The following is a 129,209-nucleotide window of genomic DNA, read 5'->3' on the forward strand; positions in this document are numbered from 1 at the left end:
GTCTCATAGAAAGAATTGGGAAGTATTTCTTCCCTCTATAATGTGGAACAATTTGTGTGGATCATTGTTCTTTATTTCTAGTGTTCTTGGTGGAATTTACCAGAGAGCCCTTTTGGATCTAGCATTTTCTTTATACAAGTTGTTTTTTTTTTTTCCATTAGGAACTCAATTTCTTCAGTGGATATATGAGGATATTTGATTCCTAATTTTTTTTTATCAATTTTAGTATACTGTATATTTCAATAAGTCTATCTACTTCACTGAAAATGTCAAAGTTTTTGGTTTTATATTATATTGATTTTATATTATTTACAACATTCCCTTAGTATACTTTTAACATCTTACAGGATCTTTTTCATAATCTATCCTTCCTTGCTAATATTAGCAATTTATCCTTCCTTCCTTCCTTCCTTCCTTCCTTCCTTCCTTCCTTCCTTCCTTCCTTTCTTTCGTTTGTTTTTTCTTTGCAATACAGGAATTAAACTCAGGACCTTGCTCATGTTAGGCAAGTGCTTTACCACTGAGCTACATCCTTCGCCATTTTTTATCTTTTGAGACAGGGTCTCATTAAATTGCCTAGGCTGGCCTCAAACTCCTGCCTCAGCCTCCCAAGTAGCTGGGATTACAAGAGTGTGCCACTGCACCCAGCTACAATCCCCTGTTGATAACATTCACTATTGAAAATGACAGACCAGCTTTTTATCGGCTTCCTCACGTAGACACTTTCTGTGTTGTTGCCATTAACTGTAATTTAAAGTTGAATCAGATGAACCATTTTTTGCTATAATATGTCTTTGCATAGACTGTGTGATATTTTTAATATATTTTAAAACAGATCATGACAAAAAAATACAAATAGCATGAAAAATCCCATTTCCAGATAACTCAAATCTCTCATTGAATTATCAGACTCAACTTGATCTTGAATTTTTTTTTTTTTTTTTTTTTTTTACCACAGCAACTCAGGAAGAGTAAATGGCCAATTCTAATTTTATATCCTTTGCTTCCCTCCACTATCTAGTGGAGGTACACATGAGAAATGACATGGTAAAATTGAAGGGTACTTGAAGAGGAAGGAGAAAAGCAAGTATAACCCTAAGTAATATACACTATTTAAGTAATAAGTACAGATACATTTCTTTCATTATTTAACATTTCAAAATATGTGTGAGACTTTATTGAGAGTGGCAGAATAAAAACTTAGAATAACTTATCCTCCATAAAAGCAAGGATAACACTGGCAAAAACAGTCAATTTCTTTAGAATTCAGGAGATTAATGAGAGGAAGGGTTAATCAATAAATACTGACTTATAAATATATGGGAGAAATAAGTTTTGGGATGCTGTCACAGAGTAGGGAAACTATACATAATGATAATGTACTCTATATTTCAAAAAAGCTTGAAGAAAGGATTTTGTATATTTTCACTACAAAGAAATGATAAACAATTGAGAGTATAGATAGGGTTAATCCCATCTCAATGGTAGGCAATGTATACCTGTTTCAAAACATTACATGGTATCCCAGAAATGTATGATTTTAAGAGTCATTTAAAATAAACAAAATGTTTAATTTAATAACTCAAAATTTGCAGCTTATTTTATAACATTTTTTAATACTTTCCCCTCCTCCACAGGTCCCTTTATATTTGAATATTTATCAGCTTGTGTAATGGCATTAATTTTATACTTAAAATGAATGGAAAGAAAAGTACTGGAATTATATGGGTCAGATATTTTATTGCAAAATATATGCTATGGCTCTACCAAGTGCATAAATAAAAATATTATAAACTAAAAAAAGAATTCTACATTTAGTAAAATTATCCACTAAAAATAAGGCAGAAATTAAGACTTCCACATAAAAAATTAAAGTAATGTATTATTAGCAGAACTGCCCTATATGAAATTCCAAAGGGAGTCTTCCAAACTGAACTGAAAGAACCTATGTAGAAATCACATCCACATAAGGAAATGAAGAGCACTAGTAAAGGTAACTACTTAGATAAATATAAGATATTTATAAATGTAACTAATGTTTGTAACTTGTTTTTTCCCATATAAAATACAAAGTAATAATTATAAACATGTATTGATAGGCTACAATGTATAACGATGTCACTTGTATGACAATAACAGCACCTTGAAAGGAGAGAAAACAGAGTCACATAGGAGCACAGTTTCTGTATTTTTTTTTTTGAATTTTTAATATTTATTTTTTAGTTTTTGGTGGACACAACATCTTTGTTTGTATGTGGTGCTGAGGATCAAACCCGGGCCGCACGCATGTCAGTCGAGCACACTACCGCGTGAGCCACATCCCCAGCCCTCTGTATTTTCTTAATAAATTGGTGTTAACCTGAGCTGTGTCCTTATAAAGTAAAATGTGTTAGTTTCTAGGTCTGTCATAACGAGTTAATACAAATTGGATGGCTTAAAATAGCGGAAATTTTCTTTCATGTGGTTCTAGAGGCTAGAAGGCTGAAATGAAGGTTTCAGTAGAGCAGTTCTCTCTCTGAAGATTCTAGGGGAAATCTTTTCTTGTTCCTTCCCAGCATCTGGTAACTTCTGACAGTTCCAGATGTTCCTTAGCTTGAATCTGCATCCCTTCAATCTCTGCCTGTCATCACAGAGCCTTCTTCCCCTGGTTATTTCTTGTGTGCTCTCCTCTTCCTATTGAGACAGCAACCACTGAGTTCAGGATCATTTCTAATCCACACAAAACTCATTTTAACTTGATTATATCTGTAAAGACTCTATTTCCAGCCAGGCACAGTGGCACATGCCTGTCATCCCAGCAACTAGGGAGGCTTAGGCAAGAGGATTGCAAGTTCAAAGCCAACTTAAGCAATTTAGCAGGGCTCTGAGCAACTTAGTGAGACCCTGTATCAAAAATAAAAAATAAAAAGGACTGAGGATGTGACTCAGTGGAGAAGTGCCCCTGGGTTCAATCCCCAGTACAAAAAAAATTGATAATAATAAAATAAAATAAAGAAGACTCTATTTCCAAATAGACCATACTCTGAAGTTTTGTGTAGATGTAAATTTGGGGGGAATTCTACTTAACTCAACATTGATATTAATTGCAACCCCCAGAGGGACCACTGAAGAAATCACTCAAAGTAATAAAGAGAAAAATGATACAGTGGAAAATATTTAATAGAAGCAAATATAGAAATGAGGGAATTAGAGGAACATAACAGACATAATATTTTTAGAAAATGAATACCCAAATGGCAGGCATAAAAGAATTAACCATTTTAATTAAAAGGGCAAAATTGATAAAAAAGTAGCATGCTCTAATGATGTGTAAACCAGAAGAGACATCTTTGGATTGAAAGACACATCTAGATTAAAATTAAAAGAATGCAAAAGATATTCCATGCACATAGGAATCAAAAGAGAGAGAGCTGAGTAGCTCTACTAATACCAGACAAAATTGACATTAGTAAAAAAAAGTTACAACATACAAATAAGCATATTTCTTAATAATAAAAAGTTCTATTTATCAAGCCGATCCAACAATTATAAACATATATGTGTCTAACAAGAGAAATCCAAATAAACATAATAAAATAAGTTTCATAAGCAAAAACCAGTTAAAATTAAATAAAGAAATAGCCAATGCAACAATAATAATTAAAAACCTATGCATTTTAAGTAATAGGTAGAACATGTATCCACAAAATTGTCAAATATATAGAATACTCTACAGATCAATACTATTCATCAATTAGATATGAGATATCTTAGACCCTTCCCTCTCACAATAGAATACTATTCTCAAGCTCACATTGAGTGTTTGCCAGTAGAGACCATACATTTTAGGCCTAAAATAATGTATTTTTAAAGACTGAAATTACATAGTATATTCTCTGACCAAAATGAAATGAAAGTAGAAATCAATAACAGAAGGAAATTTGAAAGATTCACAAATATCTTGAAATTAAGCATCACACTCCCAAATAACCAGTAACAGGAAAAATATCACAAGGAAAAATATTTTGAGATGAATGAAAATGAAAGCACAGAATACCCAAACGACATGCAGTTGAAGCAGTGCCAGAAAGAAATGTGTTGCTGTAAATGCCAAAACATAAAAGAAGACGCCTATCAAATGAATAACTTTCCACCTTAAGAAACTTGGAGGGGAAGGAAGGGAACTAAACTGAAAGCAAGCAGAAAAAAGGAAATAATAGACTATAAGGGAAATAATGAAATGGAGAACAGAAAAAGAAATAATAGAAAACATCAGTCAAAACAAAAGTTTGTTCTTTGAAAAGACCAATAAAATTGATAAATTCTTAGCTAAGTCTGACCAAGCAACAGAGAAATCTTAAATTATAAAAGCAAATGATTAGAAAGGAGACACTACTACCTATTTTACAGAAATAAAAACAATTGTATGGGGAATACTATGAACAATGTTATGTCAATAAATTAGGTTAGGTTACTTAATTTATTGACCTAAAATCAACTTCATTACTGGAAGATAGGCAGCAAGAGTCAATAGAAGCCTAATGGTTAGCTGACCCCCAATGGTTCAGGAGGGTTAGCCAGTCAGTGTGCCCCTCATTGTACTATAGTGGAGTATACTCTGAAGTACACATTGCCCTGGGGGTACCTGGAATCGCTGAGCCACAGCATAGTAGGACACGCTCTTCTAAGAGGGACTTCTATAAAGCCTGAGCTATTCCAGCCAGTTACCCCTTGTGGAGGGCATTGTATTGCAAGCATATTCTATATTTTGTGAATTACAAGTGAGAAAAAGGAGGAGGAGCTGAGTCACCATGGCTACCTGGGGACTTATCTTGCAGAAGTATAACAAAAGATTGAATTTGTTGTTTAAAAACTTCCCACTAAAACAACCCCAGTCCCAGATGACCTTTACTGGTGAATTCTACCTAGTGCATAGAGAAGAATTGACACAGATAATTCACAATCTTTTCAAAAATAGAAAGGAGAAAACACTCGGAGGCCAAAATTACCCTTCATCTTCAACCAGATGAAGACATCATGAGAAAACAAACTACAGACTAAGTTCCTTATGAGCATAAATCCAAAAATCCTCATTTAAGTACTAGAAACTGACTCCAGCAACATATAAGATGGCTATAAAACATAACCAAGTGGGACTTACCCTGGGAATGTAAGGTTTTTCAACATAAGAAAATCAATCTGTGTAATATGCCATATTAATAGAATAAAGGACAAAACCCACACAATTAATGGGCATAGAAATGGCATTTGACAAAATCCAACATGATTTCATGATTAAAAACACTCATCAAACTCAATAGAGGAGAATTTCCTCAAACTGATGATGGGAACCCATGAAAAATCTTCATCAACCATCATACTTAACTGTAAAGACTAAACCTCGCCTTAAAGTTCAGAAACAAGACAAAGATGTCTCTGCTTGCCATTTCTTTCTAATGTAAAAAAGATATGAAAACATTCTAATTTGGAAGGAAGAAGTAAAAATAATTCTATTTGCGAATGTCATGATTTTGTATATAGCAAATTATAAGGTATACATTAAAAACTGCTAAAAGCAATGGATGAATTCATTAAGTTTGCATGATATATGAATAAAGTTATTAAACAAAATCAATTTTATTTTGGTACACTAACAATGAACAATCTGAAAATGAAGTTAAAAAGATCAATAACATTTATAGCAGCACCAAAATAATAAGATACTTTGAAATAAATTCAAAGATGTTCAAGACTTTATGTTGAAAGAAGTTGAAGACCTAAGTAAATGTAAAGATTCCTCTTAAGGCTTAATATTGTTAAAATGGCAACACTCTTCAATTTCATTTAGAGATTTGTTACAATCTCTATCAATTCTCCAATTCTCCAAACTGACTTGTTGCAGAAATGGACAAGCTGATCATAAAATTAATATGGAAGTGCAAAAGGTCTGGAGTTGCCAAAATGATCTTGGAAAAGACCAAAGTCGGAGTATTCTTTACAGTTTTAAAACTTACTATAAAACTGCAGTAATGAAGACAGTATGGTAGTGGCTTATAGGTCAGTAAAACATTCTAATACAATTGAGAGTCTAGAAATTAACTCTTACACTTATGAATTTTTAATAAAGGAGCCAAGACAATTCAGTAGGATAAAAAATAAACTTTTCAACAAATTGTGCTGGGGCAATTAGATATTCACATAGTAAAGAGGGAAGTTAGGTTTCTTTGCTCACAGCACAAACAAAAATGGTCAAAAGACCCAAATGAAAGAGCTAAACTATAAACTCTTAGAAGAAAACATACGTCTAAATCCTTATGATCTTGGATTAGGCAATAAAAAGGCAAATAACCCAATTAAAAATGGGCAAAGGATTTGAATAGATATTTCTAGAAATATGCCCAATTAGCATAAGAAAAATAGTCAACATCCATAATCATGGAGAAAGGCAAGTCAAAGCCACATGAGAGATGGCTATGATTGAGAAGTGCAGTCATGACAAGTGCGGGGAAGCATGTAGAGAAAAGGACACCCTCAGACATGGCTGGCAAGAGTAAAAAACAGTGACAGAGTCCCAAAGGGGACTGCATATGACCCAGCAGTTCCACTCTTAAGTCGTACCTGAAAGAACTATAAAAATATGGCTCCACAAAAACTTGTACACAAATGTTCACCAGAGCCTTATTCATATTTGCCTCCTAATGAAAACACCAAAGTCCACCAGCGGTGAGTGGATAGACAAAATGTTCTGTAATCACACAATGGAATGTTATTTGTCAATAAAAAGGAATACAATACCTGACACACGCCTCAACTTGGAGGAACCTGGCACACATCGGGCTCCAGGAAAGAAACCGGACACCAAAGACTTTGTATTATGTAATTTCATTTATATGAAATGTCCAGAGTAGACAAAATCATAAATAAATAAAGTTGACTAGTGGTTTAAAACTGCTGAGACAAAAGAGGGTGGGGACTGATTGCTATGGTATGAGATTTCTTTTTGGAGTGGTAAAAATATCAGGTGAGTATACAAAACACTAGTGAATTGTGTACTTTAAAAGGGTACGTGTGGGCTGGGGTTGTGGCTCAGTGGTGGAGCACTTGCCTAGCATGTGTGAGGCACTGGGTTCGATTTTCAGCACTGCATATCAATAAATGAATAAAATAAAGGCCCATCAACATCATATATATGTATGTGTATGTATATATATATACATGTATGTGTATATATATATATATATATATATATATATATATATTTGAAAATGGTAAATGTTACAATGCAAATTATATCTCAACTTAAAAAATTCAGTATGTAAAGTTCATAGATTTCAAAATCATTATCCTAAACAAGGCTTTGACAATTGTTTTGCTTGCTCTTAATGTGATATTCAACATCATGTATTATTATCAACCAAAATGTTTGGAAGATTAATCTCCTTTGTATATTGCAGAGAAGATCCACCACTTCTTGCAAAAGATGAATTCCTTCATTCATCTTTGCTTTTTATGCATTATAAATGTATCCCTGTATAAAATTAAAAATAAAATTTTGACATCACAACTGATAGGCACTTTCAATAATTCATAATTCTGCCATGGTAAATGGCTCATTAGTGATAGTCAATCATTAATGAGTTTGACACAGGGAATAGACTTTCACATCCCCTCTGTTCTTTCGAATTCCACAAAACATTTCTGGAAAGACGTTTCTGGAGATGATGTTTGTGTAGGGGTGAACTTGAAATGGTGTTTTGTCGTCAAACTTTGGACCTTTGTTTCTAAAAGCAAATTGATAAGAAGACACCAGGGCTGAGAACTTGAGGGCAGTGCAGTTTTAGATTATCAAAATATCTGCATCCTAGGAATAAGAACTCCTTGTTGTATTATCATGTTCTCATTGTTGCTCTGTACCATTATTCAGTCTGCTTTTTCCTTCAATCAGGGCTGTCTTGGAGGTACAGGGGCTCCCTTAGGGAGGTATACTGAGCACCTGAGGCATTCCTGATATCAAAGAGTATGCAAGGACTTTAAACTCATTGTTTTCATTGCTAGACTAGTTGTCAAACAAGTGTTTTCTAGACAAAGCATCAAAGAGGATGCAGAGCCCCTGAGCCACTCTATTCTCTCACTGAAGCATATCTGCCTCTTCATTCCCAGCAGGGAAACTTACTTCTATCACAGCTCTGGCTTCCATCTTTCTCTTCCCTGCCTAGGAGAAGTTTGCTGCACCAGTTGGCATTTCTTGGTCTGTAACATAAAATTCCATCTCCACACTAACTTTCTCCCAGCATGTAAATATGACTGTCGTTCTCCGTCTTAATGTCGACAGAAGCCTCACTTCCCTCCATCGCATCATACCTCTTGGCTCTTGAAGTCAAGCTCTTTGACAGAGTGATTTACTCTCACTCTTTCTCAGTGCATGTCTAATTCACCAGCCACTTTGAGCAATTTTAGTTCCCCTACAAAACAACAAAGAAAGCATCTTAGCAAAGTGATCTTTTGATTTGCCAATTCTTTTGGGATACTTTTCTGTCCCTATCTAACTCAATCAAATTCCCTGTGACTCTCAAAACTCTTGATTTCTGTATCTCCCATTATATTCTCTCCTCTCTTAATTTCCCTTTTATTTTGGGGGCTGCTTTCCTACTGAACTTCTCAAGGGCATGGACCACACTTTTTCTTACCCAGGTTCATCTCTCACTCCCATTACCAAGTTCAGTGCGTCACAGAGAACAGACGTCTGCACAAATGTTTGTTGAATAAATGTCCTCTCTCAGCCTCAGGACTCTTCAATGCTATAGCTCACCAGGGCTTTCTCCCTGGCCCTTTCATCTACCCATTCTGACAATTTAACTGTACAATTGCATTACTTTTTGTCATCAGGTAAACCAGATTTGATGACTTTCAAGTCTAAACCTCTACTAAATTCTACATTGATCAACCCCATTGCCTTCTGGTTAAGATCTTCCTTATTTCAACATGGACAAGGGTTTCTCCAATTTCCCTTTGAAAGCACTCCTTTGTATCTATGAGAAGTCAGTTATTTGCATCATAGATGTTGAAATTATACCACCCCTGTTCCCATTTAGATTCCTTGAAGAAATTTAGGTCAGGGTGCTTTACTTCCTGTGGTTCCCAAAAAGAAACATAGAGAGATGGCAAACCTTTGTCTTAGTAATAAACTGTTCTTTAGAGCATAAACCTGGGAAAGTCTCTGAACTCTCTCTCTGCTTTGCCAAAGCCTAAGGTTTCCTCTTGGTTTATTTTAGTTTGGGAAGGATCTGAGCCAAAAGGGATCAGTAGAAAAGGGGTGTGTGTGTGTGTGTGTGTGTGTGTGTGTGTGTGAGAGAGAGAGAGAGAGAGAGAGAGAGAGAGAGAGAGAGTTTGTGAAAAAATTTAAGGAGACAGGAGAAGAGAGAACATTTCATTTTGCCACAAACAGAATGTAACAAAAAGTATGTGCCTTTAACATGCCTTTTTGCTTATCTAGAAATATCAATATCTAGGTATTGAGCATCAAAATTATGATATTTATGAAACACAAATGTAATACGTTTATGTTACAATTGCATTGCTAGCTTCTAACAACTGACAGTTGCTAAGTGATTTCATTTTCTAAGACTTAAGTGGCTGCATGTCATAAGCTGGTCTAGAATTAAAAATAATCTCTTTTTTTTGCTATTGATAAATTCAAGGCTTTACCCTACAAAGTTAATTTGTTCTCAGTTCACATATTTGTACAATTAGCAGTTCAAATGAACTTGGGTCAGCCATTTCAAAACAAATTGCTGGGAATTAAAAACTAAGACAAATAAAAGAAGGGAGGCCAGAGGGTGAGAAGATTAGAGAAGAGTGGAGATTAACGTGGGAAAGCTGGCGTGAAAAGACAAAGGGAAGGCAGAAAGCAAACCTTAATGCATAATGAGCAATGAGAGGAGGAACAACAAAAAGAATAAGTTAAAAATCTTCTTCCAACGCATCTTGAAACAGGTGACAAAGGGACAATTTCCCAACGATTTCAAATTTTCTACTTCAGAAGAATGTCACATTCAAAAGATGAGCTAAAATTTCATCCACCAAAATGAACTTTGTCATAGCAAAAATTGTACAGATTTAAGGGGCCACCAGAAAATAAAACAAAGCAACTCACCTGTGAGAATTTGGGGTTCAAGTTATGCTATTTGATAATGTGATTATATTAATTGAAACATATTTTGTCCTAAATCAGCATTGTTTAATTTGACTTTTCAAGAACCTGAAATTCAATATTTACTTTAAAATAGTATTTTTTAAAATAGTATTTTTTCTATTTCTTACATTAAGTCAGACTTGAGTTTTTAAAGAATTTAAAATTATGATCATATTTAGTTTAGTAATAAATTTTCAATGAAAGGATGCCTTCTGTTTCTTAAGAGGACCCCGAAATCTCCATTTAACTCACTTTGAATTATTATTTTTGTAATCTGACATCTTTGTTGTCTAGATTAATGTCATTTGAACTATAGCATTTTTTTTTTTTGTTACAAGGTAGTAAATAAAATTGAAGTCTCACACTATTTCATGAAAACGCTAACGTTTGGAGAGTCCAGTCATCCTGAGTTCAAACATTGGCTCTAACTGACTCGGAAAGAGGAAGAATTTATGTACTCACTTGAGCTTCGTTATCTTAACTGGAAAAATAGGATCATGATTTTCTAGTTCAAAAAATTGTTAAGGAGATTTTATTAGATAACATAACCAAAGTAGGAAGCCCAGTGACTGTCACGAGATAGCTTTCATTAAATAACCAATTCTATTATTATGACCAAGCTACTTACTTGAGAAAATTCAAGTATCTTTGAGGCAATTAGAGTTTTTTCTCCCATTTCTCTTTTTTCTTCAGATGTTTCACTTATCTAAACAATGAGATGTATGATAAACTGGTCTACAAAAACAAACACTAACCCTGTGAAATTTCTTTTTGCCTAAAATAGTTTTGTTTTTGCATATTTTCACTTGTAGAAAAATGTCACACTTCTAACTTTCCAAGTACAAATTGTTGAACAAGTCCTATGTCAAAGAGAATTGTTTTCTGGAGTTACTAAATTCAAAGGAGGTTAGTAATGTTTTCCTTATTTTACCTTCTTTCCCATAGTTACTTAGCAACCAGCTAATACTTTTGAAAAATCTCCTTTAAATGCTAAATTATCCTGGAGACTTGTGCCTCTTGCTAAATTGAGGAGCAAATAGGCAGTCATCATTTCCCTAAAGGACACAAGTGAAACCTAGCTAATGTTACCTATTGTCACTAAGAGACTTATTTGCCCTTCCTGTTTAGTAACGTCATTACCTGCTGTTACTTATGGATAACAAATTCCTAATGAAGTCTCCAAATAGGAGTGTGTTTTGTGGCCAACCACTTCCTTTAATCTTTAACATTGAGCCAGTCTTATATAAGCATTCTTTATTGACGTTGAGAATACACATATAAAGTGTGATATGAATAAGAAGACAGTCCATTCTGGTTTGCCTGGGGTGGATCCACCATAATCAATTAACACTAAATTAACTCTCTTAGCACTTCTTTTCATTCCTCAATCTGGCCTGGTTTGGACAATGAATTCCGTGGTGACTATGGTGTGAAAAATTTAGAAGTACTTCAAAAAAGATCAGTGGAAATAATTAGAGACATTGGAGAAATTCCTAGGAAGAAATAAATAAAGGAATTGGATTTATTTGTTGAAGAAAAGAGAAAACAGAAGACTATACTCTTCTGTTTAGTAAGGTACAAATACAGAAGAAGGTGTTCCAAGAGGAATCAAAAGCCCCTGCCATCTTTCTTACCCAGGGCTGCTTAGTGTCAGAATTCACACACAACAGTGGGCATGCCCCAAAGCACGCCTAGTAGAGGTTATTGTTTCTTGTTTTGAATATTCTTTTTTGAGAGGGTTGGTGGGTACTGGGGATTGAACTCAGGGGCATTTAACCACTGAGCCACATCCCCAGCCTTATTTTGTAGTTTAAAGACAGGGTTTCACTGAGTTGCTTAGCCCCTCACTTTTGTTGAGGCTAGCTTTGGACTTGGGATCCTCCTGCCTCAGTCTGCAAAGCAGCTGGGATTACAGGCATGTGTCACCACGCCTGGCAACTTTTCACTTTCTTGGTAGTGTCCTTTTTTCATGAAGTCTAATTTAACTATTGGTATGGTCTAGATATGAGGTGTTCCCCAAAAGTCCCTGTGTTAATGCAGGAATATTTAGACCTGCAATGATTAGATTATGAGAGGTGTAAACTGATCAGTTCATCCTAGTTTGAATGGACTATCTGGTGGTAATTGTAGGCAGATAGTGGTAACTGTAGGCAGATGATTTGGGATCCTCTGTTCTACACTATTGGTCCAAATATCTATCTTTTTTCCCATTCCCATGCTGTCTCCATCACTGTAACTTTATATTGCTTTTAAATTATGCCATGCATATCCTACAACTTTGTTCTTTTTCAAGATTGTATTGGCTATTTTGAGATCACCTAATTTCCATAAGAATTTTCAGATCAGTTTGTTCATTTTTGAAAAATAGGTAGTTGGAGATTTGATAAGAATTGTTATATCGAGCGCCTGCAAGGTAGGCAGACCTGCGACCGACTGGGAGAACAGGCCCAGCGGCCTGCCAGTGTGGTAGACAGATCACCCCAATTGGAGTAAGGGTCCAGCCACCGCCCTCAAGGTAGGCAGACCACGTGTCCCGGAGAAGGGGCCCAGCGGCCCGCCGGCCTAGTTGAAAGATCACCCCCAACTGAGGGAGGGGCACAGCTGTCGCCTGTGCCTGCAAGGTAGACAGAACTGCAACCTGGAGAACAGGCCCAGCGGCCCACCAGCATGGTAGACAGATCACCCCTATTGGAGGAGGGGCCCAAACGCCACCCGCAAGGTAGGCAGACTGCGCTTCCCGGAGAAGGGGCCCAGCGGCCCTCCGGTGTGATAGACAGATCACCCCAATTGGAGGAGGAACACAGCCGCCACCCACGCCTGCAAGGTAGGCAGACCTGTGACCTGGAGAACAGGCCCAGCGATCCCCCCCCTCCCCCCCGCCACCCCGCGCAGTAGACAGATCACCCCTATTGGACGAGGGGCCTAGCCACCGCCTGCAAGGTAGGCAGACTGCGCTTCCTGGAGAAGGGGCCCAGTGAATCGCCTGAGCAGTAGACAGACCTCCCCCGTTGGAGGAGCCCAGTCTCCAGCCGATGAGGTAGACAGACCACTCCAACTGGAGGAGGGGCCCTGCCTCCGCCTGTGCGGTCACCTGACCGAGCTCTTGACAAACATAAGGTTTCCCCAACACCCCCACCTCATCAAACACCTTATGAGAAAAACTGATGGAACCCATCTTGGAAAATCCTACCAACCTTTAAAACCCACCAACCGGTTGACTGGCGTGGCTACCAGTGCGGTTCTGCAGCGGATCAGGCGCCTGGTTTACATCTCAGAGAATAAGAGTAGAGAGGCCACAGGTGGAAGCTCAAGTCCTCTCACACTGACTACCACCACCATCCTGAACCCAGAGACTCAAGCTAGGAATAGACAATGCCACCAACTGGAAGAAATGAAAACAGAGTTCTGAGAGACATTTTTTTTTTCTTTTTCTCTCTTCTATCTCTCTTTTCAGCCATTCACCCCAGTCTCCTCTATCCTTCCCCCTTGGGTCTTCGAAACCTCAACATATGTGAAACCAAAAATTGTACACGAAAAAGGTCTTTAACAACTGAATCACCAGAATAATATAGTATAGAGGAATTGCATATGCCCCACCTCACTTCCCCCTTTTTATTCCTTTTCTTTTTTCTCGTATTTTCTTTTTCCCGCTCTCTTTTTTCTCTCCCTTTCCTTGTTATCTGTTTTCCTCCTTCTATCTCCCTCTATCCCACCCACTTGCAACCCCCTAAATTTTACTATTCATAAGTAGGGTAATCTTATAAATACAGATAGGAATTTGAATCTATACATTCTTCCATAAATTACCCATCTATTGGTTAGAGCTCTCCAAAGTTACTAAGTTAGATTAACCCCATACCCTCACTCCTTTCCCCATAAACATAGCATCCTACACCTGAAATCCAGTTTTCTTCAAGCTACCAGAAATGGTATGTGTTTCATGAAACTAATGACTGTATTTGTAAATGATAATCGAAACCAACATTTGTAGACATAGAGTCTAGCTATAAATGTAGTAATAAGGGAAACGTGTGCTTAGATGATGTACTATTGATATTGAGAACTGTTAACATTGTCTTTATCCACAAAAGGGAGACTTTGCAACTCTACAAGAGAAATATAAATATATAGGGGGAAATCAATAACACAACAGTTTCACAAAGTAGAAAGAAATGTGAGCAGTATGAAAAGACAAGGAAAGAAAGGACCACAAGCAATGCAGCTCAACTCAACATTAGAAGAAGTAATATCTGCAGCAGATGGAATGTCAGATAAAGAATTCAGGATATACGTGCTTCAGATGATCTGGAGTCTCAAGGAAGACATTAGACAGCAAAATCAGACAATGAAAGATCACTTCGACAATGAATTACATAAACAAATCCAAGAAGCAAAAGATCAACTATACAGGGAGATAGAGGTTATAAAAACAAACAAACAGAAATCCTAGAAATGCAAGAAGCAATAAACCAAATTAAAAACTCAAATGAGAATACTACCAGCAGAGTAGAACACTTAGAAGATAGAACATCAGACAATGAAGACAAAATGTTTCAACTTGAAAAGAACATAGACACCTCAGTGAGACTGTTAAGAAACCATGAGCAGAAGATCCAAGAAATATGGGATACCATAAAGAGACCAAACTTAAGAGTCATTGGGATACAGGAAGGTATAGAGGTCCAAACCAAAGGAATGAGCAATCTGTTCAATGAAATAATATGAGAAAACTTCCCAGACTTGAAGAATGAGACAGAATCCCAAATCCTAGAAGACTACAGGATGCCGAATGTGCAAAATCATAAGAGATCCACACCTAGACACATTATAATGAAGATGCCCAACATACAGAATAAGGAGAGAATTTTAAAAGCTACAAGAGAAAGGAAGCAGATTACATTTAGGGGTAAACCAATCAGGATAACAGCTGATCTTTCAACACAGACTCTGAAAGCTAGAAGATGCTGGAACAATATATTTCAAATGCTGAAAGAAAATGGGTTCCAACCAAGAATTGTGTATCCAGCAAAATTAAGCTTCAGGATGGAAGATGAAATTAAAACCTTCCACGATAAACAAAAGTTAAAAGAATTTGCAGCTAGAAAACCATCTCTTCAAAACATCCTTGGCAAAACATTATAGGAAGAGGAAATGGAAAATAACAATGAAAACCAACAGTGGGTGGTAGTACAGTAAAAGGAAAAAATAATCAAAGAGGAAAAACAAACCATGTTAAGTAACATAAATAAACAAATATGGCTGGAAGAACAACCCATATCTCAATAATAACCCTAAATGTTAATGGCTTAAACTCACCAATTAAGAGACACAGGCTAGTAGAATGGATCAAAAAAAAAAAAAAGATCCAATAATATGCTGCCTACAGGAGACGCATTTGATAGGAAAAGACATACATAGACTGAAGGTGAAAGGTTGGGAAAAATCATATCACTCATATGGACTTCGGAAACAAGCAGGAGTGTCCATATTCATATCAAATAAAATAGATTTCAAGCCAAAGTTAATCAAAAGGGATAAAGAGGGACAGTACATACTGCTCAAGAAAACCATACACCAACAAGACATAACAATCGTAAATATATATGCCCCAAACAATGGTGCAGCTATGTTCATCAAACAAACTCTTCTCAAGTTCAAGAGTCTAATAGACCACCATACAATAATTATGGGAGACTTCAACACACCTCTCTCACCACTGGACAGATCTTCCAAACAAAAGTTGAATAAAGAAACTATAGAACTCAATAATACAATTAATAACCTAGACTTAATTGACATATATAGAATATACCATGCAACATCAAGCAGTTACAATTTTTTTCTCAGCAGCACATGGATCCTTCTCAAAAATAGATCATATATTATGTCACAGGGCAACTCTTAGACATTATAAAGGAGTAGAGATAATATCATGCATCTTATCTGATCATAATGGAATGAAACTGGAAATCAATGATAAAAGAAGGAAGGAAAAATCATGCATCACTTGGAGAATGAACAATAGGTTACTGAATGATCAATGGGTTATAGAAAACATCAAGGAGGAAATTAAAAAATTCTTAGAGATAAATGAAAACACAGACACAACATATCGGAATCTATGGGACACAATGAAAGCAGTTCTAAGAGGAAAATTCATTGCTTGGAGTTCATTCCTTAAAAAAAGAAAAAACCAACAAATAAATGATCTCACACTTCATCTCAAAATCCTAGAAAAAGAAGAGCAAAACAACAGCAAAAGAAGTAGAAGGCAAGAAATAATTAAAATCAGAGCTGAAATCAATAAAATTGAAACAAAAGAAAAAATTGACAAAACTAAAAGTTGGTTCTTTGAAAAAATAAATAAGATTGACAGACCCTTAGCCATGCTAAGGAAGAGAAGAAGAGAGAGAACTCAAATTACTAGCATATGGGATAATAAAATAATAAAATAAAATAATAAATAATAATAAATAAAATAATAAATAATAATAAATTTAACAAAAAAATAAAGTAATAAAAAGGCAATATCACAACAGACACTACAGAAATACAGAAGATAATTAGAAATTATTTTGAAACCCTATATTCCAATAAAATAGTAGATAGCGAAGATATCGATAAATTTCTTAAGTCATATGATCTTCCCAGATTGAGTCAGGAGGATATAGACAACCTAAACAGACCAATATCAATTGACAAAATAGAAGAAGCCATCAAAAGACTACCAACTAAGAAAAGCCCAGGACCGGATGGGTATATAGCAGAGTTTTACAAAACCTTTAAAGAAGAAGTAATACCAATACTTTTCAAGCTATTTCAGGAAATAGAAAAAGAGGGAGAACTTCCAAATTCAATCTACGAGGCCAACATCACCCTGATTCCTAAACCAGACAAAGACACTTCAAAGAAAGAAAACTACAGACCAATATCTCTAATGAACCTAGATGCAAAAATTCTCAATAAAATTCTGGCGAACCGGATACAAAAACATATCAAAAAAATTGTGCACCATGATCAAGTAGGATTCATCCCTGGGATGCAAGGCTGGTTCAATATATGGAAATCAATAAATGTTATTCACCACATCAATAGACTTAAAGATAAGAACCATATGATCATCTCGATAGATGCAGAAAAAGCATTCAACAAAGTACAGCATCCCTTCATGTTCAAAACTCTAGAAAAACTAGGGATAACAGGAACTTACCTCAATATTGTAAAAGCTATCTATGCTAAGCCTCAGGTTAGCATCATTCTGAATGGAGAAAAATTGAAGGCATTCCCTCTAAAATCTGGAACAAGACAGGGAAGCCCTCTCTCACCCCTTCTGTTCAACATAGTTCCCGAAACACTGGCCACAGCAATTAGACAGATGAAAGAAATTAAAGGCATAAAAATAGGAAAAGAAGAAATTAAATTATCACTATTTGCAGATGACATGATTCTATAACTAGCAGACCCAAAAGGGTCTACAAAGAAATTATTAGAGCTAATAAATGAATTCAGCAAAGTGGTAGGATATAAAATCAACACACATAAATCAAAGACATTCCTGTATATCAGCGACAAATCTTCTGAAATGGAAATGAGGAAAAACACTCCATTCACAATATCCTCAAAAAAAATAAAATACTTGGGAATCAACCTAACAAAACAGGTGAAAGACTTATACAATGAAAACTACAGAACCCTAAAGAGAGAAATACAAGAAGATCTTAGAAGATGGAAAAATATACTCTGTTCATGGATAGGCAGAACTAACATCATCAAAATGGCGATATTACCAAAAGTTCTCTATAGGTTTAATGCAATGCCAATCAAAATCCCAACAGCATTTCTTGTAGAAATAGATAAAGCAATCATGAAATTCATATGGAAAAATAAAAGACCCAGAATAGCAAAAACAACTCTAAGCAGGAAGTGTGAATCAGGCAGTATAGCGATACCAGACTTCAAACTATATTACAGAGCAATAGCAACAAAAACAGCATGGTACTGGTACCAAAACAGGCGGGTGGACTAATGGTAAAGAATAGAGGACACAGAAACCAATCCACAAAACTACAACTATCTTATATTTGATAAAGGGGCTAAAAGCATGCAATGGAGGAAGGATAACATCTTCAACAAATGGTGCTGGAAAAACTGGAAATCCATATGCAACAAAATGAAGCTGAACCCTTTTCTCTCGCCATGCACAAAAGTTAACTCAAAATGGATCAAGGAGCTTGATATCAAATCAGAGACTCTGCATCTGATAGAAGAAAAAGTTGGCTCCGATCTACATATTGTGGGGTCTGGCTCCAAATTCCTTAATAGGACACCCATAGCACAAGAGTTAAAAACAAGAATCAACAAATGGGACTTACTCAAACTAAAAAGTTTTTTCTCAGCAAGAGAAACAATAAGAGAGGTAAATAGGGAACCTACATCCTGGGAACAAATCATTACTCCTCACACTTCAGATAGAGCCCTAATATTCAGAGTATACAAAGAACTCAAAAAATTAAACAATAAGAAAACAAATAACCCAATCAACAAATGGGCCACGGACCTGAACAGACACTTCTCAGAGGAGGACATACAATCAATCAACAAGTACATGAAAAAATGCTCATCATCTCTAGCAGTCAGAGAAATGCAAATCAAAACCACCCTAAGATACCATCTCACTCCAGTAAGATTGGCAGCCATTATGAAGTCAAACAACAACAAGTGCTGGCGAGGATGGGGGTGGAAAGGGTACACTTGTACATTGCTGGTGGGACTGCAAATTGGTGCGGCCAATCTGGAAAGCAGTATGGAGATTTCTTGGAAAGCTGGGAATAGAACCACCATTTGACCCAGCTATTCCCCTTCTCGGTCTATTCCCTAAAGACCTAAAAAGAGCATACTAGAGGGACACTGCTACATCGATGTTCATAGCAGCACAATTCACAATAGCTAGACTGTGGAACCAACCTAGATGCTCTTCAATAGATGAATGGATAAAAAAATGTGGCATTTATACACAATGGAGTATTACTCTGCATTAACATATGACAAAATCATGGAATTTGCAGGGAAATGGATGGCATTAGAGCAGATTATACTAAGTGAAGCTAACCAATCCCTAAAAAACAAACGCCAAATGTCTTCTCTGATATAAGGAGAGCAACTAAGAACAGAGTACTGAGGAAGAGCATGAGAAGAAGATTAACATTAAACAGGGATGAGAGGTGGGAGGGAAAGGGAGAGAGAAGGGAAATTGCATGGAAATGGAAGGAGATCTTCATGGTTATACAAAACTACATATAAGAGGAAGTGAGGGGAAAGGGAAAAAACAAGGGGGAGAAATGAATTACAGTAGATGTGGTAGAGAGAGAAGATGGGAGGGGAGGGAGGGAGGGGGGATAGTAGAGGATAGGAAAGGCAGCAGAATACAACAGACACTAGTATGGCAATATGTAAAACAGTGGATGTGTAACGGTTGTGATTCTGCAATCTGTATACGGGGTAAAAATGGGAGTTCATAACCCACTTGAATCAAAGTGTGAAATATGATATGTCAAGAACTATGTAATGTTTTGAACAACCAACAATAAAAATTAAAAAAAAAAAGAATTATTATATCTGTTAAGCAATGTGGGGAGGGTTGCCATCTTGACAATATCAAATCTTGCAGTCATTGAACATGGGATGTCTTGTCATTTATTTAGACCTTCTTCAATTTCTTTTAATAGTTTTTAAGTAATATTTTGTGCCATTATTTGGTTACATATTGTTAATGTATATAAATGCAATCTATTTCCTGAATTCATTTTCTGGATCTATTTTTGTGCCTGTGGGCGGGGGGGGGGGGCGCACACACATGCATACACACAAGCATGTGTATAAAGACGTATTACTTTATAGAAAAATTAGGACCACATTGTCTGGTTTCCACATTTTACCTCATCCCAGTTAAACAAAGAGGACTGTGGTTTGCTCTAAGGAATAGAAGAATGAAATCCTTTCTTTCTATCTCTTTGGCCAAGACCTAGATAGCTTCTTACCACTTCACTTTCCATTCTCTCTGGTGGCTCATGAGGCACTCAGAGGCAAAGAAACTCAAGTAAATTTCCTATCTGTATTATTGAGCATATTTTATAAACAGACCCCCCCCCAAAAAAAAAAAAATTCTATGTTCCCTTGAAGGTGAAAAGTTAGTCGTAGTTTTCAGAGGATTAAATTGTGATAAGATCATATAAATCAAATCTCTGAAGTTCAATAGAGCCTGCATCTATATTAATTAAATAACTAAATGAAATCACTCAAGATAAAGGAAAAATAAGGTAGAAATATGAACACTGTAGAAGAAACAGCATTATAAAAACTTTATTGTGAACTTGCAGCTAAGTCGAGTCTAAAGAAACGCAGGAACAAGATTTATCTTTTAAATTCAAGAGGATAATAAAAATGTAACTTTTATACCAAACGTCTCATTTCAAATACCAATTTAAGAGCTCAATGTCTGTGAATTTCTGGTTCAAAAATGAAATAAAAACTTGAATCTAAAATAACATGTAGAGTGAGTTTTTGAATTAGTAGGTATGTTCTTTCTACCCACCTCTCCATCATTCTAGCCATCAACCTACCTATTTACTTACCTAAAGTCAATCTCAGGGTGATTAGTAGATGTTATGCTTAGAAAAAGCCACCTCTTGCACTCTGCATTTAGCTTTCTCTGGCCACCTAGGGTTAGATTCAAGCCCTTCCCCACTCCCTCCTTCAGAAAGGTAAATAAATGCTTTTTATCATGGTTCTTAGTGCATCTGAAGCCAACTCCCATTGTTTTGGGTTCCCTGGTGTGAACGATTATTATGACTGGCAAACATTTGCTGCTCCTCTCTGAAAGAGCTCTGTTGTTCCTTGACCATTGAATGACAATTGGCTGTGTGAGTTACTCTGGCCAATGAAATATGAGTGAAATTGCCTTGTATCACTTCAAGGCAAAATCTTTAAAAACCATTTTTTCTCTCCTCTTCTGTCAGGAAGACCCACAGAATTCCAGATAGAAGTTTCTACCCACGTGGATCCTTCTGCAAACGTGGTAGAGAATATGGAAGGCAGAGACACAGTCCATCTGAGATGAACATGTGGTTTGACTGAGACTTAAAACACTTGCGGTAGTAAGTCACAGGTATTTTGGAGACATCTGTTAGCAAAGCATACGCCATATCCTACTGACCTAGCTAGCATTTCAGCTTTTTCCAGAAAGCTACTGGGGAGAAAGAGAACAGAGTACAGAGAACACAGTGAAGAGTGTTCAGCTGTTTGGAAGGTGGGTGGAGATTCACCTCTCTAGTGAAGAGGTACATGATGTACTGGCTGACCTGAGGGGGAAGGTGAGACAACTTGAAGGTCAATCTCCACCTACTAGTAGGTGTTAGGAGGGGCTGTCCTCCTAAAAGATAAACGTGTAACGAGGAAAGTCCATTACTGAACACGTGAAACACTGTTTACCCTTTAGTGGCAAATGTCTAGGATGCTCTTTCTTTTACCGGTGGATGTAACTTGGAAAGAAGATAGCATTGTCAGTTCCCCTACTCTCAAAATTCATCGCAGTATCCTAGCACAATACTACTTGGAAGATCCCAAAGAGGAGAGTAAGGTTTAAAATGCTCTTTATACATGGAACCATAATCTTTGAAGAGTAGAGGAAGATATTCTGATAAAACTCTATGATTGTACTTTTCACAAAATCAGAATATCACAGACATTTATTTTCTTGAAGCAAATCACTCTTCTCAGTCCAGGACCATGTATGTTCTGGTGGGTGTTTCATGGACACTTGAGGGGACCACATAGTCCTTCAAAAGAAGGAGTTAGGAGGAAACTCATGAGAATAGAAGGAGTAGGTACCTGATAGTCCTTCATATTTCAGGAATCTTAATTTATGATTAAAAAAAGGTAGATAATAAACTTCTATAAAGACCTCAGGTTCTTCATATATCAGATAAAGAGGCCACAACAGAAAACTCTGACTCTTTAAGACCTGCTATTCTAGGGGCTGGGTTGTGGCTCAGCGGCCGAGCGCTTGCCTAGCATGTGTGAGGCACTGGTTTTGATTCTCAGCACCACATATAAATAAATGAACAAAATAAAGGTCCATCGACTTCTAAAAAAACACACACACATGCCATTCTAAATATGGTAATTCTTTCTTGGTCTTTCCTAGCCTAGGGTAATGTGATAGAACTAACTATATTACTAAATTTTAAAGGCATCCATCTGTTAAAATAAATTGTGTTTCCATCTATTCTATAGAGGAATTTCTAAATTGAATCATGGAATCAGTTGTTACTCCACATGGGAAATGCAAACCTAATTAAACTGTAGAATATTTTTTTCAGGTGAATTTAGTGACGCTGTAGTGACTATGGCAGCGGTAGAAATTTCCTGAAAAATAAAGTTTCTAGAAGATCAATCCCCTCCCCAGAGTAAGAATAAATTACACTTTCAAAAAGAATGTTACTGCATTGCAAAGATATATACTTATAAAAAGAAATCTCATGTAGCTACCTAAATACTTCAAAAAGTTTGATAACTTCATGAGATTATTAAGAGTGTATTAACTTCACCACAATTGATAATGTTTGTTGGGAAGAGAGTGCATGTGTTTCTCACATATTTAATCCTGAAGGTAATATCACATACAATATAACAATTTACAAAGTGCTGATTTCTGCTGTTGTGAAATTGCATGATTGAACTCATGTCTTTGTATTCAACAGATATGTGTGAAATAGTTAATCTCTTTATTTTAATAAATTTGAGATTCTGTCTTTTAATATCACATACTCAAGATAAAATTTCCTCTATTTTTCTGTTTTCTTCTTTATAGAGCTATCATAACATGTTTATCTCCTCATCCATTGTCTTTATTATACATTGTGAAATGTGAAACATAAAAGCGAAGTGCACACTTGGTCTAAAATGTGGTTGAGTAAGGCAAAATATCTGTTTGCCATGTAATTATCTCAGTGCAAAAATTTCTGGGATCCTTAATCTTTTGTTAATTAAAATTACATGCTCTAAGATTTTCCACCTCTCTGCCTTTGTTGATGCCCAACTTAGAAAGTAGCTCCCACCACCTGATCTCTATCTTGTTTTCTGGCTATCCTTAGTTCTGGTTGGAGGACTCCACCATGTGGTAGTGGACCCAACTTGTCCATGTCCTTATTGTTTTGATCTTCTTCTGACCTTTAGGGCATTTGTCACACTAGGGATCATCATTGCACCAGGACAAGTAATTTAGTATTGTTAAATTTAACAGATTGATATTTATGCAGTTATCCACTTTGTGTGTGTGTGTGTGTGTGTGTGTGTGTGTGTGTGTGTGTTTTAGGGGTGGAAGATAAAACTTTTTTTTTTTCTGGTACTGGGGATTGAATCCAGGGGCACTTAATCTCTGATCCACATCCTCAGCCATTTATCTATCTATTTATTTATTTATTTATTTTTGAGTCAGGGTCTTACCAAGTTGCTTAGAGCCTTGCTAAGTTGCTGAGCCTAGCTTGCTAAATTGCTGAGGCTCCTGCCTCAGCCTCCAGAGTTTCTGGGATTACAGATTATTAATTATTACAGATTACAGAGCAGGTGCCACCACGCCCTCAGGTGTTTTTCTCTCCAGGAACTACACTTAACTCCTGGAGGGCAAGAATCACATCTTATATTTGTGTGTTCCAAATCATTGAGCCCAGTGTCACATCCTTCAAAAAATATTTGTAAATTATTTTATGATAAATAGCTCTCATTTTGGGAGAATTGGAGAAAATTAAAAAGTTATTCTTCCCATCTACCACTTCAAAGTACAAATCATTATCGTACTGTAGGTTAATGGGAACAAATTGTCCTCTTCTAAATTCTTGGAATCAGGTTTATAGGTATGTTCTGTTAAAAGGTAGGGCTTGAAACTCCAAATAACTTAAATGGGTACAGTTTTGTTCAATAGTTCACATGATTTTTTATTTTCCTGGCAACAGTTTTATTGAAACATTGTTGTTATACCATCCATATCATCCATTTAAAGTAGATAACTCACTGACTTTGGTGTATTCGTACTCATCAATACAATTAAGTATAAAACACTTTCATTACTTCCCTAAAGAACCCTATACTCTGTATAGTTGCTCCCCTTTCCCTCCAATTCTCACTCCATCCCCACACCCAGTCCTAGGCAATACTAATACTAAATCTATTTCTTAAGATTTACCTATTCTGGACATTTCATATAAATGGAATCATAAAATATGTGGCCTTTTATGTCTGAATTATTTCATCTAGCATAATGATTTCAAGGCTCAACCGTGTTGTGGCATGTAGTAATACATCATTCCTTTTATTGCCAAATAACATTCCATCACATGGATATACTTCATTTTGTTGATTCAATCTTTAGTTGGTGCTATTATGAATGATGTTGCTGTGAACATTAACATACAAGCTTCATGTAGACATGTTTTCATGTCTTGTAGAGGAGTGGTACTGATGGGTCCATGTGATAACTCTTTAACCTTCTGAAGATGTATCAAATTGTTTCCCAAAGTGACTGCTGTTTTTACATCCTTGCCACAAGAAAACAAGGGATCCAACATTTTCAGTGATACTTCCTTTTAAATGTATTATAGAAAAAAGAAAAAGAAAAGAAAGAGAAAATGAAACAAAAAAAGAAAAAAAAAACCAAGACAAAACTCTCAAAGTAGAAGGATGAATAGCGATTTGACTTTGTTTTCAGGGAGGTAACTCAAGACTAGAGCATCAAGAATCAAGTCACCTGAGCTCCAGCCCAGTATGCCTTGAAGGTTGTGGTTGTTTCTTGCCAAATTCAGTTTTTTAAGTAAAGGTAAAAATTTGTATGTTGTATAAAACTTTCCAATTTTTAATTTAGACATCTAACTAAATAGAAGTTCATGTTCGCCTGTTATGTGTGACCTAATATTTTATGTCTACGATAGAGAATACCAGTGGTTTCTAAGATCACAAACTTAAAGTTAAAGCCTCTGAGGTTACCCAACAGCTGCGGTTATAACGCCTCCATCCAGTGGAATTCTCTCCTCTTGTTAGCCAGGAAAAGTTGACTTTGGGCTCATGGTTTTAGAAGTTCTGTCCATAATCAGCTAACTCCACTGCTCTGGGCTCAAGGTGAAACAACATAGAGAAAGGGCAAGGTTGAAGAAATGCAGGGGGTGCGGGGAGCAAGACATAATCCCCAAGGGCATGTTTTCAGTGACCTACTTTCTCCAGCCACATCCCACTTGCCTACAGTTACCATTCAATACAATAATCCTTTCCAATTGTTAATTCGTCAGATGGATTAATCCACTGATGAGGTCACAGCTCTCATAATGTAATCATTTCACTTCCTACATTTACATAGGAGTTTTTGGGGGACAATTCATATCCAAACCATGAAAGATCCATAGTTCCATTCTCATTCCCTTCCACGCACCCCTCTGATAATACTGGAGGTTGAACTTAGGACTTCATACATGCTAGGCAAGTAGTCAACTGAGCTATATTCCCAGGCTTTTTCAATTTTAATTTTGAGACAAGAATCTTGTTAAGTTGTCCAGGCTGTCCTTGTGATCCTCCTACTTCAGCCTCCTGAGTACCAGAGATTACAGATGTGCTTGGCTGGTTATGCTCTCTTATCTGTCTTCCCCATAGGAGAGCTGAGTCCTTGTCTGACACCCTGACTACAAATCCTAGCTCTGTCTTATTAGCTATATGGTCTTCAACAAATCAGTTAATGTCTCAAAAAGTTGGGGGTACTCTTCTATATAATGGAGATAATAACTGTTATAGAAATGTTGAGAGGATCAAATAAGATAAGGTAGCACAGTACCAGCACATACTAACATAGGAGCTCCATAAATGGAAAATCTTTGTTATTACACATTGTTAAGAAAAAGTATTCAACCTTAAACACAGGTTCCAGATTGTTTTCATGTCCTATGTACTGGTACTAAGAGACTCACTTGAGAATCATTTCATCTTTTGCAAGATTTTTTTTGTGTCTTGATTTATTTTACTATTTACTATTGATTAAGGCCAATCTCCAAAGTTATAAATGAAATTTTGTAGATGTTTACATATTAAAGATGCAAGTGATTGTGTCACAGGTAAATAGGGAGCCAAAACTCCAAACCTTGGTTCTTGTGTCCTGGCTAAAGAGAATTTAAAGTCATACATGAACATCCAAGCAAGAGAATTTGATTCTAAGTGATAGTCAGGCTAAATCAAAGGAAACTTTCAAGAGAGAAAGTGGGGTCATCTCTAAGCAGAGATTGACAAAGGAAATGTAATACTGCTTACAAATTTATTTCTGTTTGATGTTTGCCTGAAGCACTGTGCTCCACATTCTGCAGTCTTCACCAATCTGATGTTTAACTTCTCCTTCATGTCAGCCAGGGGAATTTTGATCCTCGTTGGTCCTTTTGGAAACTGTCATGGTGACCATATCATTCAGGGGGACTTCATCTATAAGTCAATTCTATGTTAATGCAGTTGCTGGGGTCAACAACTGGGCAAGCTTTATCTTAGTGTGTGTGTGTGTTGTGAAAGAAATTTCCCTTCTGAGGACTGGGGCTGTAGCTTAGAAGCAGAACACTTGCCTTGCATATGTGAGGCATTGGGTTTGGTCCTTAGCACTATATAAAAATAGACAAATAAAATGGAGGCATTCTGTCCATGTACAACTACAAAAAAAAAAATTAAAAAAAAAGGAATTCCCCTTCCAAATACATCGAGAAACCTATGACCATAAATCCTAACTTTACTATGATCCCAGTAGACCTTGTGAAGAGTTAACCCCATTGATCTTTCTTTATGATGTTTTTCTAAATTGGCTCCCTTTATTTCTATCTGTTTATTCTTAGGGTTAGTACACCTGTAGTTTTCCTACAAGTTACTGGATTATTCATCAAAGGCAATTTAAAGAAACCCCATTGCCGCAAACACGTTCTGGGGAAATCCGCGTTCTCTGCCCAAATCCACACCTCCACTGGGCTTCTGTCTCCCAAGAATACTGTCTGAATCCCTAAGAACTCAAGAGGAACTCAGGCAGCAGGATACGCCCTATTCCAGGCAAGAATAATCTTCCTAAACTGGAAACGCCCTAAACTCGGATTATCCTAAACCGGGAACACCCTAAACACGGATCCGCCCTGGTCCTTGAGCAAGGTCACCTTCCACTAAGCAACATGGGGGTACGCTGGCAAGGAAATTGTCATACCTACTTGGCTAATGGCTCCCAGCACCCCATGATCCTGCTACCCTATTGGTTTTCATTCCACTGTGCATTACTAACCACTACCTAACAATTTCTCTCTAGTAGGATAAGTCCAAAGGTTATAAGCTTGATTGCTCAGTAGTAAGTTAATCAGTTTTGCATTTAACCTAGGGATTTTCATTCAGCATTCTTTCAGTACTTCTTGAATTCTCTTCAAACTAATTCACCAACTGGCTCATTCTCTCTTTAATTTACATGAGATTCATTTAGGAAAAGTATACTTTAACAATTTCCTTAAAAATAGTTCTTTTTGGAAAAGTATATATCTCTGAATATGTGGCTGGTTTCACAATTAAATATGTGCACATTACCTCCCCATACATAATTTTTGCATTTCAGAGAATCATTGAATTCCTAGAAAAAACCACCGATTTGTGGAAAGCCCAGCATCCATACTTGACTAGTAATTAATTCTTTTTTTTTTTTTTTTTTGGTACTGAAGGTCAGTAGAGTTTCACTGAAGACTTCTCATTTCTGGTTACCACCAACACTTACCTTCCTTCCGGATTGTCTCCAGATGATGGTAAAGTAAAAGAATGTTTTTTAATTCATGTTTTGCCAGCACCACAAACAGCTTCATGTTCAAACATGTTCACTCTTAATATAACATGCAGACAACAGTTAGAAAACACAAGTGAAGAATGAGTTACAGACAGTTCACATTCTTTAAAAAGTGGTTTGTCCCCCACCACATCCTGCCCACGGACCTCATTATGTATTTAAGTGTAAAAGAACTAGCTCAGCTTTCAGCCACCTTCTTTCCTTTTTCTCACTCTTTGGAAGTTCCCTTAGGAGTTTCAAGTCATCCCTTCCAGCTAACCCTCTAGCCTTTTAAAGAAAGGTGTTAACTAGCCGGTCATTCAAGTTACCCCAGACCTAGGGGATCTTTTTACATCTGAAGGAAGCCTAAGTGGGTGTCTCTAACCTTGAGGTCCAGCCACCTGGCTTGGTCCTCTGCTGGCCACAGGAAGTCAATTTAGGTCATTGCCCAACAGAACCCTGGCTTGAATGACTTGCTGAATAGGGGTTCTCAACTGAGAGGTGAGAAGAAGTGTGGGTTTTAAAACGAAAAGGGTGGGAAGGGAAGTGCTCGTGAAGGGGCAGGTCAAACTTTTTGGAAGGATACATGCTCCATTGGAATGTCACACTTGGGACATTTTAAAAGTAATATTTTTATAGTACAAATTGAAGACAAAATAGGCAGGTGGTGGTGTACTGAGAAGTCTACTTCTCTGTTCTGGGATGGGTAGAAAATGTGATTATTGGAATCTACTCCAGATAGGAGAATTTGCATGTATCAAAAAAGGACATGAATTTTAAAAATAGTTGAGAAATGTTTTGAGATTTTTAGACAAAGTCTTGGTATAGCTTTTATTTTTCTATTGTTCCACATTCCCAAAAGGGTTTCAAGGAGCTAAATCCACAGTTTTCTACCCCACCCCCCCCAAAAAAAAGTTAGCTATAACATGCCAAAGTCTCTAAGTCATATTTAAACTTTCTTTGGAGTATTTTTTTAAGCTACAAAATAAAAACAAAGTGTGTGATACATTTAACTTTTAGATATGTTCTGTCTAGTAATAAACTTTATTGAAGGTGGGGACAGGGATTGAACTCAGGGACACTTGACCACTGAGCCACATCCCAGCCCTATTTTGTATTTTATTTAGACAGGCTCTCACTGAGTTGCTGAGGCTGGCTTTGAACTCACCATCCTCCTGTTTTACTTTCCCAAGCCACTGGGATTACAGGCATGCACTACCACACCCAGCATAAACTAATACTTTTAACAGCCCTTGAACTACGTGGATGAAATGTGCTTTATATCAGTGAGCATGTATCTACATATACAATATTATAAGGAAATATAACTCACTGACTAGTGAAAGATTGCCTTAGAAAATAAATTGCTACTGATCCAGATGTGTTAATTTTCTTTCACTGTGGCAAAATACCTTGAGAAAATCAACTTAAAAGAGGAAAGATTTATTTTGGCTCATGGCCACAGAAGTTTCAGTCAAAGGTCACCTGTTTCTTCTGTTTCTGAGCTTGTAATAAGGAGGATGGGCATGGTGAGAGAAAGAGAGTGTGTGTGTTGTGTGTGGGGGGAGGCTGGAGTCCCAACATTCCCTAGAAGATCACACCCTCCGTGACCTACTTCCTTCTTGAAGGCTCAACCTCCTAAAGTTTCCGTCACCTCCCTCCCAGTAGTGCAACTAGCTGGGGACCAAGTCTTCAACACATGAGCCCTGGGGGGAACTTCCAAACTATAACACCAAGTCATGGCTTCCCCTGAGGGGATTTTGAAAAAAAAAAAAAACTTTATAGACTCATTGATTAGTTCATACTGCACTCATGATTCTCTATTCCATCATTTCTAAGGACAAAGTTATAGAAAATAATTACAAGAAGTTCATTTTTAAAAGTTAAGAGCCCATGAAGAATAACATTTAAATATTTTATAAAAGTTTTTCCTTATCAAAATACACATTTATCTACATATCTTGAACTACGAGTCGAATGATGTCTTTTTAGCGTGTAACCTGGCCCCTTCCTTGCTGTGGGCTATATACTAGTCCCTTCTCTACTTCAGTTTTCTCATCTGAAAATGAGCATAACAATTATATTTACCTCAATTATGTTACCTTGCTGAACCATTACCAGGTGAGGGGAAGAGGGTAGTTTCTACACACTCCTGGTACTCCACAAATACTCACCATGCTCCACAAATACTCACAGATGGGCAGGAAAATAGGTTTTATTCAAAGCCAGCTTTGAAAGAAGATAGAAGAAATTTTTATGTTTCAAATTTCTATCTTCAGAAAACTGAATGGCCAGGAAAGCATTTATATCAGAAGTGGTGAGGAGGCAAAGGGTCATCATAAACAAACTAACAAACACAAACATAAAAGGCTTTAGCTAGGCTGTGTTAATCAAAAATGTGTCAATCTTACCTTCCTTGGCCTCCATCTTTCAGGCCAGGAGGGTGTTTTTACTTTCAGTATAAGGAAGTGCAAAAAAAGACTGTTAACAGCAAGTTTACAAGTTAGAACAAATTCTTTTTTCTTTTGTTTGTAATACTGGGGATTGAAACTAGGGCCTCATGCATGCAAGGCAGCTGCTTTACCATTGAGCTGTATCCACAGCTCTAGAAGTTAAAATAATTTGGAGCTTTAATTCTTTATAGCTTTAATTCAGTATAGGGAAGTTGTCCTTAATATTTTGAAGGATTCCCTTCAGCAGTTTTTAATCTTTCCAATAGGATTCCTAAATCAAATGAGGTGATGTGAGTATGAAAACCACATGCCCAACATACAATAATGGTTCAATGGCTGTGTAATCAAATGATTGACAGTCAAAATACTGTGGTAAGGGATCTCCGGGAACCAGGAGAGAAGGACATAGTCACTTAGCAGCTAAGTGCCCACAGCCTCGGGAACAAAGACAGGGCACACCCAGTGCGCATGCACAACTGCTCCAATTGTCATGCGTAACACTGTTGTAATTCTGTTAAAATTTGACGGTATAGAATATCTAATTAACATGTATGTTACCATATAGGGAAGACAAAGGAACTAACAAGTAATGTTGCATAGAAGATAGCCCCACTACGCTCCTGGTCTTTGGGTCAGAATCCCACAACAATATGAAATATATCATTGAAAATATATCTTTGAAATACATCATTTGACTCATATTGTAAAGGTGAAATTTTTAAGCTGGTTTTAAGTCGCAGAGCCCGAGTTAAAGTGTAAAAGACCGGACATTGTAAAGTTTCTAGGCTACAAGGCTTGGGTTAAAGAGTAAAAGACTAAGTATTGTTAAATTCCTCTGCTACCCCCGGAACCTGTAATCTCTGTAGCTGTTAGAACAATACCCGAACTGCCCAGTATACATTCTCACTGGCTCCTCTGGTTGTCTAATAACTTGGGATTCTGTGCAGAATGGCACATAGACATCGCAAGTCCCCAAACTAATCAGTTTAAATGTGCACCCCGCTTAGAAGTGACCAATCACCCCTGTCCAATCTGTTCCCGCCAATGAATGTACTAATCAGGTCTCAGAGTTGTTGTTCAATGTTCCCGCGCCTCATGATGATTTGTTCTGATGTATGCAAAGCCCCCCGCCCTCCCCAAAAAGTGCACTTAAGCTCTGCTTAACCTCTGCTCTGGGCTCTGGGCTGCTCTCCCTTTTTGTGCGACCCTGCCTGGAGCCTCAGCGCACTGAACCGGATCCTAATAAACTTCCCCCTGTGTGTTGCATGAGGCTGGTCTCTTGTGGTCTCTTTCTCCAACGATTTGCCAGACCCTTACAATATTTTGTATCAGTTTCCCTTCCAGTTCTATTTTTGCTTGCTACACAATGTATCCACCATATCTACACCATATTGAAATCCACAACATAAAAATAAAAAGTTGTTTAGGGGCTTAAAAGGTACTTCTTCCAGTGGTTAAAATTATTCACCTTCTTTATGATAAGGGCAGAAGAAAGGAAGTAATGTTTAAGAAGTACATTGTTTTCCTTTTCTTTATTGTTTCATCTATGAGATGTGCAGGACTCACTTTGGAAGAACTGGTGGGAAAAAACAAATGACATTTGGAAAGTATAGGATTCAGGTGGCACAATGGAACACAAGGGAGTACTGAACTGTTGGCTCCTGAAGAAATGAGAAGTCATTAAAATCAGAATTCTGTCTTTGCATGGCCAAATGACTCTTATTTTCCTAAAATTACTCCAAAAATATTTTGTAACAGCAACTTGAATAAACCAACTCACATGCGACTGTGAGTTCATGTCTGTTTTGCTACCGAATCAGCCATGTTTGGCCAGCCTTGCTGTCTTACATTTTTTCTTGGTGTTTACCCTTAAGCTTAGCAACCAAGCAAACTTTGAGTGGAATATCAACATTTAAAAATGAAATGTATTATTAGTGTACTAATTGTTCTATAGAGAGCGTTTGTGTAATTTACAATATTTTGTAATTTTTTCTTATGATTTTCTGCATGCATAAAATTTTGTTTTTCCCCTCCTCCTTACTATTGACAAGTTTTCCAAAACTGACAAATAAGTATTTTGTGTGACTTTAATTCACTTAAAGGATGTGTTATTATGTTAAATGTTGGTGAGACTAATAATGTTCAGTAATAATAATGTTCAGTAAGGCGTGAGACTAATAGAGTGGAAAAATCAAAACGGAACAAACATAAACAGAACATTCTTTATCTATGTCAAGGACAAATTGAAGTCCCACCCCGACCCCCGCCAAGATTTAAATACTTTTCTCTTGGCCAAATATCTTCAAGCCTCTGTTTTTTGACTTCAAAATGTTTTGAGGTTAAAAAGTAGTGATTTTCATTAGAAGTAAATTTTAAATAAAGGGTTTTATTTTTATACCACTTTTAAAAGAAAAATCATGAAAGTCATAAAAGTTTTGGTCTTGTTTTGATCTTGAAAATATGTACTCCAAACCCATTTCCCACTCTAAAAATAGAGTGTTTTCAAAAACAAAAAGCAATCGTGTGTTTTGCCAGGCATCCAACGGGAGTAGGCAGAGGAAATGTATGAGATTTGTTTGGGTCAGCTCTAGGCCCTGAGTAGGGCGTCCTGCACCAACCCCAGACCCTTTAAACCGGGTGGATCCTGTAAGATCACTGGTTTACACCCTCATTTTACAAAAATCCAGAGGCTCAGAGTGGCTGAGCCCCGCCGCTGGGTCCAGGACCCTCCTCCAACTGCACTATTTGGGGGCCCATCTAGATGCCCATCCTTTTTGACCTTCGCAAAGGTAATTTCGAGTCTCTTGGAAAGACGTCAGGACAGTCACTAAGTTCAGACGTTTTTCGCCTCCGTTCGCTGCGTCCCCGGTGCCCGCCGGCTGCAGTGCAGCAAGAGGCCTCTGGTGGCTCCGCTGTCAACTTCCCACAGTCGCCAGCCCGGGCTGCATGAGGCCAGCGCTGCCCGGCCGCGTGATGTAGCCCAAAAAAGGCGCTGCCCCGCACGTGTCCCCGCCGCCCCGGGCCGCCCGCGCCGCCGTCCAATCGCCGAGGCCGCCGGCGCCGGGAGCCCGGGTACCCGGAGCCGCGCCGCCGCCGCCATGCGGTTCCGCTTCGGGGTGGTGGTGCCGCCCGCCGTGGCCGGCGCCCGGCCGGAGCTGCTGGTCGTGGGGTCGCGGCCGGAGCTGGGGCGCTGGGAGCCGCGCGGCGCGGTGCTCCTGAGGCCGGCGGGCGCGGCGGCGGGCGCGGGGGCGCTGGCGCTGCCGGAGCCGGGCCTGTGGCTGGGGGAGGTGGAGCTGGCTCCGGAGGAGGCGGCGCGCGACGGGGCGGAGCCGGGCCGCGTGGACACCTTCTGGTACAAGTTCCTGAAGCGCGAGCCGGGAGGAGCGCTCTGCTGGGAAGGTACGGCCGCCCGCGCGCCCGCCTCCCGCGCTGCCCGGGAGGGTGCCGTCCCGGTCCCCGCGCGCCTCCCGTCCCCTCTGGTCTCTCGACCCTCCGACCCCGCTCCCTCTCCTCTAGCCCACAAGACGTCGCTTTCCTATCGCGCCAGTGTCGCGGGCCTTCGTCACCAGGGCCCGGCCTCTTCGCCCTCCGTGGCCCCGCTGCGCGGTCCCCGGGCTGGCCGCTGTGAGTGTCAGCGCCCAGCTCCGCCTGGCTTCCGCGCCCTCCTTTCCCGTCCCAGTTCCTAAAAAAAAAAAAAAAAAAAAAAAAGATATCCAACCAGTGACAATTAGCTTTTTCGCTAATCCGAGGCGAATCCTACTTTGTAGAATTTGCTCCCTGGAGTTGGAGAGTGAACTAATGCAAAAACATACCATTTTCGGTTTTCAGAAAAGATCTCAGATACATGACAGTTGAGGCGTGACCGGATTTCTTGAAATATAAAAATACACATTGGTTGTAAAAATAAAACAATAAAAACTACGAATTTAAATGTACAGTGTCTTCTATATATGTAAAAAAATTGCCTGCACGCACACACTATATATGTATATATACATATACATACACACATGTAATATTTATTTAGCACATACATATATTTAGTATACATACTTATAAAACAAAAATTGTATATATGTAATTCTGAATCTGCCTTTTTTGTTTAACCATGTTGTGCATACCTTTCAGTGTTACTGCATACAAATGTATTTTATTTTTTAAGTGGAAAAAGAATTCTGCATCCTCCAATGTGTATTAAAGTTATTTTTAGTTTTCAGGTTTCCTCTGTTACAAACAATAATGGTTTGATTGGAAGTCCCTATGCAAAGTTATCTTGGAATATTTTGGAGTATTTCCGTAGGGTGGATTTAAAGAAGTGAAAATATTGGTGAGAATGTAGCCATGTTTTACATTTCAATAAGCGTTGCCAAATTATACTCCAAAAAGGAGATTCCATGGGCTTCTCCCCCCACCTCCAACAGTGTCTGAACTGAGACAACAACCCTCCTCCACCTCCTCTTCATTGTTCTTCCAGTTGGTGCAAATTTTATAATTTTATTTATTTTAAAATTTCATTATCGTTTAACTTTTTTATTTAATTGATTTTATTTTTTTTAAATACAGATAGCGGAATGCATTACAATTCTTATTACACATATAGAGCACAATTTTTCATATCTTTGTATATAAAGTATTTAATTTTTTAAAACTTTTTATTGATGCATAATACTTATGCATTAATTAGGATTTATTTTTACATAATTATAAATGTATGGAGCATAATTTGCTCCAACTAAGTCCCCAGTACTTACACTTACCCTCTTCTTCCTCCTTCTTCCTGCTCCCTTTCTTCTACTGATTTTTTTCTAGTCATTTACATTTTTTTAAAAAAGTTAGTTTCCTGGCTGGGGATGTGGCTTGCCTGGCATGGGTGAGGTGCTGGGTTCTATCCTCAGCACCACATAAAAATAAAGTTGTTGTGTCCACCGAAAACTAAAAAATAAATATTAAAAAATTCTCTCTCTCTCTCAAAAAAAGTTAGTTTCCTGTGGATATAGATAATGGTGAAATTCACTGTACTATATTCATACATGTACATTGGAAAGTTTGGTCAGATTCATTCCAGTTTTTTCTTTATTCTGCCCCGTCTCCCTCCTCCCAATGCCTTCTTCTACTCACCCCATCTTTCTTTTATTTGATAGAATCCCCTTGATTTCTTTTCTCTTTTTTGTCCTCCTAATTTTAGACTAGCTTCCACATATCAGAGAACACACTTGGCCTTTGACTTTCTGAATCTGGGTTATTTCACTTAGCATTATAGTCTCCAGATCAATCCATTTACCAGCAAATGACATAATTTCATTCTTTTTCATGGCCGAACAATACTTCATTCTGTGTGTATGTACATGTGTATATATCACATTTTATTTACTCATTCATCTGTTGAAGGGCACGTAGGTTGGCTCCACAGTCTGGCTATTGTGAATTGTGCTGCTATAAACATGATGTGGCTGTGTCCCTATAGTATGCTGAATTTAGATTTATTGGATATATACTGAGAAGTGGGATAGCTGGATCTTATGGTGGTTCCATTCCAAGTTTTCTGACTTGGGAAACTGCTTTCTCCATACTGCTTTCTAGAGTGGTTGTATACTAGTCTGCGGTCCCACCCACAATGTATGTTTATACCTTCCCCCCAGATCTTTGCCAGCATTTATTATTATTTGTATTCTTGATAATTGACATTCTTACTAGATTGAGATGAAATCTTAGTGGAGTTTTGATCTGCATTTTCCCAATTGCTAGGGATGTTAAACATTTGTTTCATGTATTTTTTTGGCCATTTATGTTTCTTCTTTTGAGAACTGTCTGCTGAGTTCTTTTTCTCATTTATTGATTAGGTTATTATTTTTTTAAAAGAGAGAGAGAGAGAGAGAGAGAGAGAGAGAGAGAGAGAGAGGGAGGGAAAGAATTTTAATATTTATTTTTAGTTCTCGGCGGACACAACATCTTTGTTTGTATGTGGTGCTGAGGATTGAACCCGGGCCGCAGGCATGCCAGGCCAGTGCGCTACCGCTTGAGCCACATCCCAGCCCCTGGTTAGGTTATTTTTGTTATTAAACTTTTAAAAAAATATTTTTATTAGTTATTGATGGACCTTTATTTATTTAATTGCTTATATGTGGTGCTGAGAATCAAACCCAGTGCCTCATACATGCTAGGCAAGTGCTCTACCACTGAGCCACAACTCCAGCTCCTGGTATTAAACTTTTTGAGTTCTTTATATATTCTGGATATCAATCCCTGTCAGAGGAGTAGCTGGTAAAGATTTTCTCTCCCATTCTGCAGGCTCTCTCTTGATGTTCTCAATTGTTTCCTTTGCTGTGCGGAAGCTTTTTAATTGGTTGCCATTTCACACATTGATTCTTGGTTTTATTTCTTGAGTTTTAGGGGTTCTGTTAAAAAAAGTGCTGCCTGTACCGAAATAACCAATATGATGGAGTGTTGACCTGTGTTCACCCTGTGTTTTCCTTTAGCAGTTTCAAAGTTTCTGCTCTAATTCCTAAGCCTTGGATCCATTTTGATTTGACTTTTGTGCAGGGTCTCATCCCTCTTTTTCCAGTTGAAAATAGCAATGGTTATTTTGATTTGTAATCTTTAGTTGCAAGTGATAAAAACAGAATGTGAACCAGCCTAAAAAAGTAAAAAAAAAAAAAAAACAAAAAAAAAAAAAACAAGAAAAAAATATTAATTCATGTAACCACATGAAGAGAAGCATGGAGTGCAGCCTGTCTCTCACTTGTTTTCTAACTTAGTTCTTTCTTCCCCTGGGGCTTGCTTTCTTCAGACCTTGCCTTCATTTCCACCAGGCTAGATTCACACTTACATGCTTCAATCCAGAGAAGAAAAACACGTTGGATGTCAGGTGAGCTACCACACTGCATTCTCTGGGTTTTCCCCAAGACCCACAACTCTAGTGCATTCAGTGGAATAAATGCGGGAGTGTGCAAGAGACAGCCCTGGGCATCCCATTCATCTAGAAAGCAAAACTGTTACCAAAATACTCCTCCTTTTCTTTTATATTTAGAATTGGCCAGAATTGTCGTTCTTGACTATCTATTGCAGAATTTAGCCTAACACATTACTAAGCTGAAGATAATTAGGATTTTGTTCACTAAGGAAAATGAGGGGAGTGAATTTTAGGTAGGCAATTAAAAAATGTATGCTACATCTTAAAACGAGATATCAAATATGGTATTCGTTTGTTTAATGTGTGACATCCCACCAGACGGTGAACTCTGTGAGGATAGGGACTGTGTGTAATTTGTTCATTTAAAAAAAAAAAAATTCCTGCACTTAGTTGGTGCCTAGCAGCTGCTCAGTAAGCATTGGTTGAATGAATGGAGCACAGAGCAGAAAGGGATGGAGGTTTAGTACATCACTATAAACTAGGGTCTTTACTTCTCAGATTTCAGTTTTTAAATCTGACATACTTTTTTTCATTTATAATTTCATCCATACGACCACAGTGCATTTAGTCCTTATGACTGCAGTGTTCTCTCATACCTGCCTTGTTTCTGAGGGGACTTTGACAGTTTTGAAGAGCACTTCTCAGGTATGTTGTAGACTGCTCCTGTTATTTTTTTTCATGATTAGACTGGGGTTATGGGTTTTGGGGAAGAAGATCATAGAAGTAGAATGCCTTTCTTACCACATCCTATCGAGGGTATGCGGCATGACAGGACGGACCTCTGTTGATGTTAACCCTGACCATACCACTGAGGGAACGATGGCTAATTTTCTCTGTGGCAAAGTTACTCATTTTTATTGGTTTACATACTGTATACCAGTCCCCACTTACGGAGTGGAGAGTTATGCTCTACCTCTTTGCAGGCAGAATGTCTACATAAATGATGATTCACTTGCATGGGGGATTGGTCTCTATGTATTTATTAATTTTTAACATCAATATGTAAAAGGTTTAATTGACATGATTTGCATAGCATAAAATTCACCCTTTCAAAGCATATAGTTCTGTGGTTTTTAGTACATTCAACAGTTGTATAATCATCAACACGAAAATTCTATATAACATTTTTGACATGACAAAAGGAAATCCTGTGCGTATTAATAGGCAATCCCTGTCCCCTCCTCCCCCATCATTGGGCAGATAGCTGTTTAGCACTTCCTATGTCTGTGGATTTGCTAATTCTGGATATTTCATAGAGATGGAGTCATGTAACATGTTCCCTTTGTAATAGGCTTCCTTCACTTCGAGTGTTTCTGTGGATCATACATGGAGCATTTCTCAGAACTTCCTTCACTTTTACTGTAATATTCTTTTGTCTGGATTAACACATTTTGTTCATTGATCTGTTGATAGACTGTGGGTCATTTTCACTTTTGGAATAATGGTGCTTAGAATGTTTGTGTTGAAGTTTTTGTGTAGACATATTTTTCCTTCATTTGGGTTTGTACCCAGAAAGGGAATTTCTGAGTCACATGGGGACTGCATGTTTAACTTTCTGAAAAGCTTCTTGTTTTCTAAAGCGACAGTACCATTCTACATTCTCACCAGTCTGTCTGGGAGTCTGTTTCTCTGCATCCTTGTCCACAGCTACTGTGTGCATATTTTGTTATAACCATTCTGGAGGATGTGAAGTGATTTCATACTGTGACCTTGATTTGCGTTTTCTTTAATGACTGATAATGTCGAATGTTTTTTATTTGCTTATTGACCAGATATCAATTTAGAAAAATCTATCCAAATCCTTTGCCTGTTTTTTTTTTAAATTTTTTCTAGTTGTCAATGGACCTTTATTTTATTTATTTACATGTGGTGCTGAGAATTGAACCCAGTGCCTCACACATGCTAGGCAAGTGCTCTACCACTGAGCCACAACCCCAACCCCTTTGCCCGTTTTTTAAGGGGATTATTTGCTTTTAATTGTTCTGTTGCAAGAGTCCATGATTTAAAAATGTCCACCTCAGGTGATATTGAAGCAGACCATCCTTGAAATGACAACAGGAATCGTGCATTCAACTGTTGATACACCCACCTTGAGCTAAACATTAACACTTTCACTCTGATTAGCTTTGCATAGTGTTCCACTTTATTGTGAATATGCAAGCTGATGTGGCTGAATGCTAATCTAATGGAATTATCTGCTGAACCCACTTATGCTTCCTTTTCCAATCTTAAATTGTCATCTTTCTGTGTCCTGCCCAGAAGTGTAAGTGCTTTTTTGAGCTTCTGTCCTCTGATAACCTCTCATGTTAAGTCTCTGGAAGCTCTCTTCCAAGCTTAGGAGATGTATCTCTAGTTCTAATCTCTCTTCTGAACTTTCAGTTCAATATATCTTATTGTCTACAAGGCTTTTACACCTGAGTGTCCTGTCCTGTAAGTACTTTAAAGTCAGTATATCTATACTTCTTCATCCTTTGCAATGCTTCTTTTCCTGTGGTTTTGATTTAAAGACCCTGTGGCTAAGTCACTCAAGCATATGAAGCATAAGAACTTTGGAGGCAGGGTTGCTTGCATCCTAAACCCTGGGGGATATAAGTGTTTCCTAGGTCACATTTTTTTAGAGATCTTGATTTAATATTTCTGGTGTTGATCAGGGAATAGGAATTTTATAATTTTCCTAGATCCTTTTGAAAATGAACTGGTTTGGAAGATCATGTTGGAGGTTCTGCCATTGAAATGTTTCAATCCCTCCGTACAGACCTTTTTTTTACCATTCTGCTGCCTTTGCCCTTGGTGGGTTTCTTATCATTACAGTGGCCTTCAACCTGCTCTGAGTCCTCTGTGTCTCTTCTCTATTCAGTCCTTGCTTCACACTACTACCAGTGTAGAATTATCTCCCTAAAATACAGATGGGATAATCAACTTTCTGATGATTTCCCATTCCCTAGAAAATATGTCTAAACCTCTTGGTCTGCCTTTCTTATTCCTCACAGTCTGGCAGTTATTTCCTTTCTCCTGCTGTTCTCCAGCCACGTCCTAAAAGCCATCTATGTTCAGCTACTTAGACCGTTGTTTTTGTCAATACTCATGCAACTCTTTCTTTGCTCTACCCTTTCCTTGGATTGCTGCCTGAGCTAGGAGTCTTATTTCTACAAAGAACCATCCTATATTCATTCACTGGCTTTGGCATAATAATGTGAAAACCAGTCAGAGGTAGTATCTGTGTCAGTTTGGGCTGCTATAACAAAAGAACCTGAGACTGAGTAATCTGTAAATAATAGAAATTTAATTCTCCCAGTTCTGGCAGTTGGAAGTCCAAGCTCATGCTGCTGGAGGATTTGTTTGGTAAGGGCTTGCTGTCTGCTCCCAAGATGATCCTCCCATGGAAGAAAAAATGAACACTGTGTCTTCACAGGACAGAAGGTAGAAAGGGATGAACTTGTTCCCTCAAACCCTTTTATGAGGGCATCAGTCCCATTTGTGAGGGTTTTAATCTCATGACTTCATCACTTGCCCCAAAGGCCTACCTACTTCTTAATCCTGTTGCATCAGGATTAAATTTTAACATGAACTTTGGAGGGGCACAAACATTGAAATTACAGCAGGCAGCCTCTTCAAATAACTTATATTTATTACTTATTTATTAATGATAAAAATTATACAACATAAGACTGGTAAATGTATTTAAGCAAAACTTTTTTTTTAAATTAATACCTAACACTCATACATATATTTGCTTGGGTATATATTCTCTTGGGTTAGGGCACAGTGTCTTAGTCTCCGTGTGATATGTATTTGTGGCATTGCAGGACTTTGCTCTTCTTTTCTCCAGTTGCTGGATTCAGTGTGGAAGCTTTCATGGGTGCTTCTGGTCTGAGACTTAACCTTCCAGCATTAGCAGAGGAAGGAATAACAAGGTTGCAGTTGGAGCCAATATTATTGAGCTTGAGAACATCAGGCCTGCAGTTTAGGGAACTCATATTTTTCTCACTTGTGTGGTTACTGCACTGGCTGACTCGGTTTCCTTGTGCTCAACTCTTTGTAGGTTTTACGGATATATAAATTAGGTAAGCCTAATGTGTTGATTCTAGTTAGAATTTGCATAGTCAAGTTCTGATACATGCAGCTGTCTGTCTAGTTTTGTGCATAGGTACAGTGAACCTCCGTGCTGTGTTCTGAAATGATGTGTACCCTTCACTTACACAGCAGCTCCCCTGTATCCAGATCTGGGATTTCAAGTCAGCTTCATACTCTCATTCAAAAACCTTCTCTCTGTCTTCTTGTCTAATACTTACTCATTTGTATTTCAAGTCCTTTAGGCTTTGATGATAGCCTCTTTTAACATTTAAATTAAAATTTTAAAACACCTAAATAAAATGACTTTATTTTCATTATACTGAGAAATATGATCTCTTTCCTCTATGTTACCCAGAGCTGCCTTTCCTAAGTACATCTTGGAAAGTGGCAGATCATTAGTGTTCACCTAGAGCCTCTCCCCACAGGAAGACTATTCTTTGCTTTGTTGAGGGAGTATATTTTTACCATATAGCTAGCTTTGGTACTTTGAGAGAAAGTTCCATGTCACTGCCTGTTGCTTTACCTCATTCTCTTTTCTCTCTGCCAAGAGATTACTTTTGTTGTTCCAAATAGTGATTGCTTTTTTTTTCTTTTTTCTTTTTTTGGTACCAGGGATTGAACTCAGGGGCACTCGACCACTGAGCCACATCCCAGCCCTATTTTTGTATTTTATTTAGAGACAGGGTCTTACTGAGTTGTTGAGGCTGGCTTTGAACTTGTGATCCTCCTATCTCAGCCTCCTGAGCTGCTGGGATTACAGGCTCTGTCTGATGTTCCTTGTAAATATGGTGCCCAGCCTTTAGTCACTCTAAGATGAACTCTACTATGGGAGAAAAGAAAATCTTTGCTCTTTTGTACTGCTGATAACTTGGGGTTCTTTGTTATCACAGTTTTGTCCTGTGACCTAAAAGAATGCCTGGTATCTAGTAGGTGTTTGTTAAGTATTCGATAGATGAATGAGCTTGAGTAAGTCATTTTCCAGGGATCTCAAACTGGAAATTCATGCTCCCAGTTTTGGTGAGTTTGCAGAACAGCCATTGTCTTAAAGAATCAGGGTTTTGAAAGGTGCTTGAAAAAAACCCAAATATTTAAAAATTAAGACAGGTAGATCCTATGGAACAGAATGGAACAGAATACAAATCTCATGTGAATTTTAAAGGAAAAATACAAGTCTTCCAAGAGTTTTCATGTCAGTAGAGTACTGCTTCTGGCTATATTCCTAAGATCCTCTGGACATGTTTGAGATGCCTTGGTAATCTCTGTCTCAGCTTTGTCCTCTGTGAAATGCCTGCAGTGTTTAGAAGGGGTCCTTTAGTGTGAACAGCAGCAGACCAGGAGCCAGAAGCCCTGGACCCCAGCCCTCTTTTTGCTAATAAATAAGCACAGGACTCTGTCAGATTATTTCATCTAGAATCTCAGATTCAGAAGGTGTACTAATAATTCTGCTATATGTACCATTGGATATTTTTGAGGAGTAATACAGGTGAAGTTACTTTGAAAATTATTAAGGTCTACTTTTCTAACTGAACTATGATATGAAACCTTGCAATTTTTAAAAATAAGATTTTATCTACATTATAGTTCCACTAGGTGGCAGCATGTCACTTGTTTTCTACTATCATTTTTACAGTTTGTGTGTAATCTCAGAAGTAATTGAACCTCATTTTAAAACTTTCCCTTTCTCCTTTCTTGTTCCATATGCCCTCTTGCCTCCTAAACAATTTTGAAAAAACATTCTTGTTCATTTAAAAAGATGAATGAAGTAAAAGTGAATCCAATCTCCCTAAAACTAAGCATTATTCTAGGACTTCTACTTCATTTGGGAGGAATTATTAGATAGCTTAATTTTGTTCTGATGCAAGCAAATTGCTTTAATGTAATTTTTGATATTTAAGGTAATTAAAATCATTAACGATTACTTACAGAAGTCTTGCTCTTTTCTTTTTTTCTTTCTTTATTTTGCCGTACTAGGCATTGAACTCAGGGGTGTTCTATCCCTGAGGCATACTTCCACTTCTTTTTATTTACTTAATTTTTAGATAAGATCTTACTAAGTTTTCCAGGCTGGTCTTGTACTTGGGATCCTCCTGCCTCAGCCTCTCAAGTATGTGTGCCACCAGGCCTGGCACTTGCTCTCTATGAATGCTTAATTTTTTTTTTTTTTTTTTTTTTTTTACAATAAATGTATGCAGACATTTTTGACTGTGATGCCTGCTTTTTCTATATATCAGAGGATCATCAGGTAATTGTTATGCTGAATCCTTTGATGTTTATGACATGTTTGAGAAATACTTTATTGTGGTTCCATATCAGTTTACTTTGTTTCAGAAGTTCTTAAAGAATTAATTCTAGACGATTAATTAAATAAGAAAAGGTCCTTGTGAAGCTTGATAAATTATTCCTTTCTGACTTCTGTTTATATTGAGGATTCATTTTAAGTGATGTCAGAGGTATATTAGAGTAGTCTTGCCCTATTGCAAGGGAAAAAAATCAGAATTACTCAGCAACACAACACATTCACTTGTTCAGGGGCCACCAATGCAATTTTTAAGCTGCCGTATTCACTATATTCTGTATAAGAGAAAGTAGCTACTCTGAAAAATTAGGCTATTTAAACTTGTTTGTAAAACTTGATGTAAATGGAGGAGATATTTATTTTTTAGTTGGTTAAAATTTTACAGTAAAATTTAATTGCTTTGTGTCAAATAGATCTTGCTGTTTTCAGGGAGAAAAACATTTATTTTTTTTTATTTTGCTTTAAATGTCTGAAATTAAATTGATATGTCACTGGAAAGTTTAACATCTTTCATTTATGGTTGTAATTATGAAATTCCATGTTTTTTCTATTTTATAGTATAATGGTGAGTTGTGGGCACTGTGTGCATAAGTATTTAAAGCTTTTTTTTTTTTTTTTTTTTTGAGGAAGATGATATTTAGCTTGTCCCTGTCTTTTGCAAAGGAACTTAACTGCCACTTGAAGTGAAAAACTTTTGATGTTTGATCATCATTATATATTTCTGATCAAGTTTAAAAATTGCTTGAGAAATTTTATCTGGTCAAATATCCCCATTTGCACAAGGGGAAAAATGGAAGAACATTGTATCTTAGTTTCAACAAAGGATTTTAGAGAAATCCCACAGTTTTATTTACACAAATTAGAGAGTGACACTGGCTGGCTAATGGATCAGTTAGGCAGGTTCACTGCAAGTTGAGCAAGTGGACCTAAGTGTTGTGATGAATAAACCTGCGAGAACGTGTGGCGAGAGCCGGCAGCATGCCCAGGCTCCCTGTTCCATATCCTTGCCTCCTGTGTCTTTTCACTGCTGACTAAGGAATTCTGCTTAACAAATTTGTTGATAAGAGAAAATTGGGAGAGTTGGTTTTTTGTTAAAGAGAAACAATTTTCAAAATATGTTGTCCCAAAGTGGAATACATAGATAAGAATAAACTGATAAAAATCAGCACTCATATTTGCATTAGTAAGTTATGTTATAAAAGTAGAAAATAAGGTAATTGTTTTCCTTGAAAGCAATTTGAAGAGAAAGTTCAGTTTTAGGGGAAGTTTGCATGGTTTGTGCAGGGATTTGTCAGAATCTGTAAATGAGGAGAGTTATTGGAAAGATTGCTGATCTGGTCTTGGAGACACATGAACCCATGATGTGAAATTACTGTCATTATGGTCTTGTCTTGAAATGTATCCGTCTGAACAAAGCTGTTAAAACTATTTGAGCATTGAGGAAAAGTAAGAGAAGAGTAGTAGTTAAGAGCTGTTACTGAGTTCTTGAACACCAGCTGTGATAGTTCCTGTGTTAAATCCTTTTAATGGATTACCTAATTGAATTCCCTTACAACATCCTATGAGTTAGATAGTACCATTAGTCCCCTTTTTTTCTTTTTGCAAATGAGAAAACAGGTTTAAATGATCTTCTCATTACCATGTACAAACAGTAAATAATACAGTTGACTTTCTATACCTTTGGGTTCCACATCTGTCTGTGGATTCAGTGAACCTTGGATTAAAAAAATTTTTTGAAAAAATAATTGTTCTGAACACGTACAGATTTTTTATCATTATTATTCCATAAGTAATATAAAATAACAATTATTTATGTAGTGTTATGGTTGGGATATGAGGTATCCCCCCAAAGTTCCTGATAATTCAGGAATATTCAGAGGCAACATTGTTGGATTATGGGCTCTGTGACCTAATCAGTCCATCTTAGTTTGAATGGACTAACTGGGTGGTAACTGTAGGTAGGGAGGGCATGACTGAATGAGGTGGGTCTCTGGGGTGGGCCCTGGAAGGGAACGGCTTCCCTGTGGCCCCTTCCTCCTCTCTCTGTTTCCTGACCTGGCTGGCCATGAGCTGAGCAGCTTTCTTCCCCGGGGCCCTTTCCCCATGCCGTTCTCTCTCACCTCGGCCCTACCCAGAGCAACGGAGTTGGCCTTCTACGGACTGAGACCACTGAAACCATGAGTTCCAAATCAACTTTTTGTCCTCTAGGTTGTTCTTGTCATGTATTTTGATCACAGCAATGACATGCTAACTAAAACAGGTAGCCTTTGTATCATATTAGGTGTAATTAGTAATCCAGAGATGATTGAAAGTCTATAGGAGGATGTAGGTAGATCAGCTATAGGTAGTCTTGTCATTTTATATAAGGTCACGCATCTGTGGATTTTGGTGTCTGAAGGTGATACTGGAACCCATCCTGCACTGACATTAAGGGACGACTATTTAACTTGAAATGGAATCTGAGTCAGAATCCTGAGGCCGTGTGCTTGCCTGTTAGAATACATTGCTTCCAGGACGATAGGGTTCTAGGACAGAGGAAGGTCTCCACAGAGAGTAGCCATTATTCAGTGCTTCAGGCAGGTAAGGAGAGATGAAAATTTAATATGGCAGCAGATGATTTCATTTAACGTCCTTTTGGTGGGGTGCTGAGGGTAGATGTCATAGCACACTGAAGAGTGAATAGGGAAGTGAGGGTGCTCAGTGAGGAGAGGCCAGAAGAGGGAGGATAAGCTAATAAGAAATGATCGTGGGCAGAAACAATTGGAGGACTGGAAGAGGAGGGATTTGGGGGAGATTTAAGGCTTGGATTAGGAGGTGGAGTTTCTGTGTTATAACAAGGAAGTTATAAAAGCCAAACACAATCAAGAAATAGACAAATAACCTGTTCCTCCTCCTTCCCTCTCTGCATTTAAAATGTTTTTTAAAGTATGTCAAAAATGCTGTTACTTAATGATTTACTTAACTAGAAGTCACATACAATTAAAAATATAATACAGTGAATACTTTAGAATCAAGTGAGGTGGGGACCTGTGATCCCCAAGGAGATCTGGTTTATTCTCCAAAATTATTTGCTGGAGAAAGATGATGTTCCAGCCCATCTGTGTCACCATCAGTGCCTGGCTGGCATTCCTTTCTCACCTTTCCCCTCAGCGGGCCAGACCTTGATTTGTTCAAGCAGTGCGAAGATGAGTCACCATTGTTCCACACAGTTATCTCATCCCCCTTGGATGGCAATTGATCTGCAGAGGTTGGTGTCACCTTGTTTTGGATAATGAGAAGGGGAGTCTTTTGTGTGAGTCTCCCTGAAAGCTTTCACTTTTCTCATCAAAAGAAACCAAAGCATAGTTGGTATGGCCCTTCACCCTGCTCATGGCCAGGACACTGGACATGATGACCAGAGGTCATCCTCTGAATGTGAGGCAACAGGCCTGACCACAAAGTCCATGTGTGAAGGAAGGCAGAGGGCACCTTTAGAAAGAACTTGGTGTTGAACTGCTCTGGGCACCTGGCTTTCCATCTCTCATTACAGGAGACAGGCTTTTATCAGTTTAAGTTACTGCAAGTCAGGTGGGATTTTGTGTGTGTGTGTGTGTGTGTGTGTGTGTGTGTGTGTGTGTTTGGTTGTTGTTGTTGCTTACAGGAACAAGTCCTTTCTCAGCTGTTTCTTATACATGTGCACTTCTTGGCAGATTTTAAGGTAGAGAAGCACATTGTTTAATGATGGGAATACCTTTTGAGAAATGTGTTGTTGGGCGATTTTGTGCAAACATCTGGAGGTATACCTAAAGAAGGTGAGATGGCTTCAGTGACATGAAGGGGATGGCATCTTATGGGATCACCTTTGTAAATGTAGTATGTGGCGAGAAAAGTGTTGGTGTGAGTGTATGTCCTTAATTACTAGTGTTAAGTGTGCCCTCTTTTACTTTTGCAGAATTCCATAGCTCATCAAAAGAATCTAAAATGACTTGGAACAATTTCAAATTCCAAAAACAATTTAGTCTTTAGATATCATATTGGATCACTTCATCTTCTATTTCAGTGAGGAATGCATTTCTAGTTTCTTCCCAGTAACTAGAGCAGCATCTTATGATATCCATGTCAGCTCCCTGTCCACAGGATTCATAAAACATTTTGCTGTGGAAGAAATTGAAGCACAAAGCCATCAGAGACAGTTTTCACAGCAGGACTACATCAGCTCAAGAGAGTATTTTATTAAATAAGCTATTTAGTCTACATTCTAGAAAATCTTAATTGAAGAGATATTTTATGCCAAAGTGTTTACTAATTATGAAACTATCAAAATGCACATTTGCTGGGCTAGCTGGGTTAGGATGGAGTTAAATAAAAAAATAAACCTCACTATTCTGAAGGGTTTCTGGAATGAGCATGATTGTTCTGTGTTCTCAGCATACAGATATTGGACATAACTGAGACACGAGTACCGGGTAGGTGTCCTCTGCCCCAGCGTTATTTGTGTACTTACGTACGCAAGAAGGTAGTGCGGGATTTTTCTCGTAGATTTCAAAGTATGTCAAATGAAGTAGCAGAATCTGGTTAGAAGCGTTTGCTTTATACAGTGAGATAAATGCTAATGCAGATGTTTTATCTATTTTTACAGTATGATTTTGATTTGTGTGTTTATGATATGCAGGTTATGATACGCAAGGAAATTTCTAGTCAATTCTGAGAGTGCTGTGGAGAGAAAAAAATGCCAATTAAACACCGCCACCAACAATAAAAGTCTAGACACTACTATAAAAATCACCTTAATGACAATAGGAAAAACAACATTAAAGTTATTGGAACAATTAAATCAAAACTTATCAAGCATATGAATAAACATCTCTGCATGCAACACAGAAAGTAAACACAGCATCTCACAAATATCTCCAGTTATGTGGAGATGGAGCATTTTAATAGCTGATCTTTTTGTTTCATCCCTTGAGTCATGGCTTAATTAACTACTAAAAGATTCAATCATTTCAGATCAGCTGGTCAAATTTTTTGGCCTCTCTTTAGTTTATCGTAACATTGAATGAAGTATTAATAATTAAATGTTGTACTTTGAGTTCAACTTATTAAGAAGGATTTAAGTTTCAGACTTCTATTAGAAATTATATAAGGAGAGTTTGGTTATTGGGTTTAATTTCAAGTGGATGCAAAATTGCCTACCAGTGCCATTGTTTGGAAGGCAGCTTTGCTCACCACTATACCACCAATGCCAATGCCATTGTTTGGAATATTTTTCAGGAGAATTTGTAATATTTGAGGTACATTCCATTTTGAGGTGTGTCTATCATCATGAAGCACTAATCAATGGAAGTTTTGGCATATATATATGCTATTGTGGTGTGGATGTTGTGGTCTGTGTGTTAAAGCCTTGGTCCCTGGGGTGGTACCACTAGGACTGCTCTGGACCTTCAGGAGGCAAGGCTCTATGAGAGCTCTTTAGGTGGTTAGGGGTGTGCCCTAGAAGAGGGTGTGGGATTCTGGCCTCTTTCTCCTGCTTTTCACTTCCTGGTTCATGATTTCTGACACATGCTTTACACCATTGCCACATCTACTCCATCCCCTTTTGCCGAGGCTCAAGGCAGTGGGCCTGCCTGATCCTGCATGGGAGCCTCTAAAACCATGAACCAAAATGAAGCTTTTCTGTTTATAAGTTAATTTCTTAGGTATTTTGTGGAGTGACAGAAAGCTAACTGACCCATGTGCTTCTTAAATAATGGTTAAAGATGTGTGTAATTCTGTTCTCTGCTTTTCAAAGTCATGAAATTTAGTTGCTTCATAGTGTTTGTTTTATAATTTGGTGAATACTGTGGACAATCTGTGGGTCATTAGATTGTCATTGACCCACTGAAATCAAATTTGTTGTTATCCATTGGCTGCTTTGAATCACACTCATTCATAGGTGATTGTATACTATTTGTCATGTCTAGAGCATACCTTGTTGACAATCATAGCTTAAGGCCTGTCCCCTCTGTCATTCATTCTTTTTTTTTTTTTTTTTAAATTCACTCAGTGATGTAGTCTTTTCTAATGAACCTCATTTTCAGTCTTTACATTCACAGAAGAGTATCATGGTTTTCCTTCCCAGGGAGCCAGCTGCTCCTTAGAATGTATCTTGACATAGCATTTCAGAGGGGATGTATTGAAACTGGCATTGAAGCTGGAGCCTATTATTTGCAAACCTTGAATATCCTGCTCATGCATCAATTATATAGTTTTAAAATTATTTTTATAATTTAGTTCTGCTTACTTCACTAATTGTTTTGTGTAACATTTGTCTAGTCAACAAAAGTTTGTTCATGGTAGGGGTCATGTTTTAAAATTCCTGTGTTACCACAGGACCTGCCACATAAAAAACTCACTGTAATACTTAGCTACTGACTGCATTAAACTTTGGAATATTTTGCACATAAACTTGTTTTGGTCTACTAAACATAACAAAAGACCACAGGTTTTAGCTTAAACATCAGACCATTCTGATGACTGGAAATCCTAGATCAAGGTACTGGCAGGTTTGGTTTTGGGTGGGATCTCTCTTCCTGGCTTGCAGATGGCTGCCTTCTTGCTGTGTCCTCACTGTACCTCTCTCAGTGTGGGGAGAGGAAGAGGGAGAGGTGAGGAGTAGGAGGAGGGGAGAAGGGAAGAGAGACAGAGAGATATCTTCTGCCTCTTACCTGTTTCCTCTTGTAAGAACACCAGTCCAGATGGATTAGGACATTTTACCTTAATTATCTCCACCAAGGCCCTATCTCCAAATACAGGATGTTGGGAGTTAGGGTTTCAACATATGGCTTTTGGGGGGAGCTCTCTCAAGGAAAGAGCTTTCCCCCTAAGTTTTTACCCTACTATATATTTTTCAACTAAGCTTTTACTCGTTTCTTTCTTGAATTATGGAACTTTCCTCTTCTAATATTTTCTGCTCTATATGTCTCGGCAGGTGCTAACAATTAAGTCTTTTCTTAAAATTCCCAACTGGAATGGCTTAAGGCTCTTCTGAGGGTTTTCCTATGGAGATTTCCTTTGGAGGCAACAAGTGCTCCAAGGCCGAGCTTTATTAATAGCCCCCTGCTCCCCTCTTCGGCACACCTTGGGCTTACCTTTGAGAGGCCAGCACGGCACACCAGGCTGCTAAACAACTGCCTCAAGGACTTTCGTTGAGTTTTTTTTTTTCACAAAATTTGGAGCGTAAGCGAATAATATATAGCCTCAAGTCTGATTGGTGGGAACCTACATGTACAGAGGTGTAAGCCACCAGCTTAAATTCTATCAAGTAATTGTCGTAGGCTGTGTGGCTCATTTTTGACTAAAAGGGTTGAAGTTTTCACGTACAGATGCACAGAAAGGCCAATGCTCATGCATCTCATATTTCAACTTACAATTTACCACAAAACAACAATCATCAATGATAAGTTTTCTACCTTTTTGGGGTGGGCACGAGTGGGGTGGGGTGGGGTAGGGTGGGGTGGGGTGCACAGGACCGGGGATTGAACCCAGGGGCACTCGACCACATCTGCAGCCCTATTTTGTATTTTATTTAAAGACAGGGTCTCACTGAGTTACTTAGCGCCTTATTTTTACTGAGGCTGGCTTTGAACTTGCAATCTTTCTGCCTCAGCCTCCCAGAAGCTAGGATTACAGGTGTGTGCCACCACAGGTGCTTCATTGTGTGTGTGTTTTTTTATTTAATATTTAGTGTTTTTTTTTCTTAGTTCTAGTTCGACACAATACCTTTATTTTATTTTTATGTGGTGCTGAGAATCGAACCCAGTGCCCTGCTTGTGCTAGGCAAGCACTCCACCACTGAATCACAATATCCCACCCCCCCAACACATTGTGTTTTTAATTTGAGTTTCCATAATGATTAAGGATGTTGAACTTTTTTCATGAACTTTGTTGGCTATTTGTGTGAGAAACATTTGCCCATTTTAAGTCAGATTATTTGTTTTTTGTTAAAGTCTATGGGTTGTATCTTGACTTTGCTAATTGTTTCTTTGCTATGCAGAAGCTTTTTAGTTTGTTGAAATCCCATTTGTCTATTTTTGCTTTTGTTGCATGTGGTTTTGGAGTTAAAATTAAAAAAAACAATCATTGCTCAGACTATTGTAATGGAGATTTTACCTTATGTTTTCTTCTAGTAGTTTTATAGTTTCAGGTCTTAAATCTTATTTTTAAAAACCTAACCTAAAAACATAAAAATTATGCATATTAATGGATACCATGTACTGCTTGATACATGTATATCTTGTGCAATGTTTAAATAAAGCTGAACATATTCATGTCGGCAAACATTTATCATTTCTCTGTGATGAAAATTTTCAAAATCCTCTCCTCTAGCTTTTTGAAATGTATAGTACATTATTGTTATCTAGAGCCACCATACTGTGCAATAGCACCCAAGAGCACCTTGCTCCTGTCTAACTGTAGCTTTTGCCCAATGATCACCTTCACCACCTCCTCTACCTTACTGCCCCAGCCTCTGGTAACCACATTGGAATTTTGATAGAGATTACATTGAATCTTTGTTATGTGTAGGATGTACATTTAAAATATGAATAACTTAGGATATCTTTCCATTTATTTTGTCTTCTTCCCTTTATTTCATCATCATTTTTACTTTTCAGTATACAAATCTTGTGCCTCCTTTGTTAAACTTTTACCTAGGTATTTTATTTATTTTTTGTTGATAAATAAAATTGTTTTCTTAGTTTCCTTTTTGGTTAATTTATTAATTGTGTGTAGAAATGCTACCAATTTTTCCATGTGGATTTTGTAGTCAGTGATGTAGTCATTTATCAGTTCTAATAGTTTTCGTTGTGGGATCTTTAGGGTTTTCTATATATAAAATCCAAATTGTCAGCAAGTAAAGACAATTTCACTTTGTCTTTTACTATTAGAATGCCTTTTATTTCATTCTGTTGCCTAATTTCTTTGCTTAGGACTTCTCGTACTATGTTGAAAAGAAGTGATGACAATGAGAATCTGTGCTTTGTTCCTGATATTAGAGATTAAAACTTGCAATATTTTACCACTGAAATCAATGCTTGCTGAGAGCTTTAGGGTACTGAGATACAGTCCTCACGGAAAGATCTTATCATGAAAGGTGTTGAATTTCATCAAATGCTCTTTCTGCATCTAGTGAAATGATTACACATTTTTAACCCTTCATTCTGTTAATGTAGCATATATCACATTATTGATATGCATATGTTGAGCCATCCTTGACTATCCCAGGGATACATTTTATTTGATTGTGGTGAATGTCTTAATGTGTTATTGAATTTGAATTCTAGCCTGTTGTAGAACATTTTTTTTGCATGTATGTTCATCAAGGATATTGGTTTGTGATTTTGTTTTCCTGTAGTATCCATGTCTAGCTTTCATATCCAGGTAATGCTCGCCTCCTACAATGAATTTGGAAGTATTCTCTCAACTTCAGCATTTTGTGAGGGTTTCAGAAGTACTGTTATTCCTCTTTAAATGTTTGGTGGATTCCATGAGTGAAGTCTTCAAGTCCGGGGTTTTTTGGGGAGAGGTTTTATTTTTATTACTTTATTTTTTGTGATAGTGGGGAATGAACCCAGGGCCTTGTACATGCTGGTTAAGGAGCTGTGCTATCACTACCCCCTCAGCGCTGGTGGGAGATGTGTTACTGCTGATTCAGTTCCTTCTTCATTGTTCTGATCAGAGCATCTGTTGAGTTGTGAGTCAGCGACGGTGGGTTGTTTGTGTATGGAAGTTCACTCATTCATAATTCTTTGTATTTCTGTGGTATCTGATATAATTTCTCTTCTTTTATTTCTGATTTTATTTATTTGAGTCATCTCACATTTTTCTTATGTCCAGCTAAGTGTTTGCCAATTTTGTTTATTTTTCAAAAAAAACAACTTAGTTTTTCAATTAATTTTCTAGTCTCTATTTCATTGATTTCTGCTCTAATTTTTGTTGGCCTTCTCCTAACTTTGGGCTTTTTAACTTTTTCTAGTTCCTTGAAATGTTATATTACATTTGTTACTTGAGATATTACTTCCTTTTGATATAGGCATTAATTGAAATAAATTTTCCTCATAGAACTGTTTTTTACTGCATTCCTGAAGTTTTGGTATAGTGCTATTTCCATTTTTGTTTGTCTCAGGTAGTTTAAATATTTTTCTTTTAATTTCTTTCGACTCATTTGCTTTTTGATTTATTTGTGTTGCTTAATTTTCATATACCTGTGAATCTCCCAAGATTTCTCCTGTTATTGAGTTCTAGTTTTATGTTATTATGATCAGAAAATATACTTTATATGATTTCAGTCTTCTGAAATTTGTTAAGACTGGTCTTATGACTCTATCCTGGGAACTGTTCTGTGTGTATTTGAAAAGAATGTGATTTTACTGCCACTGTATGGAATAGTCTGCATATGTCTGTTATGTCCACTTAGTTTAAAGTTAATTCAAATCCAATGTTTTCATATTGATTTTCTGTCTGTATACAATCTGCCCATTGTTTTAAATGGGGATATTCAAATCCCCTACTATTACTAAGTTGCAGGCTGTCTTTTCAGATCACTTAATAACTGCTTTATATTTTTATATGCTCCAGTGTTGGGTGCATATATATTTATAATTATGATATCCTCTTGATGACTTGTCTTCTTTATCATTATAAAGGACATTGTTCGTTTCTGCAAACTTTGACTTACGTCTTTTTTGTCTAATGTAAAGATAGCCACCCTGCTCTCTTGGTTTTCATTTATGTAGCATACTTTTTTCTATTCCTTCACTTTCACTCTATAAGTGTCCCTACAGATAAAGTGAGGCTCTTGTAGGCAGCGTGGAGTTGTATCTAAGTTTTAAAATTCATTCATTTAATTCATGTTTTTGATAGGAGAATTTAGTCTATTTTTATTCGAGATAATTATTGATAGGTAAGAACTTGCTAATGCAATTTTACATTTTTTTTTTCTGGTTGTTTTGTAAGTCTTTTGTTTCTTTTTTCTTCTTTTGTTATCTTCTAATCATTTTCTGTGGTGGTATTCTCTGAATCCTTTCTTTTTGTTTTGTGCAGCTACTATATTACTGTTTTAGTAAGTCTTTATGCTGCTATGGCCAAAAGACCTGGCAAGAACAATTTTAGAGGAGGAAAAGTTTATTTGGCGTTCACAGCTTCAGAGGTCTCATTCTGTAGAATCCTTCTTCATTGCTCTGGGCCCGAGGTGAGGCAGAACACCATGGCCGAAGAGTGTGATAAAAGGAAAGCAGCTCAGAAAATGGTACCTGGAAGCAGAGAGAGACTTCTCTCACTAGGGACAAAATATATACCTCAAATGCACACTCTCAGTGATCTACCTCCCTCTAGCCACACCCCACCTGCCTCCAGTTACCACTCAGTTAATCCTTACCAGAGGATTAATGCACTGATTAGGTTAAGTCTCTCATAACCCTATCATTTCACCTCTAAACTGTCTTACATTGTCTCACACATGTGTTTTTGCTAGTTAACTCCTATCTAAACCATAGTGTTTGGCTCCAGGACCCCAAAAGCTCATGCTTAGCTCACAATTCGAATTATATTTAGTCCATTTCCAAGAGTCCCAATAGTTTTGACAATTTCAGCATTTTAAAAGTCCAAGTCTAAAATCTCTGAGACTCAAGGCAAACCTTCAGCATGAGCCCCTGTAAAAATAAAAAACAAGTTACATACATCCAACATATGAAGGCACAAAGTAAATCTTTCCATTTGCATGGAAGAAATAGGGGCATAGAAAGAAGGGATGGGACCAAAGCAAGACGGAAATCCAGCTGGGAAAACAAATCCTGGAGTTCTGTGTCCTGCATCTGAAGCACATGGCATCATGATGTTTTCTCCAAAGGGCTTGTGTAGCTCTGCCCCTATGGCTTTGCTGGTTGCAGCCTACGTGGCCTCTCTGTTGGTTTGCTTCTGCCCAATTTCTTAGACTTCCCCAGCAGATGTTCCACATTACTGGCATCTTTTAATCTTGGAACTCTTCACTGCTGCTTTGCCTTCCTTCCCACATCTCCACACATTGCCTACTCAGAGATGGCCTGCAGGAACTCAAACCTTGCTGCACTTTGCCTGGCCTCCCAGGCCTTCCTTTGAAATCTTGGTGGAAACCTCTGTGACTCCCTAATTCTAGCATCCTGCATTCCTGCAGAATCAACACCACATGGTTGCCACGAGGGTCTGTTTGAGCAGTTGCCAAGCCACCAAGGACCACAGTTGCAGCAGTCTCTGAGTACCTGAGTGGCTGAGCATGGTGAAACACCTTTCTAGGACCCTCTCTGCAAGCAGGGTGCCCCACTGGTCACTTCTCAAAGGAATTTTTACTTTTATATCTTTGAGCCTGAAATGGGTGTGGTCTTGCCAATACTGAAATAAATACCTTTAAGCCATCTTTTCTATTATTTCTGGGCAAAATACTTAGGAGCATCCCTTTAGTGGCTGTAATCTCCTTAGTCCCAGTTTTACTTGCAGTTTTTTTTGCCAAACTGAAAATTTTCGAATCTTCCTGCTCCAGATTATCACAATAAACTTGACTAAAAACTCTATCAATATCCATGCCACTATCTGAATATTATGCTGCCTAGAAATTTCTTCTGTCAGATTATTTGGTCTGTCGCCTTTAAATTTAGCCTCACAGAAAGTCTTAGAACAAAATGCAGACAACTTCTTGGCCAGAACATAACATGAATGGCTTCTAGTCCAATTTCCAATAGAGTCCTTCTTTTCCTCTGAAACCTCATAAGCACAGTCTTTATTGTCCACAGTCTTATTAGCAATTCTGGTCTCCTGAGCTCCTATAAGAATCACCCATGAAGCTTTTCCAGCTTTTCAAAATTCCTCTCACAAATTACAAAAAGCTGCCAAAGCTTCTGAATCACACGGTCAGTTTAGTCACCATGATGGCCACACTCTTGGTATCAATTTCTGTTTTACTCATATTTTTCACTGCTGCGAACAAAAGAACTAAGCAAGAATAAATTTAGAGGAGGTTTATTTGGTGTTTATGTTTTCAGAAGTCTCAGTCCACAGCCAGCCAGCCCCCTTGCTCTGGGTCCTAGGTGAGGTGGAACATCATGGCAGAAGAGTGTAGTAGAGGAAAGCATCTTATAAAATGGCACCTGGAAGCAGAGAGAGAGACTTCTCCTCTCACCAGGGACAAGATACATACCTCAAATGCACACTCTCGGTGATCTACCTACTCTAGCCACACCTTACCTGCTCCAGTTACCACTCAGTTAATCCTTATCAGGGGATTAATGTACTGGTTAGGTTAAGTCTCATAACCCTATCATTTCACCTCTAAACTTTCTTACATGGTCTGACACATGAACCTTTGGGGGTTACCTCATAGCTAAACCAAACACTTACCATGGGGCTCATAAAAACATACTTACACCAGGCTATTCTAAGCTGAAAACAACTTTAATTATGTAGAAAAACTCTACACTTTTACTCCTTCCTCACAATTTATCATTTTAGTATCAAAATTTGCATATCTTTGTAAGTTGTAGACCTTAACAATTTATTGAAGCTATAGTTGTTATAATAATTTCCTTTTTTAACTCTTATGCTTGAGACAAAAATGGTTAATATACAACCCTTCGAGTATTAGACTATTACTTATGTGATAGAACATTATACCTTCATAAGTTTTATCTTATTAACTTGCAATATTTTGCATTAGGTTCAGAAATTCTGATTAGAAATGATTAAGGTAGGCCTAGTGGTGTTGAACTCCTTTACCTTTTGTTTGTTAAAGTCTTATTTCCCCTTCATTTATGAAGGACAATTTTAATTAGTAAAGTATTTCTGGTTGGCAACTTTTTGTTTCCCCCTGCACTTTGGATATATCAGCCTACACTCTTGTAGCTGGCAAAGTTTCTGATGATAAATCTGCTGACAGCCATGTTGTCATTCAGTTATATATGATATGTTACTTATCTCTTGCTGCTTTCAGAATTATTATTTTTTGCCTTTGATTTTTGATAGTTTCATTACAATCTGCCTTGATGAATGTCTCTTTGGGTTGCATTTTATTGAAGTATTTTGTTTCCTGTACCTGGAGGTTGATAATTATCCCTAAGATTTGGGAAATTTTCAGCCATTATTTTCTTAAATGTGTTTCCTATGCTCATTTCACCCGCTTGTTTTCCTATTATGTGTGGGCTGTGGCTGTAGCTCAGTGGTAGAGCACTTTCCCAGCATGTGTGAGACCATGGGTTCAATTCCTGGTACTTAAAAACAAGACAAAAAAGTGCAAAAATGAGAACAAATCCTTCTAATATGTGAATGTTAGTTCTCCTGATGATGTCCCATAATTCCTATAGGACTTTCTTTCTTCTCTAATTGAAAAATTTCTATCTTCATGATCACTGGTAAGCTGTTGAAGCTTCCTGTTGAATTCATTTTAATTATTATGCTTTTTCTCCAAAACTTATATAATTTTAAATTTCTGTTTCTTGACTGAACTTCTCATTTTGTTCTTGAAATTTTTCCCAAATTTTATTTAATTTTGTACTTGAATTTTTCTATAGTTCCCTGAACTTCTTTCAGAAAATTATTCTGAATCCTGTGCCAGTCATGTAATAGGTCTCCATTTCTTTAGTTTCAATTACTGAGATTTTATTAGTTTCTTTGGTTGAGTCATAACTTGTTTTTTTTAAATCTTCCTAGGTAGTCCTTGATTTCTAATTTTTATTAACCAAATTTGTTTCTTGCAGTAGCATGAACTATTGTCTACTTACATTTTGCATTGAGATTAATTCATCAAAATGGTTCAGTAAACCAAAAAAGATTTTAAAAAAACTTTAAATAATGTTTTATGAAATTCTTATTATGATTTTCTTACTAGACATCATTGTTTTATTTCTTAACACTCTATTCAAATCTTTGTGTGCAGATTTTGAAAGCTAGTAAATGGTTCTATAATTGAATTGGGTATGTTTTAACTATGATCTTCCTCCTCAGAGTGTATATAAAGATGGATTAAATCTCTAATCCTACAGATTAGGAATGATGGAAACTTTCTCTGGATACCTGTGTAGCTGGAAAGAATTACATCTTCATGGTAATCTTGACTTTAGTTTCCTGATTTTTGCTCAACTTGGCAGATGTGTGTTTTTGTGGCACTGCCTATGTTGCTTTGTTCAACATCAAGTCAAGAAGTTTCATTTCAAGTGACATTTTCATTAGTGGACAACATTAGTTAGCTTTTTGTCTCTGTGAACAAAATACCTGATAAGAACAGCTAAGAGGAGGAAATATTTATTTTGACTCACAGTTTCAGAGGTCAGTACATGACCAGCTAACTCCATTGCTTTGGGCCCATGGTGAGGCAGAACATCATGGCAGAAGATTGTGGTACAGAGTGCTGCTCCTTTCATGGTGGCCAGGAAGCAGAGAGAGAGGGAAAGGGATCACCGGGAAATTGCATCCTTCTAGGACATATCCTCAGTGACACTTCCTCCCGTGCCTCACCTGCCTACAGTTACCACCCAGTCATTCAAATTAGGTGACTGACTAGTTTCTAGCTCTCATAATCCAATCATTTCACCTCTGAACATTTCTGCATTGGCAAAGGAGCTTTGGGGAGATACTTCATTTCCAAACAATTACATGGACTATATACTCTCCTTTTACACTAGAATTCTGTGTGTAAATGTAGTAGGTTATATTAAAAGTTGGAGAAGAGAGGAGCGGAATATTATAAAAGTGCAACTTCTAATTAAATACTAAAATACTTGTCCTTAACTGTGCTATTACATAGTTTGCTAGCTGGATCCTCTCCTCTTTCATTTCTTTCTGCATCTCACCTTTTCTTCTCCTCTCTAATCTCTACATCCCTTTCATTGTCATCTACTTGTTTAATTGTACCTCAGTTTTTTATTCCATTATACAAGATGATTAGACTGAATCCAACTCTAAAACCACACTCAGCTGTTTTTTGCTTTTGCATTTACAGTTTATCAGATTTTTAAGCTGGAACAGGGTCCACTTTTTCAGAGAGACAGTTGCTAAATATAATCTTTGTGTGTGTGTGTGTGTGTGTGTGTGTGTGTGTGTGTGTGACTTTGTTTTGTGTTTTGTTTTGCCATTAGAGCAGAATATCAAAATGCCCAAGAGTTTGTAATGCTGCCTCAGGTTCCTGCAACTTTATGCATTAACAGTTTCTGAGGTAGTAACAGATGGGGCAGCACTAGAGAGATCAGATTTGAGTGAATTGGTAGCTAAAATTAGAGATTAATGTGTTAGGTTTAGGACCTATATTCATATGCTAGAAATAAAAACTATAAAGTAATTAAACTCTGAAGAGGATATATTCAAATAAAATAACATGAATTATAATTAGACATTTTATTTTGCTTAAGGAAAGTATACTTATCCAATAGATATTACTTATTCAATATAATTACAAAATTTATGGCTATAAAAATAAACTTATTTTAACCTGAATCTTCAAATTCAAAGAACTATTTAATGCGTTCTGAGTTTTTAAAAATTCTGAATTTCTTTTTTTTTGTGGATTTAATTGGAGTGCTAGAAAACATGCTTCTTACTTCTTCATATATTCTATTTTTGTTTTAACTCAACTAATTCGTCTTGATTAACAGATAACACCATGGTCAAAGCTGCCCTGGAGGAAATGGTTACTTTTGCTTAACTAATTATTTTCTGCCTTTTAACCAATAATGCAAATTGGCTTATTTCAACTTAGTAAGATTCTTGTATGTTCATTTTTATTTTAAATGAATGCTAATAAATAACTGACAATGATTAGGTGCAATTTGGATTGAAAATTCTCTCCCCTCCCTCTCTGCTAAAAATTTATTTAAATACTGTCACAATAAATACAAGTGACTTTTTTTTTTTTTTAATAAACAGAGTACTACATATTGTCCTTTTAGACCAGTGCTCTGGGACAGAAACCTAAACATCTGCTAGTCTGTATGAGAAAAAAAAAGCGCCAAGATTTATTTACTTATTTATTTTTGTGGTGCTGGGAATTGAACCCAGAACCTTGTGCATATAAGGCAAGCACTCTATCAACTGAGTTATGTGTCCAGCCCAAGCCAAGATTTATTTTTTAATTAAACTTTTTATTCTGATGAACTGAGGGTTCACATGCAGCTGGAAGAAATGATATGAATGCTGTGTCCCTTTACCCGATTTCCTCCAATGATGACATCTTGTAGAGCTGTAGTATGTTATTACAGCCAGATATGTCTATTGATCCAATCAAGAGAATATTTTCACCACCACATGGATTCCTTATTTTATCCTTCTACAGGGAGACCCTCTTTCCTCCTTCCAACCCCTTAATGCTGTGCAACCTCTAATTAGTTCATCTCTATCAATTTTCATTTCAAGAATATTATATAAATTGAATAATACAGTTTGTAACATTTTGGAAATGGCATTTTTGGTTGCATTTATTAATAGTTTATTTCTTTTTAGGGTCTAATAATACTTCATGATATAGATGTACCACAGTGTGTTCATCTACTCACCAGTTGAAAGCTGTCAGGGTTGTTTCTGTATTTTGGCTGACATGCATAATTCTTTTATAAACATTCATGAACAGTTTGTATGTGTGTGTGCATGAATATGTTTCATTTATCTGGGAAAAATGCCAAGAATACAACTGAGCTGTATGATACTTACAAGTTTAGTTATTTTTTTCAAGAAACTACCAGACATTTTTCCAGGATGACTTGGCCATTTTACATTCTCTTCAGCAAAGTATGAGTGATCCAGTTTGTTTGTATCCTCACATCCAGCATTTGGTATTGTCTATTTTTATTTCAGCCATTCTCATAGGTGTGTGGTAATATCTCATTGCAGTTTTAGCTCACATATCCCTACAGGCTTGTGATATCGAACATCTTTTCATCTGCTTGTATTTTCCCCATATTCTGAGTTGTTTGTTTTATTACTGCTGTTGTTTTGAGAATTCTTTATGTACTTAAGATACTATACATTTGTTAGATATGTGGTTTGCAAATATTTCATCCTAGTCTATAGCTTGTCTTTCTTCCCTGAACAAGGTTTAATGCAAAGTCAAAGTTTTCAGTTGTGACAAAAGTCAATTAATAAACTTCACTTTCATGGATTGTATTTTAGTGTCAATTCTAACTAGCTTTAAATACTGAAGATGTTCTTCTATTTTTTTATACAAGTTTTATCTTACATTTAAGTTCATATTCTATTTTTGAGTTAATTTTTGCATAAGGTGTTTTTAATAAAAATAACGACACATGCAAATTTGACAAATTAGGTGAAATGTAGCAATTCAATGAAAACAACAAAAATTAACACAATTTGTCTAATAAGAAATTCATAATTTGAATATCCTTATAATTGTTAAAGATATTTAGTACATAATATTAAAACTCCTCCAGGAAGAAATCTCTAGCTCTGCGGGGTCTGTTTTCATTATATTTCTTGTAGCTTTTGCCTACTCTCTCCTTTCATTGTCACTCTTGTTAGAAATTTTTAAATTTCATTGATTGTTCTAATGAATCAACAGTCTATTTCCAATTCCATTATTTCCATTTTTATCTTTATTATTTCCTCCTTCCTGTTTGATTTGGGTTTATTTTGCTCTTCTTTTTTTAATTTCTGAGGTGGAAGCTCCTAACTAAGCTAGATTATCAATTTGAAACTTTTCTTCTTTTCTACTAAATTCATTTATTGGTATAAAATTTCCTGTCAACATTGGTGTTGACAAACTTGGAAATGTTGTGTTTTAATTCTCACTCTTTTTTTGGGGGGGTATTAAAGATTGAACTCAGGGCACTTGACCACTGAACCGCACCCCCAGTCCTATTTTGTATTTTATTCAGAGAGAGGGTCTCACTGAGTTGCTTAGTGCCTTGCTTTTGCTGAGGCTGGCTTTGAACTTGCGATCCTCCTGCCTCAGTCTCCTGAGACGCTGGGATTACAGGCCCTCACCACTGCGCCTGACTAATTCTAACTCATTTTGATGTATTTTTATTGCCTTTGAAACCTTCTCTTTGACCTGTAGATTATTTAGAAGTATGTTGTTCTCGTATTTGAATATTTCCCTATTATCTCTTTATCATTTATTTCTAGTTTCATTCTACTGAGGTCAGAAAACACATTCTGTATAATTTAATTATTCTAAATGTTGAGGTTCTCTTTTGGTCCGGACATGTTCCATGTACACTTGAACATGTGCATTCTGCTATTGTTGGCGGTGAATGTTCTGTAAATGTTAATTAGATACTGTTGGTTGATGGTGGTGTTGATTTCTTTTATACCACAGTTGATTTTCTATTTGTTCTATCAGTTGTTTGGAGTGAGGCTTTTGAGGTCTCAAATCATAATTCTGGATTTGTCTTTCTCTTTTCAGTTCTCAGTTATTTGCTTTACATATATTGGGACTATTATTTAATCTATATACATTTAAAATAGCTTTATCTTTTTGGTAAATTGATACTTTTAAGTCATATAATTTTCCTATTAATTTTCTTTGCTTTGAATTCTGTTTTACATGATATTAATTTAATCATTTATGTTTCCTTTTGATTAATGTTTGTATGATATGTTTGTATGAAATGTTTCCTTTTCACCTGCCTATATAAAGTGAGTTTCTTCCAAACAGCATATAGTTGGTTCATGTTTTCAAATTCCACTGTGCCAATCTCAAATTTTAATTGATATATTTAGTCTATTTATATTTAATGTAATTATTGAGACTTATGTTTGCCATTTTATTTTTTTGTTTCTGGTTGTTTTCTGTTTCCTTTTTTTTTTTTGCCTTCATATATGGCATGTATGGTTCATACTTGAACAGTTAATTAGAATTTCATTTTTATTACTTATATTAACATTACATCAAATTTGACTGGTGTCATCCTTTTGCTAGTTTGTGTGAATTGTAGAAAAATTACTTCCTTTTTTATCCCTTTGTTCTTCCCCTCTTACATTGTCATTGCCTTACATATTTCCTCTGTATGTTTTTTCCCTAGTGGTCAAAGATTTCTTTTACATGTATTCAATAAGCCATAGATCACCTGGCAAAAATTCTCTTAGTTTTTTTTCATTGAACATGTTATTATTGTTTTCTTCCGGAAGGACATACCCACTGGCTATAATACAATTCTTGGTTTATAGTTCTTTTCTTTTATTATTTAAAAAATATGATACTTCCTTTGGCTTGAATGGCTTCTGATGAAAAATCTGCTAACATTGAAATTGTTTTTCTCTTAAATTACTCTATTTCAGGATTTTTTTGTTTTTCACTTTTAGAAATTTGATTATGATATGTGTTTGTATGTATTTCTTTGGATTTATCCTGTTTAGATTTTTGGTCAGCATTTTTAGGTTTATTCTTCTTGCCAAATTTGAAAAGTTTTAAGGGGTTATTTCCTCAAGTATTTTTCGCCCTATCATCTATTCTGCTCCTTCTAGGACTCCAATTGCATACATGTTAAGTCTTTCATTAAAGAATCACAGTGCCCTCAGGCTCCTTTCTTTTCTTTTTTAGTCTATTTTCTCTTTGATTTTTTTTCTGGTTTTGATTGGGTAGCTTGTATGATTCTATCTTGAAATTTGCTGATTCTTACTTGTGTCCCCTTCCAGTTTGCTCTTGAGTGCATCCATTAATTTTTTAAAAATTTTTAATTATTATACTTTTTGCTTCTGTCTCCATTTGGTTCTTCTCGCCACTTTTATTTTTTTGCTGAGGCTTTCTGGGTTTTCATTTATTTGAAATGCATCATAATGGATGGGTTGTTGAGGCTTTCAAAAATCTTTTCCAGATAGTTTTAACATCTCTGTCATCTTGGTATGGACATCTTCTAAGCATCTTTTATTCATTCAGTTTGAGATCTTCATCATTCGTGACTTTCAATTGAAACCTGGACATTTTGTGTATAAAGTGACTCTGAATCTTATGTAAACCTTGAGTTTTTGACTTGGTTCTTCTGACACTGTTCATCTGAAATCCAAGGGTGCTATTTCTGTGCCGAGATTCCTCACCCAGTGTCTACCAATAATCAAAGGAATTGGACTTCTCATTACTACTGAATAGGGTGGAAATTCTAAGTTTCCAATAAGCTCTCACTAATACCTCCCTGGTTGAGAGATGGAGAAATGTTTGTTACTGCTTCTTACCTGGCCTCCATTGTTAGTGGGAGGGTGGTGAATGTCCTGACTCTCCACTAGGTTCCTCTGATGTCTCTTCAGTGGGAAGGGGAGGTGCTCCTTGATGTTGCTAAGTGAAGGTGGTAGTTCACCTCCCGACCTGCTCTCCACTGATGCTAAGGAGAGTTTTGGAAATCTTGGTTCCCTACTTGGTCTTCTTTGTCATTGCCCAAGTGAAAGAGTTAGACTGGTGAGCGTGAAAGTCTAGGCTCCACACATGGCTTTTGCTGGTGTGGGTGGGTGTTAAGGCCACATTTTACTGATGGTATCTGACTGGTGCAGAAAGTTATTGAAAATATTTTAATTTTGTTGGGCTTCTCCTTTACTTTTCCTTTGGCTGGAGAGAATAAAGTTCCCTTTACATTTTCTTTTGTTTGTCTCTATAAATGTTATCAGGTTGCTGGCTTTTCAGATCCAATTCTGGGTACATAAGGCAACAGAAAACACTTTAGTGAACTTACTATTATCTTGTTCCTTAGGTTACAAGGTCCTTAGGTGATTTGACTTCTCTTTGTTTTTCAAAGTTCTCTTATTTTTTATGTATTGTCTACTGTTTTTAGCAGTTCTGGAAGGAATAGAGAAAATTGTATTTACTCTATAGTGATGAGTACAGAAATCCCCTAAACAAGATTTATTTTATTATTCATCTTTGATATTTCTTTAGACTTGGGAAAAAGAAGACAATGATTCATCCTCTAAAAGACACTTTACAAAATAGTTTCTGTATTCTAGGTTACTATATATGAAAGACATCTGTTGAACATTGCATAAAATATGTATGTGTAAAAGTTAGTATTCAAAAACTAGTTCTTTTTTTTTAGTTTTATTGATCTTATTTTTTTTAAATACATGACAGCAGATGCATTACAATTCTTATTACACATATAGAGTACAATCAGTTTTTCATATCTTTGTATACAGAGTATGTTCCCACCAGTTCAACTCAAAAACTAGTTCTAGCAATCAAGAAGTCTTTGGAAAACAATGATACACAAAATATTTCTCTTGAACATTTTAATTTACGTATATTTGAGTTCCTTTTTTTGTGTGTGGTGCTGGGGATTGAACCCATGGCCTTGTGCATGTGAGGCAAGCACTCCACTAACTGAGCTATGTTCCCAACCCATGAACTCCTTAATAATTATATTTATTTAAGAGATATCATTTAAATTGTCCTTAGTTTATTTTATTGATCAGAAGGGAACATAGATATTCTTTCATTAAAATAATAAAATATTAAGATATTCTTTTAATTACCAACTCTTTTTAACAAATCCAATTAATTTAGAATAGTTTTGAGTAAAATAGTCCCCCTCTGTCAAGTTCTATTTCCCAGATGTAACCATTATTAATGCCAGATATGCATCAATCTGGTTTTTAGTCTATGTTTACATTTTCAGTCATGCTCTACCTTTCATTTACTCCTACTTTTCCTCTCCAACTTCAACTTTTGTAAGGTTATCCTTATCTGTCCAACTCCTAAATGTAGAAATGCTTTTGGACCTTGTTTTGTGTTCTTTTCAGTCTTTTCCTTTATGACTCATCTATATCCTTAACTCAATTCCCATTTATACTCAGATGGCTCATAACTTTATTTTTTAGCTCAGATATGGTCTGAGTGTCAAGCTAGTAATTCCATCTCTATTTAACATCTCCTCTTGGACATGTCACAACTCAACATTCTAAAACCAGTTTCTTCCAGAATTTGTGTCTCGGCATATGGTACTACCTACTGTCTATTGATTTATATTCATTACAAGTTCAGGACTTGTTATTGATTCCCTTTCTTCTCCACTTTCCCATGTCTCATTATTCATCAAGTCCTATGGCCTTTCCTGTGTGAATCTACCTAATTCTTTCTATTTCTACTAACAAGCTTTCATTATCCCCTCCTGGGACTAATGTAGTAGTTTCCTAAATGCTCTCTTTACTTCTGTCTCATTGTTCTTGAGCCAGTTTTTAAATTGTGTAACCAGAAAGTTCTTTTAAAAATAAAAATCTGGTCACACATATGCTTGATAAAATTTTCAGAATTTTAAAATAATTCTTACTGTACATTCCTAAATCCTTACCATGACCTACCTTAGTATCTGTCTTACTAAATGTATGGAAGAATGAAAGCATTTACGTGGAGTATTTGCTATTAAAATAGTATTGGTATAAACATGTATCCCCTGTGTATTTTTAGTCTTGCTACTAATTGTTTTGGATATACTTGTAGAAGTGGGGTCACTAGTGTGGTTTGACTATCATCTATTAAATATCAGGGTTAATGGAGAAGTGTTGTAGTGCCTTGTAGCTATTTAAGAGAACAAAAAAACATTAAAAGAAAAAAGAGGATTCAGATCTAGGAAGATCAGTAATGATTTATTATGGGAGTCATCTTATGACTTCTAGCTGATGAAAAAGAGTTATATTTCAGAGAATTGCCCAGTCACTTAAAGGACTTTTCTTAGATTTTGTGTTCCAGAAAGTTGAGGTTAAGTATTTTGTAAGATGGAACAAAGTAGCAAATCAATTAAATTTTTATATTCATAGAAAATGTGATTTTGTTCCTATAAACCACTCAGACATTTATTCTGTTTATAAGTTCTTATTATAATCTATGGCAGTAATGAAGAAAGGAATGATTGGAAATGGGATGGTCACATAAGATTTAACAAACAATGTATAAATTTTGGAATTTTCATAGTAATTAGGGCTATCTAGATAATTTGGGATGCTATAACAAAGAACCACAAATAATAAAAACAACAGAAATTTATTTCTCATAATTCTGGATGTGGAAAGTCTAAGATCAAGGCACCAACAAGTTCAGTGTCTGTTGAGGAGTCACTGTTGGGTCCACAGATGGTACCTACTTCCTGTGTTCTCATATGGTAGAAGGAGTGAGGAATCTTTCTGGGCCTCTTTATGATGGCACTAACAATTCATGAGGACTCTGTCCTCACGACCTAATCTTCTCCTAAAGGCCCCAGATCCTAATATTTTCACCTTAGAGGTTCTGATTTCAACATGGATTTGGGAGGAATTCAAACCTTTAGACAACGGCATCTAGTGTAGTTGGCATGGGACAGCATTGTGAAGTAGGCAAATGATGTTGTCAGAGACATGTTCTTCTGCCTCTATCTCCTATGGTTCATGGCCTTAGAAGGAATATGGTGCATCTGTGTGTATGATATGGGTAGAAAATACATGAAGGTATGAATTGCCTTCACGGGGAGTACTAGGGGAATCAGGTTGCTACTCACTCTTCTACTGGTAGTTCCATGACTTTGGGCAAGCTTGTTAATTTTACCTGCAAATTAGATTGGATGTGCTCATTTAAAAATTATTTTAAATGTATTTATTTATATTTATCCATTTATTATTTGAACTTTATTATGATTTTAGTCATAAATTTGTTTACCATGAATACAAAATTATATAACATGGGAGCAAAAATGGCTTCAGAAACCCTTTTTAGCAGGTTACCAGGCTGCAAAATAATTGACAGTTGGACTTTTAGGGCATTGAAAGGTACTATGAAGTTCTGAAAGAGTTAATATGTATTATTTGTTTAAACTTATGTACTCAAAGGAAACTTAAAATCCTGTGATTTTCATAAGTAACTCTTTACAAATTCCAGTTGCTCTTTTAGTCCACTCTATTTGCAGCTTTATGTTTATTTTCACCTTTCTATTAATCTTGTATCAGCCACTTGGAGGTTGTTTAAGCAAAACACTGATTTAATTGCTCCATTTGTCATTTGTTCTTATTCTAGGCAATGGGCCTCACCATGACCGTTGCTGTACTTACAATGAAAACAACTTGGTGGATGGCGTTTATTGTCTCCCCATAGGACACTGGATTGAGGCCACTGGACACACCAATGAGATGAAGCACACCACAGACTTCTATTTTAATATTGCAGGCCACCAAGCTATGCATTATTCAAGGTAAAAATACTGCCATGTTTGTAAGCATGAAAGTAGGGCAAGAGGTGGCACTAGGACTATGGGAATATTTGCTGTCCTGAAACTGCAGTGTCTTTGGAGGGGTCTATAGGCCTGCGGTGCCTTTAGGAGTTACAGTGAATCAGTGTGTGAGCTCTTTTTATTCTAGATGTAAATGAGTTTTTATACTATTATTTTACTAGATATATATGCTGGTATCATATTTGGACAGGACAGTAGTTAGCCAATTACTGCCCTGAGATAGTGAGGAAAAAAAGGAAAATGACACTAAAATAGCCCAGATCAGTCTTATATCCTTTATGCCATTGACCAACAGTGAAATACAAATTGCTGTCTCATAAAAGTGTATTCAAGTGAGTGTTTGTGGTAAGCAAAACATAAAAACTAGATTGGATGTGATTATTTGCTTTATTATTTATTAATATTTTATGTATTGTTCATAATAATGGCAATATATACCATAGTAAAAATTCAAACATGCGAAATGAAAAGTAAGGCTCATTGCACTTTCCTCTCTCCCTACTCATCAGAAGTGATTATTTTTAACCTCTTTATGATTGTTCTGGTGTCTTAAATAAGATGCATATACTTTATTTTGATATATTAATTTAAAATAGCTACTGATTTCCCTTTATTACATGTGAGAAGTTTCTGTCTCTTATACTTCCCCTCCCTTCTCACTCTAATTTCTATAGACATAATAAAATAATTCCATTGTTACATACCTTCATAAAACTTCTATTTTGTGACCCATCAATTTTTGACTGTGCCTTGTGATTTTCTACTTTTTAATTGCAGAGATTTTTTTTTCATCCTAGATTGTTTTTATCTCTACTTTCAGCTAACTCCTGCTTTCTATGTTTTTAAAATTAATAGACTGTACATTTAATTTAGCAATTAGAGATGTCTTTTATACTTTGATGATTTGAAAAATAAAAACAATATCCAAAATTTAAAACATTATGTAAGTTTATTTATAATAGAATATGCAATGTCTATACCATCAGCAAGGAAATGAATTCTCATTTTTAAAAAATATTTTGCTTTGAATGAGAGATATAATCAATACAGAGCATAAGAGGTAGAGAGAGAAAATGCAGCTTCACCATAGTGTCAAGGAGTTCCTATTCTTCTTGAACACAACTTTCCTACAAATTCATGTTTGATGCTAATCTTGCATAGTATGAGGAAGAGAGGAGTTAAAGGTGACTGTGGTTTTATGGCCTAAGGAACAGAACTAATGGTGTTGCTGCCTACTGAGGTGTGGAAAACTTTATGATAGAGATTTGGAATAGACACTGGTATAAAAATTCTATTTTAGTCATATATTTTAGTCTGTTAGATGACAGAAAGAAAATCAGTTTGATATCAGGAATTTGAGGGAGAAGTTGGAAACGGAGATTAAAAAACACAAACTTTTCAATATATAGATAATATTAAAAGTCTACATGAGGCCAAAAGAGGGAAATATAGAAGAGGTAAAGAGAAGCAGTGAAAGTACTGAGCTCTGGGTCCACACAGTGTAGGAGTCAAGCAGAAGCAGGGGGTCCAAGAGAAGAATGAGGAGCACCGGTTAAGACACGCTGACATTAATGAGCATGTATGTACAGGATGCTTTTCATTTTTCCTGAACACATTTACTGAACCCTTTTATCTGGGAGAGTCATGTCTTGGACTCTAGAAACTTCTACTATATGATTATTTTTTGTCCTTTCATTGTCTTTGTTTTTTGTTATTACTGGTGTTTCTTAGATTGGTATTGGACCAGTTGGATTTATTCTTTATTCTTCAACTTTTATATTGAAGAATATTATTTTATTACTTTACATTTTGGGGGCCACCTTCATTTTTTCCCCCAAATGGAAAATACTAAATATTTTTCTTCATTTTGGTAATTATTTCTTAATTTTCATGGACTCTTACTTAGTGTCATTTCCTTTTAGAATGTTGGTATGTTCCTGTTTATGAATGGATATATTCATGCATCTTTCTTAGAATACTTACAAGAATTAAAGATCTCCTATTTTTCTTTCTTCCTCTGTCTCTTTCTCTCTCTCTCTTTAATTTTGAGACAGGGTCTCACTAAGTTGCGTAGGGCCTTGCTAACTGGCTGAGGCTCGGTTTGAATTTGCCATCCTCCTGCCTCAGCTTCCCAAGAGGCCCAGATGACAGGAATGTGCCACTGGTAAAAGATCTCTTCTCTTACTGGAGCAATCTTGTTTCCTCCTGAATCAGTTGTTCTTTATTTTGAACTTTTTCTTTTGTGTTTATAAGTAGCTGGTAATTCTTAGTTGTTCATATTTATTATATGAAAAGATAAGTGGATTATTACAGGTGGCTGCTGTGAGTTTCTCTACTATTATTGGTTTCTCTGCCTCTGAGAGTAGTGCCTGCAAGTGGTGGTGTCTGAGCAGGTCTTGTCTTCCATAACACCCAGCTCCAGACAGTCTGCCTGGGCACTCCCCCTTCCACCCTGAATGACAGGACAAAGAGGATCCATAGTAGAGTGTGCCCCTTCAAATAGATATTTCAACTTTTAAAGGAGATTTTTTTTTTCAGCTTCCATGGACAGTATGAAAGCTATGTGTGAGGTTAGAAAGAATCGTAGTTCATACTAGTTCAACTATGAAAGAAAGTTTGCGTTCCTTTACTTTCTTTAAAGCAACTTGGTTTTACATCTAAGTCTCTATCCTACTGACTTCTCAGATAATTCAACCTGTTTTATATAATAACATGTAAAATGTATTCACAATTTGTAACAAATTATGTGTAATATATAATATGTATGCTGTCAATCCTCCATATATGTAGTATCCACATCTATGGATTCAAACAACTGTGCATCAAAAATGTTTGGAAAAAATTGGGTTAGTACTGAATATTTACAGGCTTTTTTTTTGGCATTTTCCCCTAAATAATGTAACACCTGTTTTAATAGAGTAAGTAATCTAGAGGATTGCAGAGGATGTTATGTGCAAATACTGTACATAAGAGACTTGAGCATCTGCAGATTTTGATATCTAATGGAGGTCCTGGAATGGTTCATCCACAGATATGGAGGGATTGGAATATAAGTATTTATATCTAGAGTTTAATGTATATGTAATACATCTTATGCACACATGCCTATGTACATATGAATGGACAAGATATCAAACTTAACAGTTTTAGATCTCACAAATATTCTTTGTTCCTCTACTTAGCTCTGTAGTGAAACAACCAGGAACTTGGTAATTAAATAATGATTCTTTATAGTGGACCTGTGCCATGTGTTTACTTTTAAGGAGTCCCATTACATTTCAGTGTGTTTTGCAGTTCAATCTTGAAATCACATATATAGAAATCAATTGGGTGGAATGATTGATTTTTAAGGATAGAATTTTGGGTCCCGCCAAGTCTTGGGAATCTTAATTTTCAACATATCATAATTCTTATGTACACAAATGTTTGAGGGCACTGTAATTAGTCCAACAATGACAGTAATTTAAAATGGAAAAGGAATATTTGTATGTTTAAAAAATATTTTGTTTTTTAGTTGTAGTTAGACAAAGTACCTTTATTTTATTTTTATGTGGTGCTGAGGAATGAACCCAGCATCCTGCACATGCTAGGCAAGCGCTCTACCACTGAGCCACAACCCCAGCCCCCCATCAGTCATTTTATTCTAGCTCCCCTTAAATATTCCAGCCACAGTTCACCCTCAGTTGACACTGAACAAGATAAAAATGTGCATTCAGTTTAAAAGACAAGAACTGAGAAGACATTCGTGCATTTCACTATTAAATTGAAAACACCCAATTGCTAGCTCCCTGCCATGTTCATCTGTGTGAACTTATCTTAGCTACTGATATACACATGTTTGAGCATATGTAATAATAGTTACTAAAGCTCACCTAAGAATTTATAAATGCAAACTAGCACTTTTTTGTATACATTTAGGCAGGGAATTATGCCTAGAATTCTTTTATGGTTATATCTTTTATGATATTAATCATACCAGAATTGAATCATCCTTCAACATGCCAAGACTTTCAAGAATATAAATATCTAACACTTAAATTTTATATAATAGAGTATATGATAAATTCATTCACTCAGTAGGAATTGTGTGCATGATTCTCTGTGGCCTGTGTTGAGTGCTGGACAAAGAGAGAGAGACACTAATCTCTGCTCACAAGGGACCCATGCCCTCATGGAAGACAGGCATATACACTGTAATACAGTGAAATAATGGCTGTGATGGAATTTTATATGCAGTGTAATGAAAGACAGAAGTCATTAGTACAAGGAAATCTTTATGAGGAAGTCGAACTTGAATGTAAATGTGAATGATTTTTTTTTTTTTTTCTGGGAGAACATTTGGGAATGAGAAATCAAGGTCAGACTATCAAGTGTGAATGTACAGAGGTGTAAAAGAGCATCATTAGGGTGACCAAGCGATTTTGTCAAATAAGATACTTTTGAGAGTAAACAGAGGTATTTTCAGTACTTGGCCTGGACAACAGGTGTACCATTGGAATATTCCAAGCACACCAGGGCTGCCAGAAAATGTGTCATTTACAAGAGAACATTCCACCACCCCTCAATGTTCAGATTCAGGGATTTTGGCAATCAATGTACACTTCCATATTCAGGCTATGCATAGTACCAAACTAGACTTCTCTTATCAACAGAACTTTTGTCATACCAAAAAAATGAATTTGCATTAAAGACACAGATAACTAAGTTTAATGAAACATTAGTGGTAAAGGACTGCAATTTCTATTTTTTGAAAAGGTTTATTACCTATTGAACAACTTCAAGAGACATAAATTAGACTTAATGAACATTGCATTTTAGATTCTTCAAAAATGTTACAATTTAGAAAATGAATTGTAAAAGCTTGCTTATATTTCATATCCCCTGTAGCTGATAATGAAAAGATGTACAGTGATTTTTGAAATTCAAAATCACCTTAAACTCTGCAGAACAGTAGTTTTGCACATTTTAAAATACTGTTTTATCTGGCACATCTTCTGAAGTGAATGAAATTAATTGCTTTGGAGACAGAATAAGGAACTTGGGTTCTAGCCCCAGGTCTCTTATTTCCTCCTGGGTAACCTTGGGACAAACCTGTTAATAGTGCTGGAAATTTAGTCCCTAATTTGCAAAGCGAGCTAGTTGAGCTAGATGACTATTGAAGGCAGTTCTGGAAACGATTAAAGGTTAATGCTAATTTCGAAAGCTTAGGCTTATGTGACATTTGCCAACATGTTATATTGACCTAAAAATGACTACACTCTGTGTCAGGTTCTCTGGTTTCAGATCCAGGGACCAAATGCTAGTGCTGCTTCTATGTGCTGATTTCTTTCAGTTTTCTTGTCAGTCCAATTCTATGGGATATTATATTTAGAAATACATATATTTTGAAGTCAGTATACAATAATCTTTAATAAGATTGTATAAGCTTCTTATATAATGACTTTTTTAACATTCTATTTATGATTTTTACATTACATTTATAATCAAACTTGGATAAGAATTCCTTTTGGGGCTACATAGAAAGTAGCCACAAAATTCGAAACAGAACCTATTTACTAATTTTATATAATATAATTTTATATTTTCCTAATTCTATAGTTCAAAATTAGGATATTATTGATCAAAGGAGAAAGGAAATTTTTATTTTGTTTATTTTTATGTGGTGCTGAGGAGGGTCTCTCACATGTGAGGCGAGCGCTCTAGCACTAAGCCACAACCCCAGCCCCAAGTTTTTAAATTTAAAAAAAATTTTTAAACTTGTTCTAATTAGTTATACATGACAGTAGAATGAATTTTGACAGATTGTACACAAATGGAGCACAGCTTATTTCTCTGTGCAGTGTCATACCGGTAGTGTAGTCATACATGTATACAAGGGAGAAATGTAATTTTGATTGGTATTTGCATCTGATGGAATGATTTAAAATTCTTTTAAACCTTAAAACCAAGATTGTAATTGTCCATGCTAGCAGGGGAGGTAAATGGCACGCTCCTCTTTCTTGTTGAGTTTTTCTGATGAGACCACATTTATTTTTTATTGAATATTAACTGGTGTGTGAGAGTATCTTTTCCCTGCCTAAAGAATGCTGTCATATTTTATAAGGTCAATTTAGTTGGTAGTTTTTCTTTTCTTCTTATGCTTTAAAAATATATTTTATACATATATACTTATGCATATAAGTAAATATATTATGCATATAATTATTAGGGATGATTTATTTTCAACAATAAATCCAAGGAAAAATGTTAGTGATAGATATTAGTATTCAAATGACAACATGGCCTAATGTAAACATAATCCCATTCTTGTTTCTTAGGACCTCTCTGGTATACCAAAGCCTAAGAAGACATTGGTTTTGCTAATAGTGCTGTTATGGAACCAGTACAATTATAAAGGAAGCAGCTGGATTCTGTGCTGCCTCATGTATTTTCAGCACCATTGTTATTTAAATTGTGATTGAAATGTCTTGATCACTGGTGAATAAGAGGGAGATGGGAGAGTCTGATTGTCAGACCTCAGGTGTGCCTATAGGCTTGATAGCAAGAAGAAGGACTCTTATATCACTAAATCAAGGCAATTAGATTCATAAGTAATGTAGGTAAAAAGATTACTATAAAATATGGAATTTTACTACAAAAGAGAACAAAGCAGAGAAATGATGGTATGTAAGATAGGGAAAAGTCATTTATAAAAAGAGTGCTATTGTGGACATAGAATGGGAAAAAATAGTGATTAAGAGGAGAAAGTGGAGAACTATATGTGCAAAATTAATCAACAGTGCACCAAATCCAGGAGAACAAGCAGATTCTCCCCTGGGCATGGGAGGGTGGAGAAGCCAGGTGGGGATGCACTAGGTCCCTGTGGTAGTGAGAGCACATGGAAGTTCATTTTGTGATTGCTTCTGTGAAGTAGGAAGCAAGGTCTCAAGGAGAGTGAGAAGAGAGTTTTAGGTTTGATGAGAGGTCTAGATAGGGTGACTAATGGAATGGAAATGTATTGATCATGTATTTCAATTTTTATAAGATTGTCCCAATTCCAATATTTATTATAATATTATAATATTATAGTTGCCACGACAACCAAAAAGTTATTTTCTCACATGAAATGAATACAGAAGGTGGACAGGGTTTTTTTGTTGTTGTTGTTGTTTGTTTCTTTTTTTTTTTTTTTTTTTTGTATGGTAAACTCACATATCCTTTATCTAGAGTTTTCTATGTCACTGTAGTCAGATCATTACGAAGTCTAAGTAACATGCTAAAATGGAATTATGAAAGGTTGGGATTTTGTATCCTATTTTTTGTAGCTAGAATATATTATGCCAACAATTATGGAAGGTCTGCTTCAGGAAGCCCTGTCTGTCTTTTTTGTGTTAAGAGTCCATGAACACATCAGAGGATGCTTTTATCTTATTTTTGAGGGTTGGTATAGTTAGGAAACATTGCTAGTTATTGATCATAGCTATTTAAATTGTCTTAAAATTACTAGTTTCTTAGATTACAGTCTCCTCTTTGAACAGAGTACAAGGATCATCAAACTTAGGGAGGAAAGATCAATTTTATAAATTACTCAAAATGCATATGTTACTTCCTAGATGTGAGAATCAGTTTTGAACTTAGCTATTTTTGTATCATAAAGGCCTTATTACTTTTCTGTTCACAACCTGTTTTTTTTTTTTAATGGAAGATCTTTATTTTTGTGTTTTGATAAGTTTTAAAATGCCTTTTACATCCTTCTTTTCCTAAATCCTTTTTATTTTTATATTTGAATGTCATATAGAATTCTTGATCTTGATAAGTGAATCAATAGTGATGACATGTTAGCTTAATTGATTAGCATGTGTGAACATCACCCTGAAAAAATATCAAGTGTATCAAAACACACACACACACACACACACACACACACACACACACTACTTGCACAGGCTCTCCATTCCATCATGAAATATATCAAGGAAGTAAAATCATAGCAGTGGGTTAGAACCTTTGACTAGTTCTGCCTCTGAGAGACAGAGAACATTGCTCCGCATCCCCTCCATATATGGATGGGCAAAGTAGAGACCAAGAGTGCAGAGGATTTGCTCTGAGGTCAGAAAAGCTGAGAAGCGGCAGAGCTACGCTTTCCAGATTCCTCTTGTCTCTTAACTCTTGACCTCCATTTTCTTCTAGAGCATTCAACCATCAACTTCTGTTCAAAATACAAATCTGACTATAAATAACTGACATAAAAATTCTGGTTACTTTCACTAGACAATTTTAAAGCTCATGTAGTTCAAAGTTCAGAGATGTATTTGCTCTAATAGGAGAGTTTATTTAAATGGTGACCTCACTAAGGATTAGGCCCATCTGTGGGTATCCTTATAAAATCCAGTTGTAACAAAGAACCCTAAATCAATTTAGCCAAAACCTCCCACCCTAGTTAATTGATCACCATATATGATTAGGTTCCTTGTCTTTCTTCACCTCCAGGTAATGTCTGATCACCCTGGCCTGTCTTTAGCAAGAATCCTGTTACATCAGTTAAGCCAGAATCCCCTGACCCCTGAAATTTCCTTTTTAGTCAATTTTCCTTCCACTCACCCTTTTTTTGCTCCTTGGCTATAAATCCCCTTTTGCCCATGCCACAGCCCAGTCTCTGTACCCTACTGCAAAATCTCATTGCTGTGATCCCTATACCTGTTACAATGGTCCTCAGTAATGTTTCCTTACTGTATTCAAAAAAAATATTGACCGGCTTGTTTTTCTTTAATAATTTTTAGACTATTCTTTGGTCTAATTTTAGGAACGAAGAGAAACCTCATGCTAAAATCAGGAAAGAAAATTAAGCAATTCATAAATGATAAATTGATTGAAAACATGATGATTTGTTGTAAAAAATAGGTTTATACAAATGATCAGAAATCATTTTTGGACTAAGTAAAGCACATTTTTACCTATAAAGTGACTTGTATATTTACAGTCGATTTTTAGGAAGTAAAAAAGGACCAAGGACAGAAGAAAGAAACATGCTGCAGAAGGAAGGAACAGACTTCTTGTCTGGATGTGGCTGCTTTTTAGTAACTCTTTTGTGAAAGTAGAATGGACAATTTTTAAAAACCCATTTCCTTCTGAAGTACGCTTTGTTCCTTAAAAGTTCCCTCTGAATAATCTGTGGTTTCTGATGTAAGCAGAGGTTTGGAAGTAGGACCTTTTGTGTGTCTCATGGTTTATAACCATAGCAATGAGTTTTTATTACTTTGTATGTTTCCAAAGAAAACAAAGCCCAGGATGCAGCAAATGTGAAAGAACCATTCTGATAGAGGTCAGCGATCACATTCACCCATCAGTGGTTTTCGACCAGAATAATTGCTGTTTATAGTTGATGAGGTTTCCAGAGCTGTCTTATAATTCAAGATAATCAAATCAAATATTTTAAATTAAATCATGGAGGAGGAAAGTGGAGGATACAAATGGTATCATAAAATCAAGTGTTGTGTAGTCAATTGATTATAGAAATAGATGTTCACATTACAGCATCACATTTCAAAATGTCCTTTCAAAATTTCATGAGATTGTTTAACAGTATTCCCTACTGAAAAAAAGAAAACTTGGAAGTGATATTTTGATTATATATCATGTGCCCAGTATTGTGTTAAGTATTGTTCAAATTTTTCAACTTACATAATGAGGCAGTAGTATGGTATTTATTTATATCACAAAGGCATTCTTCAGTGTGTGAAAGGACTCCCTCCCCTTTGGGCAAGTAGACACAGTCAGGAAGGAGCTGCAGGACAGGATTTCTCTCTCCCCTGAATGAGTGATACCTGAGGAATGTTTTTGGTCCCTGCTGGTCATTGCTGCTATGACTTGGAAAAATAAAGGGTAGAGAAAGAAACAATCTCAAAACAGTGAATAATGAGAAGTTTAAACAGCCTGTGAACCATAGATTGTTGGGTGGCTCATATAACAACTCTACCTAGCAATGCACTCCTATTCATCTGATTTGTGCATACTTGATACCAACCTTATTTTTCTATTTCTTTGCCATTTTCTGTACTTCTAGTCTACTCTCTCTCTGGCCCCCACCCCAGCTTTCCTTCTCCCTCTGTGTCTGTGCCCTGTTTCCCTATCTCTGATAACTCTCTCCATTTCTTCCTGTCCCTTTTTCTCTATTGTATGACTCTTCCCGCCCCCCCCTTTTTTTTCTCATTGTCTTCTTAATACTTTGTTAACTGGATTCAATATGGCATTGAAGTACTCATCTAAAACATGTGAAACATTTTGTACTTTCTCTTCTTAATATGGTAATGAGGTGACTGACCTGGTTTTATTCCATTCCTTCGTTCATTCATCAAATATGTTTTGAGTGCCTGCTGCCTGTTTTCTGCCAGGAACTAGATAGGAGGGGTTCAGAATTAAGCAAGACCTAGTTGCTTTCAGAAACTAAGTCCTGTGGTAGAAGAAAATAAAATAAGCATTACTATGGAAATCTTAATGCAGTTAAGTTACCTGTAAACATAACTTAAAAAAAAAAAACCTCTGTGATTTTCCAACTTTTTAAAAAAAGTGGTCTTGAATTAATCAAATTCTTGCATTCTTGTTTAAGTCTCACTACATTTAAAATATGATTTGGCTTTTAAAAATTTAGTGAATATTTAATTGCCAGAAACAACTTTATTTAAGGAATAGAAAATCATGGTACTTAAAAATTTCATGAAATAGGAAGTTAACAAAAGTTTTATTTATCTCACCTTCTTATTTTTTCATTCTAATAAGATCTTTTCCATAATTATTCTACTGAAGTACAGAAAAAGGTTTCCAGGTAAAGAATAACACTATCTGAAAATTGTGTTTTAGAATTTCGTTATTATTAAAAAACATAAAATCTCACTGATTGTTGAATAGTGTAGGAGTGTTACCTTGCATGACACCAGAGCATGATTTGTGTGGAGGTTTACTTGAACCCTCCCCTGCCGACCCCATCCTCTGTGCAGTGAAAAGCCTGTCTTGCTGAGTGTCGGAAGGCTGGTTGGATAATAATCTCAGGTACCATACAGAAACCTAATTCATGGGCATTATGATCTTTGGATCAACATAGCCTTAAAAATTTTGTAGTAGACTTTTTTGACCCAAGACATAGTAATAGTTCCTAAGAAATTACTTGTATTAATCTTTTTAGGTTTGTAAGTCAAGTGGCTGATATTCTATCACATCTCCATTGGAAGTGTTCAAGTTAGTAAAAAGGTCTCTTATGTTATTTAATTTTCAAAGATATCCAACTTTATGATTTGAAAAATCTTTCTGGAATTTATATAGGGAAAAGGAAGCTCAGAATCAAATAATTCTGAACACTACAGGAAAATGGAGGTCAAATACATGCCTTTATATGAAGGCACCTAATCCATTGGCAAGATCAATAAGTGACATTGCATATTCCAGTGGCATGATCATGTGGCACTCAGCAATGCCTGTGCAGGTGAGGCCAAGGCTGGGAGTCTGAGCCTCACAGGGAGTGTGTTTTCTCATAAAGGAGTTTATTTAGCTATAAAAGTAGTGATGTCCTGTCAGATGCAGCAAAATGTAGAGAAACAGAGGACATCATGTTAAATGAAATAAGTTGGATGCAGAAAGACAAATTCCACATGTTCTCCTTCATATGTGGGTGTTTTAAGAAAAAGATGATCAGATTGTGTAATAGTGACTATTAGAGGCTGGGAAGGGTGAGGAGGAGGAATAGTGGGAGGTTAGATAATGGGGGCAAATGGGTAGAAGTTCTTATAGTAAGTTTTTGTGTTCTGCAGAAGAATGGAGGGCTATGGTTCGTATTGAATTAGTATATATTTTAAGAATAACCTCAAGAGAGCAGCTTAGGGGCTCCAAACAAAAAGCAATGGGAAGGACATGGAAATGTCAAATCACACTGACTTGCTCAGTTCGTGTTTTGTACATGTGATGGAATATCACACTGAACCCCTCAAAATAGGAACAGCTGTTATATGTTATTAAAAAGCTAAGGAGATGGAAATGTTAACTACATTCTATAATTAATTATATACACGTATTGAATTAACACACTGCATTCTGTAAACTACCACAATTAAAATAATAATTTAAAATAACAGTTAACTAATTCAGTTAAAATCAAAGCCACTTTTGAATTATGAAATCAGAAAACTATTGTGGCTTTTTACTACTTTAACTTATAAAAGGCAAAATAGCTTTTTATACATATTTAAGTTTGTGGAATAGCCTAATAAGGCATGTGCATGCAAACTAGGTTTCTAAAAATTGCTTAATTATGAATTGAATTTTAATGAAAACAACTTAATGTTCATCTGGAATTCAGTACATTATGCCATTATAAAATAAAACTGAAATAAAGGCTTTTTGGTAGTATTTTAAATGAAAAGAATAGGAATGACATCTGCTGGGATTTTTTCTTTTAGAAATAGAAAGCAATAATAACTAACTTTCAGGCTGAAATCATCTCAAAGTTGTAGTAATAGTAATGAGAAGGAGAAATAATGAGTTTAGGAGCAAAAGTCAGCTATTGTGTTGTAAATGGTGAATCTAAACTACAGATCCTCATTAAAAATAAGAAGCCCATAAATTTTAAAAATGTTATAGAGTACAGAACAGGTCAGTCATTTAATGGAACATATCTATAATTAAAATGCAAAATAAAGAGAGGGTAAAATATGACTGCATGCTTGGATAGATGCAGACTGTATTTGCTCTCCAGCTTGGGCATCATGTATTTTATCTCATTGACTTAACTAATTTCTTCAACTCATTTAAAGATATTTGTCTGGCTGCTTTCTGGCTAATGTAAATAGGTTTTTAAAACTCAAAATGGTAAATATGGAGTGCACATAAACATACCTAGTGTAACTCAGAGAAAATAAAGAAGTTTTATTCCAGACATGTAGGAAGTGAACACGTATTATGATGTACTAAGCTGATGTGAATTCAGTCTTCTTAGTTTAGGACAAAGTTGAAGGGCAATCCAAAGAGATGTATCACCTGAGTGCTGGATGCCTGAGTCTGGCAGACTCTGGGGACAGAGATTGTAAATCTTCTACTGTTTTAAGAGCTAAATGACAGTCTTCTGATTAAATGAGAAAGAAATTGATCCTTAGGGTGAACTTGAAAATCTTTAAAGGCTGGTCTGCTCCTAAAATTCTAGTAAAAATCTGGCCTGTAATAGCCTCAGATCCCAATTGACCAAACAGGTTGTTACAAAAATGCTGCTTAGAGGAAAAGTCAGATCCGTTAACATGGATCAAATTTTTAAGAGAGAGAGAGAGTATAGAAGAAAAAGGAGAAAATTAAAGAACAGGAATAGAGAAGAGTATAAATGAAAAAAAGGCTAGATCCCCCAAGAAAAGCTAAATACACCCTAATGGTGAGAATAAATCCTGTCCATTTCATAGGAAGGAGGGCATCTGTAAAAAACTTTACAAGTCCTTTCTGGAAAGAGAAGAAATCAGAAGGATTAAATTCTCAAAATCTTAAAGAGAGAGAGAGAGAGAGAGAGAGAGAGAGAGAGAGAGAGAGAGAGAGAGAGGTGTATACCTCCATGGGTACATTCTCTTGTTTATTGTGGTTTATCTTCAAATTTTTTTTTGTTGATTATAAACTTATTATTGAAATTCTCTACAACAAATCCTGTCTTATTTTATTAGTAGGCAAAAGGAAAAAAAAAACCCCTAGCTTTTCCTAAAAATAAGTTAATAAACATAAATAAGAATAAAGAGAATGTTTTACCTTGAGCAGTGCAATATTGAGTTCTGCCTATTTTTATTTATAAGGCTGGGTAAATTCCATGCTGCCAGACTATCAAACAACTTTAAAAGAGTCATGTAGTTCAGAGATTTTTTAAACCTCAAATACTGTGCGTGGCATTATGACTTTAATAGCATAAATAGACACATTGGATTGGGGAACCACCCTATCCAGCTGCATATAGATCCTTTGACCTTAGAACCTTGTCCCCTGTTCTTACCTGTTGCTATCATGTCACCATGTTGCTCTGTTCTGATATTGACCAGCTCCATCTCTAATGCCATCATCTCTGTGAGTCCTTTTCTGGGAGTGAGGGTAGAGACCTTTCCCGTTTCATTGACTGTTAAATTCCCAGCCTCAGTACCTACACATTGCTTACTTGATTTTAAAGTTCAATGATACATCTTAATTTTCCCTTAAAAAAAAAGAGTCTCTACTGCTACAGGGAAGGATATACATCTGAATTTAGCTTCGTATCTGTTTACTGCTTTTAGCCTGCTATTTGTATATAAACAATGCTTACGTGTGTAGATAGAGTAGTGAACTTTGTGAAGTTTAATGTTTTATTATTCTTTGCCACCCTGGAACTTATTCAGAGCTCTTGAAACTCATCAGTATGTCTTGTGTGGTGTCACAGGGTGGAGTGGAGGAGATGTCAACTGAATTGCTACAGAATTGTAGTTTGGCCACCATCAGGCCCAAGGCCCTCTTTCCTTTTGAGTCTCTGGGCTGCCAGAATCTACTACATACTGTTGGAAACTCAAAGGCAGTGATGTTTCCAGGTGTAACTAATTATGAACAGTACAATTTTTTTGTGGATAATTGGACAGTAGGGAATGGAGAAGAGCAAGAAATCTAAATTAAAAGAAAATTAGAAACAGAATTATAGACTCTTATAGTCAGTCAGTCTCAGATCATAAGGGAAACTCAGAGATGAAAGTGGTTGGGTGCTTCATGTTCACTCTGAAGAAAAGAGCAGGCCTGAAACTGCCTATTAGAAAGGCCTGCATCCAACGGTGGCCTTTTTCTGGTCCCTGGTATTTGACTGGTTAATAGCTCCCTACACAAAACAAAGCACATTCCCTAAATGACAAAGGTGGCTCTGTGTACCTAAACTGCTCAAAGAATGTGTTGGTGTCTAACACCTGCCTGCCTTTCAGGAGTCTAGAACTTTGGCACCTGCTAGGTGAGGGTGCCTACCTACTTGCCACCAACAAAAACATTGGCAGAGAGCCTCCAGGGAGCTTCTCTGGTAGAAGCACTTACCCCGTGTTGCCACACTTGGAGGAGTTGAAAGCGCTTTGGGCAGTTCCCCTGGGATGGGACTCCAGGAACCTTGCACCAGGTTTCCTCCAGACCCCTCCCTGTGTCCTTTTCTCCTTTGTTGATTTTGCTGTGTATCTTTTCTTTGTAATAAATCTTTGTTGTGAGTACAACATTATGCTGGGGCCAGTGAGATCTAGCAAATTGCAGCACCTGACTGTCAGTCCATTTGGGATGCTACAATGAAATACCATAAATACTGAAGTTTGTGAACAACAGAAATTTATTTCTCAGTTTGAGACAACTTCCGAAAGCCTTCCCTCTTAACACGACCACCTTGCAAGTTAGGATTTCTTTTCTTCGAATTTTTAATTGGTATACTATATATACTATACTATATATCCTATTACATACTATAGTCATATATAGTAGTGAGATTTGTTGTTACATGTTCACAATACATGGGCACAAGGTATAATATAATTTGGTCCATTTCTTCCCCCAGTTCTTCCCCATTCCATCTCCTCCTTTCTTCCCCTGGTCCCCTTCCATACTACTGGTTTCCCTTCTATTTTCAGATATCTCCTCTCCCCATTTTCCCCTGTAGCTTCTTCACATGAGAGAAAAATACAACCCTTGACTTTCTGAGTTTGGCTTATTTAGTTCAACATAATGCTCTCAAGTTCCATCCAGTTTTCTGCAAGTTACATAATTTCATTCTTCTTTGTGGCTGAATAAAACTCTGTTGTGATATTTCACATTTTCTTTATCCATCCATCCATTGAAGGACACCTAGTCTGGTCCCATAGTTTGGCTATTATGAATTGTGCTGCTATAAACATGGGTATGCGTGTATTGTAAAGTATGCTGAAATTAATTCTTTAGGATAAATACTAAGGAGTGGTATAGCTAGATCATTGGTGATTCCATTCCAAGTCTTGTAAGAAACCCTGAAGGCTACAATGTCATATGAATTTTTTAGGGGGACACAAGCATTCAGACCATAGAAGCGGGGATAGTCTTTGGGAACCTTGGCACATTCACTTTGTAGGACCCAGTCCAGCTAATGTCCAAAGTCAATTCTGACCAGGATAGACAGGCTCAAAAAGCTCATCACCACCAGGGAATGGGGCTATAGGTAACTATTTTACTCTAGTCCCATATCTGGTCAGGCCATGTGAATCCAGAGTATCTGTGTGCCTATTCTCTATGAGTGGATTTTTTTTCCCACCAATTTCTGCTTGTATAATGTAGTTTTCTAAAAATTCTGTGCTCTGAGTTGGATTGCCAGGGTTTGAATCACAGCTTTGCCACCTCTAGCAGTAAGATTTTGGGTAAAATAGTTAACTGCTGTCTATCATTTGTTGGATAATAACAATAAAACTTACCTTATGAGCTTGATTCTAGGATTAAATGAATAAAACATTATCACTTATGAAGTACCTGAAACATGTTTAATTATTATCATAATAGGTTTTATAAATAAGCAACAATAATTTTTTATTATTTTATCTTTCAGAACTTAGCAGGGAGGTTTTCTTCCTGAGGATGAAAATCTGAATGGGTAAATAATAAAATCTGTATACTCAGTTGTAAAATGAAATCTTCATTTTCTTCTCAGAAGAATCACTATTGTGGAATAGTCCAAGTTTCAATTTTATTTAAAATAAAATACTTTTTCTTTGAATTCATTATTATTTATGTTGTATTAAAATATTAAGCTTTGATTTATTTTATGAATAATTTAAAAGTAAATAAATTAATGATAAAATGATAAATTTTTATATAGCCACTTGTCTTACATATTTTGAAATTTCCAGGTCAATTACTTTACTTATAGTATGCCTTTTATACTTAGCATGTAGTTTGTTTTGTTTCTTGAATCACTGAGAAATTAGTTATTTTTAATTTATTGTTGTTGTTTGGGCAAATCCATTGATATTCAATGTTATAAAATTCTTGGTCTAAATTATACCATTTAACTTTCCTATTTTTAGTGCTTTTAAAGTGTTTCCTTTTCGTTTGTTTGTTTGTTTGTTTGTTTTAGTACCAGGGATTGAACCCAGGTGCGCTTAGCCAATGAGCCACATCCCCAGGCCTTTTTATTTTTTTATTTTTATATATTTTTTCATTAAAAGATTTTTTTTAGTTGTAGATGGACACAGTACCTTTATTTTGTTTATTTATTTATTTTTTATGTGGTGCTGAGGATCCACCCCAGTGCCTCACACATGGTAGGTGAGCACTCTACCACTGAGCCACAACCCCAGCCCCTATTTGAGACAGGGTCTTGCTGAGTTGCTTAGGGCCTCACTAAGTATCTGAGGCTGGCTTATGAATTTGGGATCCTCCTGACTCAGTCTCCTGGGGTTACAGGTGTTTGCCACTGCCACCCAGTTTAAATTATTTCCTTTTCTTTATCTTTTATATATGATTATCTTTCTGATAAGGTATATAGAATGCTTCTTGTTCTACTAAGGGTTCTCTTTTAGGTGATAGCATGTTATTGCTTCAAAGACCATAGATATTACAACACAACTCCTAGTCTTTTTGGCAATTCCAATTTTATTATTAGCTGGGATTTTCCTCTGTTCCTTATTTTTATTTTTTTTTACTATATAGTTTTATAAGCAATGAATTGTTTTATAATATTAACCAATTATTTGGGCTTAATCATGTTTTAAATAAGTTGCTTGTTAATCATGTGTATTTCATACAGTGACATAACCTACCCTAGATCCCTTATTAGTTTGACTGGATTAATTAGCTAAATAAAAGTTTTTAAAGAAGGATTCATGAGGTAATATTTTCTAAATTTTCCACATATTTAATATGCCTTTATATTATCTTTAAACAGGAATGACAATTTAGTTTGATACTGAATTTTTGAATTGACTTCAAGTATCTTTAGCTATTGCTTTTTGAGCTCCTGTGTAATTATTGCTATGGTCAGGCTGATGGTTATTTTGTCCTTAATAGATGACTTAATAATTTCTCCTAAAATCTTGAAAGTTCACTTAATTTTTTCCAGGATATGCTTTCTGTTTTTAATTAATGTTTGTCCTCCCTCCTCTGTGCTATATACAGGTCCCATCCCCATCTGACCAATCTGGGTTAGTGGTCAATCAATAAGTATTTATAGAATTTAGTGCACCCGGCTTTGATCCTGTGAAATGGATACCTTCAGGATCAGAAGTATTGTGCTGATTCTTTTAGTTTGGCTCAAATGGTTTTACATTTTGACCATTTCTTGAAATTAGTAGTGTAACATTATTATTTGCAGACTTGGTGATATATTGTTGACTATTTTGACTTTGTGTCTAGTTTGGAGAGGAAGATTTTTTCAAGCCTCTGTCTATACTGTCATTTTTCCTATAAGTAAATTTATCTTAAGATGTTAAAATTTGTTATAAATAGAACTACAAGATGCTGATATTCATTTTTTTCTGAGTTCACAAGTAGCAGGAGAACAGTGGAAAACACCTACTTCATTAGTAAGAAAGGAGATTAAATTTCATTGAGCATCTTTTAACTTCTGAGTGCTGAGCCTATAAGTATTACCTCTAATTTCCTGCATGAATTCATTTAATTCTTTCAACACTTTATAATATAGGCGTTAGTCCCCCCTTATTAATGATGAAGAAACAGATAAGTGAAAGTTACTAACCATGCTTATTTAACTAGTAAGTTGCAGTGTTGGAATTCAAACCTAGGACTGTTTGATTTTAAGGATGTTTGTCTATGTAACATACTATCCCATCAAAATGTGATAAAAATAAACACCAATTTTCAAAAATTAAAACAAGGGGTCAGGGGAGAAGACTCTTATTTACTGAATATAATTTTTTGATTGCATAAATATGGACAAATTGTGAGGGTTTTTTCCAGCAGAATTTGTTTTCTGTGGTTTAATTTTTGTCCTCATTATGGACTTTTGGAAACTAAAGCTTTAACTTACCTTTTTTTACACTCTTACATATTATTAGACTTCTGGGTTTTCTCTGAACATTTCCATTTTAAATCATGTAGGAAAAATAGGTCTTAGCTGAATGCTCAGATTGTATTTTTGTGTCAATCATTTAAAGATATTCAGTAATAGCAATATTTAGAAATATGTTCAGCACTAACAAGTAAGATTATGTCCTGCTTTGATACTGTTAATGTTTGGGTCATACGTTTATGTATTTGTACCTTAACTTAAAAAATAATTTTTTAATTAGCAAATTCTAGAACTTTTTTTCCCCAGTACCTCTTTTTGATTCATAAGGACTATTTCAGCAGAAATACCAACCAAAAGATTTTTATGTCAATCTCTAAAGAACTTCTTTTTTAAAGTTTTAGGGAAGTCTAAAGCCAACAGATAAGATCCCTATCAAGGCTGTTACCTGAGGTGAATAGCAATGGTGGGAATGTGTATAGGAGGTGGGCGGGTTCTCATCTTCCATTTGCAAAGTCAGAGAGATGCGTCATGGGGCCAGAATCAGACTTTTATAACAACTCTCTTAAAAGAACTACTGAGGCCAAAGGGTCCTACAAGGACTATATTAATATTTTCCAAGACCAGTGCCCCCAGTGACCTAAACACCTCCCCCAAAGCCCCATCACTACTACTACTACTACTATTACTACTACTTCTTCTTCTTCTCCTTCTTCTTCGTACCAGGGATTGAACTCAAGGGCACTGAACCACATCCCCAGCCCAATTTTATGTTTTATTTAGAGACAGGCTCTCACTGAGTTGCTTAGTGCCTCACTTTTGCTGAGTCTGGCTTTGAACTCACCATCCTTCTGTCTCAGCCTTCAAAACTGCTGGGATTACAGGTGTGTGCCACTGTGCCTGGCTAGCTCCACTTCTTAAAATTTCCATCAGCTTCCACACTGCATCACTAGGAACCAAGCCTCCAACACATGGACCTGTGGGAGACAAACCATACCCAAGGTACAGCAGTAAATTTTAGATAATATTAATATTTAAATCAGTAGACTTTTGAGTCAATCAGATTGCCCTCTGTAATTTGTGTAGACCTGAAGAGAAAAGACTGACCTCTCTGGAATAAGAGGGAATTCTGCCCCCTAACTGCCTTTGGACCTGACTGCATTGTCAGCTCCTCCCTGAGTCTTTGGCCAGCTGGTCTACCCTGCAGGTTTGGACTTGCCAGTCTCTAATCAATGAGCCAATTCCTTAAAAATGTCTCTTTTCCTAACACACAACACACACACACACACACACACACACACACACACACACACCCTATTAATTCTTTTTCTCTGGAGAAAGCTGATTAACACAGAGCCAATGGCAGCTGAGTGTGATGGCCTAAGCAGAGAACATTGGCTAATGACTTGATTATCATATATCTCTCCTCTTACTTTCTTTTCCTGTGCTTAATCTTCTTTCCTAAATGGCGAGCTGCTAGAGGTCAGTGGGAACAATATCAAAGGTCTGGTATGAATAATGACTTTGAAGGAGAAGATCTTTTAATCCTTATGATTAAAGCAGTCAGAAGGAACTTGAATGCAAAAGAGGTCGCCTTGTCATATGGATTCCCAATATCACTGATTATTAGAAAGGCACTTAGAGGCCGCAGACATCCCGTGGAAGCACACTAGATGGAAAGTCTGGTCTTTGCTCTTCAGGAGGTGCATGACATTACATGGGTTTTCCCGTTTCTCCATGCCTCTGTTTCTGCTTGTTGATTAATCAAGATAATAGAATTTCCTGTGCCTAGGAAACTTGGCAAAGCTAATCTATGCCCTTGTAAACCAGGATAGTGGTAATCTGAAATGAGAAAGGGGCATGAGAGGAGAAGTTTAGGGTTAGTGAAAGTTCTACTTCTGGGACTGCGTTTGTAAAAAAATTCTTGGGCAGTGTGCATATGGGCACTTTAAAAAAGTTTTTAAAATTTGTTCTAATTAGTTACAGAAGACAGTAGAATGCATTTTAACATCATATATAAATGGAGTATAATTTCTCATTCTTCTGGTTGTACATGATATCGAGTCCCACCACTGGTGTAGTCACATAGGTACATAGGATAATAATGTCAGATTCATTCTACTAGCCTTCCTACTCCTATGCCTCCTTCCCTCTCTTCACTTCCCTCTACCTAGTCCAAAGTAACTCTAGTCTACCCTAGCCCCTCCCCCTCAGAGAAAACATTAGGCCTTTGGTTTTTTGGGATTGACTTATTTCATTTAGCACATTCTTCCAGCTCCATCCATTTACTGGCAAATGCCATCATTTCTTTCTTCTTTAAAGCTGAATAATATTCCATTGTGTATATATACCACATTTTCTTTATCCATTCACCTGTTGAAGAACACCGAGGTTGGTTCCACAGTTTAGCTACTGTGAGTTGAGCTGCTGTAAACATTGATGTGGCTGTGTCCCTGTGGTGTGCTGATTTTAAGTCCTTTGGGTATGAATAGAGCAGTGGGATAGCAGGGTCAAATGGTGGTTCCATTCCAAGTTTTCCGAGGAATCTTCATACTGCTTTCCATAATGGTTACCAGCAATGTATGAGTGTACTTTTTTCCCCCAAATCCTTGCCAACATTTATTATTGCTTATATTCTTGATAATTGACATTCTGACTGGAATGAGATGAAATCTTAGAGTAGCTGGACATTGCATTTCAATAAAGTGTGTTTTGAAAGTGCATATACTCAGTGTTGTAAATATTAATATATTTTTTTTCAGTAGGATGTTAAAGTCTTGCTGTGTCCTAAGAATAAATAATCAAAACAACTTGTTGTGAGCAGTTCCCTTCACTAGTTTCCATGAGAAAATTAGATTCCCATTAAAGGCAAACAGAAAAGGTGGCAAAGATAGGCAAAAGAAAGACAAGCTTTTTGGAGGTGCATTAACTGATTTTCAGTACATCCACCTAAATTGTATTTTAGAACTAATGCTTATCTCAGGACTGTAGTGAGTTGGAAAGGTTATATTTGTGATAGTGCTTTTTGATATTTGTAAAAACTTGATGGAAAAGTCACATAATGGTTGTACTGCCTCTTTATAGATCATAAAAGGAACAAATAATGTCTTAAAAGTGCAGCTTCCCAGGTCCCAGTCAGAAGACGGAATCATTAAGTGTTTTAATGAGGCATTGGGACTTCCCTCTCTTTACAGATCATCCACTTGCCTACTTTTAATATCAAGAAGGAAAGGATAGATAGAGTTTCACATACATAAACAGGTATTGGAAACAATAAAATATACAACATGTCCTGCAGATCCCCTTTGTCCAACTGTTTAACAAAAGAGCCAAGTCCCAAATTAATGAAGTTATTTTTTTAAGTACCCAAGTTGCTGAGGGGCCTTTATATTGAAGATGTGTTGGTCACTAGGACTGGATATCAGTATATCTCAGTATTCTTTTTTTTGGCCATTTCATATTCCTGACATTTTTTTCTACTTTCCTTTTGCAAATATAAAGAAATACACCATTTAACTCCAGATTTCTATTGCATGAAAATGCTGGCTAGAGAAGGCAGTTCACTGGTAGCTCATCCAGTATTTCAGGTTACAGAAATGCTGTGCACTGCCTGCAGAGGAAGAGGCTCTCAGGAAGAGCTTCCTTTACATTGATCGAAGCAGGTGTTCTCTTTCAGTCGTCAAGTCAGCTCCCTTCTGAGAATCTCAGATAAGTGGTCCAAATTACATCTAAGGAAAATTCGCCACAGCATAATTACTTTTCATCAGGGTGCCACAAATAATGAAAGGAAAGGAACACTGGGAGTACATTGTAGTCTACTTAATCACCATCATTTTAAAGAGCTGATGTAGAATTCCTTACTTCAAGACAAATTGTATAGCTTTGGTGGTAAATTAGGCATATTTTCCAAACACTAAATTATATTTCTTCTAATTTACATTTGGCTAAGAAAAGCTGACTAGCAATGGAATATAAGAGATAAGGTTTGCAGCTGCCATTTTCAAATAGTGCATTTCTGTCTATTCTTCAATAGCTTCCTGTGTTTCTATTCACATTGAATGAATCCCCTTCTTTATCTTTCTTGGTGAGATAAATTTCATGCGGCTGCTGTCTTTGCAGGATGCTGGCTGATTCCTTACTTCACCTTGTCTCTCTTTCCTGCATTCCCTCCACCCCACCTAAGAGCTAGACTTGCAGAGCAATAGATGATTAGTATGGGTAGAAATAGTAAAGATTTGCCTGAGGATAAACCACTGTCCAGCCTATGAAATCCTCATCAACAGAATTTTATGTAACACTTCTCTGTATTTAGAATTTGGGAGAAATTCTAGAACTGGATAATTTCAGTTGAGGCACAGTGGTACATCTGAGACTGATAAATTGAGGTTTGACTACAAGTGCAACCACTGATTAGATATGGGGAACATGCTTAAACTCTGCATGCCTTGGTTTACCCATCCATAAAATTAGGAGAACACCAGTCCTATAAGGATCAAATAGCTTAGCAAGAACTTTTTCAAGGATCATGCTTGATTAATAATAGTTATCATAAAGGAAAGCAAATGTTTTTGAGAGGGTACATAGATTATTCCCCTCAATGAAAACATCTTTTAACCAGGGTTAAGACCTTCAGCTCAGCTGTTTCTCTTGTTGATCTCTATTTCTTCCCCACCAGTGGCTCTTCTGCAGTGATCACTGTTGGCCCTGTACCATCAAGAGCCCTCCACCCCGACAGTGTCTTGCTCTTTGCACCCTGTATTTAGTGATTGTTCCCTTTCTTCCTACAGGAAACTAACCAGATGAAATAGAAAAGCCCATTCATAAAATAGGCCTCGAAGGTGACATATTTTTTCAACTCTCTGAGGCACACAGCATACTGATTCTTTTTTCTGGTAGAGGAATCTGAGGCACTGAGAGGTTAAGTAGCCTGCCCAAGGTGACAGAGCCAGTGGAGCTGGGATTCCAATTTAGGCATTCTGGCTCCAAGTTGTTGCTCTCAGCCACCTCCCACCTCCACATTCCATCTGCATGTCATTCTGCAAGAGCTGGGAAGGTTACTATTTCAGTCCAGTTATCTCTGTATGCACATTAGAAATAAGAACCCAGGGAGATTCAAGTGACTTTGCTAAGGTAATGGGCATCATTGACAACTGAGATTATTCTACAGATCACTTAATCACTGCCGCTACCGAGGACTTAATGAAATGCTTCAATTTATCCTTCACAAACACATAAAATTCTTTTAAAAATGAATAATCACCTCTAATTTCCCCCTTTTAAATGTATATTTCTATATCCAATTTCATTTTAATGGAGCAAATATAGAGTTTGATTTTTAAAAGGTAGAATTTTAACATTCTGTTAGGCAATCCCCTATCAAGCTGCCTTTCTATCTTCAGCTCTGACCTTTTTCCCAGGCTCTAAATCAGTAATTCTTAAGCCTCAATGTACTTAGAATAAGTGATGCTGCCACCACCCCACTATCTCAGAAAGTCTCATTCATTGAGGATCTGGTAGAAGATTTCAAAAGGAAACTCCAAGATCCTACTGTGTGGCCAGGGCTGTGAAGCACTGCTTTGCAATGTCATTTGATTTTGTCTGCCTAGAGTGTCTACCTGCATTAACAGCTCAGATTTAAAATACACCTGGCAGGAAGCCTAACTGATGTTTATGATACACAGGATATAATCAATAAAGATGGGATCACATTTCAACTACGAACAAAACTTGATAATTGCAGACGAACTGTACTAACGGCTATAATATTCAATCAGATTCACATGAGTGAGACCTTTGGATTGACCTGCAGAGCTGCAGAACCAAATTGACCAAGAGTCCAGGATTCTATGAATCTGTATGGCTCAGATAGAGGCAGTTTTCTTCCTTTTATGTAGCTGTCATGATGGGAGGGATGAAGATGGAAGAAACAAGTATTTTGAAGAATTAGGTTTGCCACCATTCTCCACCTACTTACAAATATATAATTATTTAAAATAGAAGACTTTGGAAAAGCAATCATGTGTAGAATAACTTAGGATAGAAAGAGATCATCTACCTATGAGAACAAATAGAATAAAAATTACCAGGGACTTGAGACAGTCTAATTACTAGTATTGCACACTAGATTCATCTGTAAGTTTTCTGGCAGTTAAGGCAAAAAGGGAAACATGTTGAGTTTAAAAACAGCTTTCACATTTGTCTGCAGATAAAATTGTTATTTTTTTTTAAAGCTAAACTCAACCAATAATTTAACGCAAATATCCTTGAGATAACACAGTTGAAATTGTCTTCACCATAATTTGCTGAAGTCATAGAAGTGCAGTTAGTGGATGGTAGTTGAACAGATGAGCTAAAATATCATGAGCTAGTAAAGCCATTCCTGCAGTGGATCACTCATTCTTTTATTCCTTTAATCACATATTTGCTTTTAACTCTATAGTTGGTACAATGTTAAGTTCTGGGGAGATGGTGGTGAGTAAGGGGCTCTTCATTTCAGGGAGCACTGTAAAGGTGGAAATGCTCAGGAAAACCAGCAGTTCAGAGCAGAGGCAGGAGCCTGAACTCAAGATGTATGATTCTTTGAACATACTTTTGTCAAAGGTAGGTGCTAAGTTTAAACTCGATAAGTTTAACAAAGAGGGTGCAGTTGATACGAGATGCCCTGGGAAAACAAAGAAGGAGCCACTGGGGGATCGGGAAAGATCATAGACTTAATCGGATACATAAGCAGTGCAAATGCTCGCCAAGAGGCAGAAGCAGAAGAAGTAGGAAAACAGAGAGTGTGTGGAACTTTTGGAAAATTAAAAATATCCCCCCCCCCAAACTGAATGGTGGGGTTTATTTGGTAATGTGGAGTTAGAGATTCCAAAGGGTTCAAGGGTTAGGTTGAAAAATGGGAAAAATCACTTCAGTATTTATGTAGTGGAATTCCATGATTTGTGTTTTAGAAAGATCACCGTAGTTAAGTGTGGAAGGAAAACAGACTGGGAGTCACTTAGGAGGCTGTGGGTGTGATTCACCGCTTCCGTGTTAAGGACCTGTAGGAAAACAGGAGATTAGGGAAAGAGCCTACAGCTAGTTTGGAGATGGGCTTGTTTGACTAGGTTCATGACTGTGGGGAGGGGGGAGGGAGGAGCCAAGTCAAGTTTCCTGGCTCTGGTGCCTGGGTTGTTGGTGGCACAATTTATGGAGATCAGGAACAATAGAGGAGAATCCTATTTGTGGGTAGGGAGCAAAGAGTGGAAGGTGGTGAGATGAATTCAGTTGATCCTTATGGGACATGCAGTGAAGAATTCCCATTCAGTTGAGATCTGAGCAGAAGGCAATAGATTTGGAATTCACCAGCATGTAGATGGCAGCTAAAGCCATGTACGTCAGTGATCGTCTAGTGATATGTAAAGAAAGAGAGCCTGGAACTTTGAGGAACACTCACACTTAGAAGGCATAGAGGAACACAGAGTTTATGAAAGTAAAAATAAACTTGGAGTATGCGGGGGTAATATAAATGGAATAGGATGTATCTAACCACCTCCTAATGTAATTTGGAATAGAAATAGAAAGAAAATGGGGCTGGGGATGTGGCTCAAGCGGTAGCGCACTCGCCTGGCATGCGTGCGGCCCAGGTTCGATCCTCAGCACCACATACAAACAAAGATGTTGTGTCCGCCGAGAACTAAAAAATAAATATTAAAATTCTCTCTCTCTCTCTCTCTCTCTCTCTCTCACTCTCTCTCTTTAAAAAAAAAAAAAAGAAATAGAAAGAAAGTGTGCATTAAACTGTCCCTATGAAATGGCAATCATACCAGGAGGGATTTGGAAAGGTGATGGGTCTCTGGCTGGTAGGTACTGATTTTCTTTCATTCTTTTCCTTTTTTTTTTTTTTTCCTGGTGATGCTGGGAATTGAACCCACAGCTCTGAACATGTAGGACAAGCAATCTACCACTGAGCTACATCCTCGACGCTTTTTATTTAATTTTGAGACAAGGTCTCTCTTTGTTGCTGAGGCTACCCTTGAACACACAATCCTCCTGCCTCAGCTTTCCAAGTACTTGGAATTACAGGCGTGAGCCACCATGTCTTGCTGAGAAATTTCTTAATAGGGACCTAAAATAGTTTATGTGGTTCAGTGGACAGATTTAGATATCAGATGTATTTCAGAATTTGAGATCCAAACTCTTCTAACTTACATGTTATCTTTACACACTTGAATCCAATTGTGAATGCAGAATGAATTTCCTCAAAAATCTTGAAAACAAGCACTTGGATAAAATGAGGTGAAAATGACAATGTCCCATGGAAGAGATGATTTTAGTTGACAAAAACTTGAGGCTACTTTTTATCAATTAAGCACTTCACTGAACAGAAACTAAGTGTGCTCAGCAGAATGTATGATCTTAAATAAAACTATCCTGAAGTTCTTGCTAGGATGAATTAACTGCTGATAGGAGCACCATGTAACTGAATGCACCCTCAGGGCGAGTAGGGTTATTTGAGGCTTACCAATTTAAAAATGATGATTTTAGTTTGGGTATGGTTAGTGCTTAATTTTCCAAAGGGAATTTTATTAAACTCTATGTTTGACTGCTTCTTCAGACCTTTTCTTGTTAGGAATAACATAAATCAAGTTTCACTGATAGCTTGATCTTTTTTGCCTTGTTTGTGGACCCTTAGCTTGCTGGGTAACCTTTTGATTTTGTACGTCCTTGAAAGCCATAGTCAGACTGTGACTTCTCTCTGGACACCATGGAGGTACCCTGTGTACCCGGACTCTAGGCTGAATGGCAGAAGCAAAGCTCCCTGGGGGACTTGGTCAGTCCCAGGATTATAGTATTCTTAATTATCTCTCCTCTGTTTCTGCCATCATAACTATTCACATTTCACAGGGGGGAGGACACATTATTGTTTGTTTTTCTGGAAACTTACCCACTCTCTGACATCCCTGACTACAGCACCACTAATTGCATCAGAGTTCCCAACCATATACATTCCTTGGTGCCCCATAAATTTCAAGCATTATGTGTAGTTTCCCCAATTTTCAACATCCACGTATAAAAAAATCTTAAACTGAATTTTTTATACAACACAAAAGGGAATTTTAGGTCCATATCAAAATGCCAGTGTGCACCATAAATAAGGAGAAAAGAGAAATATTTTGCAACCAAGGAAAGTCATTATATAAACACAACCATTTTGTTTCTAGCAGATTCTTCACTAAGAAATCAAGAAAGAGGACTAAAGAATTTAAAAATTTTCCTGCAATTGTAGAATTTTTAAAAACAGCCTCTGCATGATTAGTATTAGACCTTTAATATTAGTATCAACAATGGAGATGTGATGCTTGTCTCTTTGTTTGCTGTAGAAGCAGGATCCTGTTTCATTGACTTCCCCACTGTACCTGAGCATTTTGAATGGTATCAAACCACCATGACACATATTAATAGCCTAATCTAGAGTAAATTATTAGAATAGTTGTTGCTCTTCAAAGTGTGGTTCACAGGCCAGCAGCACTTCTTATTACATAGAAACTTGTGAAAATGCAGAATCTCAGATTTCCACTTAGGTTTGCCGAATCAGTATCTGCATGTTAATATGTTCCCCAATTTGTCTGCACATTATATTTGAGAAGCAGTGGTCTAAATGAACAGTAATCATATTTATTTCTAGAAAATTATAATGAAAAAGTCTATTGCTCAAAATATTTAATAGAATCTTTACACCAGGCATTTCTTATATTTCATTGAATCAGATAATTAGCTGCAATGAAGAAGACATTAGCATTTTTTTACAGAGAAGAAAAATCGTGATTTTTTTTCCATTTTCCAACTGTTTCAGTTTCTAAATTCATTTTTGTTCTACAGTTGATTTAAAGATCCATAGATTTAAAGAATTAATTTTTAAAATATCTCTTTAGTGACTTGATTAAGTAAATAAATCTCTTTAATTATGTACCATTTTGTCTATAGTAGGTATTTCCTTGATATGAGTTAAATTTAATTGATGAGCTACACATCCTGCATACAAAGCTCTTATATTAATAAAATTCCACCTTATTAATATTTCACTGACTAAAACGGAAGTGTGGGTGACAGTCTGAGACCTCGCCGCCAAGCTGGGAACCGGAGAGATGGCCGAGACTGACCCCAAGACCGTGCAGGACCTCACCTCGGTGGTGCAGACACTCCTGCAGCAGATGCAAGATAAATTTCAGACCATGTCCAACCAGATCATTGGAAGAATTGATGATATGAGTAGTCGCATTGATGATCTGGAGAAAAACATCGCAGACCTCATGACACAGGTTGGGGTGGAAGAATTGGAAGGAGAAAACAAGATACCTGCCACACAAAAGAGTTGAAGGTTGCTAATTACCCTGAAATCTGGAACACCATTTTTCCAAGCCAAGAGAAGACTTAATGGCTTTTTGCAACTAACTACTACTAAGTGTACACAGGTTTTATATTATAGTGCATTCTTATCACATATAATAAGTTTTTAGAGTGATTTTTCTCTCCAGTTTCTGGAACATGGTATCTTCACATCTTGAAACTTGGTCAGTTGTGCTCTTAATTATTAAACACTAAAATTTTGGCAGTTCCTGCATAAAATTGTCAAACTTTTTAGTGTAAAAAAAAATTTCACTAATAGAAATAAAGACTGATGGAAAGGAAAGGAAGTTTAAAATACCTTGATATCATCCTGCTTTGGGGCATATGGATGCCATTAGCAAGATGCCCAGTAAATACAATGTTGAATGAGTCTAAATTTTGTAAAGATACGTAGTAGAGAAACAGATATTGGCTTCCTTGAATGTGAACCTGGCTGGAAAATGTAGATTATAGTGTCACATCAGTAGATGCGGAATTGCTTTTGACTTTTCCCTCTCCCTTGGACATTGCACAGTTAACGTGCAGGTGTCACCTTTTCAGAGAGGACCTTTCTAATTGAAATCTTGCCTCCACCTGGTTCTCTTCTTTACCCTCCTGCTGTTGCCCTCAAGAGCATGTTACCAATGAACTCTATAGATTTTGTACATTTTGTGTATTTTTCCTCATCCTCCTCAAATGATGTGGGCTTGGGGGAGGATTGTCGTGCTCGCCACCAATGGCTGAGCACATGGCAAGAAGCAGGCATCGCTCCATGTTTGTTGAACGGGCAGGATGAATTTAGGACAAATATGAAACTTCATAAGTTGAATCTTTTATTACTTCTTGGATCTCTTGTGGTTCAAATTCATTACAAGCATCAAGATAAATGGTGAAGAATATCTGTTAAAATGCTTCCTGATTTACTCATCCCGAAAGGGTCTGGATGAGTGCATTTTAAGCCTGGATGTTTAAACCTTTACTAGTCTGCTTGGACTGCCATAACAAAGTGGCTAAATGGGTGGCCAGCATGGTAGAAATATTTTGTGTCACATTTCTGGATTCTGGAAGACCCAGGTTTCTGCAGGGCTGAGGTTTCTGAGGCTTTGAGAGAAGAATCTGTTCCAGGCCCCTCTCCTTGCAGTTGTCTTCTCCCTGTTGTCTTCACGTTATCCTCCCTCAGTGTCTTTATCCAAATGGACAACTATCATCTTAGGATGTCCTGATGACCTGAGTTTAACTTGATTACTTCCATAGAGACCCTACCTTTAAATAAGTCTATACCCTGCAGAGCCGGGAGTCAGTTTTCAACCCATGAATTTTGGGAGATGCAAACCATAAGAGGGCTTCATGATTAATTTAATTACATGATATTTAATAATATAGAAAGTAAAAGAACAGTATGTCAAAAATTGTTTACTTCATTTGGCTATAAACTACATTGCATATCCAAAAACGATATAAAGTAACTGCATTTATAGAAATTAGCGTGTGCTTTATATACACTGTAGTCTAGCACCACAGCAAACCATAATAGAACTATGTTTTAATAAAGAAGCTAATTAGTTGGGCTGGGGATGTGGCTCAAGTGGTAACGCACTCTCCTGGCATGTGTGGGGCACTGGGTTCGATCCTCAGCACCACATAAAAAATAAAATAAAGATGTTGTGTCCACCAAAAACTGAAAAATAAATGTTAAAAAAATCTCTCTCTCTCTTTAAAAAAAAAAGCTAATTAGTATAACTCTCTAAATTGGAATTTGTCTTGGAGCAGTTAATCAGCCTTAACCATAGCCTGGTAGAAGCACCCTTTTGGGGTAAAGCCGTTTAACATTAACAACTTAACCCTTGATGTTAAGAGGACACATTTTTAGCAGAAGGCGCTATCTAATGTGTGCTAATGAAGCTTGGAGTTTACTAGAGGTTGATTTTAATGTTTCTTTTGATTTCCTACTAATGGGATCTAAATTATAGGACTGATATTCATTATTTAACAGCCAGTTCACATTTTAATTTTATATTTAATTGCCCATAATAAAATATTAAATAAGGTAAATGTAGCACAATGATCCAAATTAGGAAATGTGCTTTAAATTCATCCGTTTTAAAAAATTGTGGTCCCTTGGTGTGATAAGTAAACAAAAGCCTATATTCATGCATTGCTTTCATCAGTCCTGTGGGTTTCCTAATCTTTTTTCTCCTAAGGACACATGAGAATGCTAATTTTCACCTTTAGGAAAAGGTTATTCTGCCACTTCTCATGGTCATTAGTGATGGCACCTCTGGTGCAGAGTCCATGTAATGGACTTGTCTCCTGGTATCTCTTGTCGTTTCCACACCAGCTCCTCCTGTCAATACCCTGCAGTGTTTTTCGCAAAGTGCTTGGTTGTTCATTCTGTCTGATGTCCTCATTATCGCCAGTGAGTCCTCCTTTGACTGACGGCTGAGGCGGAGCAAGCAGCTCTGATTCATATGCCTCAGTAGCTGTGGAACCACAGGCCTCTGCCTGACAGGTGAGGCAAACGGTGTAGTATCGTGGTGTGACTACCTGCAACCACAAATCAGGATTCACTCAAATGAATTAAATTGATTTTGATTTGCAGTTCAGGAAAGTAAGGTTCCGCAATGTCAGCCATCCATTTCTTTCCTCTGGTCCTTAGCTTAGTTTTAATATCACTAAGATGGATTTTTACTTCAGTCTAGACTGGTTGAATCACAGCAGACATAATAAAAATTCAAGCTTATATTTTTGTTCTACAAAAGTTTATGCTTTGTTTTGGTACTGGCGATTGAACTCAGGGACACTCTACCACTGAGTCACATCCCCAGCCTTATTTTGGATTTTATTTAAAGCCAGGGTCTTATTGAGTTGCTTTGCACCTCACTTTTGCAGAGGCTGGCTCTGAACTCGCTATCCTTCCGCCTCAGCCTCCCAAGCTGCTGGGATGACAGGCGTGCACCATGGCGCATGGCCAAAAGTTTATTCTTTATTATTATTATTATTTTTTTTGTAGATGGACACAATACCTTCATTTTATTTATTTATTTTTATGTGGTGCTGAGGATCAAATCCAGTGCCTCACATGTGCCAGGCAAGCGCTCTACCACTGAGCTACAACTCCAGCCCCCCAGAAGTTTATTCTAAATACATATAACTACATTAAATATTTCTCATGGTTCACAGGTAGGTTTAGTGTTGACTTTTTAGAAGACATGAGTTCAACACATGGATACACATTTTCTCTCTTAGAACTTTCTCAAAACAGGTTCCCATTCCTTACTCTCTATCTAGGAATCATTTGCAGCCTTGAAACTATTTTTGGAGAAAGGAGTGGACCTCACTTCATATGCACATGTGTAGAGCTAAGCAACTCCATTTCCTCTCATCTCCAGATCTTTACTGCTTTTACTGATGTACTGATGTCCATATACTAAGCTTCTCTGACAGGCTTTTTGGGACCTGCCAGGCTAATGGTCCTGAAATCTGTCTCTATAGGTAATCTGGTTTATTTCTAAAAACAACAACCAAACAAACCTAAAAGACAATCAATCCACAGAATCACAGACCTCACTACAGAGCTCCCTTAACAATATCTCTGGGATGGATCCTGTTAATAGATGCTTTTATACAAGTACCTCGTGTGACCTGAATATAAAGCCAGGTTTGGAAACTTGTGTCTGGGTTGACAGTGTCATTATCCATTTGGTGCAGTGGTTCTCAGACTTTTCCAAATAATCTATAGTAGAGCAGCCAGAAATCTCTGATATAACTCATAATCTATGGTAAATTATCCATAAAATAATTCTCTGGAGGTTTTATAATATAATTTGCAATAAAATTGTAAGCTATAACTTTTATTCCTTTATTACATCTTTGAATTTTGGTGTGTCTTGCATTAAAACTACTTTAACAGAATTTTTATTCCCTAAATCTCATATTTCAACAAGCTTTTTTTTTCACCTTAAAAATCCTGATATTAAAAATTGTTTAAAGTACCACTGACATCCAGAAGAAGATGAGATAAGTAAAAATGGTTTTTTAGTGGCGTTAAATTATTCTCTTTTAAATGGATAAGTAAAAATTTAATTACTGTTTAGAAAGTACATCATACATCCTGTTACCTCTAGCGTGTCATACAACTAGAAATATAGTCCCTTCCAGTAGAGAACAAACTGAAATAGGATGCACAGAAAGGGCACTTCAGCTGTCTGTTAAGCAGAATCCACTGATTTGTGAGTTTCCCACAAGCTCCGTTGTTATCTCCATGTTCCGTGTAGTAGCTCAGTACAATTCCCTTTATTAATTTAACTCTCCTTTCTTGAATAGAGTGTTTTTGGGTCTGTCTTTAGTTATCTGTCTCCTAGGTTCATTGCATTTTATTTTAGAAAATCACTTTATATTTGTTAAGTGTGGTATGAATTCTAGTAAATGTGGAGGAAAAGTCAACTATGTTACGAGAAGTCTGGAAAGACCTGACACAGAAACTGGAGATTTTATGTGACGAGAATATGTGGTTGTATATTCCAAGGCTCTATTTCCCTCAGAAACGGCATGTGGGAAGTTCATGTGTTAAGGCACCAAGTTTGACTTGTTCTAAGTTTCTCTATCATTAAACAAACAACAAACAAACAAACAAATAAGCAAAAAAACATTTCAAGACTAGGGTAGAACAAGGTGGCAGAATAATACCTCTTTTAGCATCAATTTGTGACTGATTCTATGTACTGACTCTGATTCGGGATTATGGTTTCTTACTTTGAAGAGTCGGCTGTCCCAATTTATCCTTTGTGTATCTCTATAAATTATTCTTTAGCTTTTATGTAAGTCTTATGTGATAAATCACCCAGCCACTTTATTTTTACATTCACTGACTATTTAAATATTAAGGGCTACCCACTCCAAGAGTACAACATTCAAGAGAACCCTTGAATAACATTTGGAATTTAGCTTGCCTGTCATGAACATTCATTTTTAACATCTTACCAATTCCCTTTAAGATTTTTCCAGCAAAACACCCATTGCTGCTCAATAGGTTATATTGCTTGGCTATCTGAGGCGCCCATTTTTCTATATTCCAGCCGGGGAGACTTTAGTATACTCAGTTAAACCTCAAAGTATACATCTGAAGGCCCAAATCCCCACCCCACTGGCATTCAGCAGATTCCCGGAGAAGTAATTTTTAAGGGATAATGGAAGGAGAGATGGACCATTAGATAGAGGCAAGTCCTGTTCTCACTCGAAGTTTCTACTCCGAGAAGACTAAATACTCAGATAACAGTGTCCTGGTCACTCACAGATCTTGGACACTCTACAAATGTTCTTGCTTGTGGGCTTTCAGTTCACTGGGTCCAAGGGAGTATCTGAGAATTCTTTGGGGTCAGTAATAAGGTGAAAAGGCCTTGGGATCCCATGCCCTCTTTCTAACACCATTACATTTTTCCTGCGTTTCTTTATTCTTTTATTCTTTTATTTTTACCACAGTAATCTGCAATACAGATTTTCACAAGGAAATTTTAAAAAGAAAAAAAAAAAAAAAGGGAAATCGTCTTCTCCTGTAGGACAATAAGGATGAGGCTTTGGAAAGTAGTGCTAGATCTTATGAGATAATTTCCCTGAGGATGAGTAATACCCACATTCGAAGATTAGCCAGGTGGCTTCCATGTTGACATCATCAACAACAACTACAGCCCAAAGGAAAAGGGCAAAAAAACCAAAACAAGTTAGATTCCATACTTTAAAAAAGTAGAGAGTGTTCTATACCTTGCAGCCTTCGAATGGAGAATATAGACAACAATGGAAAATTACCCAAAGGGTCAGTATAATACAATACAAAGTAAATGACCCAAACCAGTAGATTATTGTAAACTGACATGAACTCCAATTGTGTTGCTTGTGCATTCATGATGGTCAGTTCTATCCAAATATATTATATATTATAATTATATATATGCATATATAATTATATTCATTCTTTACAAAACTCCTAGGTATTAGTTATTCTTAGATTCTTTCTTTCTTTTCTTTTTTTTTACTTTTATTCTTTTATTTTATTTTATTTTATTTATTTATTTTTTTAAGCAAGAAGGAAGTTTATTTCTTTTTTAAAAATATTAGTTCTTTTTAGTTGTATGTGACAGCAAAATCTATTTTGATATAATTATACAGTCATGGAATATATCTTATTCTAGTTAGGATCCCATTCTTTTTTTTTTATTGGTTGTTCAAAACCCTACAAAGCTCTTGACATATCATATTTCATACATTAGCATACATTAGCTTCAAGTGAGTTATGAACTCCCTTTTTTACCCCAAGTACAGACTGCAGAATCACATGGGTTACACATCCACATTTTTACATAATACCATACTAGTAACTGTTGTATTCTGCTACCTTTCCTATCCTCTACTATCCCCCCTCCCCTCCCCTCCCATCTTCTCTCTCTACCCCTTCTACTGTAATTCATTTCTCACCTTGTTTGTTTTCCCATTCCACTTACAACCTCTTATATGTAATTTAGTATAACAATGAGGATCTCCCTCCGTTTCCATGCAATTCCCCTTTTCTCTCCCTTTCCCTCCCACCTCATGTCTCTGTTTAATGTTAATCATTTCTTCCTGCTCTTCCTCCCTGCTTTATTCTTAGTTGCTCTCATTATATCAAAGAAGACATTTGATATTTGTTTTTTAGGGATTGGCTAGCTTCACTAAGCATAATCTGCTCTAGTGCCATCCATTTCCCTGCAAATTCCAAGATTTTGTCATTTTTTAGTGCTGTGTAATACTCCATGGTGTATAGATGCCACATTTTTTTAATCCATTCATCCATTGAAGGGCATCTGGGTTGGTTCCACAATCTAGCTATTGTAAATTGTGCTCCTATGAACATCGATGTGGCAGTATCCCTGTAATATGCTCTTTTAAGGTCTTCAGGGAATAGTCCAAGATTCTTTTTAAAGATGAGCACACCAAAAGCTTAGAGTTGTCAAATACCTTGGCTTGACATCAGACAGTTTTTTTCCATTAAAAATGTCATGTGAGAATCAGCATTGGAACTGTTTTTCTGGCTGTGTTTATAAAAACGTTCCAGTGCTGTTTAGTATCTCATATTAGGCTTTTGTTTTACTCTCTAGACCCTCTCTTATATACATTGTATACATATTTTAAAATATGACATGAGCTGTCATATTACTGTCAGAACAGCACAACTGATGAGTCACAGACTCTCAGGTCAGATTCCTTCTCTCTTTAGAAATTGTTGGGAGCTCTACACTATCTTATTTTCCTATATCAAGTTTACATACCTTGGTTTACTGACATTTTGGATTAGATAGTTTGTTATTGTTGGGGCCTGACCCACACATTGTAGGATTTTATCAACATCCCAGGTCTTAATCTAGTAGGTACATATAGCATCACCCAGTGTGATGATCCAAACTGTCTCCATAATTATCACCAAATGTTTATAGAGCAAAATTTTGCCCCAGTCAAGAATCACAACTCTAAAGTCAGTATGAAGGAACTACCTGAATAATCCTTCTTCTCAATTTCTTTCCTGCATATTAAGAATTTCAAGAAATAAATTATTCAGGCACTGTATTTGTTAGAACAAGACAAATCATGCTGTGTAACAAACAAGGTTAAATGGCTTAACACAAGATGCCATTAACTCTCTAGGGAAGCTGTCCTCCTGCAGTAGTTTGATGATCCAGGTAGCTTCAGACTTTCAATAGCTCAGTGTCCACACGCACTCACATATCATTACAGCAGTGAAAGAGTGTGGAGAACCATCCCAACTGTCTTACACAGGAAGTGGCATATCACTTCAGCTCACATTTTATTGAAAAGAGCAAGTCACATGTTTGTGTGTAACTTGAGGCAGAGAGGAAGCTTGGTCCTCAATACTTGAAAAGGAATGTATGGGAAATCTGGTGCGCGTCATAATATGTACCTTGTTATCTGATAACTATTATCTGTTTGCCTTGAGTTCCTGAGAACATGATTCAAGTAAAATTTGATATACAGGACCTAACCATTGGTTCTGGACAGAATGTGTACATGTGAAACAGTGAATAAACAAGATGATATGTATTACATGCAATAAATGATATGCATTAAATTTATGAATTAATTTATTAAAATACATTTTTGTGATTTTTTTACTTTATGATATTAAATTTTTCAATTAAAAAGTGTAGTAATTCTCTACTTTGTATTTTTTATTTATTTATTTTTTAATATGTATTTTTTTAGTTGTACACAGTTCCTTTATTTTGTTTACTTATTTTTACGTGGTGCTGAGGATCAAATCCAGGGCCTCAAACATGCTAAGCGAGTGCTCTACCACTGAGCCACAACCCCAGCCCCTATTTTGTGTTTTTTAAATGTTCTCCAATAGATTTCATTGTTCTTTTTGGTTAAATGCATTGCTATTATTTTAAAATCAGAACTGCCCCTACCCCATTTCTTCCTGGCTATTGCTCATACAAAGAAAAGCTACTTGATTTTTGTACATTTTCCCTCTCCCAGGTGTTTTAATCTGAATAAGTTAAATACCTCACATATCTTTTGTAGTTGGATCACCTAGGGAGGTGGTTCTCCAGGTGTAGCTCCTGAACTGGCAGTGTTAGCATCACCTGGGAACTTGTTGGAGTCTCAAATCAGACCTACCAATTCATAAACTGAGTGTGGCATCCAGGCTTGAGGATTTTCAGGTATAGGATAATACTTGAAAAAATGATATTATCTTCTTGTTTTTGCTCATGGTAATACTATCTTTTCTTAGCATTTGATGAAATAGTCCAATGTTGGGTGCTGATGGAGTTAATTTTGATTTTGATTTTATTTGAAAGAAATTTGTCTTTTGTTAGTTTCTGGTGTTTAGCATATTTGAAATGTCCTAAACTTTAAGAATTTTATATAGGGGTTTACTGGGGTGAAATGAAATCTTAGAGTGGTTTTGATTTGCATTTTTCTAATTGCTATCAATGATGAACTTTTTTTTTAAGAGAGAGAGAGAGAGAGAGAGAGAGAGAGAGAGAGAGAGAGAGAGAGAGAGAGAAAGAATTTTTTAATATTTATTTTTTAGTTTTCGGTGGACACAGCATCTTTGTTTGTATGTGGTGCTGAGGATCGAACATAGCGCCGAGTGCATGCCAGAAGAGTGTGCTGCTGCTTGAGCCGCATCCACAGAACATTTTTTCATATATTTGTTGATTGATTGTGTATCCTCTTCTGAGAAGTGTCTGTTCAGGTCCTTGGCCCATTTATTGATTGGATTATTTGGTTTTTTTTGGTGTTTAGCTTTTTGAGTTCTTTATATATCCTAGAGATTAGCACTCTATCTGTTGTGTGAGGGGTAAAGATTTGCTCCCAAGATGTAGGCTCTCTATTCACTTCACAGGTGGTTTCCTTTGCTGCGAAGAAACTTTTTTAGTTTGAGTCTGTCCCATTTATTGATTATTGATTTTAATTCTTGCACCAAAGGAGTCTTATGAAGGAAGTTGGGGCCTAATCTCATATCATGGAGATTAGGGTCTACTTTTTATTCTATTAGATGCAGGGTCTCTGGTTTTATTCCTAAGTCCTTGATCCATTTTGAGTTGAGTTTTGTGCATGGTGAGAGATAAGGGATTAATTTCATTTTATTACATATGGATTTCAAGTTAGACAAACTCTAGATAGGGCAGAGGGGTTGGAGGGGAAGGGAGAGGGCATGGGGTTAGAAATGGTGGTGGAATATGAAGGACATTATTATCCAAAGTACATGTGTGGAGACACAAATTGGTGTGAATATACTTTGTATACAACTAGAGATATGAAAAATTGTGCTCTATATGTGTAATAAGAATTGTAATGCATTTTGCTGTGATATATAAATAAAAAATAAAGAGACAGAAAGAATTTTATATTGGGATTTAAACAGGAATGAATACTTTTAGCAAATGTTTTTCAGAATTTATTGAGGCAATTATAGAAGTTTTCACCTTTAATTTGCTGTCATTTGAAATGTTTTAATGGATTTGTGCATTTTATGCATTCATGGAATAAATATGACTTGATGAGCTTATTTTAATATATTGTTAGATTTGGTTTGCTAATGCCCATTTCCTGACATTCTTGTTAATTGAATTATTTTTTTTCCTACAGTTATATCAGTACTCCTTACCTAATAATAATAATAATAATAATAATAATAATAATAATATTGATCTCAAATCCTTAAAAATCCAGTTTCTCTTGTGCCGGATTAAGGGGTTAGTTGCTTTTTAATAGTATGTGTTTTATGCAGTTACTTAGAACTCAAATCAGAACAATAGTGACAGTTGACCTCATATGTTCTTATTAGAATTTTACCAAATATCTGGCTGGGTAGTTGTCCCCGCCAAGTGGAACACGTAACCATCAAACTGAAGCATGAGTTGGGCATCACGGCTGTCATGAATTTCCAGACGGAATGGGATATTGTCCAGAATTCCTCCGGCTGTAACCGCTACCCCGAACCCATGAGTCCAGACACTATGATCAAGCTGTATAAGGAAGAAGGTTTGGTCTACATCTGGATGCCAACACCAGATATGAGCACTGAAGGTAAGGATCAGAATAGCTGCTCTAGCTTCTTGCTGAATGTGTCTCAGGGAAGACCTTGCAGTCTGTCTGTCCTTGTATCTATAATTGAATGTCTTAAATATGAATGGTATAAATGTATAAATATAAGGTTTCAGATTTAATATACTTAATGTGTATCTTTTGGTGCTTTGGCTAAGATTCTGTTTAACTTGGCTTTTTAAATTTGCTTATTTATTAAATATATATTCATTGTGTATCTACTATGTGTGTGACGTTATGCTGGTTGCTGGGAACATGACATAAAAAGAAAGGCAGGTGCAACTCCTGTCTTTGTGAGGTTATAGTCCTATAGGGATGTTGCACATTAGTAAGTAAAAATTAAAAATTAAAAAATATGAATTCCTTTGTTAGGAAGATACATAGATAATACTGTGAGAGTGACAGATAATCCAGGAAGGTTTCTCAGGAAGTGATGTCTGAGCTAAGGTCTGAGGGAGGAGTGGTGGCAGAGAGACTCCCAGGCAGAGGGGCCAATTAGAATCCCTGTGGCAGGAGAGGGCGTGGAGTGTTGAGGGAACTGGAAGACCAACGGGGCTGCAAATGTGAGAAGGAGGGAAGACCTCTACCAGGATTTGGGCCACAGTAAGGACTTTATACTGTCCTAAAGCAGTGACAAGCAGATGAATGATTGGGAAGCTGGGAAATGCCAAGATTCATTTTTTTTTTCTCCAGAAGTGCTCTTTGATTATAGTTGGGAGAATGGATTGAAGGTGAAGCTGGGGGGTCTGTGAGGGGGTGAGTGAAATGGAGAGAGTGTGAGAGATAACGCAGCGGAGCCAGGGTGTTGTTAGGAGTCTTTATTGATCGCACAGGTGCTTGCTGAGCAGGTCTTTGTGAAAAAGGAATTGTGTGTGGTTAGGGGGCAGCCAAGGAACCAGAGACAAATAAGGCATGATTTGGACTGAATGGCAAGAGGCAGTAAGGCGAGTTCAGAGTGTAGTGCAGACGGAGGTGGATGTGAGAGGAATGAGGTACATGATCTGGAGGACTATGGCTTTGCAGCAGCCCATTCTGTGGAGGAGCACAGGGAGGCTTTGTGAATGCCATGGCATTTGGGGTAGGCATGACCTAGATAGGAGAGTGTGGCTGGAGAAAGGGAAGCCTAGGGGAGATCAGCAACATAGACCAAGGTTCATAAGCAAGGGATTTTAAAGGAATGATCTATATCTCTCAGCCTGGTTGGAGAATGAAGTAATTGTTGCAAAGGAGTGGAGGCACCTGTAGCCAAGAGAACAAAGTAGCTGATAGTATCAGCGTCCTGTCGCGGGGGGGCAGCAGAGAGCTGTGGAGAAGGCATGGATTAAGGGAATTTAGGGACCCATTGTTCTGAAAGAAAGAAGGAAGGCAGGGCTGCCTAGACAGGAAACCAGGAAGCGTTTCCATCATCAGCCCTCTTCCCTACAATGCACATTAGGCATCAAACACAATACTGAGAAATTTGCATACATTAACTCATTTAATGCTCTAACAGGACTCTGGTTAGGTGTTGTCATCTCCATTTTTGCAGAGGAAGAGACAGGTACAAAAAGTTAAGTAACCTGGTCAGGCCATAGAACTAGAAAGAGGCACAGCCTGGATTTCAAGGCTGGCAGCCTGACTCAGAACATTGCTCCAAGAAACCAGACTACAAAGCTTCTCTCTGTGTTCTCACAAATACTCTTGCAGATTCTATGAACCAACTAGTTTAGTCTCTGACACTCATGACCAACTGTTGTTATGCACAGCCATGACTTGTAGGGAAGGCAGCTTATCTCCCCCAATGTCAATGGTATGCAAGGTGGGAAAACCTATCTCCCAGGCCACATTGATCCTGTATCCACCTCAGGTGGTGCACGTGGCCAAACTGGGTCTCCTTGTGGGTCTGTGTCTGAACTGAACTATCATTGAGATTGGAGTGTGATTTTTGTTTCTGAAGGTATGGAGCATTATTGACAGTTTGTTTTTTTTCCCTTGGTAATCTGATCCAAGGGAGCCTGATTTAGTCTTGAAAGTTTGGCCCTTTCTTAAGGAAGAAAAACATATCAAAAAAGAAACTTCAATTACATAGAAGAGCATTGGTTGAATATAGGTGATCCTTGCCCTGCCCAATTTGTTTCTCTGATTTCAAAACAGAAAAAATTGTTCAGGTAGTATGACTAGTTCCCACAGAGCATTTTAATTTAAGTTTCTTTGATTCTGACCTGATAATATTGTTACCTGCTGAGCAACACGGCGGGGGACAGACTGGGAAAAGTTGAGCTAACACTATGCAGAGCCTCCGTTCCCTCCTATGCACTGATCATGTGAAGGCGATGCTGCTAGGAGGTAATTTGCTTGATATTTTGGAGGTCTGCAGAAGCCAGAGGGAAAACAATCCATAAGCACACATTTTTGTTGTACTCAAATCTTTTTGGGGGTCATTGGGTCACTAGGTCTGGTGCAGCCGTGACCATCTTTCACACAGAGGCAGTGGGTGGCAGCAAAATGAGACCTCCCACCAGAAACAGGTGAAACTCTAAGACTAAAAAAAAAAGAGTTTCTTTGGTTCACTAAACCTGGAGGGGTAAATCAAAGAGTTAACAATCATTCCTGAGCACCGGGAAACGTTTTACCAGTAGATTAATCTATGTGGCTTCACAATATTAGCACAATGAAAGTATAGATTAGTCCAGCTGAATATTTTTAGAACTCTAGAGAAAAGATCTACTTGGAAGCATTTTGCGCCATAGCACAATGCTGTCAGATAAAGTCTGAGAAGAGAGACAGGCTGTTAGGCTGTCCTGTCACTGCTGGTTGTCACAGACCTGTTACAATCAATTGTGCTATTGATCTTACTCTGGTATACTTTGTCATATGTGGAGGGGTCGTTTAGATTTCTTTTTCATATTTTTTAAAATGTAGTTTGCATCTTTCACTTGAGAAATGAAAATCCCACCCCCCTCATCCAGCACCCACTTTTACAAAACAAACCAAATCTACTCATTAACATGTCCCTCACATAGAAAGGATTCAGGCTGAGTCTTGACCTCTGTTCCTTCAGTGCTGAGTATGACAAACGGTCTCCCCTTGGCTCCCAGATGAGTTAATGTGCTCCCCGGAGTCCCCAGCAACCCCCCTGTTATTTCTTACAGCCTGAGTTCTTTTCACTCAGCAGACTGCATTCGGCTCTGCCATTGTGGGAAGATGCTGACTTTGGAGCCAGAACATCTGGCCACCAGCCCCACACCTCTGTGTGGCTTGTGATACTGGCAGGTTAGTTCCTGCATTGGGAAAGGGGAGTAGTAATTTCTGCCTTACTGGAGGGTAACAATAGAATAAGATGAGTGATATGAAAGGGCTTTGAAAGTCAACAAGTTGGGATTATATGATTAGTGCCTAGTTGTAAGTTTCTACCAAAGAATGTTCTAGAGGAGCTGAACCTTATAATCCAAAGGTGGAAAAGAAGATGTGCACAATAAAATAATGACATTTTATGTGTCTGTCTCTGGAGTAAGAAAGGAAAAGTGTGTGTTTGTGTGACTGAGGAAGGCTGAACAGTGTGCCATGAATACACTCTTCAGGTCAACCTCAGGTAAAGCATGCCTTTGGGGTTTGAGACCTTCCCTTATCTCAGACTCTAATGCCCCAGGCTGCTCCACATTACCTGCCCAAATTCTCTCTCTCTTCTTTCTCACAACCTTGCCTCACTCAGTGGTGCTCTCAGGATGCTATTTTAATCATTTTAGGATTGGGTTAGTCTGGAGGAGGTGTAGGTTACAGTTGGGAGAGAAGGGTCTAGCTCTGTCTCAGATCAAATAGGTACTTCTGTCTTCTTCTGTTGTTTCATTTTTGTCCATGATTTAATGAATGTTTATTGAGCATCTACTGAGACCCAGGGCTCGTTTTAAACTCGAAAGTGAGAAACACAGATGGTAGTGTGTTTTGTTTGACCTACATAGGGTTTACAGTTTTTCAACTTTGTTGCCAACACTTAAAATATGGAACATTTTAAATGAAAAGATCTGGAATTTTGCCTTATCATAAGGTATTACTGTCTTTAAGAATGGAAACTCCTTATCAGATTAAGTTCTGCATGGAGATTATATATAGGAAACTTAAAATTTAGTGACTCTGATTGATACCAACTCCAAATTGTTCAGGATATATTACGGTGAGCCCTGAATTTAGCCATCTTCTTTTTATTCCATGGTGGGTTTTGTATTACTCTGGGCTCCCTTGGATGGGTTTTCAAGGAGGGAGATGGGCCTCTTGGGTGCTGAGAGTTTCTCTAGGGTGGGGCAGAGGTGATACATCCCACGGAGGATGCTGCTCTTCAACAGGGTAAGAACAGCATCATGACTGGGTAAGTAGGGTGGGAATTCAGACTCACAAGATGGGGGGAGGAAAGTATCAGAAACCAGGCAACTGGTTAGAGAAGGACCTCAGTTGTTAAGATCAGAGGCTCTGAACTGTCTTGGCTGGAGTGGCCACTTAGGGAATAACTTAGGGCAACCTTCTGTGACTCTGTTCCTTCATCTAAAAATTAAGGATAGAAATGGAAGTGGCCTCATAGTTGGTAAGAGGTGGTTATAAATGAGCAGTATCATGCAGAATATTTAGTGCAGAATGCTTGCCAGGTAAAAAGGGCTCAGTATGTATTATCTATAATTAGTCAGGACAGGGTGCAGTCTCTAAAGGTCAAACTGAAGTAGGGCTCTGGCTGAGGCCAGGTTAGGACGGGAGAGCACGCTGCACTGGCTACTTCTCTGAGCCGCTTCCAGTGATTTATGTTTGTTACTTAAATCTTAAGTGGGATTTTCCAGTGATTCTGGAAGAAGGCTTCCGGTGACTGTTACCCCATGTTGGTGAAGCCCCTGTGAAGCTGGGCACCTTTGGTGCACATGGCAGCTGACACACACCCCTCAGAAGGATGTGTCTGAAATGAGAGAGCCTCAAACTAACTCGTATGCCTTTTTAACTTCTGAACAGAGCACATGCTTCTTAATAAAACCTTTTACAGATAAAAAGGAAGGGGACAGTATTACATCAGTTGGGCTCTTTGGAGCAGACCTGTCCTTGGGGAACCTCTGAGCAGACGGAGGGAAGAGATCCTGACTGGGTCTGTTGAGGACTTGGTTTGGCAGGCTGGCCACACTGGCACCATGCAAGCTGAGCACTGGGGCTGGACTCTTGAGTTCAGCACCTTCTACTGCAAATGGCCACTGTAGTCTATTTATAGATTGGGCAATTGACAAAACAAAACCAAAACAAAAACTAAATTAACAACATTCTTTTTTATTTCCTGCCAAAGTACATAGTGTCTGGAGAAGCAGCCGTAGCAAACAACTTGTCACCTGATGCTAGTGGTATCAGGAGCAGGAACTACAAGTGGGATTCCATTCCCACCCACCCAGAATTTCTTAGAGCAAACCTCCTTCCAACCATGAATAGGACACAAGCCCTGCAGTTAAGCAGGACGCACGTCTCATCAAGATCAACCAAACTAACCTAGGAGGCTTTGCCACCTCTGATCCCCTGACTCAGATGGTGAATCCCTCACACAGTGCTTTCCCTAAGACTGCAGTGAGGCGCTTCACTGACTCATCAGATGCTCTCCACACCTTGCTGCATCTCCAGGACATTTAGTACCTCTGGGAGGGAACCACAAGGAACTATGGCAGCCCCGCCCAGCTCCACCTCAGAACACCTGAAACCAGGCCTGCAGCATTTCATGAGTTACAATTCATGGCTCAGTTTGGACACAGGGGTCAAGATAGAGCCTGCGTCAGGGCAACAGGCACTAGGAGAGAATGATGCGGCCTAAGGCACCAACACATTCCTTTCAGACTCGTTCCAAACTGCTGGCTGGTGCTGTAGCTCTGAATCTCTTCATTAGGGAGACTCACAGAACATGGTGGCTAGGCTGGACTGTTATCCTGGCTTCTCTGCAGAGTCTCCCACTCCTGTCTCAGTGTGGTGGGTGTGAAGCTGAGGTAGACAGGTGACTGAGAGGACCTTTAAGGGGAGGGCGGTGTGTGTGTGTGTGTGTGTGTGTGTGTGTGTCTGTCCAATTCCATTGTGTTGTGTTAGCGCTTTCAGGGCACTTGTGTTTCAAGAGGGCATCTAAAGTGCGAGGGCTAAACTCACTTGACTGCATTTCCTGGGGATTCTAGACCTTGGGGCAGGTCAGCAGGTGAGATCAGCAGGTGAGGGAGGGGCTTACCACTGCTTCAGTCATTCAGTGGGATGGCAAAATGTAGGTGGGCAGGGCTCCTCGGTGTGATCCTGAGAGGATCCTTCTGGGGCCATTGTGTCCTTCTGTGGAGGACAGAGAGTATCTAGAGAGTATAAGTATCCATCTATAATCCGGGCTCTGTATAGTTTCTCTATTTTATTTCTTCTTGATTTCATTTACTAAAAAACTTCAGCTCACTATTAAAATCTCTCTAGTGGGAAGCTATGAGCAGAAAGCATGGTTTTAGGGGGTGCCTCTCGGATGGTTTTAGGGGGTGCCTCTGCAGGATAAGAGGAGGGAGTCTCTCAGCACTCAGCAGGGCACAGAACATCTTCTCTCAGAAGGAGAAGACATTTGGATAACCTAATAATTGAATAGCAGCATAAAGTGGTAATAGCTATAATCATAATTGCCCAATAACATAGAAATTGAATCAGTTTTAATATTCACTGCATCATGGTGAAGTAAATGATTGGTTATTCCACATATATCAATTATAAGTTAGCCATTCCATTTGACAAGTGAAAATTAACATTAAATTCTAGTTCAGGTTTCATCTATCTAATTAATGAAAAAGATTGATTCTTTAACCAATGTGGACCAGTTCAGTGTTTTACATTTATATGGAAGAGCATTTTATGTTAAATGAAATTCAGGTGACAGAACATAACATGCTTTCTTTGAAATCTTCCAAAACCACTGACCAATCTCTGAGAGCCCTTGTTAAGAGATGTAAATATCTATTTCGACCACGGATGACAGTGAACTTTTCTTTGGAGGGAAATTTGCATTGATGGTAAAGCCACTCAGAGGAGCAGCGACATTCAGTGAAGGTTCAAAGGGACCCGCCAGGTGTCTCTGCAATGCTCTTTCCACTTTGTTATCCGGCTCTAAGCTCGCCTCACCTCTGCCTTCAAAGCAGAGCCAGTGCTCATGGCCCTGCCTCACTCTCCCTGGCCCTGTAATGTGGCGGTGTGCTGGAGGAGGCAACAGTGACATACGGAGGTCTCATGTTCACTTGTGTGTGCTGTGCTCTCTCCATCAGGCCGAGTGCAGATGCTACCGCAGGCAGTGTGTCTCCTGCACGCGCTTCTGGAGAATGGACACACCGTGTACGTTCACTGCAACGCGGGGGTGGGCCGCTCCACCGCTGCAGTCTGTGGCTGGCTCCAGTACGTGCTGGGCTGGAATCTGAGGAAGGTGCAGTACTTTGTCATGGCCAAGAGGCCAGCGGTGTTCATTGATGAAGACGCCTTGGCCCGGGCACAAGAGGACTTTTTCCAGAAATTCGGGAAGATTCATTCTTCGGTGTGTAGTCTGTAGCTGGCCAAGCTGCCTCCCCTTCCTCCCAGTTTTCTTAAGGATCCTGGAGTCATGTTAGTAAAATGACCTAGAAACAAAAGCCCCACTGGGAGGACTGTGGTGTGTGCTCCTCCTCCAAGCTGCTCCTGTGCTGCTGAGAGTGGCTTTCCATCAGGCCTTGGGCTGTACTTTACAAAGGAAGCTGTGATTGACACAGGATAAAGGCCGAAAGCAGCTGGGTTGTGCAATGTTGTTCTAGCATCAGACACAAAAAGAATGCATGCAGTCCCGGCTGCCTGCGGGCAGAAGAGTCCTTTGCTTCACAGGTACTGCATGGGCTGTAGCATAGATTCGTAAGGGCAATTTCTCCTTGCATTGTGATTCTTTGACATGCAAAATTAAAGATTGAAGGTTATGTGGATCTCATCACTAGACTATTATATGCGTGTCTTTACACATGCGTACACACACACAGCTTTTCTACTGAATTGAACTAACATTATGGTCATTTGCCAAAGGAGGGAATAAGAGTAGAAACTGAACTATGACAAAAGAAGATCTCTTATAGACAGATAACAGTGATTTTCTTGGTTTTTGTGTCCTGTTTTGTAGTGGTATAGTGTACTCCTAGGCATCTCCTTCGCTATGTACCCAAAGACTCCATGTGATAACCAAGGTAGACTAAGCTCTCTATTTGTTTTAGTTGAGTTTTAATGCGTTTTCCTAAAGTCTCACAACCAGTCAGGGAGGAGCTGGAGTTTGTAGCTCATGTTTATGTAACTCAGTGCTATTTTCCATCCAATTTTTTTCCATCAGAGAGTAGTGACTTCAGTTTTGTTCCTCTCAGAATAAGGTTGATCCCCTGCAGAAATTTCTATAGTGAGAAATGCAACAGTGTTCTAATCAATTACGAAAGAATTTAGGTAAGTATTTCTATTTTGTACAACCTAATTTAGACATGGTGGACTGTCTCAAGGCTTGAACCTTAGCTCAGGAACTGTATCACAAAAAAAAAAAAAAAAAAAAAAAAAAAAAAAAACCAACCAAAAAAACTATATGAGAGGAACTGTATTACCAAAAAAGCCCAAAGAACCAAAATCTATAGGTCATTGTTTCACAGCTTGAGTCTGGTCCTGGCTCAACCACCAGTTTAGTGCAACATACAGTTACTGTGCCTCCAGAACACACAATTCATTCCACTAAGTTCTACAGGAAACAAAGATGAGCAAGATGTTGCCTTCAAAAGTGTACACCTTGGAAATAGACATGCGTTTAATACCCTAGACATTGACCCGTGTTCAGCCAACCATAATACAAAATTGAGTTGTGCTCGAGAGGTAAGAATACAGGAAGAGAAATATCTTTCAATTGAGTGCCTGTAGTGTGTGGTGTGTGTGGTGTGTCTACCGTTTTATTCAGTTGCACCTTCATAGTACACCACAAGGGAGGCTTCATTTTCTCTATTATTTAAATGAAGAAGCAAAAGCTAAGAGAGGTGAAATCAGTGTCAGTTGCCACATGCTGAGTAAATGCAGTGAGAAACAAAACTAGATTTGTTTGACTCACAGTTCACGCTTTAAAAACTTAAACTATAATGCTTATTTATTTTTCTGTTTCTTCTTTCTTCCACAAACATGTATTGATAGATAAGAGAGATTCTCATTCAGGAGGTATAAAAGGGGATAAGAAGGACCCAGGGTGAGTTCCAGTAAACCTCAGAAGAGGGGGAGATGTCTTATAACCATGACACTGTGGGAGAGGTGACATTTTGATATTTGCTTTGGGAAGAGGAGGCTAGATAGGAAACTTTTTTTTTCTTTTTTCTGACAGGTTTACAAAATTCAATTTATAAACCAGCACTGGATAGTGGGAAGTTCAGTTCTCTTGCTAAAAATAGTTAGAAATAGTCATTGTATTCAGGAACCCATTTATAGTCATATTTGTTCTATAAAATTTAATCTTAAAAATAGAATATTTTTAACTAATATACATAAGTGGTGTGTGTGTGTGTGTGTGTGTGTGTGTGTGTGTAAATTTCCTTAATGCCTAAGAAATACAGCTGTATAATTTCTACTTTATAATGGCCTTTTGGGATAGATTTCTCCTTTTTTCCTTTTTTTACTCTGATAAAACCAGTTTAAGACTATTACAGAATGTTTTAGAATAACCTCTTTTGTCCTCAGTAAATGGAATGTCTAATATATTTTGAAATCACCAGGATTTTTGGTTAAATAAAAGCATTAGAAAAAGGCCTTTGTCTCTGGAATTGTTTTAATGTTATCAACTTAGTCTGGAATCTAGAGAAATCAACTGGGTTTTTTTTTTTTTTATTTTAAGGGGGCAGTGAGCTGAGCTAAATTGTTCTTTCTTTGTTGTCCTTACTCTGTCATTAACCTAGCAAAATTGGCAGTTAGATGATAGAGGAAGTCAACAGCAGGGCCACCACAAAGAAGTGATGAAAACTTGTAAGAATGGGTCTGACAAAAATCATATCACATATGGTGTCCTTAGCTGCTTGTCATTGGCATTAACTAAATTTTGTGGGGGAGGGTGCTGGGGATTGAACCCAGGGCCTTCCACATATTAAGCACTCATCCTACCACTGAGTTACATCCCAGCCCAACAAACTTCAATCACAGACTTCTCAAAGAAAATTGTATTATGATAAAGAAATATCCAAGTAGGGTTGTCTTCTTTCAGACTTTTAACATTATCCTTCTTTTATTTTATAGACAAAGAAATCTGAAAGAATACACACTCTCTTCTGGCCAACATTAAGGTGTAGGTGAAAACCACTTGGTTGGGCCTAAGAAATAATGATTTAAAAATGTGGTTAGGATTTTGAAAATGATAAGGAGGTAATGGAAAGAGAGATTTGCAAATGTGTTAGAAAAGAAATGAAAACTTGCCACAGGTGAAAAGAAAAACACCGAATAGCTAAACATGGAGTCAGATTAGAAGTTAAAACTGAAATTATATTAAAGATTTAGAAATCATCACTGGGTAATGTAATTAGTTTACAGAAGAGCAAAAGGCCCAGAGATATTAACTCAGTTTTCTGTAGCAAAAAATTGTACTCCAGAGAAAGAGGGTACCCCAGGTACACAAGTCAGAGGAAGAGGGTACCCAGGTACACATTTCAGAAGTAGAGGGTACTCTAGGGACAGGTCAGGAGATTTATTGTGATATTGAAGAATCCTAGAAGTGGTGGGAATGAGGTCAGATAGTATTTGTGGAGAAGAATTGATAGGTGGAAATTGGGGTAAGTAGAAGAAAAATGACTAAAATGAGAAAAAGCAAAGAACATTTCCAAAAAAAGAGAACAAAAATGGCTTTTCTGTGGAGTTTGAGAAAGAGGCCTGACTATGAAGGCAGAAGGGGAGCATCGGGTGATTTGTTCTTGGTAGGCATGCTGAGCGTACTCCTATTTCTCTGAGGGACTAGATTACATTTGAAAGAAGAACCAACTAGATGTAGTGCTGGCCATGGAGTGTGGGTGTATGGAGGTTTATTACTTTGCAGGAGATGAAAGAAAATCTGATGGGTGACAGATCTAAGAATAAAGGAAAAAAAACCCAACTGAGGATGCTACCTCTCCTTGTAGCAATAATGACTACAATATAGTAAAAGAAAGGGGAGCAACAATAGCACAACTTTGTTGTTTCCTTCCCTAAGCCATATTCCAAAAGTCTTCCCCAATATAGTTGATGGAAATGTACTTCCAGTTGCTCAGTTATTGTCTTAATCTATTTTTGTTGTTGTTGTTGTTGTTGCTATAACAGAACACCTGAGATTAGACTTGGTAATCCATAAAGAAAGGAAGTTTATTTTGACTCATGATTGTGTAGACTGGGAAGTCTAAAACTATGGTTCTAGAATTGGGTTGGCTTCTAGTGAGGCCTCAGGCTGCTTCAATACATGGCAGAAAGCTGAAGGGTAAGCAGAACATGTGAAAGAGGGGGAAGGGGGCCAAACTTCCATGACAGTTTAACCAATTCCTACAAGAGAGGCATTACCCCACCCATGGGGGCTTTATTCCCATGACCCAAACATCTCTTACCAAATCCCACCCCCCCCCAATTCTGATGCATTGAGGAATTGAGGTCACAACACATGAACTTTCGTGGAACACACTCAAACCACAGCAGGTCTTAATCCTTAGAGTCATCCATGACTCCTCTCCTTCTTTCAAATACCACATTTGATCCATCAGGAAAGCCTTTTATATGTATAGTCTCTATGCTTTTCCTCCTGTATCAAATAACTAGTTAGAGTCATCATGATCACAAAAAACTGGATTTTAGGAGTAGATTCCAACCTAGGATTTCTGTTCTTGTTCTTCCTTCTTTTCTAGTTCCTACCACTATCAAATCTAAAACCACATAATGGCAGGGATGGTCCTATAAAAATGTACCCCAGACCATGTCACTCTTGTGCTCAAAACTTCCAGAGACCTCCCATGTCCCTCAGGGAAGAGGTCAAAGCCTTTCAAGGACATAAACAGTCTGCTATCATATTACCGCTTGGGCTTCATCTATTGCCTTCCATGTCATCCATTCTTCTCCACCCATGCAGGGCTTCTTGATGTCCTTTGAACATTGCAGGCTTTGATCTCAGGGCACTTGTGCTTGCAGTTATTTCTGCCTGTGCTGTGCTTTTGTTTATGTGTTGGAAGCCTGGTCCCTGATATGGAGCTGTCGAGTGGAACTTGAAGAGGCGGAGCCTAGCGGGAGGAAGTTAGGTCCTTGAGGCATCTCTTCAGAAAGGACTAACGAAGCTCTTGTGGGACCCTGGTTAGTTTTCATGGAAGTGTGCTCTAAGGTGGGTCCAACCCATGCACTGGGCCTCTTTGGCACATAGTCATTTCTCTACTTCTTTTCTACCATGTTGTGACATAATCAAAGGTGTCCTCACCAGAGGCTAAACCTGGGGAACTGTTTGATCTTGAACTTTCAGCTTCCCAAACTGAGAGCTAATTAAATCCCTTTTATTTATAAAGTGTCTAGTGTCAGGCAATTTGTTGGTAAAACCTGTAATGCTCTTTTCTTAGGAAGCTCAAAGCTTATTCCCTCAATGATACTTCCCTAATTTACCCTATTAAAAACTGTCTGACCCTATACTGTTCCTTCCTATCCATAGTCTCTGCTTTATTTCTCTTCACAGGACTTAACACTGGCCAAAGTATTACATATTTTGCTTATTCATTTCATCGTCTGCATCCTGTCACTACAATGTGAACCTCATAGAGTTGGATATTTATGTTTTGATTGGTGATGTACCTGTAGTGTCTGTAGCAGAGCCTGGTATATAGCATGTAGTTAAATGAGTGAAGCACAAGAATAGCTAATAGCTACTGTTAACATACAATGTTAAAGGTATTGTTCTTCATCTCTCTTTCTCTCAATCTATATACATATGTGTGTATAGATGTGATTATATATACATTTATATATGATTTTACATATGTAAGCTTATTTAACCCCTCCAACAATGTTGTGAGATATTATTATTTTTATTTTATAGATAAGAAAACTAGAGATATAGAGAGAATGTGAAATTATTTCCAGGCAAATAAGACAGTTTCACTCCTGGTTTGGTGGTTTAAGTTTCTAATCAACCACTTTTATAAACACTGAGCATTTTAAATATATTAGTTCTCTAGGACAGGAGAAATAGTGCACTACAGACATAATGGCTTAAAAAACAGAAATTTATTCTCTGATAGTTCTAGAGTCGAGAAGTTCAAAGTGTCAGCAGGGCAGGTTCCTTCTGAGAACTGTGGGAGGGGATCTGTTTCTTGCCTCTTTCATTTCCAGTCATCTTTGGCATTTCTTGATCTGCAGAAACATCACTGTGGTCTTCGTCTTCAGAGTTCTCTCGGTATAGGAGTCTGTGTCCTTTTCTGGTTTTTATAATGATGCTGACAAGTCACACCTGACTATGTTTCTCTTTTCCAATATGACATCATCTTAACTGATTGCATCTGCAATGACTTATGTTCAAGCATGGTCCCATTCTGGAGTAATGAGGTTATGACTTCAACATATGTTATAGAAAACTACTTAAAGTCATGGACACTGGGAAAGAAAACCAGGCAGATTGGAAGGAGTGGAAATTTGAAAGAAAGGAGCAAGTAGAATGGGATATTTCCAATTTTCATAGGTTTATTTTGTAAAAGAGTACTACTGAAAAGTAGTCAAAGAGGGATGGAAAATTGGAAATGTTCAAATAAAAGAAGATGAATTCCTGTACTGTAATTATATTAGGTAATATACCAATATTATTAAAGGAAAGACTTAGGTCAGTGAAAAATATTGCTTTCCTTGAAAACCAAAGTGGATTAAGGACTGAAGCATAAAGTCTGAAACCACAAAACGAGAAGAAAGCATAAGAAAAAGCTCCCTGACATTGGTTTCAGTTACGATTTTTTGGATACTGAAATTACAAACAACACAGACAGAAACAAGCATCAAACTAAAAAGCCTTTTCACAGCTAAAAGAAAAAAAGTCAACTTGCAGAGTAGAAAAAAATATTTGTGAAGACTATGTCTAATAAGGGATTAATATCCAAAATATATAAGGAACTCAAATCAGAAGCAAAAAGACAAATAACTCAATTATAAATGGACAAACAACCTGTATAGACATCTCTAAAGACGTATGAATAGGCAACAGGTGTACAAGAAGATGCTCTACACCATTAATCACCAAGGAAGTGCAAATTAAAATCACAGTAATAGATCACCTCACGTGATAGATGGCTACTACAAAAACCTAGAAGTAACTTCTATTACATTTCAACTTGTTTGCATTTATTTAGTTTTTATTTAGAAAAAACTATTTTGATTTCTTGGTTTCTTGCTTTTATTTTTTATTATTATAGCTTCTCCCTCATAACAAAAATAATAGTGACTGTAGGTCCACTGGCTTTTACACCTCCTTCATATTGACATTATTGCAATTATAATTATGACTTAGTTTTTCACATTTGTCATTTATTTTCTCTTTTTCTTTTTGTGGTCCTATTTTTTTTTTAATGATACTTGGGATCAAACAGAGGGTCTTGTGCATGCTAGGCAGGTACTGTACCACTGAGCTACATCCCCAGCATTTTTTATTTTGTTTATTTCTGACACAGGGTGTTGCTCTTAGCTCAGGCTGGCCTAGAGCTTGTAATCCTCCTGCCTCAGCCTTTGGAATGAGTGGGATCACAGGTGTGTGCCACTGTGCTCAGGATCTTTGTTCTAAAGTTGTTAGGGAAGGTGAAGAAAATGTTGGTAGGGACCAAATCCTCATTGCTGGACCTACAATTACCACCCTGCCCCATTTCTCACTTTCTTCTCTCTCTCAGTTTCCATCATTACTGAGAAATTTAACCTGGTATTTCTCAAGGTTTCAGTGAGTGCATTAATGCCCAGCTTCCCTGCAGTCCTGTATCTCTCGTGAGATATGCTGAGCCATATATGATAGTGTTCATCTATCAACACATTTCCAAAAACACAATCATGCTGAAATATCTTATCTGCTGGTAATCCTTCTTTACTATCTCTTCATCGTTGCAGGTGAATTTCTATCTTCAAGTTTTATACCATCATTTTTATTCATATGTCAGGAGGAATGGTGTGGTTTCCATTTTAAACCAGAATTTTCTCAATCATCATCTATACCAATGACATCCAAATCTCAATCCTCATTCTAATTTCTTTTCTGAGTGCCAGGCTCATATATCAAAAGAAAAAAAAAAATTCCCCCTGAACAGCTCTCAGGCCATCTCCCAACCTCAATATTCCACAAACTAAAGTTCTCTTCTTTTGGTCAAACCTCTCATACTTTTTCTGTTGGTCATGCAGTGGCGACCTTTCTCTCTCCCTAGTTTCCCCAGCTGGAAACCTGAATGAAACTTGAATGTTATTTTTGCCACCTGCCTTGTATTTATCATCCTCCTCAGCTCCTCTGTAAGTCCTTTCAATTACACCTAAATACCTCTTACCTGTGTTGTCTCTCCTCTACTTAAGTTTCCTGACTAGGCCTGAGGCATGTCTGGGTATGGAGAGTTTAGAAATCAAAGACACTGCCCTACTAAACGGAAAGGCATGCTGCACAATATCCTTGTGCAGGAAAGAAGCAGAATATCTCCCTGCTGCTTGCAGAGGACAGAGGAAGGAACCATTTTGCAGCCAGTGTGTGGGGGCCAGCAGCTGAGGGAGCTAATTCCTGGCAAAGCTGAGTCTGGCCCAAAATACAGGTTTGGCAAACCCACACTGCACGACATAGAGTGTGCCTCAGTGACCAGGAGAAAATCAAACAGAAAGATGTTTACACAGGGGAGAACTTGCTTTGGAAACCCACTTTGCTCTACCCTTCCCCCTCCAATCTGGCCGCTGGTAGGACCTGCTGGGAGAGAGATACCTGGCTGGGAGTTTGAAAGGGTGGGAGAAGGAGAGATTAAGTTTGGAGACTGAACCTGAGACCAGGAAATGTGGGGTCTGCAGGTGACACAGTGGACTAAGAATTGGTTTCTCCTTCACACGAGTGGAACCCAGGGGAGATGCTGGGGTACAGTCTTCTAGCATGGACCAGGAATTGCTGGGCCCTGGGGGTGCTGATTTAAAATTTCCAGACCAGGGAACTCCCTGGAGCCTACCTATGCTTCAACCCCACCTCAGGCATTCTCCCTGCAGGATTATCTCTCTCACTCCTACAGCAACCCTACCCTGAGAGTGCAGCAAACATCACGCTCCAGACAGCTCACCTAGCAATGCTCAGAAGAGAAGCTGAGAATCTTTTGACCTCCAATGGAAACAATTCTCTAACTTTTCATTGAGATTTTTTTCTCTCTTTTTCTATTTTCTGTTCAATTATGATCTTAATGGCTCATGGACACTTACACATATTCGTATTTGTGGGGATTGTTTTTGTCATTTCTAACATTTTGGAAGCCAGTTGTTTTTTTGTGGATCCATTTTTTGGGGAATTGGATATTTGAATAGTATATTTCAGTTTTGTTTTTTATTCTTTTATTTTTAATTTTTAAAATATTTACTTTATATCTAAATTTTTCTCTCATCTGTTTCCCTTAATTCTCTTTCTCTCTTTTCTTCCACTAATAGCCAATCATTACTGTTCTCTCATTCATTCTTCCTTTAAGTTTTTACTTCTGTCTTCCCTCCTCCCCCCTCATAATCATCTCACCCTATATTACTTCTGTTCTCTCCCTGTTCATTTGAAATAGTAAACCCTGTTTATTATAGGCAATTGATCATATAATTTCTGTTTATTGTGACAATTAACATTGTAGACGTCATAGTAGGAACTATTTGTTTTAATGCTGTATATTATTTGCATTGGTTGTTATTATTTGTCTCCCCCAAATTTGGTGAGGCACTAGACACCTTCAGGGACACTATAAGTCTACAGAGTCTGCTGCTTCAGATCCATAGTGTTAGACGGGTAGACGCACAAACAACATGAAAAAGCAAGGGAACAAATCACCCCAAACAAACCAGGATACTCCAACAACAGAATCCATTGACAGACACCACAGTAGGAGAAATGTCAGAGAAGGAGTTTAGAATGTTCATGGCTAACCTGATCAGCAAGGGAAGGGACGATGTAAGGAGTGAAATCAGACAGAAAATACAGGAAGTAAAATACCACTTCAATAAAGAGAGATTTTGAAAAAGCTTCCTGACCTGTCTTCCTATTGCTCTTTTTTCCCCTCTCTGGACCACCGGTTATACTGCTACAGAGAAACCTTCCTGAATTTCAAATATGGTACTATCTCTTCCTTGCTCAGTTCTCCTCAATGACTCCTCCTTGTTCTCAGCAAAAAGTAAGAAGTCCTTAATGGGACATAGCGGGCACTTTGTGACCTGGTCTATCAGGCAATGCCTCATGTTGACACTGACCTGGAGAGTTGATCCCTCCAGGCATTTTCACAGGATCCATCTTAAGGTGCTGCACTCTGATACACTACATGTGACCCTAATAGGGAGGAATTTTAAGAATGCTTAGTAAACACAGACTTTGGCACATTCTCTGGTGTTTAAGCCAAGTACGTTTTTTGGATTCTGTGCTCAGACCTAGTGGGTGTTTTTTCCATGTTTGGAGTAATTTATTCAATAGAAGTACTATCAAATCCCTTCTGTTTATTCTCTTTTTGTTTAAAGCCTTTTAATAACTATTTCTTTTGAAATATACAATCTGCATTTAATGATATTTTCATGGCAAGAATCAGATGTCAACATAACCATGGTCCTATAAACTGTTTCATTACATTTTCAACAGATCTTCCTGAAAATTGCGTTTACTTAATCCCTTTTTAGTTTGCCATCACAGGCTAATACTGATGTCCTTTAGAAAAGAATGGTCAATGTGTTATAAATATATTGTGGATTATATTATATCACACAGTATTCTCTGTGAGTGATTTCATGGATGATCTTTCCTTTTGGCTAAGAATAAAGCACAGCTGTAATTCTTGAGCAATAAAGGAATACTTTATGTGATTATAAAGCTTAGAAATAATTGTTTTCCTGCTCTTCATAATAATTAAGATTTTGAGTACATATTTCTTGAACTGACTTTACTTATTGTTCTCCCTTATATTTTGACTCATTTTACTCCTTTAACTCATATTTCTTACTTATTTTAAATTTTATTTCCATTCTGTCATATGATTAGATATAAAATATTATATTTGACCCCTTTTGAAATAAAAAGATAAATAATTATGTGCCTAAAATATTGCCATGTTAAAGAACTTGTACAATAGAGGCTGACATAACATATTATTGGGATAAATGTTGAGAAAGCGGAATGTCATGTGATGTCGTATATGTTTTAGGATAAAATTCCATATTTTCATACAGATGGTCTAAAAATAGAATTGTTATTTATCCTTTGCTGTATAGACAAAGGATAAAGAACACTAACCTGTTTCAGAGGTGCAGAATGGCCTCAGACCTGTGTGTTGATTTGATTGAAAGATGCAACTAGCAAGGAAGAGCTAGAATTCAGGCCATCGTCCCAAGTTTCATCCCGAGTAGAGACTTTACAGGTAGAGGAATGTGTATCCCTTTTCTTCTTCTGACTAACTCAGTTTACCTCATCATACTTTCTCCATAATTTATCTTAAAATCAAAAGAACAAATAACCAGATGTGACCCACCTGATCTCCCTCTATTGATTCTTTTGTGATACATAAACATTGGCAGGTTTTGGAAAGTCATAAATAAAACTCAGCCAAAAGAGTCAGCACACCTAGTGACCAGTCACATTTTTGATGTGTGAAGAATGGAATTATTTATAACAGAGAAAATTGCAGACTTGATAGTATTAATTAGGACTATCTTGGCAGAACTCCTTCTTAAAGTTAACACCAAGATTTAATATTATATTGTTTCCTCCAAGGTAAAGAAATTTGGTAATTCATTACTTGAAAAGATTTCTATTCCTGAACATGTAGGAAATTTTGGAGTGTTAATACTACATTAGGTTGATGATTACTGTTATGGTTTACATGTGAGGTGTCCCCCAAAAGCTCACTGTGGGACAAAACAAGAAGGTTCAAAGGAGAAATGATTGGGTTGTGAGAGCCTTAACCCAATTAGTGAATTAATCCCCTGATAGGGATTAACTGAGTGGTACCTGAAGGCAGGTGGGGTGTGGCTAGAGGAGGTGTGGCATTGTGGCACTGGCAAGTGGAATTGTCTCCCTGCTTTCTGATCATCACGGGAGCTGCTTCCCTCTGCCACATTCATTCACCCTGATGTTCTGCCTCAACTCAAGCCTCGAGGAATGGAGCCAGACTTCTAGGGACTAAGACCCCTGAAACAGAGCCCTCAAACAAACTTCCTCCTTTACAATTGTGCTAGTTAGTTCTTTTAGTTGCAGCAGTGAAAAGCTGATTAAAACAATTAGAAAATGGAAGAGGCACTCTTTGGAAGTTGTTAGGTCATTATATATGCAAAGCAACTGGGTAAAAGATCCATGTGTAAAATCAAGGGCGAGTAGTTATTGGAGCTGTGTGAAGAAAAATTATATAACTATTTAGGTATTTAAATACTTTGGATCTACATGAAGAATAATAACTGACATGAATCAAAATAAGTCTATTTGCATGATGATTTTAAAGTCTTAATAAGCAAATGTCTTAGTTTACTTTGAGGTGTTTGCCAATTTTTTTTCCCAGCAATTACTTTCACAAAAATAAATGTTCTCACTAAAATATATTCTATCCCTCAGTGGCCTGTTTTTTTCAGACCAAAGAGAACTCTTTGACTTATGACATAATTTTCAATTACCAATTGCTTTTAAGTACAGCAATGGAGGGTATATAAACTAAATCTACATTTTCATTATGAATCAATTTTCCCATTCACAGCTCATTATAGAAATGTTATAAAATATTTTGCAAAAATAAAAAAGGAGGAAACTGGGCTTAGTAATAGCTCAAGTGAGAAAAATCTAGGGCATTTAAATGAGCAAGCCACTTGCTGATGCTGCTAAAAAGACTAGTAAAATGATAAACTCATTTATTACACACATAATTTGATCACAAAAAATACAGCACAGAACTTCAGTTCTGGGTACTATCCAATAAATCACATTCAATCTGTTCAACAAGTTTGAGGAGAATATTGATATTAAATTAGTGCTCCAAAGATATTTCTGATATTTTCAGAAATATAGGTAGAGAAATAAAAATCCAGAGCTCTTTCTGTCCTAGTAATTTCATCTTCTGACCAATTGTGAAAATACCTAGTACCTTCAATGTACTGTGGAAGGCTTTTACTAGGTACTCACTATAGGCTTTGTCAAGTGGGTGCAAGTATCAAAA

At 37.2% G+C, this 129,209-nt stretch overlaps 1 protein-coding gene and 1 pseudogene across 2 annotated transcripts; both read left to right on the forward strand.

Annotated features, from left to right (window-relative positions):
• The first annotated feature begins 33,543 nt into the window (after window positions 1-33,543).
• Window positions 33,544-116,808, forward strand: Epm2a (EPM2A glucan phosphatase, laforin). 2 transcript variants are annotated; one of them, XM_076859666.1, is made up of 4 exons: window positions 33,544-33,880; window positions 68,708-68,882; window positions 108,593-108,834; window positions 116,112-116,808. In XM_076859666.1, exons 1-4 carry the CDS (start codon window positions 33,580-33,582, stop codon window positions 116,387-116,389), a joined length of 996 nt encoding a protein of 331 aa, XP_076715781.1. In that variant the 5' UTR covers window positions 33,544-33,579; the 3' UTR covers window positions 116,390-116,808. The 2 variants fall into 2 exon arrangements, with proteins under 2 accessions (XP_076715781.1, XP_076715783.1); XM_076859668.1 differs by lacking the exon at window positions 108,593-108,834 and having other exon boundaries at window positions 116,112-116,389.
• On the forward strand, window positions 97,960-98,496 carry LOC143402274 (heat shock factor-binding protein 1 pseudogene; annotated as a pseudogene).
• Window positions 116,809-129,209: the final 12,401 nt, after the last annotated feature.

This window comes from Callospermophilus lateralis, chromosome 6 (genome assembly GCF_048772815.1).
Source record: "Callospermophilus lateralis isolate mCalLat2 chromosome 6, mCalLat2.hap1, whole genome shotgun sequence".
NCBI classification, from domain to species: domain Eukaryota; kingdom Metazoa; phylum Chordata; class Mammalia; order Rodentia; family Sciuridae; genus Callospermophilus; species Callospermophilus lateralis.

What these genes read in the sequence shown, in the direction of transcription:
- Epm2a (XM_076859666.1), top strand. Translation starts at nt 33,580, where the DNA reads ATGCGGTTCCGCTTCGGGGTGGTGGTGCCGCCCGCCGTGGCCGGCGCC. An exon ending in AGGAGCGCTCTGCTGGGAAG is followed by an intron (nt 33,881 to 68,707) that starts GTACGGCCGCCC and finishes TTCTTATTCTAG; the next exon opens with GCAATGGGCCTCACCATGAC. An exon ending in ACCAGATATGAGCACTGAAG is followed by an intron (nt 108,835 to 116,111) that starts GTAAGGATCAGA and finishes TCTCTCCATCAG; the next exon opens with GCCGAGTGCAGATGCTACCG.